General features: G+C 49.3%; 3 protein-coding genes across 5 annotated transcripts; 1 reads left to right on the forward strand and 2 right to left on the reverse strand.

Moving 5' to 3' along the window:
* Positions 1–6,631: 6,631 nt before the first annotated feature.
* On the reverse strand, positions 6,632–73,858 carry SLC13A3 (solute carrier family 13 member 3). Of its 3 annotated transcripts, XM_028122003.1 has the most exons (13): positions 73,748–73,858; positions 48,869–49,134; positions 46,357–46,520; positions 40,155–40,221; positions 37,173–37,355; positions 34,848–34,973; positions 30,531–30,626; positions 29,457–29,561; positions 25,081–25,178; positions 20,096–20,208; positions 12,382–12,543; positions 9,834–9,971; positions 6,632–6,808 (listed from the first exon to the last, which is right to left on the reverse strand). In XM_028122003.1, the coding sequence occupies exons 1-13, from the start codon at positions 73,856–73,858 to the stop codon at positions 6,632–6,634; spliced, it is 1,806 nt and encodes a 601-aa protein (XP_027977804.1). The 3 variants fall into 3 exon arrangements, with proteins under 3 accessions (XP_027977804.1, XP_027977807.1, XP_027977806.1); XM_028122006.1 differs by lacking the exons at positions 40,155–40,221; positions 73,748–73,858 and having other exon boundaries at positions 34,848–34,892; positions 37,175–37,355; positions 48,869–49,131; XM_028122005.1 differs by lacking the exons at positions 29,457–29,561; positions 73,748–73,858 and having other exon boundaries at positions 48,869–49,104.
* An 11,148-nt stretch (positions 73,859–85,006) lies between these two features.
* On the reverse strand, positions 85,007–87,709 carry TP53RK (TP53 regulating kinase). The gene is made up of 2 exons (XM_028121846.2): positions 87,335–87,709; positions 85,007–85,596 (listed from the first exon to the last, which is right to left on the reverse strand). Exons 1-2 carry the CDS (start codon positions 87,618–87,620, stop codon positions 85,118–85,120), a joined length of 765 nt encoding a protein of 254 aa, XP_027977647.1. The 5' UTR covers positions 87,621–87,709; the 3' UTR covers positions 85,007–85,117.
* Positions 87,710–93,952: 6,243 nt separating this feature from the next.
* SLC2A10 (solute carrier family 2 member 10) lies at positions 93,953–109,017 on the forward strand. The gene is made up of 5 exons (XM_028122008.2): positions 93,953–94,029; positions 101,697–102,974; positions 103,605–103,727; positions 105,349–105,484; positions 107,546–109,017. Exons 1-5 carry the CDS (start codon positions 94,026–94,028, stop codon positions 107,622–107,624), a joined length of 1,620 nt encoding a protein of 539 aa, XP_027977809.1. The 5' UTR covers positions 93,953–94,025; the 3' UTR covers positions 107,625–109,017.
* Positions 109,018–142,413: the final 33,396 nt, after the last annotated feature.

Here is a 142,413-nt window from a genome sequence, read left to right on the forward strand (position 1 = left end):
AAAAGAGGTCCAACATTACCAGATTTTCCAATCTTTCCAAAGATGCCAGTCATTCCCTTTTTTATGTAAAAGTCTCCAAGTTTTTTAAAGCCAGCATTAAAAAAAAAAAAAAAAAAAAAGACCTCTGGGCCGGCCAATCTTACCAAGTCTGTGGGCCAAAGCCAGCATGAGGGCCGCCAACTTCCAGCCTCTGCAGGAAGCCTCAGTAGGGCTGGTGCAGGAGCTGCCTAGCTGTCCCTCCGCACCGCGGGGCCTCTGGGCCGGGGGTCGAAGATCCACACGTGAAAGCCAGCTTTGCCACTTACGGACAAGACACTGTCCTTCTCTGAACTTGTGTGGGCTTTGCTATCATGAGACTACTAGTATCTCCTTCTTAGGATTGCTTGAGCATTCAGTGGAATAATGTATGTAGAGCATCCAGTAAATAGATACATGCTCCTGCCCTCTCCCACCTGGGCTGACAACTCTGCCTAAGTGAGCCCCAGGCTGTTTAGACCTGATTATACAGGCTTCTGTGACGCCCACTGGGCCAGATCCCTGGCGAGGGCCCCCCATCACATAGGGAACTTTAGAGCATTGTGCCGGTCAGAGGGGAGCAGGGCCTGGCAGGCACCAACCAGGCTTTGCCTAATTTCTGCACTGGCCCCAAGACTGGCTAAAGGACCATGTTGGTCATTTCCTGAAGACCTCTGGTGAATGTGTAGGATTTGGGAGTTTTGGTGGTATAGGGAAGGAAAGGGCAGAAGATATTTTTGGCTTTTCTCAGCACATGTAGGCAGTCACTTCTGCCTACATAAAGCTGGCCTGGCTCCAAATCCCACAACATCCGGAAGGGTCTTCTGAATCATCCAAAATAGAATTAGCTTTTTGAGGGGAATTTCTGGGTGGAGGATTCAGAACCATAAGACAGTACAGGAAGAGGAAGTGGTAAGCCTTCAGATCTAGGATCAGCAACAGAGGTCCAAATAATTTTGGAGTCATTGAATTTTATAGCCCGTGGGCATAGAATATTGCCACCATCCACTCAGCCTGAGAATATGGAGAGGTGGCTAAAATCTTACCAAATAGACGATGCTACCCAATAGAAACAGAATGCGAGCCATGTATATAATTAAAAATTTTCTAGTAGCCACATAAAAAAGTGAAATTTATTTTAATAAAATTTTTATTCAACTTTTAATAAAAGTTTTATTCAACCTAATATATCCCAAACCTTATCTTCTCAAAATGTAATCAATATAAAATTTACTAGGGGGATATTTTATCTTTATTTTTTGTACTCAGTTTTAAAAATCTGGTGTTTTTAAAATGAAGAGAGTCAGTTTAAGGCATTAAGGAAGGTGGGGACTGTGGCAAACAAGAGAGTTCACCTATCAGTTTGAGTTTTCCCTTCACCACTACTCAACTCCAAACAATTGTTGCCAGGTAACGATAGGGCCCCATGTTGCCAGAACTTCTGGTCTTTTCTTTTCCAAGAGAAGCACAAATCAGGGTTTTAATGTGAAATTTTCTGAATTTAAGAATATTAGCAATCAATTAATAGTTTAAAACATGAAAGGTGTCCCAAAACACCTGATTGTGAGATGGATGCCGACCTGGGGACCACTAGATTACAAGCTCCGATTTGGTCTAAACCTTCCCTGCTATGTTTTCTCAGTTTGCCCCTCCAGACCCTGTCTCCACTCTTCTCCTCCCTGCCCTGAGCCCTGGGGTTAGACCTGGATGGGCAGCCTCAAAGAACTCTCCTACATTCTGGCTTCTGTGGGTGCGATGGTTAGCTTTCCGTGTCAACATGGCTGGGCCGCAGCCTCCAGCTATTTGGTCAAACATTATTCTGGATGTTTCTGTGAGGGTGTTTTTGGATGAGATTTACATTTAGATTAATGGAGTTTAAATGAATCAGATTGCTGCCTCAGAATGTGGTGGGCCTCATCCAATCAGTTGAAGGTCCGAATAGAGCAAAAGACTGACTTTCCCTGAGCAAGAGGGATGCCGGCAGATTGCCTTTGGACTCTTGCCCGAATATATTCCATCCTGTTGGTTCTGTTTCTCTGGAGAACACTGGCCGATAAGGTTGGGTTTGGTCATGGAGAGTGCCGGCAGGTGAGCTGAGGGAGGATGTAGAGAAAGATCCAGGGCAGCTTTCCCCTTTCAGAGTCATCAGGGGCTGTCTTGTAAGGAATAAAAGTGCCAGCCCCACTTGGGCCTCTGTCCCTCAGAGCCTCGGCTGGGAGGTGCTCCTCCCTCCCCCCACAGAGGACTCGCATTTTCCCTCGTGGTTTCCCTTACCATCTGCCCACACCTTGGAACTAGACCCACTACTAAGCTGTCCTCAAATAACTAGTCTGTGTGCTTACTATTGCCTTCTGAGACCGGGACCCTGACTCTATGCACCCTTATCTCTCCAAAGTCTAAGACATAAAGGACCTGCCTAAGGTGACACAGCATGTTACGGGCAGAGCCAGGGGTCCAAAGAGGCTCACTGAACCCCTCGTTCAGTGGCATTTATTCATCTTGTTTTCATCTGCCATCACTGCCTCCATCCCTCTGCCCCCTTGACTCTGTAAGTTCTTGATCTATGTGCCAGAATATGTATGTGTGTATCCAAATCTTCCGTGTACCTATTGTTCATCACTTCTGTGTGTTGCTGTGTTTTCCATAGTGAGCTTCCCCATGTTTCACTTAAATGCCATCACTCCCCCAACCCCCATGAAGGTCACCTAGCTGGTCTCCAGCTCCTGGGTACCTCCAACAGCAGTGGCCCGAATATCCTCCTACATCGTCTCTGGAGGGACCATGGGACAATTTTGCTGGGATATGAACCCAGAAGTAGGAAAAGTGGGCCACAGGGAAAGCAGGTAATGAATTCCCCTAATTACTGCCACATTGCTTGCCAGGCTGACCGTCGGAAGTAACAGTCACCCCAGCAGCACAAGAGGGTGTCTGTCTTCTCCTGCTCCAACATCACTTCTTGTCCGCTTGTCTAGTTTCCGTCGGTCGGGTTGGTGTGTTGTTGCATCTTGGTTGAACTTGCATTTATCTGATTACGAGTGGATTGGAGCATGTCTTTATCGAGCTCTGGCCATTTTGACAGCCTGCTTCAAAATGGCACAGCCGTATCTCGCCCTCATCCTGCTCGCAGGTGTTACGGTAGGAGCCTTCCAAAGAGAGTGACCAAGGCTCCTCCCGTCTCTGCATGAGGATGTCACTTTTCCCACGAAGGAGTGGAACCTAGTTCCCTCCTTTTGAACCAGGCCAACTTTTGACTTGCTTTAATCAATAGAATGTGGCAGAGTTGAATTCTTAAACTCTCAAGCCCAGACCTTAAGCTTCTGCTTTTGCCTTCTGCGAAGCCCACTGTTGGGTTCAGAGGTTTGGGTTAGACTCCCTGGAGGCTCCACAGTCATCGTGGATGTTCAAGCTCCAGCTAAACTCCCCGCTGAGTGACCCTGGCCACACCATGTAGAGCAGAGACAAAACCATCTCTGCAGAGCTCTATCTAAATGCAGAAACATGGTGTGCCTGGGTGGCTCAGTGGGTAAAGCGTCTGACTCTCGATTTCAGCTCAGGTCATGATCTCAGGGTCGTGAGATCGAGCCTCGAGTCAGGCTCTGCGCTGGGCGTGGAGCCTGCTAAAGATTCTCTCTCCCCATCCTCCCTCTCCCTCTGCACCCCCTCCCCTGCTCAAAGTCTCTCTCTCTCTCTCTCTCCACAAAAAATTTAAAATGCAGAGACATAAGCCAGTAAGTTGCTGTGTTCTAGGGCCTGAGTTTTGGCTGGTTTGTTATATAACCACAGTAACTAAAACAGGTGTTTTCTTTTGTGTTTGTTCTTTCTGACTTCTGGATGTTCCTCTTGTATTCCAGACATGAGTCTCATATATATTTCCAATGATCCTGTACCACCCATACCGCCCACCTTCCTCCCATGCCACCATGAGCACGTGACTGACTCCTTCTGGTCTCAGTCTAATGCCACCTCCTCAGAGAAGTCCTCCCTGACCATCCTGGTTGAAGTAGCTTCTGAGTCAGTTTGTCACATTGTCCAGTTTCATCTTCTTCTTAGCTCATACCATGACCCGGAGTCATCTCATTTACTTGTTTACCTGCCCACTGCATATCTCCTCAGCTAGGATGTAAGTTCCATGTGGATGGGGACAGTGAATGAGCACATAGTCAGGTTTTAAATAAATATCGTTGAATGACTAAATGGAAGAAGGAGTGAGCAAAGAAATGAATAGGACAGACCATGGACCAGAGGGCGAGATTGCCTTCTCATAAATTCTGGTATAGATTCATTAATCAAATATTTACTGAGCACTTGTTATGTGTCAGAAACCATTCTAGGTACCAGAGTTATGGCACTCAACAAAATAAAGTTTATATTCTGATAAGTTGGTATTCTAGAGGGAGAGAAAGTTAATACACAAGAAAATACATAATCCAGTGGCCTAGCTAAACACTAAGAAGGAAAATATAGCAGAGTAAGGAGACGGAGAGTAATGAGAGCAAGATTTTACACCAGATGGTCAGGGAAGAGTCTCTGGGGAGGTGACGTTTGAGCAGAGAACTGAATAAAGTGAGGAAATAAGCTCATAATTGGAAGCTAAGTGTTCTTGGCAAAGGGAACAGCATGTGCAAAGGCCCTGAGGCAGGGCAGTATAAGCATGTGGTTGGAGTGGACAGGGGAGAGCAGTAGGGAAGTGAAGTCAGGGAGGTCAATTCCGTGGAACCCCCAGCTCAGGAATTCGGCACCTTAAAGCTCTCTTATGCCAGCGCGCCTGGGGTGCCTGCGTGGCTCAGTCGTTAAGCATCTAGCCGAAGCATCTGCCTTCGGCTCAGGTCATGATCCCCAGGTCCTGGGACTGAGCCCTGCATCGGGCTCCCTGCTCCGCGGGAAGCCTGCTTCTCCCTCTCCTACTTCCCGGGCTTGTGTTCCCTCTCTCACTGTGTCTCTCTCTTGGCAAATAAATAAAATCTTAAAAAAAAAAAAAAAAAAAGGAAAGCTCTCTTATGCCCAGAAAGCAAATAATCTGTAGGCCCAGTATTGATGAACACTTTTTATTTTATAGCATTTTCAATCAGAACTATTTGAAATCACGAATCATCTGGTTACAAGTACCATGGGTTTCTCTGCGGATGGACTTCTCCCCTCCCTGTTCTCCAGGAGTGCTGCTCCCAACCGCCATGGGCTGCAACTCTGATTGAATTCTAAAGTATTCACGTGGGAAGAGGTGAAGCCCATTCTCCAACTTGGGGGTCCCTCCTCTCTCCTCCCCGCTGCCCCCAGGGAAACATCCATGACTCACTCGTGCCGTACTGAGGACGAGTCCAGTCTCTGGGTGCCGCCGTCCCAGCCCGTACTGCTCAGGGAACTTCATCCCTCAGATGTGTAGGAAGGGCAGACATGAGGCTTCCAGATCCCCCACGGGCACCTTGACTAATGCTGGGTCACTCATTCCACATCCTGAGCTCCTGCTGGGCCTGATACTGTGCTGTTTACTGGGGATGCCCAGATGCTTCTGCTGGAAACAAGGAGGGATCAGATCTTCTAGGACAGCCCCCACCAGCCACTGGCTCAGGGGAAGTCTCCGTTGGCCCCCTCTGCAGAAGAAGGTTACGATATTTTGTCTGCCTGAGAAGTTTTACCCTGGCCTTTTATGAGGCCCCAATGTATCTTCTGACTTTTTTTTCCCCCTCATTCCTGAAAAATGTGGCTTTGCTAATTAAACATGCTTACCCCTCGGGGTACAGGTAGGGAGGTAAAGACCAGCTGCTGGAATAAGGAGGAGCGGGCAACCACAAAGGCCCCTGCGGGCCGCATGTAGGAGAGTCCTCGCTGAAAGGACGGTAGGGCCGGGGCTTGGCCTGACCCCAGAATTCTGGTCAAACTGAATCAGATTAAACAGGAAAATCCTAAAAAGCTTAGGTAGAGATGTCAGCTGGGGGTTTCTAGAACTCCCCTGGTGTACTCAGGCCCCCAGAAGCGCAGCAAGGAGGATTTGCACAGCCTCCCTGTCCTCAGGAGGTTATCTGTCCCTCCCCTGTCTCCAGCGATTGAAAGTAACCCCGGCTGCGGTGTACCAGCAGGGGTCATATTCAAACAACAGGCACAGAATGGGCACCGACCGAGCAGGACACACCGTGGTTGCAAATAGCTGGTACACTGCAGCCCCAAAAGCCTCTCCGAGGAAGGTGACATCTAAAGGCAAGATGATCTCTCCAGAGTGTAACCTAAAGTAGGTCATGCGGGATGTTAGCAGTGCCCATAGGAATTGATGCCCCCACCCCCATTCCAACGGTTTAAGTCAAATGCCATATTCCAGTGTGCTTCCTGTTGCTGAAATAGGGCTCTCTTGCATCCTAGCCATAGAACAGCTCAGAGATAAAGGAGCTTGTTTCTCTGGCAGCAGATCTGGGAGATATCTGGGCCCTGACCTCCATGAAAGAGAAGGAGAAGGTGTCCTAGATAATGAGCCTGTGGGCCCAAGTGGACCACTGGAGGTCACTCTTGCTTGCTGCATACTGGATCACAGAAAAGAACTGCTCGATTGTCGTATAGAGTCCTAGCAGCAGGTGATGGCAGAAGCCTTCTGGGAGGGCCCAGCCCAGAGAGAGTCCCGGAGGGGGACTCAAAGGGTCCGAAATGTGTCATTGGCCAAGGTGGATGGCAGTGCTGTGATGTTGGCTGAGTGGATGTCGGCCCAGTCCGGGAAGGTGCCCAGCTGGAAGATGGTCTGTGCCCAAGTATTCATGGCCAAGCTGAGCAGCAGGACACCCATCAGGTTCATCAGGAGGCCTGTCCGCACCTGAAATGGAGCCCAGGTGAAGGGAGGAATCAGCTCAGGGCCCATCGTACAGATGGGAAAACCCACGCCCAGAGTCAGGAACTCACTCACTCAAGATCTCCCAGCTGGGAAGTGATGGTTCCAGGACACAAATCCAGGCTGGTGGATGCCCAAGACCCTTCCAACTTTATGCTACCCTAGGCTGCCCCTCGGAGAGCTGCAAATGTCCCCATCCGCCGAGTGGTTTCTAGGGGCCAGGCACTGTGCGGTGTGGGTGTCATAGAGACGTGCCATCCCTATGACACCCTCAAAGGGTGCTTATTATTACTTCCCCTTTATGGAAGAGGAAAACGAGGCTCAGAGAAGTGCGCTTACCCAGGTCGCACAGCTTGAAAATAATCTGGTTTGATCGATAACACATGTACACACTCACACACACACACTCATACACACTCACACCTATCCACACTCACTACATGTCTACTTAAGGCCATACTTTTTTGTTGTGAGGAATTTGTCTTATGGGAATTCTGACCTTTTTAAGTAGCTAGAACAAGTCTGCCTGTTTGGTTTTTTCCCAGGCTGACCTCTTGCGCCATTAAGTCCAAACTTGGGCTGAACATATCTGTTTCTCATCCGGGTTTTCTGGTTGTTTGACCTCAGCATTGCTCAGCTGCGAACTGCATGGTGAGAGAGTCACTCTCTTTTCAATGCCCTTAACACTTCTCTCTTCCTTGCCAATTGTCCTCCTGAGCAAGCAGGGCTTCAGAACCTTCTCCAGGTCATCGGTTTCAGGGCAAATATAATTATTTTGCTTTTTTGGTCTGTGCCTTTTTTTTTAGACTTACCTTCGATGGCGTACAATACCAGTTTTCCATGCCCAGATGCGTCAGAAACTCTTCTCTTTAAATACTCTTATTTAAAGTGTTTTAAAAAATGTAAGTTGAGGGGCGCCTGGGTGGCTCAGTCGGTTAAGCATCTGCCTTCGGTTCAGGTCATGGTCCCAGGGTCCTGGGATCGAGCCCCGCATCCGGCTCCCTGCTCAGCAAGGAGCCTGCTTCTCCCTCCACCCCTCCCCCTGCTTGTGTTCTCTCTCTGTCATATAAATAAATAAAAATCTTTTTAAAAAAAATATCAGTTGATTTAGGAGAATTGTTACGTCAATATTACCACGGATGGCTCGTGGAAAGGGCGTCAGTCGTGAAGGGAGTACGCCCAGTGACAAGGTCCAACTGCCTTATGCTGACCTGCCTCTGCAGAAGAGCCCTGGCAACTTCGGAGGATCGGAAGGGGACTGGCCAAAGCTTTGGGGTGTCTGGGAGGAGGGCTGGGCTCCTGGGAGCCTGGCTCCAAATGCCTGCTTTGTCCCACATTCGTCATGTCAACGACCTCCACCATCACTCTCCGGAGCAGAGCCTGCAGGTGGGCACGCGGATCCAGACTGGCTCCGACACGTCTGCCCCTCTGTTGCCCCCTTGTTCCCCTCGGCCTCTTCCATCCCTCACAATGTCTCTCCATTTCTCTCGCTGTCTGCTTGTTCTCAGGACAGGCCTTAGGTCGCATCTCTGCCCTCCTGCTGCCCTCCCTAAGTGGCCTCCCCGTTCCACACTCAGCCCCAGTCCCCAAAGATCCACTCCACCCTGCAGCCAGAGTGATCTCGGAAAGGCAGGAGTCAAACCATGTCACTGTGAATTAGGGAAGCTGAAGGGACTCCATTTTAGAAAGGCTCCGCCTCGCCTGTTTTCCTGCCAGGCCCCGTTTACTCCTGTTCCATACTTTGCCTCTGAATAAGCCAAAGAAGCTGTGTTCCCATTTCGAGGGGGAAGCAAGAAAGTGAATTATTCTCTGAGTTCTGTCCTAGCCCCTAAATACCTGATAACATCTAAGAAGAGCCAGATCCCAAACACATTCCAGGACATCAGCTTCCAACCAACCCGGGCTGACGGTGGCATCCGTACCCCGACCTCCAGTGATTTCTGGGAATAGCCTATGGTTCACCTGACTCTCCCTTTGATGGGACCCTACCGTGGATTCCTGAAGGCACACGGATGTTCCCTAGACCCCTTCCCAGTGTGAACCCCTAACCCCAAGCAAGGATCAGACTCATTCTCTCCTCTCCGAGTCTCCCAGACACTCCCTCTACTACTCTGTCTGTCACTCACGATATTCAATAAACTCTGTTTTCACTTTCTCTGGCTCACGTTTGATTTCTGTCCTGGGCGAAGCCAAGGACCCTCTTGGCGGGTCCTGTGGGACCTTCCCCTGGGTTCTTGGACCCAGCCTACCTGCATGGATGGCCCTGCTCAAATACCTTTTAAGCCCTCCCACTGTGAGCTGCATAAGATCCCAAATCTGTGCCCTGCGTGCTCTGTACCCTTCCCCTCCCCCAGGCCTCTGGCCTCACCCTCCCAACTCTGCTCCAGGCACACCAGCCTCCTGCTTCTCTCTCTGTTTGCTCTGTGACCTCTTTCTGTCTCTCACTCTTGCCCACCGCCTCCCTCCCTTCCCCTCCCGGTTTATCCTGCCTGAGCCTCTGCGCCTGGAGAGACTGGACCGGGAAATGGTTTACACCAGCTTAGGATTTGCATTCCCTGAGTGCCCCCAGGCAGCCAGTGGAGGGGAAGTGGCAGGGAAGGCAGGAGGAGGGAGGGAGGAGCGGGTTCAGCAGGGGAGTGAGGGGAGAGGGAGCTCTCCAGGCCCCCCAGGGTGCGACCTGCTGCTCGTCTCTCCTACAGATTCCAGGCACGAAGCCGTTGGCTGAACAAGAAAAGAGAACAGTGCCCAGAGAGAGAAGGAAGTTCCTTGTCCCTGAAGCAGACTCTGGAAAATCATCGCTAAGGCAGTGTTTCCCGAAATTGTCTAAGCATAAGAATCATCCCAGAGTGTTTGCTAAAACAAACCTAGATATTCCTGGTCCCACTCCAAATGACTTATTCAGAGACTGCAGGGGTGGGGGGTAGAGGAGTGGGGGCCCCGCCCAGGTGTCTTGCCCAGCACCTGCTGGCCACCCCCTCTCAGGCCTCTGCTGGGTCGAGCCCCGACTCACCATGTCTTTGACCAGCAAGTGTCCGGAGGCGAAGGCAATGGAGTTGGGTGGTGTTGAGACCGGGAGCATGAAGGCATAGGAGCAGCCGACTGTGCCGGGGATCATCAGGTACAGGGGGTGCACTCTCAGGCGGATGGCCTGGTCCGGGTGCGGGAGAGACCACGACAGGGAAACAGAGAGAAGCCACCGCAACAGATGGAGATGGTTGAAAGCCACAACCACAAGACAGAGACAGAAAGAGACACAATGATAGAGACGTACAGACAGAGATGGGTAGAGCGGCCGAGAAGAATCGCAGCGGCCGAGGAGACAGGTTTAGAGACACAGAGACATGCAGCCAGAAACGCAGATCCACAGGCAAAAGCAGAGACAGACGAGAAAAGAACCCAAACCAAGGGACACACAGAGAAGACATTCCCAAGGTTAGTGACATTCCGGGGCCGCAAGCTTGGGCTGGGGAGATTTTTCTAGAACACACCTTCTCCAGACTGAGAGTGTATCCTCAGACCTGGACGACTCACTGAAACACAGCTTGCTGGCCCCACTTCCCCCAGAGTTTCTGACTCAGCAGGTCTGGGGTCACCCCAGGAGCCTGCATTCCTCACAAGTTCCCAGCTGAGGCTCTAACATACCGAGTCCCCTGCCTGGTCCTTCCCTCAGCCAAACAGTCCCCATAGCCAGTCCCCGGGCACCGTTAGTTGGGGTGTCACCAGATTTCGGAGACACAGAGAGTTCGAGATTGCATCTGCTGAGAAGCTTTTCCCAATTTCTAAGACTGTGTGAATCAAACGCATCTGTGTGTTGGCCTCATTCAGTGGGCTGGTTTGTCACCTCTCCCAAATGACGTATTCATCTACAATTCATTTTGGTCTCCTCTCTACTACTGTATTTAAGATGGGACATTTTTTTGGCCCCTCGAGGGAATTTTGATAACCCAAAGCATACACATTTTCTCAAAAAGTGCTAAATTCACTCCCTGACATGTAAAGCATTTTGGTTTTGATAATAAGCACCATTTAGAACACTGTGTCATTCACTAGTGTCTTCTCCAGCAAAAGTTGCTCCAACAGACCTGGCTGGGTCCACGCTTCTCCTCCCCGACACCCCACAGCGCCCCCATCTCTCTCAATCATCTGCTCCCTCAGATCCCGGGGAAGGGTGTGATTCAATCAAATCACACTTGGCAAGGTTTGGAGACCCCCACCCCACACTACTGGTGGGGGTGTAAAATGGCGTGCCCACTTTAGGACAATTTGCCCACATCTAGCAAAATTATAAATGCACATGCTCTTCAATCCAGGGATCTCATCCAGGCATGTAAGCAAAGGTGCACAGACAAGGAAGGGTCCAGGAGGCTTTGCTGGATCACAGCAAAGGTTGGAAGCGACCTACGTGTCCCTCAGTAGAGATCTTAAATAGACCCACCGCTATCCACTCGTAACAGAATATCCCCTAGCCACTGAAAAAGGATAAAGTACATCTCTGTATGCTAACACAGTGTGATCTCCATTACAAATTCATGCAAAAATAAGCCAACTAAAACCAAAAAAAGTGGCTTGGGTAAGTGTGCCTGGTATATCACCTTTGACATACAAAGCGTGTAGTTGCCACACTGATTTAATGTGATGAGTTCTGGATTCTATTAAGATAATCATATGGCTTGGTCTTCTTTAATCTATTTAAATATAGAACTCTGCTGATTGCTTCTAGTGTTAATCGGTTTTGAAATTCTGAACACAAACTCATTTGATCACGATATATTGTTCTTTTTGCATGATTCTAGATTTATTTTGCATTTTATTTATTTGCATCTTTGTTCATGTGCGAGATGGAGTTGTGACTTTTTTTTTCCCCTTTGCTGTCCTTCTTTGGTTTTGGTGTCTGGCTTTTGTTCACCTTATTCCTGGATTGGATGGCTTTCTCCATTATTCTGTGCTCTGAAACAGTGTAAATAAGGTGGGAGCTAGCTGTTCTTTGCGGGTTTGCTAGGTCTCACCTAGCCGACCCTCCGAGGACTGGCTAGTGATTTTTAGGGTGGTGGCTCTCAACGGGGGATGGTTTTGTCTCCCCAACCAGGGGACATTTGCCAATGTCTGGAGACATTTTTGATTGTCACGATTTAGGGCAGTGCTACTGGTACCTAGTGGATGGAGGTCAGGGATGCTGAGGAACATCCTACAACGTACAGGACAGCCCTCCAGATAATTCTTTGGCCCCAAATGCCAATAGTGCTGAGAAACCCTTCTTTAGAGGGAGCTTAGAACTTCGTCTACCATTAGAATTTCTCCTGTGGTTATTTGTCTACTTAGATTTCCTACTTTGTCTTAATCCACATTTGAAAATTTATATTTTCCTAGAAAAGTCTCCAAAGGAAGAAAATTTGGTACACTTTGAAAGTATTTACCCTGCGTATTTCTTAAAGAAAAACAATCAGGGTCTGACACTTGCATGCATTTTGGAAGAGAGCAAAGGCACCTGTAGCCGGGATGGAGCTCCTCGTGGCAGGGGAGAGATTTCTGAAGCCTCCCACCGCCCCCCCGACTCTCACCAGCTCTGCCAGGACGGGCAGGAAGATGATGATGGTGGCCGTGTTGCTGGCAAACTCGGTGAAGAAGGCGACGACAACAGTGATGAGCAGCACAGCCAGAGCAGGGGGCACGTTCTCCAGGGGGTGCAGCTGCCCACCGATCCACACCGACAGCCCCGACTCCTGCGGGGGGTGGGGGGCATCTGTTCACACCCCCGCCCGGCCCCAGCCACCATCCCCAAGGGCTGGGTCTAGGAGGGAGGCTAGGATGGACCACCATGATGACAACAGTGACAATCATACTCCTTCACAGATGGGGAGACTGAGGCTCAGAGAGGGTCAGTGACAGGTCCAAGGCCACACCTTCAGCCAACGGGCATCAGCTTCTCTGCTTCTTGAACTGCTCTCTACTCCAACTCTGTAGGCCCAGGACCCAAACCCCTTTGTTCCCCAAATAATCCAATTGGCTCTAGCACCCCTAAGCTCCAACGTGAGTGAGAGAGGAAAACTGGACCCTCCGTGGGTGGTGATGAATGACAAAAATATTGACACAATTATGTATACAAAATATTCATTAGTAATCTGATCATTATTATATGATATATACAAGATATACTATATATCATCTATAAAACCTGTATCAGATATAAGTTAAATACAGCACTATCAAAATGATTAACAATAAAGATATTTGTGAGTAATGATAAGGATGATTATTATAATGATAACACAACATTGTATTATTACTTATTTTATCATAAGAATCATCAACCCTGAGGCTTTACAGGTTGCTTGGCACTGCATGCATCACCTCCTAAACCCTTCCCAGCCTTTCTGGAAGGAAGACATTTGTCTCTGTGTTACAGAGAAGGAAACTGAGGCTGGCAAAGTTTTTGTGACTTGCCTATGGTCCCCAAAAGTAATAACCTGAGATATATTTCACACTCAGGGCCATGTACTTCTTTTTTTTAGATTGTATTTATTTACTTGAGAGAGAAAAAGCATGGGCGGGGAGAGGCAGAGGGAGAAGCAGATGCCCTGCTGAGTCCAACACGGGGCTCAATCCCAGGACCCCGGGATCATGACCTGAGCCGAAGGCAGACGCTTAACCAACTGAGCCACCCAGGGCGCCCCAGTGCCATGAACTTCTGTAAGCAAACATGGGCCTACAAAGCTCCCTATCACTTGGGCACCATCCTCTGGATGCACCAGTATGTCACTGGGCGATGCCCAGAGCCGACGACAGCCCTCCAGGACAGAGAAAGACAGGTTAGATTGTCCCCTCCCTGGCTCTGGACTCCACCCCACCATCAGTGTTGCAGAATTATCTCCACGCTCTCTCTGCTGACTTCTCCAGGAGTTACTCTATGTAGGAGTATTTAAATCCTTAATCAAGTGTGTGCTTACCATAGCCCTTTTAGCAACCCAGTATCCTTTGATCCTGATACACTTGGGTTTTTCAAAGAAACTTTACACATTTCTTTTATGTTTGATAGAAAAGTTACTGCTTATCTAGAATTTAAAATTTCATAATGGATTCTAGAACACAGCATACTGTTTTTACATAAATAAAATACTATGCCTGTCCCCAGAATTTGACTTAAAAGTTACCTTCAAGGAATGAATAATAAATGCTTAAAGATATTTTTCCCTAGAAGAGTCTTTGTAAAATTTAGATGCTTCTTTGTTTGTCTGATAGCCTAGAAATGATGGCGCATGGCAGAGTCAAGGCCTCAGCCCTTCCCCGGCCAGGGAACCTTTCAAGGGGAAAATGGGGCCACTGTTTTTTCCCAGAGGCCACAGCTCTGGCCAAGAGACTGATGGCAGTTGTGTGCTGTTTAAGGGAGAGGGGCTGGAGAGAGGGAATATTAATGACTTGGATGAATGAGAAGCCAAGAGCTCTCCTGTGGCCAGGCCTCTGGGTGGCGGGCTTCCAACCAACGTCCCAGCACACTCGGGTCCTTGGCTCAGCTTCCGCAACCGCAACCAGAGGGAAGTCTGGCAGCGTCAGGGGAGAGAACCCCCTGCTGCCTGGGGTTCTCTTGGGGACTCCCAAGGCCTTCACCTGCCCTTTCCCATTCCCTTAGGTATTGGAAGCTCCGTTTCCTTGGAAACACACCGCCCCACAGTGTTCAGGGACTCTAGAACCAGCAACAGGCAAGGTTGGACGCTGTGTGGCCAGAGGATGAGGAGAAAGGGCCCCAGAGTCAGCGTAAGCTTGTTTCCCACCTTAATCCTTCCTAGCTGTGTCATCCTGGGCAAGTAACTTAACCTCTCTGTGCCTCAGTTGTCTCACTTGTAAACCCGGATAAAACAGTGCCTATCCCCGAAGGTTATTACTGGGAGCAAAGGAGCAAATCTACAAAGCAGGTGGAAAATGCCCCGGTACCTGGTGAGCACCCCAACATGCCAGCTGTCATTATTAGCTTCAAGCCACAAGAAGCCAGAGGTGGCAAAACACTCAGAAATTGCCCAGTGCAGTGGTTGTCAAACTGTGTTCCTTACAGCCCCCAAAGACATCAAGAGGTGCCTGAGGCCACATTGCAGGGTGGGAGGGGAGAGGCTTGACAATCTTTAAGAGCCTCATAAAACACAGTAGGCTCAGTTGCATGTATACAACTCTGTATAATAATTCCTAGGGAGAGAGAGCCAGTGAATTTGGTTCAAGGAAAGCAAAAAGAGAGGACTTCACGCACATGTGTGAGCATTCAGACCACCACACTGCTTATAAGCTGTGTGACTTCAGGCAAATTGATGAACCTCTCCGTTCCTTGATTTCTTCAAGGAGTTGTGGTAAGGATTAAACAAACGCATGCAAAACACAGTCCCTCTACATAGCACGGAATAGGATTCATTACTATTTATCTGGCAAGCACTTCATGTAGAGTTTACTCTGTGCTGGGCACTCTTCTAAAGACTTGGCTAATATTAACATATTTAATCCCTGTAACAACTCCATGAGGTAAGTTGTATAATTACCTCCATTTTATGGCTGAAGACACTGAGGCACAAAGAGGTGGTGATTTGCCTGAATAAGTGAAATGACTTGCCCTAGGGTTGGAATTTTGAGCTTAGAATCTAGCTCTTACTTCATTAGGCTATCTCTCCAATAACATAATGCCAATCATCATCATCATCATCGCCATCATCATCATCACCATCATCACCACCACCACCATCACCATCATCACCATCATTACCATCATCACTGCCACCACCATCATCATCATCACCATCGTCACCATCACCACCATCATCATCACCACCATCACCATCATCACCACCACCACCATCACCATCATCACCGTCATCACCATCATCACCATCATCACCACCACCACCATCACTACCACAATCATCATCATCACCATCATCACCACCGCCATCATCGCCATCATCACTACCATCATCATCATCACCACCACCATCACCATCATCACCATCATCACCACCACCATCATCACTACCACCACCATCACCATCATCACCATCACCACCATCATCATCACCATCATCACCACCACCATCATCACCACCATCACTACCACCATCATCATCGCCATCATCACTACCACCATCATCACCATCACCACCACCATCATCACTACCACCACCATCACCATCATCACCATCATCACCACCACCACCATCATCATCACCATCATCACCACCACCACCACCACCACCACCAACCTCATCGAGGTGACTCTCCAGCAGGAAATGAGGAATGGGGAAAATACACAGGTTTCTACTTGCCTACAGGATTTGCTCCCTTCTGACTTACTCTCAAGCTCCTATAACCCCGATATATTTGTAGATAAGTTTACTTTGGTGGAGATTAAATAAAATATACATGAAGGTGCCAGAAGAAAACCAATTTTTCAATCCATGAGATAGTAAAACTATAGTAAAAAAAACAGTAGTGAGGTTGAAGGTGGCTCTGGTTTTAGCGCCTGGTATGATCAGCCCCATGCTGAGCACTTTCCATGCCTCATGACATCAACCCTCAAAACAGCCCGTCTCATGGGTCATGTCCAACAAATGTTTATTGAACATGTTATGTACCAGGACTCTTCTTGATGCCGGAACAGTAGAGAATAAGACAGATACTACCCCTGCCCTCATGGAGCTTATACTCCAGTAAGAGAGACACCAACAAGCAAACAAATGAGCAGGAAATTTGGGGGAAGGAAACAGGAAGGAAATAGTGGGGTGTTATAGGGAGAGTGGCTGGAGGGGAGGCTACTTTAGATATGGTACTAGGGAGGGCCCCTGAGTTGGTGACCTTGGAGCTGACCTGAAGGGCCAGGACTCAAGATCTCAGGGAAGAGCCTTAGGCAGAAAGAAAGCAGATAAAAGGTCCAGGGGTGCAAATGAGTCTAGTGGCTGACATTAAGGGGCCAGTGGGATTGGAGGGCAGCCAATGAGGGGAGAGAGGTAGGAGCTGACACCAGGGAGGTAGGCAGGGGCCAGGTCACGCCGGGCCCTGTGTGTAGGCCAAGGAAGCCTTCAGACTAGAGTCTAAATATATGGGGAGTCATGGATAGTTTTACAGCAGGAGAAAAATGCACTGAGGACACTAAGGAGTAAAGTTTAAGTGAGTTGCCAAGCTCAGAGCAAGGCCTGGGATCTGCTTCCAGCTCTCCCAAACCAGCACTAGGGAGTCCACACATCCAGGCTCACCCTGGACCCCATCCGAGGACCTGTAAGCCCCAGGAGGCCTGGTGGTGGCCTGATGAGGGCACTGGGCGGGGGCCATGAAGCAGGATGTGCCATGAGTGTTCTGGTCCCTCCTGGGGCAGGCTGTGCTGGTCTGGGGAGGAGCAGGGGTGGGGGGAAGGGGGCAGCTGCCAGACAAAGCCCTTGTTAAACAGAAACTCCAGCGGCGGCCCAGGGCTGGGCCAGGAGCCAGACCAGCCTCCCAGCGTGCCCAGTGGTCCTGCAGCCCAGCCCCCACTGAGAGCTGAGACTTTTCCCAACACATCCTGAACTCCGAGAAGCCTCTGGGGTATGGGGCCATCTCCTCTACCCCCTGCCTCAGGGTCAGGCAAGGTTCGTACCATCTGGATAAGTGGCACCCTTTCCACTGAGTTGCTCAGGCAAGAACCTCCATGTCATCCCTGATTCTGATTTCCCTCTTTCCCCTGCATTCAATTATAATAACCAACCATGTCGGCTGTGTTCCAAGTTCCCCACATGCATCGGCTTCTTTCATAACTGTAATAAGTCTATGACTTGGCACCATTATTATTCCCATTTTACAGATGAGGAAACCGAACCACACAGTGAAGAGGTACAAGACCCACAACTCCAACCCAGACAGTCTGGGTTTGACAGCCCATGCTTTTTACCATTGCGTGGCATGGCCATTTCAGGACCTGGATAACATGTCACTTCCTTTGGGAAGCCTTCCCAGATACATCCCCAATAGGACGCAGTAGTGAGAAAAGTCAGACAGAAGTTCAATTCCCAGCTCTGCTACCTATGAGCTCTGTTACCTAGGATCAGTCAATTAAGCTCTCTGGTCCTCGAGATTCCTAAAATGGAGACAAAAATAGTACTGTTGCTCATGAGCACTCTGGTCCCTCCTGGGGCAGGCTGCCTTTTGCTCATTTTGAAGTCTATACTATTGTATTTGTATGTGTTATTTGTTGGGGGAAAATGAGCAAAATAAAAATATATGTCAGAAAAAGGAGTCGTTGGGTCGAGACCTTGAATGTGCCACCCAGATCACCTTCAGTGAAGGCCTTGTGAGTAACCTGGTGTAATGGCTTAGCACTCCGGACTCTGAAGGCCTGCATGTCCCAGTGCAGGGAACCAAGGCCTTCACTGTCAGCCCCTGAGGGGCTGTCTCAGACCTGAGAGTCTTCATGCCTGATGTCACACTCACTCTTGGGGTGGCTCACACGTGCAGACTGGTATAGGGAGGCCGAGGTATGGCCTGGCCGTCTCAGACCAGTCGGGACATTTCTGAAGGGCCAGCTCAGCCCCATGCTCCCTGTGGGGTTGGTGGAGGCATCGTGGGGTCTGCTCACGATTGTGCTTCTCCCCCTGCCCTCTCCTGCTTCCTTCCCACCCCCCCCCACCCCCCCGTCCACAGAGAGGAACCTCAGGGGCACAACCTAACACACCTGCTCACTCGCCTGCATCTCAGAGTCTGCTCCCTGGAAGCAGAACCCACAAGACCACAGAATGAGGATTTAGAGAGTAAACAGGGAGTTCCTCATGCTCCCCATTTGCTATGTATCGCACCGGCTATTACGTTCTCTAATTACTTCCAACAACCCTGAAGAGTAGGAACTTTGATCCAATTCATAGATGAGAAAACTGGCACCCAGGGAGGTTTAGAAACTTGCCCAAAGTGCCCCAGCGAGGAGTGGTAGAGCTGGGATTTGAATCCAGATACTCTGATTCTCAAGCCTGGGCTTCTTACTCATATACACTTTAGGGATGTCTTATATCGTATCATTGTTGGAACCTGAAAATTAGAACTGAATTAAAGAAAGAAAGCAATCTGAGAAGCAATTTCAGGTTTCCTTCACCTTAATTTCAGATTAACGCTTAACTGGTTGTGGTTTTAAATGCCTCGGCTTACACGGAGAGATTTAGAGGTGAGGTGGAGCCCAGCATCAAGAACTGGGGGTTCAAATCCTGGCTCCAACAAGCTCCTGGATGCACAAACATAGGCAAGCTATTTAACCTCGAGTTACCTCCGTTCCCTCATCTTTGAAGTGTGGACAGCAATCGCATCTACTTCAGTGGTGTTGATGAAGACGAACCGAGTCCCTGTTTGCAAAGTGCTCCACATGATGCCAGCACTTGGGAAGTTCTTGCAAGTGAGCCGTTAGGAGGCTGGACTCTGAAAACAGTCTGACCGGAGTTGGAACCCCAGCTCCTGAGCAGAGTGCAACTGTACAACCTTCAGAGAGTTGCTTAACTAACTTCTCTGTGCCTCAGTTTTCCTATCTATAAAATGGGGATACAAATATTACCCAGCCCCTAGGGTCAGCATGAGTGTTTGAAGGGTAACACTGAGGCTGCACCTGTTCTGAGCAGGGCCTGCTGACACTGCACCTGTGGAGTGCTGAGAGCCAGAGCCCCCCGAAATTCTGTGCCCCACTTCCCTCACTCTAGTCCCAGTCTTGCCTCTGAGCTCAAACAGCCCTCTAAAACAATATTCATAATAATACTAACTGATTAATATTAATTCTCTCTAATATTTATATCATGATGGCTGAGAGTATAGGCCGTGGCGTCAAACTACCTGGATTCTAATCCTGAGTACATAGCTGTGTGACCTTGGGCAAATCACTTTACTTCTCTGTGCCTCAGTTTCTTAATCCGGAGAATGGGGATAATAATGGCATCTACCTCATGGGCTTGTTGGGAAGTTTAAATGAGTTAATGTGTGTAAAGCACTCAGAACAGTGCCCGACCTGGGGGTGGGGGCGAGCGTAGGGTTATTCCTCTGTGCCCACGGGACCCCTCGAGCCATGATAGTAGTATTTAGTGGTAGTGTGCTCATCGTGAGCTCCTTGAGAGTCTGGATCAGACCTTACTCCTTTCCTTCACGGCACCGGGTGCTGAGGATGGAGCCATGATGATCCCAATCTGGCAACTAGGGAATCTGGTGGTGGCTGGGGTGCCCATGCTGCCCGTGTGCTCTGACCCTGAGCAGCCAGGACTGGAACCTGCACCCCCCTCCCCAGTCCTGCCGCCCGCTTGCGGCTCTTACCTCACAGCCTTTGGCCATGGCGAAGCCCCCGCCCAGGAGAAGGATGATGTTCCAAGGCACCGTGTCCTGGACCTTCTTCCACGTCAGCAAGGGCTCTGTCTCTGCATTGGAAGCTGGGTGGAGAGAAGACACTTAGCCTGACGAGGGGATACGGGTCCCCCTGGGGCAGAGGGGGACCTGACACACACCCAGGACACTCAGCCTGAGGAAGGGTCATCAGCCCCTGCAGCTCCATCTTTGTGGGGACACTTGAGGGGGGGGGTCTCCTGGAAGCCACAATCTGGCTCCAGCATCTGATTTTGGAGCTTCAGAGAAAAACCCTGCAAGCATCATGAGGGGCATCTGCTCTACTCAGAACGAAAATAATTGTCATGGCTCCCAGAGCGTGAGAACCTCCTGGAACTGGGCACCCCACCTCCATGCAGGACATCCTTTCAATTTCCCAAAACCCCTTCTGGGCAGTGCTGCTTTCACCCTCATTTACAAGAGAAAAGGCTCTCTTTGTAATTGAATGTGTACAGAGAGGGAAAAAGTGGAAGGAAATTCAGGAAAAGAGAAGCGAAGAGTATCTTTGGTTCACGAAATTATGGGAGGATTTTTATGTCCTAAAAGGCAGCAGTGTCTGCGCGCAGTGGTTAGAACGGGAACAAGCAAACTTCTGGAAAGGGTTAGGGAGTGGATACTCCAGGCTCTGCAAGCCTCTGGGGAACCAGGCCGCCACTGTAGCGTGTGAGCAGCCAGAGAAAGGACATACGTGAGTGGGCGTGGCTCCCAGGGAACCCTACTGACCAAGGAGGGGTGCATTTGGACCACGGGCTGAAGTTTGCCACCCCCGTGTTGGGAGCATAGGCCTGGAGACAGACCCTCCTGGGTGTTGGCTCACCGCACACCCTTGAACGTGACCTGGCCTGCCTGAGCCCCCATTTCCTCGGCTGGCCTGTGGCACAGAAACAGTCCCTGGAGGGTCCTCGTGAACACTGACGAGGCAATGAGGGAGCTGCTGGTGGAGAGAGACACGGTCCTGTTCAGCTCACAGCCGCATCCCTGCGTCACTGCGTAGCACCTGGTGTGTACTCCAAAACACTTGTCGGCTAGTGGGATGCGAGATGCATCGCCCGATGCCTGGTGCAGAGTGAATGCTCTTGAAGTGGAACTGTCCCTGCAGGCGGCCACCAGGGAGGTGGGGAGGACAGGTCTGGCTCATGCATGGCGGTGCCCTACTTCCCAGGACAATTCCTGGTCACACAACCACTGACATTTTGTTTCTCCCTCTCAGCTTTTTCCATATTTCGTTATCTGAAATGAAAGCTGGAGACGTTGGGTGGCTCGGCCCTCTGCCTTTAGGCAACGAAGTATTATTTCACTAAAGAGGCAGGCAAGGTCTGAAAAAGGAAAGGGACTTGCCCCACATAGGAGAAGGCCCTGACCATGGGTTTAACATCCCGCAGATTAAATGAGTGACACGGTAAGTGCTAATGAGGCCCATATGCGCCACGATAGGCACACAGCCTGCGCTCAGATTGTCTTCATTATGGTCCCATCCGACCATGCCCTTGCTGCTGTTTCTTCAAAGCACAGCCTCGGGGCCCCTGGGGGGCTCAGTCTTTGAGCGTCTGCCTTCGGCTCAGGTCATGATCCCAGGGTCCTGGGATCGAGCCCCGCATCGGGCTCCCTGCTTGGCGGGAAGCCTGCTTCTCCCTCTCCCACTCCCCCTGCTTGTGTTCCCTCTCTCGCTGTGTCTCTCTCTGTCAAATAAATACAATCTTTAAAAAAAAAAAAAAGCTCAGCCTCTAACCATGGGCCTCTCACAGTCCAGCCCCACGTTATGCCAGCGAGCTGTCTGCAGCAGAGGCTAAGAGTACAGGCTCTGAAGTTGAACTAGATTTGAATCCTAGCTCTGCCCTTCGGCTGTGTGATTTGAGCTAGTGACTCTACTTCTCTGAGCCTCAGCGTGCTCATCTACAAAAGGGAGCAATTGTAGCTCCTCAAAGACCCACTGGGGAGATGACATGGGCCCATGGGGACAAAGGGTTCAGCTCTGGGTGTGGCCCAGAGCAAGTCCTTGGTTATTCAATTTCACAAATATATACTGAGGACCTACCACTCCTCTCGGCACTGGGGATTCAGAAGAGGCCAAAACCAGAGAAAATCCCTCCCCTTGGAGAACTTACATTTCCAGCAAGGGAGGCAGGTGAGAACCAATAAATATATAATGTCAGGAAATTTAATGTGTTAGGAAGGAAAGAAAATAGGGTAGAGGGGTGGAGAGTGACAAGGGAGGGATGCTTTTCTGGATAGTGTAGTCAGGGAAGGCTTCTCTGGGGAGGTAACGTTTGGACAGAGTCTGAGTATAGTGATGGGAGTGAGCCACACGATATCTGGAGGGAGAGCTTGGTGGACAGAGAGGAAATGGAAGTCATCATTATCATCCCCATCATCATCCATGGGCACAGTGCCCAACATATAGTGGGCACCGTGTCGATACTTGCTGAGTGACATAAAGGGACAGAAATGCAAGTGTGACTCCCACCCAAGGAAGAATGGAAGGCAGCAGGTACAATAAGAAAATCAAGGTTGGCTTGGACGCCTGGGTTCTACCCCCTGTCTCTGTTTAGCTAGCTGTGTGACCCTGATCAGGTCACTTTCTCTCCGTGGAAACTGGCCACTCTCTCAGGCTCCATGTAAGTCCTGGGTGCTGAGTGCGAGAACACATCCTTTCAGCCCAGTCTGCGCAGGCCCGCTGGTGGCCAAAGGACAGGTGGTGCTCATGGAGGCCCCTGTCTCCCCATCCACCAGGCAACCCCCGAAACCCCAGCCCAAAAAGCCCTCTGCGGAAGTAGCATGCTGTACCCCGTGGGCAGGCCAGATCCAGCCGCCAGACGTGTTCTCACGCGGCTGTTGCTGTGGCCCACACGGTGTTTCTCAATTCAGATTAGTGGCTAACGTTTAAAATCTGGGAGATTGCATACAATTTTTTTTGCTTCTCTTGAAAAACCAGCAAATCTGGCAAGACGAGTCCCGCTTTCCTGCATGGTGACACTTGGTGGAAACTGAGTCACGGCTGCCCTTTTATTTAAAGGCTATTGGCTTGCCAGTTTTCCACAGACCCCACGACGCGGGGGGGGGGGGTGCCCTGACGCAAGCGGTCTTGCCACTCACGAGCATCCTCGGCAGCTGTTTTCCTCATATAGACATTGTTCTGTTTCAACAATGTAGAAGGAAAGCCGGGCGAGGAGGGCCGTGTGTCACGAAAGACATTTTCCTGCACCCAGTCTGCTGCACCCAACACTGTTCCCTCCCTGTGGGCATTTGAGTTTGCAACCTCTGTTCTATAAAACTACTAAGGCCAGGGGTGAAGAGTATCTAAGGGACATGTTCATTCTCGTTCAGTGGGAAAGCAAGGCCCAGACAACCTAGGAACTTACTCAGGGTCACCCAGCAAATCGGTAACACGGCTGTGATACCAGACTTGGACATCACAGGCCCTCCCCACAGCCCGGGCTGAGAGGAAGCTCTGGGCTTTTGGAGCCCGCCCACAGGTAACGGAACCACAGATGGGATCCGATCAAGGGCAGCCGATCCCCAGGCTGGCTGGGAATCTACGAGGCTACAAGGTGGCCTGGTGGGAGAGCTGCCCAAATATCAAGCCAGACCAAGCAGATTCTTACTCTCGGCAGTACCCATGGGAGGTAGAGGGACAGCAGGTGCACAGACGTGTAGCTGAAGAGGAAAGGACAGAGAGCAAGGGAGGCCGTGTGCTACGGGGGGGGGGGGGGGGGGGGTGAGCCGGCCAGCTGTGAGAATGTGGGCATTACAACGGAGAAGATACGCTTAGGGAACCTAAGTTCTAAAAAAAAAAGCAGGAACTATACAGCAGCAGAAGTGATAAAGAGGCCAGAGCTTAGAAGCAGTAGAAACTACAGAGAGGCCAGGACATGGTCCCCAGAGTGCGTGATGAAGAAAGCCAGCTGGAAGCCAGCCCGAGGAGCAGAGACAAATCCTGCCCAGATTGCAGAGTCTTTGCCCACAGCTCCTGGGACCCAGTGTTTGCTCAGCAGCAATAACTGTTTCTGGGGCCCTGTGATATCGTCTCCCTGCTGATCCCTCCGTTATGCCCCACGCTCAGACCCCCTCCTCCACAATGGCGCTAACCTGCCTGTGACTCTAGGTGACAACCCCACTTCTGACTCCCAGTGCAGAGCTCATCCCACTGCCCCAGCTGGATTAAGCTTGTCACTGGTGCTAGGCGGCGGCGCCTTGTTCTGACAGACACCAACTGGGAACCCATCTAAAGGCCACCCTGCAGAGGTTTTGGTTTGGGTGGCTCAGTGATCCTTTAAGATGGACCTGGGACGCTGCTAGGCTGTTGTGCCTCGGTCCCCACCACTTCCTATCCGGTTCAACCTAGCTTGAGATTTGCACGTCTGGCCCCTTAGGCACCGGAGTGAGGGTCCCAACTCCAGCCTTAGACCCAGAGGCGGCAGAGTTTTTCTGTAAAAGGGTCAGCAAGTAAATATTTGGGTTTTGTGAGCCAGGAGGCAAAATTGAGGCTACTGTGCAGGTATTTGTGTAACTAACTAAATAAACGTCCGCAATTTCTTACTGAAGAAATAAACTTGATTTATGGACACTGAAATCTGAATTTCGTGTGATGTTCCTGTGTCATGAGATATTTTTCTTCTGATTCTTTTCAACAATTACAAAAGCGTAAAAGCTATTCTTCGCTCCTGGGCTGTACAAAGCAGACCGCCGGCTGGATCTGGCCAACTCTAGTTGCTAACTCCTGCCCTGGGCCGTCACCTCTGGCAGCCCCGAGTGCCCGGACCAGCTAAGACCTCAGATGGAGAAAAGGGAAGAAGCGGGACCACACAGTTGGTACAGTGGGGTTCAGGTCCCAGGCGTGGGCCCTGCCTCGAGGCCGTGATTACCACGCTCCGAGTCACAGCCTCACTGAGCCCACTGAGACCCCAGCCCTGACACCTTACCTTTAAAGTCAAACCACCACTTGAAAGAGGGCCTTTGGGATGGGAAGAAGAACAAGATGGTGACAATGGCCACTCCGGTGACAGCATCAGAAAGAAACCTACAATGACAAGGCCCCAAAGCATGTGACCCTGGGCATCGCAGCGGGCCCGCCAGTTTGGCGGATTTGCAAATGAGGATTTGTGGGAGGGAATTAGGCGCTTGCTGTGAAGGGGGTTATTGTTGGAGGCCACTGGATACCGTCCTGCCTGCACTCAGCGTGGATGCAACTGCCCGGGATGCTGAAGCCCTCTCTCTGCTCATGGCTCCCTGGGGCCTTTGAGGCCACAGGAGACAAACGCTTATCCTCCTAGGAAGACAGACTTGACCAAAGAGGAGGGAAGAATCTGAGCACCATCAAATATGGGATCTGTGGAACTCCCGCGAATCACCAGAACCAGGGCTTCTCTAAGGGTTTGTATGCATTTGTTCAGCTTCTGCTTGCTTTCCTCCTGGGACGGGCAGCTTACACTCAGAGATGCAGCCCATTCGCACCAGCAGAAAGCAGATGGAAGCAGCCTCACAGCCCCTCACAATCTAATTACTGCCTTTCAAGGATCCACTGTGTGTCTTGTGGAGGCGTTAAGCTCACAGAAATCTGAGAAACAGCCCTCTGGGGCAGGCAGCTTCCATCTCAGATGAGGAATCTGAGGCTCAGCGAGCAGAAGCAACTTGCTCAAGGCCAGGCTATGGTCCATGCAGGAGATGGGCACTGAACCCAGATTTGCCTGGCTCCCAGCTCAATGAAGCATAGAGCCAAATGTCCACAAAAGCCCTTTGATCCCACTCATTTGGGAAGAAGAGTATTCAAATGGCCAAGAACCTGGAAAAGATGGTTAATATCACTGTATTAGAGAAATAGAAACCCCACGCTAATGGAGTGTCATTCATCAGCTAACAGGCAAAACTTGAAAGGGTGATGATAGTACCTAATGGGGACGTTGGAAAACACACGGGCATTGTGAAAAGAAACTGGTTTAACCTTCTGGAGGGCAGCTGACAACATGTTTTAATCCTTCACATGTGCGTGCCCCTTGATCCAGTTATCGTACTTCTAGGAAGTTATCAGGAAAACTGGGCTCTTGTACACAGATTATGTATAGGGATGTTCAATATGGATAAGAGGGAAAAAAATGGAAGATTTTTAGTACAGACATGTGTAAATAACTTGTGTATATGATATATATGTATATATATAAATATATGTATATTACATACACATGTAATATGTATATTATTATATGTAATAAATATGTATATTATAAATGTATATATAATAGTATATCTATAATGAAATACCCTGCATCTGTTTTTTAAAGATAAAAGATAACATCAATGTTTATGCATTGACATAGAAGTGCGACCAAGATATTTTGTAAATCAAAAGACAAGTTTTTATTCGCAGTATGAGACACAATCCAAAAGGAATTGATTAAATAGATTAAGGTGCTATCATTCTGTAGAATACTATGGAGGGTGTAAAAAGAATGAAGTAGGTCAGAAATAGTAAGTTGCCCGTGATTATATTATTGTACTTTCTAATTTTTTGTAACATGTATACACATATATATGTCCGTGTGTATGTATTATTAGGCATGCCTGTGTATATCAGATCTGTTAGACACCAGACTTTTAATTGGACAATCTCTTCATTTACCAAAGGTAAATTCAGCATTATTTGAAGTTTTTTATAATGAGTATATGTAACTTTTATAATTAAACAAAAAAGGAAAAAGCAGATCACAAATAATATGTCCACTGTGCTCACATTTCTGTTAAAAAATCTTCTGCTTAGATAGGTTTCTTTTTAGCTAGTTTGCATGTATTTTTACAGTTAGATCTATCGAAATATAATTAACATGCAATAAAATGCACCCATTTAAAGGATATAGTTTACATTTTGGCTAATGTATATTCTTGTAACCCCCATGGGATTAAGATAGAACAGTTCCTGGATAGGCATTTTTAAGTCAGGAAAGATGTGTATCAGAATTGGAGACTGAGTTTCTAGGTGATTTTCACTGTCTTTGTATTGTTGGAATGTTTGCAACACCCACTTTTCATCTAAAAAAAATGACAAAGCATCTACATTTTGGAAAAATAAGACAATGGTAGTAAGAGCCACTCTTCTTGGCTCCATGAAATGACATTGCTTCTTCCTCATAATAACCCACATGAGATCAGAACCTTATATCACCCATTTTACCACGGGGCATTTGAGGCTCGGAGAGTCACTACACTCCGAGAGTATAGAGCTGCTCTATCCAATATGGCAGCCACCAGCCACACGTAGCTAGTGGACACTTGAATTCTGGCAATACCAAACCTAGGTGTGCTGCCTTATAAAATGCACACCAGACTTTGAAGATTGAGTATGAACAAAAGTAAAATATCTCAATAATTTTCATATCGATTACATGTTAAAATAATATACTGGGTTAAATGAAATATATTACTAAAATTAATTTCATTGTTTCTTTTGACTTTTTAAATGTGGCCACTACAACTTGGAAATTACGTGTGTATCTCACGTTGTATTTCTACCGGATGGTGCTGATGGAAATCATCAGATCTCACTGAAGCTAGAGGACATATTTCCTATCTAATCATGTTTTGACACACCAGAATTTGACATGGTTGCCTACTTGCTCTTTCTTAAAATGCTCCCCAATCTTGGCCTTTGCTTCTTTGTTGCTCCTGGTTTTCTGCCTACCTCACAGCCTGCTTCTTCCATTTCTCTCCTCTACCCTCTTCCATTTCAGCTCCCACATGTTTGGGGTCCTCAGAGTCTTCTACACTCTCCCTTGCAGGATTTGAAAGACATATTTGACTTGACAAGTCTAACCCAAGTCCAAATTCGAATTGTTGATAAGCCACCCACAACCCAGCCTCCTAAGGAATGTTCTTCTCCAACTAACCACCATCCACGCTGGTGCTCCAACCCTCGTGGCCCCAAATCCTACCAGGTGGCAGGTACTATCATTTCTAACTTTCAAACAGATCTTGACGGCTGCCTATCCAATGTTACCACTTGGACACACGCCAGCGAGGCCTTTCCCCTAGACCAAGCCTCAGTGAGCGTCTTCTGTAAAGGGTCACATAGTAAACACTCTTGACTTTGCTGGCCATATGGTCTCTGTCCCGACTCATCTTTGATGTTGCAGTATGAAAGCAGCTGAGGACGATACATAAGTGAACAGGTGTGGCTGAGTTCCATGAAACTATTTGTAGACACGGACCTTTGAATTTCATATAATTTTCATGTGTCACAAATATTATTTGTCTTTTGATTTTTTAGCCATTTAAAAAGGTAAAAGCCATTCAAAAACAAGTGCTGGGGACAGATTTGGCCCAGGAGCCTTAGTTTGCCGGCCCTGTCCTAGAAGACAGGGGCTCATCTAGATGGTGTTAGAGCTCCTACCTGTTTCCGCCTATCCATCCCCTAATAAGTAGAGCTAATACTTTCCTGAGTTCTTTCCACATGCCCTTCTAATCACTTGACATGAACTAACTCACTGATCCTTGGAACAATCCAGTGAGAACGGTACTATGACAATACCATTTCATAGATGAGAAAACAGAGGCACAGAGCCTCCCACATGGAAAAGACACAAATGTTTTATGTGTCCAACAAGACTCTCCAGGATCTGGCTCTCGCCTACCCTTTCAGCCACGTCGTGCTGACTTTTCTCCCTTCCTGCCGGGCCTCCTTGGTCACACTGGGCTTCTTTCAATTTGCCAAATGTGCTAAAGTAAGGTCCTGCCTGTGGCTCTCAGTAGACCTTCCCAGCAGCTCTCCAGTGCTCATCGCTCCTCTTCCGATCTTTACTTCTTCCCAGAACCACCCAAAGTCAATGCCCCCGCCCGTTCTTTCATAATATAGCCCCCTCGCGCTTTCTTTCTTTGCACTCATTACAATCTGCAGGGTTTTGTTGTCGAGCTACTTGCTTTGGTCTGCGTCCCCAGCATCTAGCACAATGTGGAGCACATAATAGGCGCTCGATAGATGTTGACAGATCGAACGAACAAACTAATGAGTGCATGAATGAATGAATGATGTGCTCAGGGTTGCACCACCATTTACAAGGGGCAGAGCTGACGTTTGAACCTAGTTTTGCCTGATTCCAAAGGCAAAGCTCCTAACACATGAGAACCCAAAATGTTCTATCATCTGAACCTAAGCTTTTTTGAGTGTAAAGGAAGGAGCTGTTTATAGTCACACGAGACCAAGGGTGTACACCTAGCCCGGCCCCTCCAGGTGCGCTGCCTCTCCAGCTCCAGGTGGCCCATCCCAGAATCTTCCCTGTGGGGCTCCACCCCCGCGTCCCCCGAGTCTCACCCAGGGGTGAAGAGGCTGGCCCAGCCAGGGATGAACTTCGGATCCCGGGAGAAGAGGAGGATGGCGAACATGCAGAAAAGGGTGAACACGGCCTGTTCGGCAAACCTGTGGCACAGATAGGCAGGCGCCATGCTGATGGTGGGCTTTGGGTGGACCGCAGCGTGAGAAGGCCTGGGGCGGGTGCCTGCTGGCTGTCACCCGGCCCGGGGCCCTGCCTATGAGAAGCTGCGAGAAGTAATCCACTCCTCGGAGTGAGGGGAAGGGTATCTTGGGGTGTAAGGGATTCCTGTCCAGGGGCCCCCACACTCCCCCAGGATCCTTCTGGAGCATTCAGGCACCACCTTCCCCCCAAGTTATTTATATCATGCCCACTGGGAATTCCCCAAGGTCCTAAGGAGAATCACCAGAGAGAAAGAAAAAGCAAAGCGGAGGCGGAGTCAGAAAAGCAGAGAAAAAAAGGAAACAGCTAGAAACAGAGGTAGGTAAGAGAGAGAGGGACAGTCATACATGCAGAGGAAGACGGATGCACCAAGGGGGCAGACAGACAGGGAGAGGGGCAGACACACAGAGTCCCCAAATGTTGGAGTAAATATCTACCCAATGTGCCCATTCCACAGACTGGAGCAGAGCCCAGAGAGGGTAAGTGCTTTGCCCTTGGCTACGTAGGAGTTAGTGGCAGAGCCAGCTCCTGGGTGCAGACCTCCTCACTCCTAGGTATTTTCCCCGAATGGGAACTGTGCGTTGAAAAAGGTCCCGGAAGCTGTCCGAGGGAGTGTTGGGGATCCCATGCGCCAGGAGGGAAAGAGTGCATTAGCTGGAAGGGCAGGAGGTCCCCACCGCAACTGCACCCTGAGGGGCTTCCTGGTCCTCAGGGTATTTACCCCAGCACCAGGGCAAGAGGCTGACTGTATAAGCCACCCCCCTACCCTCCATCTCCAGGCTTCTAGGCCATCGTCCTGAAATTCCCCCGGAACTCAGCCCGCAGGGGTCCAGAGGTCAGGCTAGGAGGTAGGTTTCCTGAAAGTCTATGCTGGGCTCTCTCCCCACCCCAGGAACCCCCGTAGTACCACGCACTTGATGGGCCCCAGGTTCTGGAATTCCTCCCGAATCACGGCGCGAGCCCTGTCTTCTGCATCAGTTTTGATCTCAGATTTCTTCTTCTTCCAGCCCCTGAAACAGAGTAGGGAGGTGAGGAGTGGCCACTGCAAGTATGACTAACTCCTCAACTCCCCCCGCCCCCCCCCCCCCCCCCGCGGGCCAAGCCTCATTATCTCTATTCTGGAGACTGCAACAGTCTGCTGAGTAGCCTGCTTGCCTGTGTTCCCTTCTGAAAATCTGTTCTCCCCCACCTATAGCTTTGGTGGTCTTTTAAAAATGTGAGTCTGATCATAAGACTCCCAGGCTTACAATTCTTTAGGGGTCAAACAGGCACCTGAATAAATTAATGGAACAAAATAGGAAGTCCAGAAATAGACTGGGGATTTAGTCTATGATCAAGCTGGTGTAGAAAAAGAGCTATTCAGTCAGTCGTGTTGAACATGTAGATCAATGGGATGGAGTTGGGAGTTGGGAGTCCAGAAATAACCCATACTTCCATGCTCAACTGGGTTTTGGCAAGGATACCAAGACCATTCAGTGGGGAAAGAATAGCCTTTTAACATATGATGCTAGGACAACTGGATAGCTACATGCAAAAGAATGAACGTGGACCCCTACCTCAAACCATATAAAAAAATTTAACTCAAAAATGGGTCAGACCTAGGTCGCCTGGGTGGCTCAGTTGGTTAAGCAACTGCCTTCGGCTCAGGTCATGATCCTGGAGTCCCGGGATCGAGTCCCTCATTGGGCTCCCTGCTCAGCGGGAAGTCTGCTTCTCCCTCTGACCCTCCCCCCTCTCATGCTGTCTCTATCTCATCCTCTCTCTCAAATAAATAAATAAAATCTTTAAAAAAAATGGGTCAGACCTAAATATAAGGGCTAGATGTATAAAATTCTTAGAAGAAAACATAGGGGTAAATTTTTCTGGCCTTGCGTTAGGCAACTATTTCTTAAGATATAACACCAAAAACTCAAGCAACCAAAGAGAGAGAAATCGGACTTTGTCAAATTTAAAAACTTTTGTGTGTCCATAAATATCATTGGACAGCTGGGTGGCCATCTGGAACAAAAAGTGAAGTTGGATCCAAACCTCACATTGCATCCTAAGGACAAACTCCAAACAGGTAAAAGATTTCAGTGTAAAAACAAACAAACAGATGAGAAAAAAGAAAACCTAGATAAAAACATGAGATTATTTTTTTTACAACTCCCTTAATAGGAAAATCTAACTATAATTGAAAATTCAGAAGCCACATGAGAAGGATTAAGAGTAAACACTAATCTTTCAATATATAAAGAGTACTAGAAATCAATAAGACCAAGATCAATAATCCATTTGAAAAATGTACAAAGAATAGAAACACAGTTTAACAAGCCACAAGAAAGAAAATACCCGTGGTTTTTATGAAGATAGGAAAGTTTTTCATGTTGCCCTCAATATGAAAAGTTGCTCCAAAAGCTCTTAAAATGAATGCAAATTATTTTTCTCTTATCAGATTGGCAAAAATCCACTGCTGCAGGGAAGCAGACACTCTCATACATTATAAATGGGAGAACAAATTCGTACGAGTCCTATGGAGAATGACTTGATAATCTATTAAAAGGAAAAGGTGTTTAGCCTCTGACTCCAAAATCTCACCTATGGAAATTTACCTTACAAAAATACCCGTGAATATACAAAATCATATCTGTCAGGGAGACGAGTCACCAGAAAATATACTATATCTGCCTGTATTTGTTTAAGGAAACCCTGGAAGATTACTCAGGAAACCTGTTTTGGGGGGAATTATTGGGTGAATGGGTGAATGAAGGCATGGTTGGGAAGAACAATTCTCACTGCATACCTCTTTGCATTGTTTTGATTTTTGAACCATGTGTATGTGTTGTTTATCCAAATTAAAACAACAACAACAAATGACTATATATATATTTTTTTTTAAAGATTTTTTTTATTTATTTGACAGAGAGAGACACAGCGAGAGAGTGAACACAAGCAGGGGGAGTGGGAGAGGGAGAAGCAGGCTCCCCGCTGAGCAGGGAGCCCGATGCCGGGCTCGATCCCAGGACCCTGGGATCATGACCTGAGCCGAAGGCAGACGCTTAACGACTGAGCCACCCAGGTGCCCACAAATGAATATATTTTTAAAAAAATCCTCACAATGGCTCTTTTGTATGAAGATCAAACTCCCCCAAGACCCTCAATGATCTAGTCCAGAGTTTCTCAACATTGGAACTATTAACATATTGGGGCAGGATCTTTTTCTGTTGTGGGGTGGGATCAATTCCCTGCTGCAGGAGGAGGCTGACTTGTGTATTGCAGAATGTTTAGAAGCATCCCTGGCCTCTACTCACTAGGTTCCGGTAGTAATTCCTCAGTTGTGACAAACAAAATGTCTAAAGATATTGCTAAACGTCCCCTGGGACAAAATCATTCCCAGGTGAAAACTCCTGCCTCATTCCCTGGCCTCATCTCCCACAAATTTCCCTTATCCCCTGAACTCAGTCACTTTAACCTTTCAGTTCCAGAACATCCCTTGCTATCTCCAGCCTCAGGACCTTTGCACTTACTGTTCTAGCTGCTTAGAATGCTCTTCATCGTGCCCATTCCTCCCCTCCCTTTACTGAGTGAGGTCTATGCATTCTTCAGATCCCAGTTCAAAAGTCCCTTCCCCAAGGAAGCTTTCCCGACCTCCCATTTAGGTGGGAGCCCTCCAGGGCACAGCATTGTATCTCACAGTCTTTTCCTTCACAGCACTTACGACTGGCATTCCTGCTGCACTTGGCTGCTCCCTGTCTGTCTTCCCCACCTTGAGTGTAAGCTCCGCAAGGGCAGGGAGGGTCTCCGCCTTGCCCTCTGCTATGTGCTCAGTACCTGTAACAGTGGCAGGCACACAGTGGGTGCTCAGAGGACATTTGCTGAGTGAAGATGGTGCCATGGCATTGGCCTGAAACTTCTCTGTTACCCAGAAACATGTCTGTCACTGAAATTCCCTCTACCTGCATTTCCTCCATCCTCTTGTGGCCGAGTTCTGCAGATACCTATTAGATTGAAACAGGTCGACTGGAAAAATAGGCTCTATCTCCAGCATGGTCCTGGGCAGTTTACACACCCTGCCTTGTTCAGCCTTTACTTTAGCTGTAGCTAATTTTTAGCCCCAATCTACATGTGAAGACATTAAACCTCAGGGAGGTTACCAAATTGCTCAAGATCACATGGGAGCGTGATTAGAATTCTGGTCCATCTGAGTCCAAGGTCAGGACTTGCCTCTTTGGGCTAACGCGGGCTTTGAACCCTGAGTTTCTCCTCTGAGGAGGTCTGGAAGGCACGTGAGTCAAGGAACATCATGATCGGAGCCTTTCTAGTCTCAAACATTTTCACATCTCTTTAATCCAGAGTAACTTTTACTGGTGTCATTTTACAGATGAGCAAATTAAGGCCCAGAGAGGTGAGGGGATGGAGTCGGAGAACAACTCTATGACATGCCTGCTACCCCCAGCCCTGAGCTGTCCCTCCTATGTTAGGATGTCCCCAACTCCAGGCGTTTGTAACCTACCTTCAAAATGTTCCCATATCCACATACCATCTGGCTCATATTTGCTTAATATTTTCCTCCAAATAGACTCATCAATTCAATTAAAGAAATGTATGTAAATAGAAAACTTTATCGCTCCCGCAAATGGAAAACAAGAATAACTTGCCATAAAGAAAAAATCATAAAAATGAAAACACAAAAGCAAAGCAATTATTACACTCTGGCTAGACACCATTGCTGGCTTAGGTCTCTGGAACTGACGCTTGCTCTTTGTTTAAAAAGCTGATTTGGGAATGTTGGAGAAGTATTACGGTTTCTCCTCCACCCAAGGGAGACTTGCTCCATTCTATGAGAGTTGATAAAAGGATTCTTTTTCTCACCCTATGAGTCGATGTTATTTAATACCTTGTCTTCATGCCACCCCAAGTTATCTCCTGTACCAGCGCCCCATGAAATGGGAGAGAGTGCACGTCCCTCTCCTCTGGTAGGAGTGTTTGTCTTACTTAGAAGGCAGTGCTATCCGTGATTACCGATGATGGGTGACATTAACTGAGGGCCTGGGCGTCACACCACATAACCCTCACATCCCTGGGAGGTGAGGTCTACTATAGTCACCGCATGAGACGGTAACATGAGATTATAGGGATGATCCTCGGTTTCCGTAGGAGGAAACTCAACTTGAGAAGACCATTCTCTACCCAACGAGAAGGAAGTCGGAACTCCAGTTGGGCTCAAAGCTCGAAGTAAGCATGAGGGGTACCTCAGGGTCATTCCACCGTACAGGAAGGAGATCCACAGCCAGCCCACCAACAGGAACAGCACCATGAGAGGGAAGGCGAAAATGAACCAGGAGCCGAAATTCACCACATCGCACTGTGGGAAGAAACTGGAAGAAGTGGGGGGAGAGGGATGAGATCCAGCCAAGGTCAGCCACGCCGATGTATACTGCATACATAGAGGCAGCTCTTTCTTAGCTAGAACACCGAGGTTTATATATAGACACTAGAGTATGCTTAATATTAGCAGTGGGATTGAAGGTATTTCAAGTTTTTTCCCTACATTTTCTGAATGTTCTATAATGTACCTACATAATCGGAGTAAAGTAATAAAATGTATTTGGGGAGCAAAGGCCAAGGGGGACACTCAGGGCAGGCATTTCCCCACCTCCCCACGCTCCTGGCTAGAGAATCAGAACCCCATATTACTTGACATTCATTTCAAATCCCCTCCTCCCAGACCAGGAGGTCCAAGCTCATGCAATTAAATGTTGGGTGTGATTTGCATGTAATTGACTCAAATTCCTTCACATTTGATATTTTTACTTATACCTCCAGTATTTTTTCCTTAATTTCTTTTCAAGTTGGAACAAAGTCCTGCTTGCATCAGGGTGGGCAGGCAGCCCGAAAACCCGCTGCCAGCACCTGCCCCCTTCTCTGCCCCGTTCCTCCCTAACCCCTAACCCGGTACCTGCCCCAGAAGGCCCCAGAGCCCACATCTTTCCTGCCCAACCCCAGGGATGTGCTCCAGCTTCGTCCTCCTGGCCGACTGGCTCTTTGCTGGCACTTCCTTCTAACTGAGGACACTAAGGGGCCAAACCCAGATTGTCCTCACGTCTCAAGCAGGACCATCTTGGCTTCTGGTTTTTCAGTCCTTAAGCAAAAAACACAAGGCACAGCCAGGCCTTGCTCAAAGATGAAAAGACACCAAATGCGTGAGGTGGGCTTCAGTCAATTGGGGGGGAATACTGATGCCTGGCCCCCATCCACATCTCCTGAATCAGAATCTCTGCAACGGAGACCCAGGCATATTTTTCTCACCCTGCCGGCTGACTCTAATATGCACCCGTGGCTGAGGATCATTGGCTTCTATCATCAACTTGGAAAACCCAAAGATTTTAGAACCTGAGAATATAGTGGAGGATTAAGGTTTTAAAATCGGCTCAAGAGGTAAAACACGAGTGTACTTAGAATTTCTTATGAAGATCACTTTGATTAAAAGTGAGAGCAAACCTGCTCTCAGGAAGACCAGCTTTCCCCCATCCTCCTAGGAAGTCCTTGTTTCTTTGGTTGACTATCAGGTAGAGAAGTTGGCCAGCACCTGGGGCCATGTTGCATAGTAAATGCCTCTGTTGTGTTTGTTTGCCAAATGCTTAACACTAGCGTTCCTGTGGATTAAGTGAACATGGGATGCATCTGCACTGCAGAGGAATCTTAGATTCCCCACCTCTCAGAAAATCTTAGGAACAGAATCTCGAAATACTGGAATCGTTTACATCTTCAAACTAAGAGGGCTTGGGATAAGGGAGTTGACAAGTCATGCCATCTGACTTTCTTCAAAAGAACCTTTCTCTTTTATTCTCCCACCCTGATGGACGCATTCCCAGACACTGTTTGAGCAGCTTCAACAATGGGGAGACTTCAGCTCCCGGCAGAGCCCATTCCACGGCTGGCCTGTGTGCCTGGTTGCAAAGCTTCTCCCGGGACCTCACAGCCACAGACCAAAGCTTCCAGCTGGGGTTCATTTTTAGAGCAGATGTCACATCATGTCATTCCTTTGCTCCCAGCTTTCCACTGATGCCCCATCTCACTGGCAGGAAAAGCTGGGGTCCTAACAACTTACCTTAGCTCCTCCCACACTTCCCTTTGCCCCCCACACCCCAGCCTCTCTGTGTTTGTGCTGCTCGCCTTTGGACAGACTATTCCCTATCTGGAATGTTCTTCCCTGCTGTGCTCACATAGCTTCTAGGTCTCAGATGTCACTCTGTTAGAGGTCCCATATCCCTGGCCAATCTATATAAAATGGCACCCACTCCTGTCCCTTCCATAGCTTTCCGCTGTTTTATTTTATTTCGTAACTTATCACACCGACATATTATATATCCATTTCCCTTTTCCTTTATTGCTTGTCTCCCCCACCAAAATGGAACTTCCCCAGGGCAGGGACTTTGCTGGGTTTGTACCCTGCTAGGTCCCCAGAGGCTGGCCAAGAGAAGACATCCAGCACAGATTTCCCCAAGTGGAATGGAGAAGGAGAGGGGTGGGAGGAGAAGAAACTCCAGGGCTGGGTGGGGCGCACCTGCATTTACCTTTTGAGCTGGCCAAGCAGGATGAGGTTGGGGGCCGTGCCCGTGAGGGTGGCAGTGCCCCCAATGCTGGCCGAGTAGGGGATGGAGATGAGAAAGCCCTTCCAGATGTTTCTGCGATATTCCTCCTCCTTCTTGCAGTCTGCCAGAAGGTCCAATGGAGCGTTGGCCTCAGGGCAGTCTTTGCTTTAAACAAACGCAAAGAGAAGCCATTCAGAACACACTCAGAATTTCTGGCCTCGTGGGGGAAACACACCAGGTGGGTTGGGAAAACTAAGTGGTCTTCCTGGAAGGAAGCTCAGCACCAGCATCAAACACCTCTAAAGATGTGCAACCTTTCAGCTCAAGTGTTCTGGGCAGGTGCCCCAGGTGTGGGTATAAGAGTTTGCTGTGGCACTAACTATGGTTTGTATTGAAGACAACCTAAATCTCCATCAAAAAGGGGTTGGCTAGATAAAAATGATCCTCTTTCTGGATTGAACACCAACACGGCTATTAAAAATGATGATCCAGATGGATGTTTATTAAGATGAAAGATATCCATTATGTAAAGGGAAACAGGGTCGGTAACCGCACTACTCAATTTTTTTAATTTTTAAAATATTCACATAACTTATGAATATATGAGTAGTTAGAAAAACTTAGAATGGTATACACAAAGTTGTTTTGGTGCCTTTCTTGGGGGTGGAAATATGGATTTTTTTTTCCCTTCTTTTTTCTTTCTTTGTATTTTCTGGGTCTTTCTGGTGCAGTTAAAAGAATACTGGGAAAGAATGAAATTAAGAATTGTTAATTACATAATTAAAAGATAATTACATTGCTGTAAATTTATTAAGGTGAAAAGATGTTCCCTACATTCCATTAAGAGAGACAGCAGGTTACAGAAGAGCATATACAGCATTATCAATGTTTTTATTTTACAAATGCATTTATATACATAGAGAGGTATCCAGAAATAATCTAGAATAGTATTCACTTAACCGTTTTGGGAGTGAGATGCTGGGTACATTTTTCTTTTTGTTTAAGAGTATTCTTTTAAATTGTGCAATTATAAAATTTTTGTAAGTGAATGAAATTAAGAATTGTCCCTGTATAACAAATTAACTTTTTTAAGAGAATCAGAGATACTTCAAATATCTTCTGGCCTTACTTACTACATGAGAGGCCCCTTATCTGGAAGGCAATTGGGATATGACTTGGGTTCTAGAAGGAAGACAAGGACTGAAAGCATCTGGAGACCGATGTCACGGCCTGACTTCTCAGGGGGAAAGTTCTGGCAGGAACTGTGGGCACCCCCCCCCAGACCTGGGAACCCAATCAGACTGAGCCTCGCAATGAGAATGAGAGAACGGAAGGGGCCTGAGGGCTCATCCAGTGCAAGTCCCTTTGTTCAGTTGGGGAAACTGAGGCCCAGAGAGGGGACTCTCGTTCCAATGGACGTAGAGTCTCCATCCAATGAATGGGGTTTGCATTCAGTTGACATGGAGTTCTAGAGAATGAGGGCTGGGTCTTTTCCACTAGATTCAGCACAAGCTCTGCGTGGGCAGGTGGTCCAAATAGATTCCTAGGTTGTGCGATAGTGAGTGGCTGGGCCCATCACAGACACCGTATCTCAAAGCTGGACTAAAAGCCCCCAGATACAGTGCCAGGAAAGAGCAGAGACAATGGAATAAGACAATCAGACATAAGATCATGTCCCTCCTCTGCTAAAAGCGTCCACTGGATCCCATGTCATTAATAGTCAAGGCTACATCATTGGCCTATAAGGTTCCTCATGCTCTGTCCCTCCACCACCACCCCTCACCACACAAGCAATTTCACTGACCCCAATTCCTACCATACACTCACCCAACTCCAGCCCTACTGGCTTCCTGGCTGCTCTGGACTCTCAGGACCTCTGCACGGGCTGGCTCCTCTGCTGGGAACACTCTTCCCAAAGATCCCCCCTGACCCTTACCTCCTATAGGTGCTTGCTTAAGCCTGACCTTCTTAGAGAGGCCTTTCCTGACCACTCATTTTAAAACTGCCTTTTCACACCCTACAGGCCCCTTCCTTAGCCTTCTTTCCTGCATTGTTCTCCCACATGGCTCTCACCAACCATCTGACATACTGTGAATTTTACTCGTGTGTTTGTTTCTTGTCACTGAGACGTAAACTCCACAAGGGCTGGACTTTTGTCCGTTGCTGCATCCCTGGCAGTACCTGGCTCATTGTAAGCTATCTATAAATATTTGTTGAATGAGTAAAACAGACCTGACTGGTGCCCAGCAATGCCTTGAGCAGGTGACTTTACTTCTGCTGTTTTATCACCCAAGGTAACAAAGCCATGAATAACAAGCACCTCATCTGTGCATGTAGGGCCCAGCAATGATCCAAGCTTGCTCAACATTATCTCATTTAATCTCAAAATAACCCTCTACGGTGGGTTCCAATATCTGAGCAGAGGCTCAGAGAGATTAAGTGACTTGTCCAAATTACACAGCCGGTAAGTGGCAGAGCCAGGTTCAAAGTCAGGTCTGCAGGGCTCCAAACCCCAAGATCTTAACCACGCTGCCAAATACAAAGGACATCAGCCACTAAATGTGCCGCCAATGTGAAAGTTTCTTCCTAAGTCACACAAGTGTGAAGGATTGTGATTGTCTCTTAGGATGCTTTTGTCTTTAGAGGCTCTGGATGCCTGTCTGCATGTCTCTCCTCCTTGACTGTCACCTAGTTTGAGCATTCCTGCTCCTCTGGGGCCTCCTCTCAGGTCCTCCACCTCACCAGAGGGACTTAATGTGCTCCTTTGCCCTTGCTATCCACATGTGTGTTTTTTTAAGGAGGCTGGGTACGTCCATGCCCAAGCCAAAGGGATGGATGGTAGACACCTGGGCGTTAGGTCATTTGGAGAAAAATCTGGGGGTGAGGGAGGATTGCTTGCAGCACTGAATTCTGGCTTGTCATCTCCTTGGGTCAAGCACTGGCTCCTCGGTACCAGGAACTCACTCTTCCGGGCTGGCCAGAAATTGCATCTCCGTGGGCGTGGGGCGCGGGCCGTTCCTCCACACAGCAGCTAGGAGGAAAGAGCATGGTGTCTTTAGTGTAACGTACCAAGTGGATAGGAGTGTTCCTATTCTCAGGTTTAGATAACTCCCTTAATCTCACTGTACCTCAGTTCTTTAATTCATAAAATGGAAGTAAGAATTCTCCTAGGGTTGTCAAGAGGATTAAGGAGTTGACCCATTTGCTATTGGCGGAATGCTTGGGTCCCCCCAAAATTCATATGTGGAAACCTAATCCCCAACGTGATGGTATTAGGAGGTGGGGACTTCGGGAGGTGTGCCTTTATAAAAGATGCCTCACAAAGCTCCTTTACCCTTCCTCCCACCACGTGTGCACACAGCAAGAAGATGGCCATCTATGAACCGAGAAACAGTCCCTCACCAGATGGCAAATTTGCCGGCACCTTGATCTTGGACTTCCCAGCCTCCAGAACTATGAAAAATAAATGCTCGATCTATGCTGTTTTTGTTATAGCAGACTGAATGGATTAAGACACCATTTAAAGCAGGGACTGGCAAATTTCTTCTGTAAGAGACCAGATAGTAAATATCTTAGTCCTTGGGGCCCTATGACCTCTGTCGTACTCAACTCTGCCATGAAACCAGCCATAGACAATACAGAAATGAATACGTGTGGCTAAACCTTTATTTTTGCACACCGAAATTTGAATATCATGTACTTTTCACATGTCACAACATATCCTTCTTTTGACTTATTCAGCCATTTAAAAATATAAAAACTATGCTTAGCTCACAGGTTGCACAAAAAGCAGGCAGCAGGCTAGATTTGGTGGGCCAACATTTGCCAGACTCGTCATTGAAAGAATTTAACAGGCATATGAACACTGGCAAGGATTTAGTCAATGTGGGTTCCTCTTGAGAAAGAAGAAAGCGGCCCCCTACGTCTGGAACTGGCCGGACCCAGATATGCCGTGTTGTTCTCTTGCTGGACCTAAATGATCTTACACGTCACCGACATCAGACAGAGTTGCTCTACGAGCGACTGACAAAATGAGACACAGCAAGGGCACTTCATAATCTTGTCTTAGCCCAAAGCCACTTGCCACCCACAAAATGCCAAACGTCCTCCTCTCTTGCCAATTGAATGGCTGCTACTTCTTTACTCGTAGAATTGCCCCCGATTTCTGGCATCATTCAATCTAGAGCAAGGTTCCTTAGACCCCCACAAATGCCTCAGCCACAGCCCAAAGCCCGTGAGAGGTCCTTTCTAACACCTGACTGAGGTCATCATGGCCACCGGTGGCGCGCTCTCTTTCTGCGCAGCAATAATACACCCCACCTCTGTAACCGCAGGTGTGTGTTTGGGAAGAAGGGTCGGGACTCCAGCCACAGCTCTTTCCCTGTCTCAGCAGGTGGCCTGGGGAGGAAGTCCTGTCCCCTCTCCACTCTGGGCTGCTCCTTCCCTCTTGGTACCTAGAGGGAGTGGGAGCCATGGTAGCCTACTGTCACTTTACCATGGCTGGTCCTGCTGACCACCTGCAGAGGTCAGAAGGCTAAATGCAGATCAGTTCACCCTGGTGATAAGACCCTACACGTTGGTGTAGCTTAAGTTTCCTTCAAGCCCTAGTTGAGAGGGATTTATTTGTTGATTACCTGTCTCCCCCATGGACTCCCAGCTCCACGCGGGTTTGTATCAGTCATTCCCGTTGCCTTGAACAACCTCCACTGGTGGGAGTCTTGTTCACCCAGAACACTGTTTGGCACATAGTAGGGGTTCAATAAATGTGTGGAATCAATGAATCAATGGATGAATGGATCAGTTATGCCACTGTTCTAAACCTCAGCTTCCTCACACATAAAATGGGGGGGGGGGCGCCTGCACAGCTTAGTTTCCTCATCTGTAAAATGGGCACGATGACAAAGCCACCCCTGCAGAGTTGTAGTAGGAGGATCTAATGAGAACACACGTGGGGCGCTGGAGAAGCCACCACCCATGTGGCCCCTCAGTCCCTCAGGCAGTGCAGGGAGGCGAGCTGGGTGAAGAAACTGAAGGGAAACATCAGGGCTGCTTTCCAAGATTGAGGACCCTCCCCTCCAGGTCTTGTCCAGTGAGCCCTGCCCTGCCCCAGGCTCCGTCCTGCTCTGGCATGGTGCTTACAAGCACAGATTCTAGATTCAGACAGAGCTCAGCAACTAACTAACCACGTTGCTTTGGGCAAATCCTTTGGCCTCCCTGAGCTTCAGTGTCCTCATCTGTAAAATGGGGAGCACCTACTTCCTAGCTCCATTATGAAGATTAAATGAGCTGACGGGTATGAAAAATAAGAGCACCGTGTCTGGCATACGGTGGGCTCTCAGGACTGAGAGCTCACATTGTCATCACTGTTGCTGCAATGGGTGTCCCTCACGGACCTAGAGCCCCCCAGGAGCCTCCCCACCCCTGTCCTGGCCCACTAACAGTTCCCAATCCCCCGACGCCTGTCTTCACATCCTGTCACCAGGACGGAGCACAGAGACTGCGTGAAAGGGAACATCTCTCTTTTGCACTGGAACTAGCCTTGTTTTAGGTCTTAGGGCGGATCATTAATCAACCCTTGCTCTCTGATCCCACCACTTGTGAAAGCAGGTGTCTGCCCCAGCTTCCTAGGCGCTCCTTCCTCCTGACATCCTGCAGCATTCAGGAGAAGACTCTGGATTTCACCTTGCACCCAACACTGAGTGTGACCGTAAGCAAGTCCCTTCCCCTTCCCGGGTCTCAGATTTTTCATTTTTATAATGAGGGAAATGGCTTCAAACTTTTTTTTTTTTTTTTTTTTTTGTGGCCACTAGACTCTTTGAAAAAAACTCTTGCATATGAGGCAGAATACCAGAGGTTAAGAGTTCAGGCTCTGAAGTCAGCCAGCCTAGATTCAAAATACCAGAGCCGCTGTTTTGAAACTGTGACCTTGGAAGCTACTTTATCTTCTTTTTTTTTTTTTTTTTTTAAACTTCTTCCTCAGTTTCCAATCTTCTAAATGAGGTCAATGCCCGCTCCACCTTCTGCGGATGTAAGGCCCTACAAAGAGCCCCAGCACGATGTACGTGCTCAGTAAACATCTGTGATTGCCATGTGGAAGCCCAGTGGATAAAATAGGTAAAGTGGGGAAGCTGAGGTAGACATGGGAGAAGGCGCAGAACCTTCACTGCTTCTTACCACTCCAGGGGGATGGTGACACGGTTCTCTGGAAGCCCCAAGAGTCCCGGGAAACTGTCTGAAAACGAACGAAGCCAACTCTGGCCTGTGGGCTGAATCTGGCCCACAGCCTACTGACTGAGAATGGTTTTTACATTTTTAAACGGCTGGAGAAAATCAGTAGAGGCACAATATTTCATGGTGTAAAAATTACGTGCAATTTTAATTTCAGCACCTGCAAATTACATTTCACTGGCACCCAGCCACGCCCACTTACTTACATCTCGCCTGTGGATGCTTTCTCTCCACAAGGGCACAGTTTGAGCAGTGGTGATGGTGTGGCCAGCAAAGCCTAAAATATTTCCTGTCTGGTCACTTACAGAAACAGTTTTCTGACCCCTGCTATAGAACATCTCTTCCTTCCCACGTGGACGACTTTGACCTTTCGTAGGTCCTGGCTCTGCTACTTTACCAACAATGCAATTGATTCTCGTCATATCAATTTATGTACTCATCATCATTTCTAGCTTGCAGGGCTGATGTGAAAATAAAGTAAGCAAAACAGCTGACTGCATGGTAGGCAAATACCCATACCACAGTAAACGAGATTAACTTGGACGGTATGTGGATCAATATTTAGATTTTAACATATATATTAATTTTAACACATATTCAAAAAAGGATAACTAGCACTCAAAGCCTGTGGTTTCATGAATCATGTTTGTTCTGTTATTTGGGATAAATGATCCAGAGCTCCCGGAGCAGATCTGCCATCTATCCCTCAACATGTGGCTTCCCAGGTAGCATCTCTGGTCCCCCCATCATGTTCACGTTCCAGCCAGCAGGAGTAGAGGGTGGGTAGGGCAGGACCCGGAAGTTGCGCTCTCCATTCCCACTCATATACCACTGGCCACACTTAGTCACAGGACCACATCTAATTGCAAGGGAAGCAGGGAAAGTCAGCTTTTTCTCTCCAAAGCCATGTGCCCACGTGGGGCTTCTGTTACTAGAAGAACAAAGAAAGACTCAATATTGGGGATAAACTAGAGATTTCTGCCCACATAGGAACCAATCGAAAGCTTCCTTTTATTTTTACTTTTTAAAAAGATTTTATTTGTTTATTTGACAGGGAGAGACACAGCAAGAGAGGGAACACAAGCAGGGGGAGTGGGAGAGGGAGAAGCAGGCTTCCCACTTAGCAGGGAGCCCTGCGTGGGGCTCGATCCTAGGACCCTGGGATCATGACCTGAGCCAAAGGCAGACGCTTACTGAGCCACCCAGGTGCCCCGAAACCTTCCTTTTAAAATACATTTATGTAAGTAGGGGCACCTGGGTGGCTCAGTCGGTTAAGCGTCGGACTCTTGGTTTCAGCTCAGGTGGTGATCCTCAGGGTCATGAGACTGAGCCCCGCTTGGGCTCCGTGTTGAACATAGAGCCTGCTTGAGATTCTCTCTCCCTCTCTCTCTCTGCCCCTTTCCCTGTTCGCATTTGTGCACGTTCTTTCTCTCTCAAACATAAATAAATACATACATACATAAAATACGTTTATGTAAATAAAAAGATGTTTTAAAGCAGACAGGATGTGGCAGACCTCTGCCACCATGAGGGAAAGACTTGGGGAATCACAGAGATGCCAGTGATAAGTCCTGATATCTTCGTGCTGCTGAATCAATCCTGGAACTGCCTTTCTCTGCCTTCTTGATGTTTGAGGAAAACAAACCCTTATTTTTCAAGCCACCTGCAGACAGACCTTCCTTCTTTGCCTACATTCCCACGGACGCAGCTGGTTCCATGGGTAAGAGAGCACGCTGCAAAGTTGGGCTCAGCCATTCGTCTGCTGTGTGACCTGGGGAAGTCCCTTCCCCTCTCTGAGCCCTTGCTTCGTCATGTAAGAACGCAGCGGCTACTTGTATTTTGGTTTGTTTAGAACATAGTTTCTGAGGTTCGAGAGAATCAACTCCTTCCGTTGGTGGCACATTCTCACTATCCTTGTACAACGAAGGCCCCTGTTTTGTTTTCTTTCTTTCTTTCTTTAGTCCCTTCGATTCCCATTTCCCACTCCCATCCTTTGCAGAGCAACCATGCCGATGCCTCTAATCTGTAGGTTTTTGTTTGCTTACGTTCTTGCAAAATGGTCACTTGCGTGAATTTTTAATTTACATCATGGTATTGTCTTCTAGATCTCATTCTGGTTTTTTTTTCCAGTCATGACTGTGTTTTGTGAGATCCATTTCTAGAACTGTGGTCCTCTAATTCTTTGCTTCTAAAAGCAGCAAGGTGCTCAACAGTACACACTTGACCTTCCCCTTTACTGGTGGTGCCGCTCACATGGCTACTTACTCACCACACCACAGAGAAGGCTGCAGTGAACAGTGTCACACCCGTCCCCTCGTGGACCTCTGTCAGAATTCTTTGGCGTTTGTATCCAGGAGTCAAACTGTCAGGTTACAGGGTATGTGCACATTTTTTTTTTTTTTTTAGGGGATGTGCACATTTAATTTGATTAAATATTTGCAGAATTCCCTTAAGAAAGCCTGACCCAGTGCTTACGCTCTCTGGCAGAACACAAGGGTTCCCATGGCCCCACGCTTGCCGACACAGGGCAGTGTCCAGCTTTCTTATCTTTGCCAATCTCACTGAAGTAAATCTCGTTGTTTCGGTTGGCATTTCTCTGGCATTAGTGATTTTGAGCATCTCTTCAAGTGCTCTAAAACCCAGGGGAAGTATAGTATCTACTTCATAAGGCTGTTTTTGAGAGGTGAAAGAGATGATACAAAGTGTTGAACTCTTCACTCTTCAGTATGCAGTCAGCACTCAATGAGTGCAAATCTTTTAAAAAACCAGGGTATCAAGGTTTGACTTAGCTAATTCTCCGTTATTATTATTATTATTTAAACACTTGGCACATAGGAGATGCTCAACAAGTATATTCCCTTCACCCTCCTCGGCAGGACGTCCCGCTCCCCCTCCTCCACGTTGGTGGGGCTGCCCCAGTCCCTTTCCACAGCCTCACCTGTGTTCTCGTCACTCGGCCAGTTGAGGTCCTTCTGAGCCTCCTTCTGGCTGAAGAGACTTTTCAGGATGGCGCTGGCAATGGGCAGCATCATGGCGGTGGAGGCCGTATTGCTCAGCCACATGGACAGGAAGGAGGTGGTCACCATCATCCCCAGGATGAGCCTGGGAACAGAGGCAGTTAGAGGCACGTCCAGAACGGGGGCCCAGGAGGCCCTCTGGTCCCACTTTGCCACCCCTGGGGAACCCAGCCCACTGGTTTTACAGACGGGAAGGCAAGGCCCAGAGAGAACAAGCCAGTGACCAAGTGGGGACCAGATTCACTCACCAGCCTTATTTCAGGTCTAAGGAAACTGACTCCACACGTTTAAGTGAACTGGCCACAGGTACCCAAGGTAAAATAGTCCAAAGATAGCCCAACCCTGACGTTTTCTCTCCCTTGCTCCCCAGTCCTCGATGGTTTCCATTACAGAATAAAGGTCACCTTGGGTTGGCACCAACGCTGTCCACCGTACGCCCCCAAACCATCTTCCCAGCCTCTTCTCCCACTTGCCTTCGCACTCCTACCAGCCACCTGCTCAGACTCCCCTGAACTCAACCGCACACCCCAACAGGCCCCGATCTCCCGCCTGCCCGCCATGGCTTGGCCCCTCCCACCAGTAGGAATCCAAACTCCATGATCTTTTTTCTTTACATTAAATTCTTAGCCCACCTGGATTTACCTAGATGGATAGTATGAAGATCTAAGTGGATTTTTTTTTTTTTTTTAAAGAATAAGCCAATTATTCCAACCCTCGCCATTTACTGAATAATCCTTTCCTTTCCTACTGGTTTAGATTTCTTCTAGAATATGTATCCAGCATTGAAAGTTCTATTTCTGGACTAGCGTCATGCTGTTTTCATTGTTCTAACTTTATCGTATGTTTGAATAGCAGCCCACCCAGGCTTCAAGGTCAAATGTAACCTGCTCCACGAAGAAGTCTACCTCTTACCTCTCCTTTGGGCTCCCACGCCACAGGTGCCCCTTGGGTTGCAATTCCACCTTGCACTGGAATCAGTGCTATAGATACAGTCTCCCCCACAGGACTGACAGTGCCTCCAGAGCCTAGCAGAGCGCTCGACACAGAGCCAGTCCTAGAACTCTAGGGCTTATCTAGAACCTTCTTCTCCCCAACCACTACTCCCACTGATTTTATCAACCAAAGAGCTCTCAGAGCTACCCATTCTGTTCCTCTCCACTGCCACTACCCCAGGCCAAGCTGTCACCACAGCTGCTTCTGCACACCCAGAACAGCCTCCTAACTGGGCTGCGTCCAGAGTCTCACTCCGCATCTGCTCTCCACCTGGCAGCCCAGAGGAATTTTTAAAAAAAAATGCAAATTTGGTCATGTTGTTCCCCAGCTTCGAACTCTTTAAAGCAGAGATTCATAAGCAGTGGGGCTGTGGATATAATTTAGGATGGAAACGAGAGGGTAAAAAAAATGCATCTTTATTTGACTAACCTCTAATGGAAATTAAGTATTTCCTTTGGTGATAAACAAAGGCAACAAAGTTCAGTAGTATTAGAAGTGCCCGGGACTCCGTCACCAATTAAGCTCACGGATATTTTCAGATCGTGTTATAATAGATGCAAACATCTTGGAATCCCACTGACACTCAAAATGTCCTCAAAATGTAGCTGTTATTAGGCCAGTCGAGGGATCTTACCATTTACCGTAAAGGAGTACATACGGTACTATGTCACAAGTTTGTTTTTAAAAAATTTATTTGGATCCCTGCATTTTCTTGTGGTGGTGGTTGTTTGAAATCCTATGTGCTGTGTGATTTATACATTTAAAGATACTATTCTAGCAAGGGATCCTTAAGATGCAACAAATTGCAAACAAACAAACAAAAAGATTAAAAGAACAGTGAAACCCTATTTTAAAGGCCATTTAATCCTCTTGGAATGAAAGTTCAAATCCTAGCTAGGGAGCCCAAGGTCCTGCAGGAATGGCCTCTGTCTCCCTATCTCTCCGGGGCCATCTTGCCACCCATTCCCCACCCGCCTGGGCTATGAAATAGCAAACTAGGATGATAATGACCAGGATTTATCACACTTTATAGGTCTAAGCTATTATAGTTTCATTCTACAGGCAAAGAGAGAGAAGTTAAGTCATTTCCCAGAGCAGGAAAGGTGGGGTTCAGCCCCAGCCGTCTGAGTCACCTTGCTAAGATGGCCCTCTCTAGAACTACGGGACATGAATCCCTGGGGGTGAGGCCTGGGATAAGCATTTCGACTGGCTCCCCAGGGGATTCTTCTGCACTTTTGAGAACTGCCCAAGAGCCTGGCACTGCATCTGGCACACAGATGGGGCTCACAACGTATCCAGGGAATGAATGAGTAAAGGGAAGGTGGGACGTGATGAGCTTGTGGGCCTGGATGACCAGACCAGGAAGAGTGAGTCTGGGCTCCAAGAGATGCGGTCCTCCTGCCTCCCCACCTTTGGGCTAGACCCATTATCTGGCCTTACCTGGCTGGCTGGACCCCGACGAGCATGAGGACCTTGAGGGCGATCCTTCGGTGCAGATTCCACTCCTCAATGGCGCTGGCCATGATCAGCCCACTGAGGAAGAGGAAGTTGGTGTCCAGGAAGTACTGGGGGCAGACCTTGCTGGAGGGCAGGATGCCCAAGAAGGGGAAGAGGATGATGGGCAGCAGGGCTGTCACCGAGAGGGGCAGGGCCTCTGTGCACCAGTACACCGCCATGAGCAGGATGACAAACAGGCAGCGGCCTTCCTGCAGGGGGTAGCAGGGGAGATGCAGCTCAGAAGGGTCAGTGGAGCCCTGGGTGGCAGGGGGAGAAGAGATCCTGGGGCAGCACCCATCAAGGCACATTCTGCAGGGAAGCTGTGGAGAGGGTGAGTGCCCAAAGCTTTGACCTTGAGCAGATGACATCACTTGTCTGAGCCTCATTTTGCTCAACTATACAATGGGGAAGAAACATGTGTCCATTTTATAGGACTGTTTGAGGATTACATGAAATGCGCCATTGCCTTAGAAGTGGACCCTGAGATGAGCATGAGAGTGCAAATGGTTTGACAGAGGATCCCAGAAAGTTCTGGAAGGGCAATAGGGAAGCGAAACGGAAGCCAATACAGACAGTGTATTCATGAGAAGATTATCCCTGTGGGCAGCTGGGGCTCACCCCTAATGGGGGACCCTGGGAGAGGGTGTAGAGCATGCTTCAGGGTTGTCCTCCTGGGAGACAAGGAAGCTGGCTTTTTACCTGCCAACTCCTGGCCATCACTGGTTGAAGGCTGCTCCTTGGAGCATTAACTCCCCACTCTTCCGGCCTGCCCGGCATACAGTGAGAGAACACACTGGTGCAGAGCATCTCAGTTTCAGTAGGAAGCTACTGGCAGATGCAGGATGGTGAGTGCCAATGGAGATGTGGAGAGAGCACCAGCAGCGGCCGCCACCTCCATACACAGCCCTCAACACAATGTCCAACACAGAGCGCACGCTCTGTAAGTAGTAATAATAATAAGCAATATGTATGGGGCTATTAAGTACCAGGAACTGTGTAATCCTCACAAAATCCCAGAGGAGTGAGTATCCCCATTTTATGGAGTAGGAAGCTGAGATGTAAGGTCACTAGCAAGACAATGATTGTGCAGAACAAGTCAATCTCCCTCCAGAGCCATCGCTCTTGATCAAATACCCCCCAGCTGTTACCAGCAGAATACTAGAACCTATGACAAGTTGACAATCCAATGTTAAAGATTCAGAACAAAACAGCTCAGTGGTTGCCCAGGCTTAGGCAGGAGGTGTGTATGCTGTGGAAGAGGAGCTGCAAAGGAGTTCAAAGGAACGTTTTGGGGTGATGGAATGTTCTAGAAGCAAGAGTGCAGTAATGACAATGCCTTCACTTCTGATACATCAGTGTCTCATAGGATCCATCATCAATAGTGTCCTATTATTATTCACATGGTCACTGTTTGAATAAAATTACTCATAGTCCTGACTTTCTTTCTTAGGTTCTCTCAAGGCAATGTCCTTGCATGTTCCAGGAAACACAGACTATTTCTTGAATTTGATGCTGTCTGGTGCCATTTTATGCTTCTTACTTCTTACTCACAGTAGGTTTGGTTGACTTCATTCAGTGTCCACAGGACATTGGACTGAATTCCATCCTAACAAGCACCATCCTAATAGAACATACCCTCAGCTACACAGTCAGGCATCAGCTACATGCAGACACTAGGACTAGTTAATCCATCTGACAGAGGGGCAAGGGCAGGATCCAAGGGACCAATGGCTTTGGCAATAATCCAAGCAAAGATTACCAGTGACTAGGGTCTGGGGGAGTGGTGGAGGTAGTGAGAAGTGGTCAAATTCGGGGTCTAGTTCCAAGGGAGAGCCTGACAGCTTTGCCGAGGATCTGTTAGGATGTGTAAGGCAAAAAGAGCAACCAGGAGGAATTCCAGCTGTTGGCCTCAGCAGGGGGAAGAATGAGGTTGCCATTTACTGAGCCAGGGAAGACTGGGATATACCCGCACCCATTTGTATACCTTGAAAACACATCCTGTTTTCTCAACAACCTGGCTGGGAGTTGAGACCAGGAAAACGAGTGAGACACAGTCACTGTCCTTTAGCCAGCAAATGTGACCATGCCGATAATAGAAGAGTCCTCTGTGACTAGCTCTTCTCAAACTCGAGTGACCCTCGCAGACTCTGCCTACTAAGTATCCCTCAAGCAGAGGTATATTGGTAAATGTTTAACAACTGGAAAGCTTGTGTGTGTGTGTGTGTGTGTGTGTGTGTGTGTGTGTGTGTGTGTGTGTAGAAATTCTTTTTTTTTTTAAGATTTTATTTATTTGTCAGAGAGAGAGAGAGAGAGCACAAGCAGGGGGAGGGGCAGAGGGAGAAACAGACTCCCCGCTGAGCAGGGAGCCCAATGCGGGGCTCAATCCCAGGACCCCAGGATCATGACCTGAGCCGAAGGCAGATGCTTAATCGACTGAGCCACCCAGGCGCCCCTGTGAGTAGAAATTCTTGATTACTATTTCGTTTAACCAAGTCACTCATGTCATTGACGAGTGAATTTAGTTTTACTATGAATGTCAGCTTATATTTTTATTTACATTAATGACTAAGACAAGAGGGAAACAAAGAAGTATGTCAGAAACTCACTTGTTCACCAATGATGTGAGCCACTTCTTTACTGAATTAAATGATAGTTTTCAAATACTGGAAGAATAAGTCCTCATTTTGGGGGGCTATTCACAATGTAACTGCTGTAGACACAACGCATTTTACGTTTCATCTGTACTATTAACATTTTCCATTCCTTTCTTAAATTTAGTCAAGCAGGGGCTCCGGGGTGGCTTAGTCGCTTAAGTGTCCGACTCTTGATTTTGGCTCAGGTCATGATCTCAGGGTCGATCCCAGGAGCCCCACGTTGGGATCGCATTGGGCATGGAGCCTGCTTAAAATTGTCCCCCTCCCTCTGCTCCTCCCTCACCCCTCTCTCTCTCTCAAAAAAAAACAAAAACAAAAACAAAAACAAAACTAGACAAGCAACACAACAATAACTTAAGCCCTGATTTGCAGTGTTTGCCAATTTCTAGGTGTAAATGCCCGCACATGGTTGATTTCAAGCTATCAAGTGACATCACTGAACACAGGGTTGGCACGAGAGGGGCAGTTTCGCTCCCCTACACGGCATTTCCTCCATACATATTGGTGTCAATAGAGAGACACAGATAATCTTCAAGAGCTTAGATAATCGTAAACCAATCAACAAGCGGTGAACTTTGAGTAACTATTACTTTTGTTTTAATATATTGAATCACAAGTTTGTATAATTTCATTTTAAATATCTCTGTGTACAACTGGCTAGCAAAATTTCAAAAACTCGGCAATCGGGTCTCAAGAGCTGGGATAGACACTCCAGGACACTGTTGCAAGCTTCCAGACAGAACATCCATGTAAAACCACCCCCCCAAAAAAAGAATCCGGGTCACCTTCTGTTGCAAACTTGACATTTTCAACCCATGCTTGGTATCATGTTCCATAATGCAGCTATCTTTTAAAAATATACAATTATTTTCTACCGGATCTTGCTGCTGGCTCAGGAAGACATGCCACATCTATCTTGTTTTTTATATACCACCTGCCAGACCAACAGTTATCCTGGTTTAGAAGATAGAGGTCTGTCTTAGCTCAGGTTGCTATCACCAAATACCAGGGGCTTAGAGGCTGGAAAGACAGACATTTACTTCCCACCAATCCCGGAAGCTGGAAAATCTAAGATCAAGGTACTAGCAGATTTGGGTTCTGGTGACAGCTCTCTTCCCGGCTTACAGATCTGTCTTCTCATCATGTCCTCCTCACCTGGTCCTTACCCGGTGTGTGCATGCGGAAAGCTCGCTTTCTCCAAAGGCTATGATCCCATGCTGGGGTCCCACCCTCATAAACTGACCTAATCTTACAGTGTCAAAAGGACAATAAAGGGGTTAGTATGAACAACTTGATACCAGTAAATTTGATGACCTAGAGGAAATAGAAATACTCCTCGAAAAACATAACTTACTCAACTATCAGAGAAAGGAAGAGAAAAGCTGAATATTTCAGTATCTGTTAAAAAAAAAAAAACAGAATCAATCATCAAAAACCTTCCTGCAACAAAACCTCCAAGGCCTGCTAACTTCAATGGCAATTCTACCAAACATTTAAGGAATAAATAATACACATCATACACAAGCTCTTCCAGAGAACGGGGAAAGAAGGAACCCTTCCCAATTCATTCATGAGGCCAGGGTAACCCTGTGACTGGCTTATCCTGACCAGGGCATTAAAAGGACTAATAATGGTTGAGCATCGCTGGGACACGCAAAGTCATCTGGAAAACCAGTTTCCTTGTCTCTCCCGCCTCTCATCCTTATGCAAAAGAAATACAGGAACAATGAAAACCAAAATCACCAACATTTTCATGTATTAACTCCTTCAATGACAGGTATTATCAGTACCCTCTACTTCATCCAAGTTATAGGGGAAGGACATCCCCCATTAAATACATTTTAGAACACAGCAGGAGAAAAAAATAAACATGACCTTTCAAAAATTAGCTTTATGAGCTATAATTTACATACAATTAACTGCATCCATGGTTAAGTACATAGTTTGAGGTTTAACAAATGTACACACCTACATCACATCCCGATCAAGAAAATGTTTCTGTCACCCCAGAAAGTTCCCTTTTGCCCCTTCCAGATCAATCCTCGGGCCCCTTCTAAAACACTGCTGTGATTTCCATCACTAGAGACTGGTTTTGCCTGCCCTCCGACTTAAATGGAATCATACAGGATGTACTTTTGTACTTTTTGTTCAGTACAGGGCCTGAGAGATTCACGCACATGGTTGTGTATATCAGCGTTTCGTTCTTTGTTAGTGCTGAATAGTATTCCATCCTGTGAATATACCACCGTTTGAGCCTGTCCTGCTGATGGACACTGGATTGTTTCCAGTTTGGAGCAATTATGAGTAAAGCTGCTGTGAACATTCAAATGCATCTGCTTTGGGGGTGACATCCTGTAAGTCCTTTTGTGCCTCGTATGACACATTATATAATGGGGGCGGGGGAGGGGCATTACTGATAAATTCTGGCTGTAAGGGGCTACCTTTCAAAGGCTCCGAGTCCCCGGCCTGTTTTCTCCCTCTCCCTCTTCCTTTCCTTCCCTTCCCTGTTCTCTCTCTGTTTCACTCTCCCTCTACTCGCTCCCACTCTCTCTCTCCTCCCTCCCTTGGTGCTCTTGCCAAGGTGTCAACATCAGTCCTTTGCGGAGGAACAACTCCAGATACAGCGCATGTCAGCTCGGGAGGTGACCCTCGGGTCACCCTCCCACATTCCTGCAAATGGCAGGAATTGGGAAGTTGATCCTTGGCCGGCATGGGTGCTTTACCAGTAAGTGGGTCAAGCGTGTGTTTCATTACCTTGCTGGTTAGTTAGGGATTGGAGCAGGGCCAAGGTGACCCCAAATAGCTTCCCTGCCCCAGCTGGGCTTCCTGTGGGCAAATGGATCCAGAATTGTCAGCTGGATGCCAGACATCTGGTGGGGAATTAATAAGTACTACTGCCCCTCCCTCCCCCACCCCTGTGAGGCCTTGAGGACAGAAGTGACCCCCAGAGAGCCAAAATCTCCCAGGAGGCTTGGAGGCAAGGCCTGGTGAGCTGGGGCCTATGAGCACTGAGTGGGGAGCTCTCAGAGATCGAGAAGGCTGAGCCAGTTCCTACCTCCAGGCCTTTGCACCTGCTGTCCTTTCAGCCTGGCCCCCTCGACCCTGATCTCGGTCTAGCTGGCTCCTGCTTGCTGTTTGGCCCTCATCTCAAAGGTCACCTTTTCAGGGAGTGACCTGACCATGTGATCTGACCATACGTTCGATTGTGGTCTGATTTCCATTGTCTGGCCTTGTTTTTGTCGAGCACTTCTCAACAGCCCAGGTATTTCTTGTTTGTTGCCTTATTATTTCCTCCCCCCCACCAGACCATAAGCTCCATACAAACATGACCCTTGTCTTTATTTGTTCACCTCTGTCTCCAGGGCCTCAGTGGATATTTACTGAATGAATAAATACATGGTCTAAATCAGGTGGCACAGACTCAAGTGCAGGGCACCCTTTCATGAGAGAATCAGGTTGGTGGAAGAAAAAAGTCATATTGCTTTCTCAAGTCTGATTTGCATTTCTGGCAGTTCCATTATTTCAGTAGCAGGGGAGGATGCCCACGCTTGACGATAAATCACAGCTGCCACTGGGCCTCAGAACAAGGAAAGCAATAAGGAGGAGTGGGGACTGTGGTGAATGGGGGGGTATTGGCCCCTCTAAGAACATCAACTGCTGCTCAGCTTCTGGTTGTTGTCATGCGAACACGAGCCCCACGATGCTGGATCTCCTGATTTTTCAAAAGAAGCTTGAAACTGTGCTCTTAGTGGGACATCTCACAATTTTAAAAGATTTGCTTATTAAGAAGAAAGTGTAGGCAAAAAAACCCCACATCTGCAAGCACCATCAAATCCATGGTCACCCAGTTATGATCTTTAGTCTAAATGGTTTTAATTGGCGTAAAATTCCAGAAAAGCGCTCACACATAGACAATTCTGAATCTAAGTCAAGCTGTTCACAGATTACTAGGGATCATGGGATGCTATATTTAAAATCTCTGCTCCATTTTTAAAATTCCTAATTTCCAGGTGTAGAAACTGAGATCTGCTGAGGAGCAGTGATCTCTTGAGGACCATGCAGAACACAAAAGCAGATCTCACCACATGCAGGACTGGTTACCATTCAAACGTGGGCCAGGGAGTGGGGTCCAGGTGGATCCACGATTTTACCCCAGCCCACAGCACATCCATCCCACCTCTGCCTCTGGGCCCCCCCGTTTCATGAACCCAGCCCCCTGGCCGTGTGGAGGTTTGGTCTGCATGTCTGCAAATGGAAACTTCCCTTGATCCCTCAAGGGCAGATTCAGGTAGAAGCATAGAGTCACATGATCCCAGGGTCCCTGTTCCTTTGAATTTTAACTTCTGGAGTCTAGAGGTTGGGGCAGGTGTCTGATCCTGCAGAGACTCATTTTCTAGGTCATATCAGAGTCAGCAATTTGCCTCTTTGTCACTTTGTTCTGTCTCGAGGCTCCGCTTCAGGAGACGGAATCTTGCTGAGGTGGCCCGGGGTAGATGGACTCATGGCTTCCGGTGACATATTTCTCAGCTACCCAGCCCCTCCCCTCTGCCAGTAGAGGCTGGGACCATTTGGCTGAAACCTCCAGGGGTGGATGAGCCTAAAGGAAGGGGCTGCCCGAGGAGACAGGTGTCAGAAGCTCTTGCTGGTCCTGATTATCAAGGTTGACGCAGAGGCCAGATTTTGGATGAACTTGATATGGAGGGAGATGCTGAAATGGAAAGGAAAAAAGCTAAGGAAGTCTCTAGGGCTGGACTGTCCGCATACAGACCTCCCGGTCACACGCAGCTGTATACGTGTGAAGTTATTAAAATTGAATGAAATTTGGAATTCCAGGTTCTCGGTCACGGGGGCCACATTTCAAGTGCTCAGTAGCTACTTGAGTAGTGTCTACCCCTCTGGATAGAGCAGATAGAACATTTCCATCATCACAGAACGTTCTGGTGGACGGAGCTGCTCATTTGGCTTGAGGGCCAAGAAGTCTGGGTGTGGTGGCTCTGCTACAGAATCTGAAGGCAAACCACTGAACGCTCTGAGTGTGAATTCTTCCACTTGCAAACTGAGAAGAAGAATGACCCTAGCATGTTACCTCACCGAGGACCCCCATCAGAATGAATGTGTGCAAGAACACTTGGAATATGCACTTGACAGGCAGGCTGTTTCAGGAGTGAGATTATGAATACATTTCTATTTCTTCGGTATATGCCCTACTTTCCCAAATTTCAACCCCAAGTATTTTTTTTTTCTTAAAGAAGACGTTCTCTGAATATATAAGCAATCTATCTGTAAAACTCCAGGGTTGCACTTTCTTTCTCTGAGGATTACTAGATATTTCATTGTCATAGTGCAGAAATTTGAGTCCAGCCTGCTTTCTTCCTCCTTATGGTTCACCTGAAGTTTTTGCCTCCATATCCATAAGATTTTTTGTTTAACCCTCCAGTACATTAGTGTCACCATGGAATATATTATCTCAGTGTTGACAAGTCTCTGTAAGTTTTTTTCTGGGAGACAAAATCTGCATATTTTTACTTGAGTTTCAGAGAAGTTTTCTGCTATTAAAGATTTGAATAGAGATGGTCCCCAACTTTCGATGGTTTGACTTAATGATTTTTCTACGAGAGGATGGCACAAAAGCAACACACATTTGGTAGAAACCATGCTTTGAAGTTTGAATTTTGATCTTTTCCTGGGCTAGCGATATTCGGCGTGATGCCCTCTCACGCTCTCTCTGGATGCTGGGCAGTGGCTGCAGACACAACTCCCGGTCAGCCCCGCGATCCCGAGGGGCAACCGCCCATGCACCTGCAACCATCGTACACCCATGCAACCCCTCTGCTTTCCACCTCAGCACTTTGCATTAGATGGCTCTGCCCAACTGTAGGCTAATGGAAATGTTCTGAGCACCGTTTAAGGCAGGCAATGCTGAGCTGTGACGTCCAATAGGTTAGGTGTAGTAAATGCATTGGTGACTCAGGATGTTTCCAACTTACGATGGGTTTGTCGGGATGTGACCCTGTCGGAAGTGGAAGAAGAGCTGTACCGTTTTCTGTTCTATTTGTTTTGTTTCTTTAGTTCGTCTTGAGCAACACCAATTACGCAGAAGTTGGATTTCCTTTGTAGTCCATATCGATCATTTCCCCCTCATCCTTTCTTACTTTCTTGTCCATCTCATTTTGTTCTATCTCCTTCAGCCTGTAGAACATGTCTCTGATCATATGTTTTTATTTTATATTTTATGTATTTTTTTTCTGATGATGTTTTTGATCTTTCTCCATCTTGCTGTTTCTAATATGGCTTTTATAATAGAGCGGCTTTATTTGTCTCTTCCATCTGCTTCCAGAATGCTGTTTTTTTCCACATCCTTCTGCTTTTCACTGTCTCTTCTTTGACCCTTTTATTTCACATCTTGAGATTTATTTTAGGAAGGCCATGATTTCTTGAGATTTTTTTCCCCATATTTCACAGAGAAATGTCTGTTCAGTAGTTTCTCCTACTTGATAACACAGATCTTCCAGTATTTATTCTTTACTTTGTATTTGATGTTCTCTGTCTTCTCATTTCTCATACTGCCTTTTCGCAGGTCCCATGCAGGCTCCTCATCACAGAACGGGGGCCATTCCTCTCAGGCGAGTCCTTTGTGAAAGGCCAGTGTCGGGATAGGGATGGGCGGGGAAGCTGAGGCAGCAGGGGCCTAGGCATCAGCACCGCTGATTTTCCCAGAACCCTGTCTCACCAGCACTGCCCTGAAACGTGGCTCCACTCTAAGCAGTGGGCTCAGTGTGGAGACTAAGTGTGAAGTGTGAAGTGTGAAGACCCAAGAATGTCATGGTGCTTTGGTGTCTCTTTGAGTTTTGCGTCTCTTTGACTGAGAAAACGAGAACCATTACAACCATACAGCGGGTCACTATGCATCCTTTCCCTTCCGCCTGCCACCTAAACATCCCGCTTTGTGCCAAGGATCTTTGAGCTTCCTCATCCAGTTCATCCTAACTCTGTATTCTCCCATGTGTCTCGGGGACTCCTCCTTCCCCACTGTGCATGCTTCAGGCACGGCCAGCATTCGGAAGGGCTCAGAGAGTTGAAAAATCCTTTGGGAGAGTCTGCGCCCTGCCCAGGAACTGCAGAGGTTCGCGTCACTCCGGTCTCCTGCCATGTGGTCCCAACCCCACCACCAGCGTCAGCCCCCTCGGCGCACCCCAGGGGCAGCGTTGTGGTCTGGCATCTTTCCTCAGGATGGCACGTTCCTCTCCCTTTGTGGCTCTCTGTTGCTGTTTTCAGACTGCTTCAGAAAGGTGAACGGAATAGAAGAGGCTGGATCCCATCAACTTAAACCACCACCTAGGTGCCTTCCACCTAGCGATTTCGTCATCAGAAGGGACTATCTTGCCTTTTGTCTGTCTTTGCACGCACAGCAGAAGTAGCATGGGTGCTGGAATCAGGCAAGCCTGAATTAGAAATGCAGTCCTTCCACGAGGGGCTGTGTGATCCGGGTATTCAGCTGGCCTCAGCCTCAGTTTCCTTATCTGCTGGAGGCACCTACCTCGCAGAGTGCTGTATTTTGTATGGGATAACCACTGTCTCAGTGATAGTTACGTGAGAATACGCCATTAAATATGAGCTGTTGTTATGTTTTATACAAGTTCAATTTCTTGAAGTTAGGCTTCAAAAAGATTGTTCTTAATGCTTAAAAGAAAAATCCTAAAATACGAGAGCTAGAATGAACCTGAGATCATTTAATCCAGTGGTTCTCAACAGGGGGTGATTTTGCCCCCCGGAGGACATGTGTCTGGGGATCTTTGGGGTTGTTGTGATGGGGAGGCTACTGCTAGCTTCTAGTGAGTAGATGCCAGGATGCTGCTAAACGGCTCACAATGCACAGGGCGGCCCTACAACAAAGGAGTATTTGTTCCCAGTAGTGTCAACGTCAATAGAAACCCTGGTCTACACTAAGCCCTAGTACAATGGTTGTCCAGAGAAGGAAAGCAGCTTGCTGAGGTCACACAGCGAGTAAGAGGGAAGGACTTGTCTTGCCTTGTTTCACTGAATGACTGTTGTGCCTTGAACTTTACCGGTGGAGGAGTTGGGAGCAGGGCTAGACAGGGGTGAGGCAAGTGCCCCAGGCTGACAGTGAGCCCAGCTTAAACTCTGCTCCCCGGGTGCCTCTCCAGGCTTCCACTAGTCCTGGCCCTGGATGGGAGCAAGAATGGGGGGGCGGGGGGGGGGAGGGCATTTCTTACAGGAATCCTTATAATCCCTCCCACCAAAGAAATTCCAGCTTCTTGGGTTAACCAGTCCATTACTACAGGGATTAAAGTTTGCGGAGAAAACATGCAGAGGTGAGGGGGGAGAAAGAAGAAAATGCCATGTCAGGTGGTTAATTTTTGAGCTGGGGGCTGATTTCCAGGCAGACACAAGGCTACTGTTTTCCATTGCCCCCACGCTTGCCCTCCTCACTCAGCAAATGTCCTCTGAGGCCAGGGGCAGGAGTTGTGCAGAAACCATACCCCCCCACCACCATCCTCCTGCGCCCCCTCTCCCCGCTGAACTGCAGCAGACATTTTGGTCAGCACACTGAGGCACGGCCAGGCTCTCAGCGGGCCCCGTGGCGGCTCCACGCCAGGCAGAGAGCAGATTGGCCAGCCCTTCAGGGAGCAGGCCTGGGGCCAGGTGCCCACAGCGGTGCCCTCCAGCTGCCCACGAAAGGCCCATTCCCCAGGGGTGTGCAGGGCTGACCGTGGGAAGCCCCAGACTCTAGCAAGGCAGAAGCCAGGCCTTAAACCTCTCAGTATTCTCTCACGACCCCCCAGCTCAGCGCCCGGGCAGCGAACAGAACCCTGGAGCCGCAGAGGGTCAGAAGCTTCATAGCTCAGGCGCTTGCTCCTGGTGTGAGTGACCGTAAGCAGGCCACCTCCCCTCTCAGAGCCTCGCTTTTCTCACAGATAACAGCCAGGGTGGGACAGCACGCGGAGGACGGCCAGCCCCCCGGGAGGCGGGAGCGTGAGGATCAGCAGAACAAGCAGTGGGCAGGGAGCTGGGACTCCGGGGCTGAACTCTGGGCCTGACCCCAAAAAGCAGAGGACCCTATGAGTTATGCTGTTGGCATCCTGAGCCAGAGTGCCTGGGTTCAAATCCTGCATCCATTGCCTCCTGGAGGAAGTGACTTAACTCTCTGCCTCGGTCTCCTCATCTATAAAAATGGGGCTGGTGATGATGATAAGAATGTCAAGCCCTGGAGTTTCTGTTACAAGGATTAAGTAGGTTAATGTAGATAAAGTGCTGGGAGCATGCATGGCGCAGTCAGCAATTCACAAAACGCTACCCACTGCTGACAGGCTCTGTTTCTTTGAGACATTTTTCTTCCCTCTTTGCCTTTCTTGCCCTTTGAAATTTCATCCCAAGGATCTGTGAGGTACTTCCGGTCTGCCATGTATGAAGGCAGGGCTTCTAGGGGGCACACAGGTATGGACCCCAAAGGGAAGGGAGTGTGGCGCACACACAGAACAGGCCCCGCGAAAGGACCTGGCCTAACAAGATGAGAGAGAACCTGAGACGCCGAGAAGCATGAAGCCTCCACTTGTAAAGGGGGGGGGCGTTCCATAAAGCCAGCCGAGGCTCAGGGGCGCAGGGTCGCCAGGAATCCCACAGTCGTGGGAGTACATTCCGGGCCACCACTCAACAAGCTGTGAGCTCTAGACTGACAGGTGTCCCTTCGGAGCCGCTGGGTCCTCAGTACATCAGGAGGCATATTATGCCATCCTCAGAGAACTGGGAGGGAGATCAAAGGGAACATGGCCATGGCCCTTCTGTGGAAGCCGGGAGGCTCGGGGCATGTCCCCCCTCTCCCCTCCCGCCCCCAGTCTCCCCAGCAACTTTCCCCCATTGCCACAGAGTGACACCACAGCTACTCGACGTGGCTGCACGCATTGAGCCCTGTTACAGGCCAGGTCGCTTCCCGTGGGTTCCCTGGTTCAACCCTACCCACAGCTCCATGAGGCCACTACAGGGGCTGTGCCCCATCCACGTGGCTCAGACAGCTCGAGTGACGTGCCCCAGGTCACACCGCCTCAGTGTGAGCGGCAGATGGGAAAGCTAAAGCGACCATTTCCTGAGGGCTTCCCCTGGCCAGCCACCCGGGGATGGCTCGGACATGCAGTAACCCACCTGCTCCCCGTCTAGAACTGAGCAAACAGACGCAGAGAGGTACCGCGACTCTTTCATCCATGTGTGCGCTTCTAGCCAGGGATGAAATTCCCACCATGTGGTCTGAGCCCAGGGCCCTGGACGAGGCTCAGTGAGGAGGATAACAGTGATGGTAACAGCCAGCCCGTACTGAGCACTCACTCTGTGTGGGTGCTGGGCTGAACTCCCTACACAGACTGTGGGTTTTGTTCCACACACACTCTGGTAGGTTCTATTAAAGAAAATGAAAGGACATTCAATAGAAAAGTACTTTACAAGCCCTCTCACATCCTCTCTGAGTTGGGTCAGTCTTGAGGATAAGCAGAGCTGAGTTTAGTGTGCCCATTTTCTGGAGGAAGAGACTGAGGCATAGAAAGTTAAGCTGGAAACTAGCCCAGGGTGGCCCAGAGGGAAACAATGGAGGCAGCCCAGAAGTCTGGTCTCTGAGTTCCCACCGGGGCTACTCCCAACCCTCTCCTGTGCCTGAAAACACCTGAGGAAGCAGTTAAGAAACACCTGGGCCCACGACTCAAAGGGGGAAAGAGGAAAAAGTGGAGGGGGTGACTCGCCTCGGGAGACCTCTGAGGCCAGCCACCTCATCCTCCTACCCCTTCCTCTGGACTGGATCGGTTAGACCCCTGGACTCATTAGCATTGTTCTAACAAGTTCAAGTTCTTGGAGCCTTTCATTAAAAGTGTTCCTGGGGCAGCCTCACACATCACGGCTGTCCAAGCTTCACTAATCATTCATGCGCCAGACAGGCAGGTGGGGTGGGTGGGAGCCCCACTGGACCCGTGAGGCCCCAGCGGCCTGACTCAGCCCAAGGAGGATAGTACACATTATTCTGAATAAAGGAGAGCCACCCACTGTGTGACCTTGGGCAGTTTCTTTCCCTCTCTGGGCCTCAGTCTCTCCATCTGTCCAAAGGGCCCTTCAGTTCCCAACATGGGATAGGTACACCTAAAGCCCCCCTCAGGGCTTCTCTACCTCCTCCTGCTGCTCAGAGCTCCTCCCAGGTCTTTGGGGGCCTGCATCAACAGGAGCCCTTTCTCTGGCTGAAAGTGAAACCAGGCCTGAGGGCATTGTGGGGGTGGTGACTCTAAATCCTAGGTAAGCCCTTGAACTTAGTTTCTCCACGATCAGGGGCCAGGGGTCTATCTCCCGGGAAGGGTTGTCTAAAGGCCCCGGGAAGATCATCTGATGAACACCTGCCATTCTTCTACCTCAGTGCCTTTGCACCTGCTATTCCCTTGCTCTTCCTTTAGATGTGCTCAACTTTGCTCAAATATCTTCTCCTTCAGGTATTCGTTCAAGTGTTCCCTCCTCAATGAAACCTTCCTGACTCTACAATTGCACTACCTCCTTTGTCAACTCCCCACTCCCCTTCCCTGCTTTTAGTCTCATCATCATCTGCCATACCATAGACCTTACTTATTTTTCTGTGTTGTTTTTTTTTCCCAATGTGTCCCTCTCTAGAATGTCAGTTCCATAAGTGTAAAGACTTGTGACTATTTGGTTCACTGCCATGTACCTTTGGAATAGTAGTTGGCATTGAGTAGGTGCTCAATTAATAGTTTTTGACTGAATGTATTAATTACTTGTGGACAGTGCCTGGCACAAAGGAAACAGCCATTTTTATTCCACATTCATTCTGGACACGTTTATTAAGCACCTACTGTGTGCCAGGTGTTGGAAGGTACATTGGTGAATGAACAAGATAGACAGGATCCCTACTTGTACTTTGCTATTTGCAGGGCGCTTGACTGTTTACAAAGCTCTTGGCTTCCCTGGCTCCTCACCATGGCCCCCTGAGGTAGGCAGGCCCAGGGACAGATGAGGAAACTGAGTCTGGCATGCGCTTTGCTCCCACTCACGGAGCAAGTTCTTGGCCATGCCGGCATTCACCCTGGGTCAGCGGAGGCCGTATCCCGTGCGCCCACTACTCTGCTTAACCCCCCGCAGGCACTAGGGGGTCTGCCCTGCCCCCAACATGTTCAGTTCTCGACCGTTTCCCGTCATGCCTCCTGCACTCCGGTCAGGCCGGCCCTGCTCCGGGCACCCTGGGAGGCCCCGTGGCGCACATCGGGGGAAGCTGGCCCCTGCTGCTGAAGCCTGACCTGGGCAGTTTCCAAGCCCCTTTCAACAATGACCCTCCACTGCCCATAATCCCTCCCTTTTCAGGACCTGGGGTTCCAGGCTTCAGGCCAAGAATTAGAAAAAGAGGTCTTTCTCTGATAAGCACTATCTCATTTAATCTTCTCAGCAGCCCCTAGGAAAAGAGCTTATTCTATTTTATAAGGGAGGAAACAGAGGCTTAGAAGACCCAAGAACCCACACAGTGAGTAGGGAGGAGGCCAAGAGCACTCAGGAGCAAGCCTCATCCTCCATAGAGCACTTCCAGGCCCCTGGATCCACAGGCTCGTTTGTAATGCAAATAGTACTACTACTGATAAAATAACTTTAATAGCAACCATTTCCCTAGCGACTCTTATGTTCCAGGCGCAGCCCAAAATATTTAAGGTATATGAGCCAATCTTCACAACCCCCTTATGAGGGAGGTCCTATCAGTGCCCTCATTTTGCAGAGGAGGAACTGAGGCACAGAGAGGCTAAGTCACTTGCCCAAGATCACACAGCCAGGAAGCGGGAGAGCAAGGTGAGTCCAGGAAGTCTAGTGTCCGCGTTCCTACTCTCACGATGCTGCCCCCCCCCCTCCCTTTCAGAAAGTGATTCTGGAAAGGGCACACCAGCCCGGGGATTCTGGGCAGACCCCTCTTCCAATGGTGGAAAGCTGAGGTCTGGAGGAGGTGCAGGTCCCCCAGAGAAGGGAGCAGGAAACGGAGCCAGGCCTCACAGGTTGACGTCGGTTTAGCAGGGGTGAGACGGCACTCTCAGAACAGGTCTCAAGCCCCCAGCTCGCCACCAAGAGGTGGGAGATGGCCCACGAGCCGGGTGCCGCACCAGGCCTCTGCCAGGCTCCCCGGGCCTGGACACCCCATGTTCTTGTCCCAGAAGCCAGCACCCCTCGGACTTACTTCCCAGCAAACCCGCCTACACTTCTAGGTTTGGGCTCTGCTGTCAAATCGCTGCTCACGTACCACCACGTTTTGCTGAGTTCCAGCCCTTCACAGGGAAGGGGCCGCAGAAAGGAGCAGGAGGAATGTTCCTTCCCTCTCCCCTGCCTCCAGACCTCTGGAGCCAGCCGGGAGAGCAGCTCGTCAGGAGAGAAAGGTGCAAGCAGCTTGTGAACGCCTGGGAACACAGGGACAATCGGGGCTGTGGGTGGCAGTGAACAAGGGCTTCTCTTGTTTCTCCCAGTCAAGGGAAAGGTGTCGCCTGCTGTGAGCCCCAAGGCCGAGGGGACAAAGGGTGAGCTCCACCCAGCACAGCCAGGAGCTTCTGTGGGAGCCGGGCTGGGCGGCCAGGGTATTCTGCCTTGTCTGCCAGGCCCTCCATTTCCCAATCCTCTCCACCCTGGGAGGGCTCCTGCAGCCAGGCTGCGTGCTCACAGGAAAACACTTCCCCTGACGGCCTGTTTCCTTGACAGAAAATGGGATTTGACTGTGCCTGCCTCACAGGCTGGCCACACATCGATCACATTTAAGGCAGGTTTCTCAAGCTCCACACCACCGACGTTTGGGGCCTGCGCTCTTTGTCGTGGGGCGGACCGTGCACGGTAGGGTGCTTAGCAGCATCCTTGGCCTCTACCCAACAGATGCCAGTTGCACCTCCATCACATTGTGACAACCTATAATGTCTCCAGACTTTGCCAATTGTCTCCTGGGGAGCAAAATGCTTGAGAATCACTGGTCTAGAGCATTTCCCAGAGCCTAGAACATAGTAGGTGATTTGTCCACGAAGTGAGGCAACATTTGTCAAGACCTTTACAAACATCATCGGTTACTATCATATCTGTTTATAGATGAGGAAAACGGAGGCACAGAGAGGTTAAGTAACTGGCCTAAGATGACACAGCATATTAAAAAGCCAGGGTTTGAACCCAAACAGCCAAACCCCAGCTCCCATCCATCATGCTTGATCACGCATTTTAGTTCCTGTCTTCAGAGAGCTCCCCGAGATTTCCAAACTCCTACTCAGGTCAGGATGACATTATCTCTCTTCTGGAAAGCTTTTCCTGATGTCTCTGACAATACCCGACACAATCACTTCCTTCCCCCTTCACCTTCACTGAACCATGAAGGAATGTGGGCCTTCGACAAGGTAGACCAAGGGTCAAATGCCAGCTCCACTACTCATTCAATGACCGTGAGGTGCTGGGCATGTGGCTTCCCTTCTCAGCCTTGACCTTTCCATCTATAAAATGGGTCCATCACCCCTGCGTCACACATTGTGGCTAAGAGCACAGACTCCAGAGCTAGAATGCCAGGGTCTGAATCCCAGCTCTGCCACTTCCAAGCCTTGGGCATTTGGGCGAGTGACTAAACCATTCTGTGCCTCAGTGTTCCCATCTGTGAACGCGGACAATCACAGCACCTGCGCCACAGAGCCGTGGCGAGCGTAATGAGCTAGCAAGCCTATCCTGAGTGCTTTGAACTGTGCCTCGCACTTAATAAGCACTGGGGAGGTGTTGCCTATGACTCTTAGGAGCCTCTTGGGGGGCAGAGAAGGGGGCATGAATAAGGCATGTAGCCCAGGACATCAACAATCTTGAATTCACTTCCTGCAGCCTCCCAGGGACTCCAGCACATTCCTGTAAGAGAGCTTAATATGCTTGAAATCAAATCCCCGTCTTGACCCCGACTGCTGGTAAGGACCCACGCAGGAGAGTGGAGCCAAAGGGACAGAGGGGCAAGAGAGCCGCTGGGCCTGGCCCCCTCAGCCCTTTTCCTACTTCTTTATCAGCTGGGGATCACTGTTCTGTGTGTCCGTGCTTCCCTCCACCCAACAACACAGGCTCATCCCCATTGGTTGCCCCTCGCCTGTAAATTTCAGGGACAAGTAGCAGAGCCAAGAGCCTGGTGCCCCCATTTTGCAGATAATAGCAACAGCCAGGTTCCTCTACTGAGCACCTCCTATGCGGCAGACCCTTTCAGGTCTTCACAGCAGGTAGGTTTCAGGATGCCCACTTTGCAGATGAGAAAACCCAGACTCAGCGGAGAGAAGTTACTTGCCAGGAGGTGCTTTGAACTGTGCCCTGTGTCTCTTCCCTGATGCGTCTCAGCTGAACAGAGTGGTTTGGGAGCACATGTGTGACTCATTCTAGGCCCCAGCCAGGTCCGGCTTTGGTAAGGTGCTGACTTTGTGTCTTCAAGGTCTGGGGGCGGAGAGAGGGGTGTCAGAAAATCCTGCTCATCAGTCCAGAGGGCCAGAGGGCACTGTCCTGTTGAGTCTGATCAGGAAACGATCTCGCTCCCTGCTGCATCACCAGGAATCACATCAGCCTGTTTACACACCTGGCAGGAGCTCCAGGAAAGTGGAAAGTTGGCTGGGCCTCAGAAGAGCGGTGCCGAGGCCAAGAGGTCTGTGTGGGCAATGGGTCAGAGCTGGCCAGAGAGCGTGTAGGGGCACAGATGAAGGTTCTGGGACTGTCTGGCTGGGAGGGGCTGGGAAAGTCCCTCCAGGCTCTCTCTGGGCCTCAGTCTTCCCAACTGAAAATGGGAGAGCTGGAAGTATGATTTCAGCTCAAATCTTCCACAAAGGGGCAGCAGTCTGGGGTTTCTGAAAGTGCATGTCGGGCACCTAGGTGGCTCAGTCGGTTAAGCGATTGCCTTTAGCTCGGGTCATGATCCCAGGGTCCTGGGATCGAGTCCCGCATCAGGGTCCCCCTGCTCTGCGGGGAGCCTGCTTCTCCCTCTGCCTCTGCCTGCCACTCCCCCTGCTTGTGCTCTCTCTCTCTCAAATAAATAAATTCTTAGGAAAAAAAAAAAAAAAGAAAGTGCATGTCTTCTGAAATCAGAGCTACCTGGGTTCAAATCCAAATTCATTCATTCACTTGTTTACTGAGTACCTACTATGTGTCAGATGCTGTCCTAGGCACAGCAGGGTGCTGTGGAGAACGAGCCATGCCCTTACACTGCCCACTGCCTACTTGGGAAGGCAGACAGTGAACGAATAATGACCATTTCAGATTGGGATGGATTCCATGAAGGAAATAACACAGGAGGCTGGTTTAGAGAGTGTTTGGTGGGGTAAGGAGGACAAGTATTCTTGAGAAGGGGTAATCAGAGAGGCCTCCTCAGAAGAGGTGCTATTAGGGCTAAGACTTGAATGACCAGAAGGGTCCAGCTGTGAAAGATCAGCGGCAAGAGCACTCCAGGCAGTGAAAACAGCAAGTGCAAAGGCCCTGAGGCAGGAAGACGCTTGGTAGCCTTGAAGAACCAAAAGAAGGCCTGTTAGGCTAGATCACAGTGAGAGAAGAGTATGGAAGACTGAATCAAACGTGTGTGCCAGGTTCTGAATTTGATGCTCTGACATCCTGGGACCTTGATAACTCTGGAAGGTCAGCCCCTACCAGGGCTAGCTAATTCCTAGAGATAGTAAACAACTCAGGTGTTTTTCCAATGTAAACCAACCAATCCAGAGCCCACACCCCCAACCACCTCTTTTGTTGGGCTCTCTCACTCCAGGCCACGATCCATTCACCTGCCTCAATCACTGAGAGCCAGGTACCAGACAACTAGGGACAGCCTATGTCCCAGAGCCCACAGAAATTAGTTGTACCAGCCAGTCCTATGCCTGCTTACCCTGACCTGCCCATTCCTTAAATACATAATATACTGCCAGAGAGTGATAAACCCATGACAAAAGGCAGGGAAGAGAATGGAGTGTAAAGAATTTTTTTATTTCTTTGTTAGATAGGGTGGTCAGGGAAGGCCTTTGAGGAGGGTCATCTTTAAGCAGAGATGAATGAAGTGAGAAAGCAAGCCTTGCAGGTATCTGGGGAAACAGCAGTTCAGACAGAGGGGACAGCAAGTGCAAAGGCCCTGGCCTGAGAGCAATTTTGAGGTATTTAAGAAAGAGGCAAGGTCAATGTGGGAGCAGAGGGAGCAAGGGGGCCAGAGCTCCTAGTAGTGATCAATAAATATTAGCTGTTTTTATTCTTTGTTGAGGGCCAACTGTGATCTGAACAGAAGCAAGGGAGCTTGACCTCTGATTTCCCTCACCCCTTATCTAGAAGTTAGGCTCAGAGATTAAATATCACTAGATAAAACATGGTGGCCGGAAGCCTGAGATGGGGGATCAGTGGACAAAGACAGGGGGGTGAAGGTGCTCACCCCCCACCCTGCCACTCCTCACTGTGAGGCCTCAGGCAACTCACTTCCTTCTCTGGGCCTCCGTTCCCTCTTTGTGGAAGTTGAACCAGAATGAGTCCCAAGTTCTGAAACGCTGTGACAGGGGCTGTAATGGTAGCAGTTGACATTTATCGAATGCTTACTACGAGCCAGTACTTGGTGAAGTGCCTCAAGCATATGAATGCACTTCAGTAGGATTAGACCCAATCTCCGGAGGAGTAAACTGAGGCTTAGGACTGACCATTTCAATGTAGCTCATTCCACCAAACACCACAAGCATCTCCCTTTTCCCCCTCAGTTAGCTTCAAAGATCCCTCCAGGAAAAAAAAAAATGCGTAAAGGATAGACTGCAAAAGAAACAAAATTTATGTGCATCTGAGATGTAGTTTCTGCAAAGAGACCTATCCTTGATCACAAAATCCTGCAAGGAAAGGTCTATGAATAAATCCATTTTATCAGATGGGGGACCATTTCAGAGAGCTTCGTGAAGACACTGCAGATTCTTTCCTTCCTCTCATTCCTTTCAAAGCAAAATCTCAGTTTGATACTAACTTGTCTTTAACACCTCTCGTGAGCTTTTGCCTCCCTATGCAACACAGAAAGGGCAGGTCTTGGGCCCTCGGCTTCAAGCAGGCAGCAGAGTGTAGCCAGAATCAACCAACATTGGAAATTTGTTTATTGCTACTTTTCTTCTCTTAGTCACTCATGATCCTGGTTTCCATACATGGTCTTGGTATTAAATTTTCTTTTTAAGTCATTCTATTTAAGTGTTTTGAAAAGGAGGGGAGGGTAGCAAGGCAGGAATGATGTAAAAAAGGGAGGGCATGATAGGAATATAACTAAGTAAGTAATACTGAGCAGAGTAAGGGAATCTGGTAAAAATGTTGTGGACAGTATTTGGATGATGGAAACTAAGTCAGACTCTAGTCCATTTTGGGGGTTCCCTGTCTGAGATCTTTGGGTTCAATGAGATGATACATGTTTAAAGCACTAGGAAGGTACTCAATCCACAGGGCTGGATCTGTGGGGTTTTCTGGGAAGCCCTGTTAAGGGAAGATTCAGGGTCTCCAAGAACCCTGGCCACCCTGTCTTCCAAAACCCAGGACCAAGAGAAGTGACTGACGTAATGTTTGGTAGCTGTGTGGCCCCACTTTACAGACAAGGAAAGTGAGATCCAAAGAAGAAAAGAGGTTGGCCCAGCAAATTAGGAAAGGGGGCCCTTCCCCAGGCAGATCCAGCACTGCACAGGTGGGCAGGTGGAGTGCAGGTTGGTTCAATCTCCCTTTGCCAACTCAAGGCCCCTGTGCAGTGCACAGCCTGTGCAACACCCTGTAGCAGTCCTGCCTAGAATATCCCCCCAATTCCTCTCCTTCTAAGCATCCTTAGAAAGAGTCACCTGTGAGTACCCATTGCGAGAACTCATCTTGGCCACATGGTCAATCTGGTTACATTTGCTTTCAGTGGGTGTGGGTGCAAGGCAAGAAAGGGGGCAAGACTTGCCTGCAAACACATGGAGCTAGCGCTCACTTGCAAGTGCTTTAACAGTCTCCTCTATCCCTGCCAGCTGTCCAAGGCCAGTCCCCCAACTTCCATCTCCCAGGATGGCCATTCTTGGAAAACTTTGAGGTGATCCCTCCAGCAGCATCCTGATTTCCTGTGTCTCCAGCACCCTTGTAGCAAGAGCTGACATCTCCAGTGGCACTGGAGAATTCTCTGGAGAACTCCAGAGAATTGCCATCACTGCATTCCAGAATTACGTCCCGCTCCTTTCCATCTCTGCTGATAGTATTCTGTTCCAAGCCAGGAGGACATAATGTAAGAATTGTTCCCCCCGCTTCTATCTGCTCTTTGGATTAACCCCGACCTCCCCCACAAACCAGCACACCAGCCGCCAGGGGACAGGTGCACGAGGGCCAACCCTGTCGACCACATAGACTCCTAGAACATCAGAGCAGGGGTGGCCTAGAGACAGCATCAAGCTGGAAAGCCAGGACCCAGTGAGGGGCAAATGGCAAATGCCTAGGCAGCTCCATTGTTTTTCCTGATCTGACACACCTCCAAAGTTTTGGGGAACCCATACGTACAATATAACTTCCATTGGTGGTTCCAGAATTTCTGTATGAGAGAGGCTTAGAGGTGGCAATCTGATATTGGGGGTGGGAGTGGACATGAAGGCTACTTGCCTTGAAGCTACATTTGCACAGCAAACATGAAGTTTTTGTTAGCCCACCGGCCTTTGTTTGGGGAGGTTATCACAGGGTTGATACTGGTTAAGATTACCACAGAAATTGTCTGGAAGCTTTGTTAGCATAGCACACCCACTCTTTGCTTTAAATGTATGTCCCAGATCAATAAAAACAGCAATGTTCTCTGTTCAATGTTCTCTAAGGATGCTGTGATTCACATTGTACATGAGATTGAGAAACATGTCCATTATTAATATCCAAGAACAAAATAATAATAAGTATGTGTGTGTGTGTGTGTGTGTGTGTATATATATATATATAGAATATGGGGTGAGGCTTTGAGTATGCTGATAGAGATTTTTGAGGGAGGCTAAGATTCCCCAAGAAGCCAGACCTGCCTCCTGGGAGGAGGCCCACACTTATCAGCCCCTTAAATGAGGCAGCAACATGCAGGGCCACACAAAGGGTCCCCACCATGATCTATAGGGAACCATGAGAAGTTCTTATCTAATTATAACTGAGGAAAGAGTATCAAGTGCGATGATTCGAAGTACAACCCCTGCATTCTGGCTCTGTACTGGCTATGTGACCCTGGGCAAGTCACCTAACCTCACTGATGTCCATTTCCTCACCTGGTTGGTAGGGAGGCTCATAGCAGCCGTCTCCCTGGTTCTGTGCACATTACACAGCATGATGCCTGAGAGGCTCTTCACATGGTGCTTGGCACATAGTAAGAGTTAAGCATTCAACACAACCCCTCACTCATCAGGCTTTTACCACCATCGCAGAAAGCTAGAGGCACGTTACTGGGGCACCTTGGGGTTTGCATGCAAGTGGATTCACAGTAAAGCTAATGAAACTTAAGCTTCAGAGCCCCTCCCAAGCCCTGAACTGAATTTTCTACTTGTAAACCTGTGTACTTTTTCTTAAAAAGCACCCCTCAAATACTATATGCTTCAGGCCCCATAACACTTGGATCTGGCCCTGGGTTCACAGCTCTTGCTAGAGGGCTGAGCAGAGAGAAGCTTGCAGAAGACCCTGCTGAGGGGAGAGACAGTGTGTGTTCTGTCTTTTCTTCCCTGGGGCTCCACCGGTGACCTCACAGACCCATCCATCCTTCCACCGGTGATGCTCCACAAAGTGAGGCAACTTCCTCGCTCAGCCCTTCGCCTCAATTCTCAGACGCCAGCACCATGATAGCCCCACTTTACAGGCAAGGAAAGTGAGACCCAAAGAAGAAAGGAGGTTGGTCCAAGGTCTTGAGGTCAGCACTCGGCCAGGAATGTGATAGTTTTGAAAAGTGACCTAATCCTTATTCTGGCATCTGTTGTTTCTCTCTTCAGTGTCAAAAAAGTCTGAGAGCTTGGATCATTCCACACCAGAAAACTTGTTTGTACATTAGTCCTGGGTCTCTTTGGCACTAGCTGGTATCACCTTCTTATTTTGCCCAAGGAGGGCCCCTTCCTTCAGGCAGCCCTCTCTGAATACCTCTCCCAGCTGCCCTGGTCTCTGCTGGTGGGTGCTGGGTAATGTACCACTAAATTACACCGTACTCTCTCTGCTTTTCTTTTTTTATGAACATTGAATATCGCATTGAGAGGTAGGAAAGCAACTTCCTGGAGGTAGAAGGCTTGTCCTATGCCCTCCCGTGATGCCCCAGATAGGCTGGGCACCCGTGAGGGACCCAACAGGGACCCGTGACACCATCTTTTCCCAGCCCCCATTGGTGTTGACTTTCATCATGACATTCCTGACCTCAATCTGCAGCCTTTGGTCCAGGGATTTACTTTCTTTGAGAGTGTAGAATCTCAGTTCTGGATTCTGACAAGCCAGGGGCTGGACCCCCACTCAGCTACTTGCTGTGTGAGTCTGGACAAGGCAATTCATCTCTCTGAGCCTCACTTTTCTTCTCTGGAAAATGAGATAAATACCACCCCTCCCCGCCCCAACCCCCGGGCACGGAAAGGATTCAATGAAATGATGCCAACAGGGCAGAGCTTCACTTCCTGGCTCCTGGTGAGGGTTCCTCAAACCTTGGCTGTTCCCATCAGGGAAGGGACCTGGAATAAAACCGGCCAGGGCGTCCGAGGCGCTTCTGTGTACCGGGCTCAGTTCTAAACCATTTACAGCTACTGCCTCATTTAACATTTACAACAGCCCTATGGGTTGACAGTCTCGGTTCCTCCCTTTACACGTTTGAGTGAAATGAAGTTCAGAGAAGTTCTGTGACTTGCCCCCGGTCCTACAGCTTGGCATGCATTGCGTGTTCATTGCGACGGTCAAGTGAAAGGTTGCACGCAGAGCCCAGCGCATAGCTCGAGCTCCTGCAAGAGGATAAGATCACTCCTGGAGAAGTGAGAACATCCCCGGCTCCGAGGCGCCGCTGGGGAAGGGTTAGAGGGGGGCAGGGTACAGAGGAGAGGGTCGAGGGTCAAGGGGGGGGTCCGGGACCGCAGCGGCCTCCCGCCTCGGAGGCGGGGGAACCAGGGGGGCCTGCGGGCGGCGCGGCCCCCGGGTGGGCGGAGCGGGGGCGCCGGGGAGGAGGAGGCGTTACCTTGGGCGGGAGGGCGAAGACCACCGGCAGCAGCGCGAGCGGCGCCAACAGCAGCACCAGCAGCCGCCGCGCGCTCCACACCTTCTTGGCCACTGTCGCCAGCGCTGCCATCTGCACGATCGCGCGGCGGAGCGGGCCGGCCCGGGACTGCCGGTGCCTGGCCCCCCGCGCCGGCTTAAAGCCTGGGGGAGGGTCCGGGGAGGGGACTGCGCTCGGGGACCCGCCCTCGCCCCGCTCGTCCCGGAGGAGAAGGGTGGTGCCTGCGCCCCCGGGACTGGGGGGGCGGGAGAGGGCCGGGAACGTTAGGGAACATTAGGCGCAAGAACAAGGAACGGTCTCCAGCCCTCAAGGCAGCGTGGCCTCGGGTTTCACTGGCGGCCACCGGCTGCACCTTTCCTCGCCGCTCTGGACTGCCCGTGGAAGGGGCGGCAATGACAATGTGAGGATTAAAGCGCTTGTTAGTATCGCCTGGGTTCGAGTCCTGGCTTTTGCACGTTCCAGCTGCGCCATCGTGAGCGAAGGCCTTGGAGCCTCAGTTTACTCATCCACAAAGTGGAGGTGACGCTAATGGTCTCTACCAGACAAGAGGTCGGTTGGGCAGTTTAAATGGGATGATGCACTTATGCTCAGCACAGCGCCTGGCACCGAGCAAACGCTCACTGGGAGTCGCCATTGCTGTTGATTTTGTTCTTCCTTCCTTCCAGGGTGGGTGAGTCACCTGCAGGTGGGAGCCTGGAGGCATCTTTTCCTTACTCCTGGGTAAATGCACAGGAGTACAGTTGCTGAGTGATAGGGTCGTTGCGTCCTTAGTTTTTAAAGAAACTGCCAAACTGTGCTCCAGAGTGTTTGTACCGTTTTACATTTCCATTAGCAACGAATAAGTGATCCAGTTTTTCCACATCTTTGCCAGCATTTGGTGTTGTCCCTATTTTTGATTTTAGCCATTCTGATAGACGTGTGGCAATATCTCACTGTGGCTTTAATATTTTCCTAGTGACTGACGCTGTCCAACGTTTTTCATGTGCTCACTTGCCATCTGCATATCCTCTTTGGGGAATCATCTTTTCCTGCTGTTTGCTCGCTTTCTAATTGGACTGTTTGTTTTATGCTGTTGAGTTTTGAGAGGGACTTATATATTCTAGATACGATACGTGGATTGCAAATATTTTCCCCCAGGCTATAGCTTGTCTTTTCATCCTTTCAACAAAGCCTTTCACAGAGCAAACATGGTAAGGGGTAGCGGGAGACAAGGATCCTTACTAGCTTGGGAGGACAGAAGTCCCAGCCCCCTCCTCTGCTTCTGCTGATACCACCCTGGGAAGGAAGCTGGGACAAACTGTGATAGCCTGGTGAGGATGGAAGTCAAGCCTCCTCACTCAGCCTATGCTGGTGGGGGCGAGGTCATAGTTTTTTCGGTGGTGTTCAGCTGGAGTAGAGAAGGCCTGTCTGAAAATGGTCTCGCTGATCTTTCCTCGTGCTTTGGCTATAGCATACAGGCTTTTGTTGGGGCTTTCTGGAAGCTCCTGTTGGCATTTCCGGGTTGCCTGCTTCTTCCAAGTCTAAGGTAAAGTAGGCAAAAAGAAAACCCAATAGACTTATCACCGGATTGTTCCTTGGGTCCCAAGTCACTGCCTTCATCTCTCCACTTTCTAGAGTCTTCTTGTTTGTTTTATGTGTATTGTACAGGATTTTCAGTTGTACTCAGCAAGAAGTATAGAGAAAATTATGTCTACTCCATCTTCCCAGAGGTGGAAGCCCCTCTGTTCTTATTTTATTATTTCCCATGTGGGTCAGGCCACCATAATTCCCGTAAACCCCTAGGGCAAGTTATTTCCCAATGGGCCCTTTGCAAGCTGTGATGAAACTTTCTCCAGCGTCCTTTCAAATTGGGCACCTGACCTTGAGCCAGCCCAATAACCGGCTTCATCAAAGGTTCCAGCCAGGTTAGTGGCAGACGACCTCAGATGAAGGGTGAGGCCCTGCAGGGAGCACTTTGGACATTCGAAGCCTGGGTGTGGGAGGATAGTTTTCCAAACCAGAGAATCTATTCCCAGGGATTTGGGCCAGCTGACATCATAGAAACTGTGGCCCATTCCCCAAAGCCTGAGCAGAGGCAGTTGGGACCAGGGCATATTGTACCCAGGGCCCCTGGGCTGGCTTCCTTGTTCTGGAAGTAGCTAAGAGATTAAGAGGACAGTATTTAGTATTAGAGCAGAAGTTTCAATCTGGTGGCTCGAATGGAATAATAATAATAACAAGTAGCAAGCACATATACCGCACTCACAATGTGGGAGGCACTGTTTTCAGCACTTTGCATGTTTTAACTCATTTAATCCTTATAATAATCTGTTTGCATTACCTTTCTGAGTCTGTCACCCTGCATTAGACAAAGCTACATTCCAATTCCAGCTTGAATTCTTGTGCAACCCTAGACAAGAGCTTGAACTCCAATGGGCCTGTTTCCTTATCTGAAATGGACACAAGAAGAGTATATAGCTCACAGGGATGTTGGGAGAATTAATGAGCAAGGCTGGAGCACAGTACTTGCCCATAGTAAGTGTTCAACAATTGACAACAACTATGATCATTCCGCTTGTGGCCGATTTTATTTTCCCAGGATGGCACCAATGTCTATCTTCCATCCTATGTGGGCTTCCCATAAGCCCCTCTTAAACGTGATTGACACTGTTCCCACTGAGAGTTAGGGGTCGCTGTTCCTGCCTCTTGAAAGGGGGTGGGAGCTTGTGCCATGCCAACCAATAGAACATGGCAGGACTGATGCTCTGGGATCTCCAGGGCTCAGCCATAAAGAGGGTACAGCTTCTGCTTGGGTCCCTCACTCCTGGGACTCCCATCCTTGAAACCCAGCCACCATATTTGAATTTCAGACTAAACCAGGGACAAAAACCACAGAGAGAAAGCAAGGCTTCTAATGAGCTGCCAGCAACAACTAACCAGCCTATGAGCAAATGAGCCTTCAGATGATTCCAGCCCCTAGCCTTTGAGTCTTTCAGCTGATGTCCTAGACATGGTAGAACAGAAACCAGACACCCCCATGCTGCCCTGTCCAAATGTCTGACCCACATGATCATGAGCATAACAAATCGTTGTTTTATGTCATTAAGCTTTGGAGCAATTTGTTACATAACAATAGATAAGTATTACTACCGCTATTACTTTTCTCACCCAGAAGTGAGCACGGGGGGGGGGGGGGGGGGCAGAATAACAGAAGAAGGAGGCAAACTCACAGAGGCAGTTGGTGGCAGAGAACAGCCAGGATCTGCATGGGCTGAATCCTCTAAGAAGAGCTCCTTATAGGAAGGAGAGTCCACACAACATCCCTAGTTGGATGACTTGGACCTTTGCACCCTACAAGAGGAGTGACGGCTCCCAGGCTGGACCCACTAACTCCCTTTCTTTGTTTCTTCCCCCTTTACACTGAGAAAGAAGGAGGATGTGGGAGGGAATTCCTTTTTTTTTTTTTTTTTAAGATTTTATTTATTTGACAGAGAGAAAGACAGCGAGAGAGAGAACGCAAGCAGGGGGAGTGGGAGAGGGAGAAGCAGGCTTCCCGCGGAGCAGGGAGCCCGATGTGGGGCTCGATCCCAGGACCCTGGGATCACGACCCGAGCCGAAGGCAGACGCTCAACGACTGAGCCACCCAGGCGCCCCATGGGAGGGAATTCTTAAAGAACTTCCACAGTTGATGGATGGTTTGACTCCCATTTATTTTCATTCCCTACTAGGCTTGTCCATTAGACAGGTGATGAAACTGCAGCTCAGAGAGGTTAAGACATTTGCCTAAGGTCACACAGCTAGTGCATGATAGAGCTGAAGTTCCAGTGATACACACCACCCTTCCCCCTCCCCATTTTTAGAATTATTTTTTTAATATTTATTTATTTTTAGAGAGAGAGAGAGAGCAAGAGCAGGGTGAGGGGCAGAGTGGGAGGGAGAGAGACCCTCAAGCAGGCTCCGTGCTGACTGTGGAGCCCGACACAGGGCTCAATCTCATGACCCTGAGATCATGATCTGAGCCAAAACCAAGAGTTGGGCGCTTAACTGACTGCACCACCCAGGCACCCCTCCCCATTTTTAATAGCAAAATATTTGTAAAATTTATGTAAAGTGCATACATATTGATTATAGTCACCAGCCCAGGTTTTTTTTTCCCTAAAGATTTTATTTATTTATTTGAGACAGAATGAGAGAAAGAGAGCACAAGTGGGCAGAGGGACAGAGGGAGAGGGAGAAGCAGACTCCCCGTGGAGCAGGGAGCCCCATGTGGGGCTCGATCCTGGGACCCTGGGATCATGACCTGAGCCAAAGGCAGATGCTTAACTGACTGAGCCACCCAGGCGCCCCTACCAGCCCAGGTTTTAAGGGCTTTCTATGTGCCAAGCACTGTGCTGAGCGCTTACACGCACGACTAAGCCATGCCTAGTTCTTTGACCCTATGTCCTACCTGCCTTCCCCTCAATCGCTGCATCCCTCCCTCTTTGTGACCTTCCTTCTGCTCCTTGCATGCTGAGTTCTTGGCATGGACTGCTCCCACTGCCTGGATGTCCCCACCCACCCTCCCATCTCAATGGCCGCTTTTTCTCTCACTCAAGTCTTGACTGAAACATCACCTTTTTTTTTTTTTTTAAGATTTTTTATTTATTTATTCATGAGAGACAGAGGGAGAGAGAGAGAGAGAGAGAGAAGCAGAGGGAGAAGCAGGCTCCCAAGGAGCAGGGAGCCCGATGCGGGACTCGATCCCAGGGCCCTGGGATCATGACCCGAGTCGAAGGCAGACGCTTAACCATCTGAGCCACCCAGGCGCCCAAACATCACCTCTTTTAAGGCGCCCTCCCAACTACCTAATCTCCTGGAACATAACCTTCCTCAACTCTGCATCACGCACTCTGTATAAAATCCCCCAAGTGCTTTCCCTCACAGCAAGAGTCATCATTTGAAGTGATTCCCCACTAGATTAACCATTAAACTCCATGAGAACAAGGAGTCCAAATTATTCCCTGCCAAACTCCCAGTGCCTGGAACAGTACTTGGAACATAGCAGAGGTCCAGTAAGTCCTGAAAAATTGAACATGCCTTAAATCATTGTACTTTATTATTATATTTTTATTATTATATTATATAATATATATTACTATATTATTATTTTTCTCATTATGAACATCAATCAAAATCATATCATTCATTCACAAGTATTAATTGAGCACCTACTATAGACCTGGTATCATTCTGGGTGCTGGGGCTTTGGCAGTGACCAAACAAGACAAAGGCCTCTGGTCTCATAGGGCTTTCATTTTGTTAGCTCTATAATAAGATAAATGAGTGGAATACATCATGTATCCCATAGTGCTTAGTGCTATGGAGAAAAATAAAGCCGGGGGAGGGGAGAGTGCACAGGGAGTATTGGCACCAGCTTTCCATCCCCCTGCACAGAAGGGGGGACTCAGTGCCTCCCCTCCCGCCCCCGCCGGCTGAGCCCTGTACCACTGTCAGCATCTTTCAGTGTGACATTTGGTCAGGCCTCTACAGCTCCAAGAGCAATATTGGCTTTGAAGCCAGTCCCGGCAGGTGGGCCTCACGCTGGGGTTGGGATTAGTTACCCCTTTCGGTCTGGCTGGGTTTGAGCTGCTCAGCCTTGCAGGGCCTTTCCTCTCTATGGGGGAGGGGGAGGCCCAGAGTCCCGTGTCATCCCCCCCTCTTCCCCCCACTCCCCTGTACCTGGGGTTGCATCTAACTCTGGGTTCTGGGCCATCCCCTAACCTTCTGTATCCCAGGCGAGAGAGTGAAGGTTTACAAACATGAGGAGGCCTTTGATCGGCACCAAACCCCCAGGGTTCTGAATGTTTTTTGTTCCAAGCTGCAGGCCAGGACCATACTCCACTTTGCCTCCAGCAGGGAAGACTGTGGCGCGCCTGTGTGCGTGCGTGCGTGCGCGTGCGTGTGTGTGTGTGTGTTTGGGGGTAGTGGGGGGAAGGCTCATGTGGCTCCATGATTTTCTTTCCCACAGCAGGCTGTTGCTTGCATGAGGGAATTCAATTCAGCAAATGTTTACAGAGCACCTGCTACCTTCCAGGCACCATTCTAGACAGGGACCAGTCCGACCTTCCCTGAGATGAAGCCATTCTCACCTAAGAAATACCTGGACAAATGGAGGCTCTGTCCAAAAGAGGGTGGCTTTGGGTAGGCAACAAACAGTGCCTGGCACAATCTCTATCATTTATAAGCTGATGACTGGGGATCGCTTAGCATCTCTGAGACTCAGCCTCCTCATCCATAAAATGGGTACAGTAAGTAACTGCTGTTTCTGCCCTCTTAGCATCTATCCCCTGTCCTTCTCAGGAACACCTTGGTTTTCCTTAGGGCGGTGCTTCTCAGAACAGCATCACTGGGAACTTGTTAGAAATGCAAATGCTCAGCTCAGCTCAGGCCCAGACCTTTGGATTCAGAAACACTGGGGTTGGGGCGGGCAATGTGGGGAAGTGCACCTGGGTATCTTTGGCTTCTAAGTTGAGCAAATGACGCTTTATTATAATTGCTTGTTTGTTGGTTCTAAAAATCGTATTAATAGGTTCTATAATAGTAATAACAATTGCTAGTTGTTACAATGCGCCAGGCACTGCGGTGGCACTCTACATGCATTGTTTCGCTGATGCTCCTGCTGGGCATTGATGTGCAGCCCAGGGCCCCTTCAAGGCAAGCCTGATGGCCCCAAATGCAGGAAGTGTGGTCAGCAGGCGGCCACCTGCTGTCAGCCCTTCAGGGATGGTGTCCCCGCAGAGAAGGGCCTCACCCACGCTCCTGTCCTTCCAGGGGTAGCCCGCCAATGACTGTGACGGGAGATTATGAGGGCCTGTTCATCTCAGCCCAACCTGGGACATCTCTGCAGGCCCACTGTAGGCAAAGAGCTCCCCATGGGGTTAGCTGAGGCTGTTGCTGGGTCTGCTTCCCGATCCCACTTCTCCCTCTACGCTCCCCTGCCTTCTGCCCTCCTGTGGAGGGTGGCCCCCAAGGGCAATGCCTTAGTAAACATCCTACAGGCTCCACCGCATCTCAGTCAGCTTCCTGGGGATTCCGACCCATGACAACACTCACAGCAGCTCCACGGGGTAGAATCATCGTAGGTCCTCCTTACAGATGAGGACACTGAGGCGCAGAGAGGTGCGGCGCGGGGGTCCCTCATCACGCAGCTGGTAAGCAAGGAGACATGGGGTGGGGAGCCATGATTGGGAGTTTCTGATTAGAGAAGTGGCATAAACCGGCTTCACAAGGGTGCCTCTGGCTGCTGAGTGAGGAAGAATATGAGGGGCAGGGCAGAAGCAGGGGGAGCAGTGGGGAGATCACTGATTCTAGCAGTGCCGGGGGAGGGGAAGGCGCTGGGGGGGAGGGGAGCCGGGCTTCCTCATCACTGCAGCTTCTTCGGGATCCAGCACAGAGCCCGACGCAGCCAAGGTGCTCAGTAAATAGTCAGTGAATGAATGAGTGAAGAAGTGAGAGAATGGATGACAAAATTAAGGCAGGAGGGAACCAGACACCCCCACGCAGCCTGAGTGATCAGCACGGGGCCTGCTGCATAGGGATGCCCAGCTAAGGCGCTGAGTGGATAAATGAGCCAAGTTCTGGGTAGGGAGAGAAGAGGAAAGGAGTGAAGGAGAGGAAGGAGGAGGGAGAAGGAGGGAAGGCAGAGAGGGGAGAGAAAGGAGGGACAGAGGAGGGGACAAGCAGGAGGGAGGGAGGAGGGTGGAAGGGGAGGGAAGCGTCTTCCCACCCACAGTGGTGGTAACTGGCGACCTCTGCTGGCAAAGAGAGCCACTCCTCTGGGCTCGAGAAATGGCAATTCGGGCCTTTGCAGGGGCAGCACCCTGAATTCAGGACACAGGCGGAAATTCCCTGTGCCCTTGTCAGCTGGTCTCACAGCCAGGGGTTCTGGCGGCCAGGGGCAGCCGGGTTAGGACCAGGAGGAGGTGAGCGAGGCTCTCACTAGGGCACACATTTAAGAGGGCACCTAAAGACTCAGTCATCAAGGCAAATATTTTAATGTAATATTTAAAAAAAAAAAAAAAACCTTGGCTAACGATGGCCCACAAGCTGGCTACCTGGTTTTGTAAATAAACTGTATTGGAGTCAGGATCAGGATCAGGGCTGACTTTCTCGGTCACAGCAGAGATGATACACACATCCCTTCACTGGTGGTGTTCCCAGGTCCTCGTGACCAGCGAGAACACGCCTGCCTGTGCAGGGCACTCGCTATGCCCAACTTGGGTAACTCCATTCCGTGGCTCATGGGCCAGCCACAGGAGCTCTTTTAAATGTTCTAGAAGATGTGGGCATTGTGTCCTTTGCAGTGTTGGACATATCTCAGTGTCACACCACATTTCCCTGGCTCTGCCACTCACTAGCTGTGTGACCTGGGGCAAGGCTCCTCTGTAAAATAGGTTAATGCATGCAAAGAACTCAGTAACTGCTCAATAGTGAACTGCTAGGGTTAAAAATGTGGGTTTGAACCCCAGCTCTGTCACTTATGTGACCCTAGGACATGATATTTTGCATTGCTGAGCACCTTTCCTCATCTGTAAAATGAGCTTTATAACCCATCTGGGAAGGTCCCAGTCAGAATTCACACAGAGCTGCTAGTGCCATTGGCTCACGGCTGCAAAGTGCCGGCTGTCCCCACGAGGACTTCGAGGAATCTGGAATTGCAGAGGGTTGCTTAGCCCTTTGTGGGATGCTGAACCAGGGACGGAATCCACTGCTCACCTGCGAATATTTGATAATTCCTTATTTCCCATCGCGGGCCCCAGGCTGAGTACACAGACAGACCGTTCTCCAGTAGCCCCCTCTCCCTCAATGCTTGCAAAGATCACTTTAACTCGTCTACTGCTCCTGCCTCCACAGCAATTGGCCACCATGTCACACGCTCCAGGGGGCCAAGCGGTTGGCAGCACACGCGCCAGGGCCTCCACCCCAGGCTACCGCCATCACCGACCTGGCCAGCGGCAAAGCCTCCTCCCTGGTTTCTCGCTTCCCCTCTGGCCCCCTTTAGCCCTTTTCCTACAGATATAATCCTTTCAAAACATAAGTGAGATGTCTCCCTGTTGAAAACCCTCTGGGTCGCGCTGACAACAAAACCCAGGCCGGTTACTAGGTTCTGCGTGATCTGGTCCTTACCCACCTCTCTGATCTCACTTCCTGCCCCTCCGCCACCCTGCTCGCTGCACACCGGCCACCTTGCGGCCCAAGGATGCCCCTCCTTCACCAACCTTGTCCCTGATGGCGGTTCTGCCTGGAACACACCCCCCACCCCCGGTTCCCCGTCACACAGCAGTCCCAACATCAGTTTGTTTCCTAGGAGAGTAAGGCCAGCCTCATGTCCCCTCTGTAGCTCCGGTGCCCAGCACACAGTGAGCACTAGGTAAGTGCTGACCCACTGGCCGCGCATGTGTGCCAACCAGTCACTCCCCGCTGCCCCCGACCCCCCGGCAGAGATGAGCCTTACAGTACTAGTGAGGAAATGGGAATGAGCCCTCTCACTGATTGAAATAATTGAAAAAATTATTGCCATCCCCTAGGGCCCCTGAAGTTTGTTGAAAATGTTATATAATGCCAATACATATTATAATATAAAGATAAAAATATAAGGAATAAATATAATTATAACATAAATATATAAAATAATATAAAAATATCATATCCAGCATCTCATTTCTTAAAGTATCACTGAAGAGCACTTGGGCTTGGGAGACAAGTACAAGTACCCTGTGCTACCTGAGACATCTTGGACAAGTTCCCCCCTTTCTGAGCCCATTTCTCCATCCACAAACTGGGGATAATACCCAACTTAGAGTTGTTTTAGATCCAGTAGGAACACTTCCGGCACAGTATCTGACAAGTAGTAAACAGGCAATGGTATTAACTCTTCTCTCTACTAGTCACCACTACCCAGGAAGGGAAGTTTTCATTCAGCCCTGGGCATCTGCCACAGGTACAGGGCTGACTATGGGGAAGGAAACAGTCCTGGACCCACGGGAATGCTTACTCCCCACGCACCCCAGTATCCCATAAGATACCGGCCACACATAATGCACTCAAAATATTTATTTGCTAGCTGGAGCTGGCAAGGAGGAAAGGTACTTTATTATACTTCCTCACAGCCACACACCTCTGGGGAAGAAACTGAGGCTGGGCAGGGTTTTTAAGTGTAAGCTAGTTAGGGGCGCCTGGGTGGCTCAGTTGGTTAAGTGACTGCCTTCGGCTCAGGTCATGATCCTGGAGTCCCAGGATCGAGTCCCACATCAGGCTCCCTGCTCAGCAGGGAGTCTGCTTCTCCCTCTGACCCTCCCCCCTCTCATGTGCTCTCTCTCTCTCATTCCCGCTCTCTCAAATAAATAAATAAAATCTTTAAAAAAAAAAAAGTGTAAGCTAGTTAGTGGCATTTTGCATCTTCGCTCAGTTTTCCTGCCGCTCCCCTTAAACCAGGCTTTATCAAACTTCAGTCCTTCCCAAGCCACGTCACCTCTTTTGTTCTATGCAGTTATTACCTGTGATATAAATCAAATCACTTTTTTACCTATATAAACTAAAAGGAATTTTATATCGATCACGTCTTAATTAGAAGGTAACCATAAAAATACAGAATGAAAGTAAAAACAATGCTGTATAAAATTATATAAATTTCAGCTGCCTGAAAGCTATGAGCCTGCTTTTTTTAACAAGACTAATTGGAGTAAAGCAGTATTTTTCCTCTTTTTGTACTATGACCCTCAAAAAAGAAATATATTTTACATCAAAACTCAGTATATACCCTTGTCTATATATACCTTGGAAACAGATTTTTTAAAACAGTACTTACATGTCATGCACTCTGATATTCCCTAGTCTATGAATCTACCTCATTTTTAAAACGCTGGCTGCATCCCACCACATTGGTTTCCGGAGGACTATGCCATGTACACAACAAAAAAAAAATGCGGGATTGGCTGGTTGATCGAGATATCTGTCACCAACTGCGACTCTGTCCTCTTCTCACCCGAAGGACTGAAAAGCAAACGTTGTCACTACGTGGTTCAATGTTCTGCAATGCCATGCCCACGTACCCAACATACACATGGCACAGCCAGAGAAAGCCCGTCCTAGATTTCTTTCAGATACCCAGTTCTGCCTAGAGCATGTCTTCTGTACACAGTAAGCTGTCGAGAACAGTCAACTGCAGATGATAATGAAACTTAACAAGCATGATCACAGTGCTTAAAAACATCTCAACACCTTTATTTAGGTCTAATCTCATACTTGGAGCACTCCTTCAAATTCACTTTCACATAAATGGCCTAAATGTCTGTACTTGTCCAACAGACTCTTCTACCCTACCATGGACCTCTTTCTTCCTCTCAGGCGCACTTCATCTAATTTTTTGAGCACTGGCCCGGACTTTTTGGAGAAGGTGGAGTAGCTCTTCAGTATGGTTTCAAACACAGTCTCAGTATTGGGATGGGTACTGAGGAAGGCTTTCTCTAGCACATAGAGATCAACTCCCTTATCTTCCGGAAGTGCTGAAATGAAACTGAGTCCAAAGTCGATGAGCACGATGTTCAGCTGTTCCACGGGGGGTTTCAGGAGCATGTTTGAAGTGGTGAGATCACCATGAATGAGGTCTTCATCGTGCATTTGAGCCAAAACCTGCCCAACTGTCCTGGCTAAGCCAAGGAGACTTTGGGGAGTTTCTTCAGTCTCCATGGTGGACTGGATATAATCTCGAACAGTCACTGAGCCTTCAATTTCTTCCATGTATAAACAGTTGGAAACATAGTCTACGAAAAAGACAACGGGGGCAGATATCCCTGCAATCAAGATAGAAATGGTTATTGGATTAGATTCTTTCTTAATGTTAAGTTTAATTTTCAAAGATTGAGCCAGACTTTTACAGTGCATATCTGCTCATTTCAGGAAAAAAGATTTAGGAATGTTGCAGAATAGTACAACTTAACTCATCTGGAAGTGTCCCCTGCTCATGCCCTGCAGGACTGTGCCTTAAGCCACCCCACAGCTAAGTTTAGTAGTGCCAAAGCACGCTCCTCCTTTCCACTCTTTATGACTGGATTTCATTTGTCATACTTATTCCCTAAAACAAAACAAAACAAAACAAAGAGCCAGAAGGGTAAGCATAGTCAAAGTATGTTCTACCTCAAAAGGACACAAACAGGGCACCTGGGTAGCGCAGTCGTTAAGTCTGCCTTCGGCTCAGGTCATGATCCCAGGGTCCTGGGATCGAGCCCCGCATCAGGCTCCCTGCTCAGCGGGAAGCCTGCTTCTCCCTCTCCCACTCCCCCTGCTTGTGTTCCCTCTCTCGCTGTGTCTCTCTCTGTCAAATAAATAAATGACATCTTTAAAAAAAAAAGGACACAAACAGGCCAAACAGAGTGTTGGCTGAGAGCTTCACCTTTGCCATCAGAAAGGATGGGTTCAAATCCTGGCTTCCTTCCTTATTAGTTGTATAACCTAAAAAATCACATCAATTCTCTAAGCCTGTTTCTGATTCTAGAACATGAGAATGATCCCTCCAAGAATTCAGAGAATTCACTGCATTCAAAGATTCACTGAATGACCATCAGGCCCAGCACACTTTTCTAGCAGTGACTTATCAGTGAGGATACAGCAGGAAACAAAGCAACTACGATCCCTCCTTAATGGAACTCATATCCTAGAGAGGGTGAAAATAGAAAACAAGAACACACAAATAACCATTAAATCCAGGTAAGGGCAGAGATACGTCTGTTCGCTACTGAAATTTCTTTCAGCCCTCCCACTACCTAACAATGTTCTGGCGTAAAGCAGGTGCCTAAAGAATATTAATAAAAGAAAGGATGTGTAAAAGTCAAAAGCCAGCGTTTCTGAGTCAGAGGTTATGGGCTGAGAACCTGGCTAGGTCACTCACGAAGCTGTGTAACCTTGGGCAGTTGCTTCCCCTCTCTGAGCCTCAGTTTCTCATCTGAGGCCAAGGCATACCGTGGTAGCGTACAATGGTGTTTTAATGAAAAAGTAATAAACGATTTAATGAAATCTAAAATGTACTGAGTGCTATGCACCAGCCATACATCCAAACATACTGTGACTTCCCTTTACCGGTGAGGAAACTGAGGGCGAGGTTAAATAATTTGTTGAAAGCCTGCATATGAAGCAGTGGTGTCGGTAATTGAACGCAGAGAGCCTGGCTCCACGCCAAGCATCTGTAATTACATCTGCTTCTTAAAAGTAATGAAGAGATAATGATCGAACACTGAGACGGTACAAATGGGAAAACCGAGGCTCGGGGCAGTTAAATAGCATGCCCCCCCCCCCGTCGGTCAATAGTGGAAGAGCCAGGAACTGAATGAACCAGCAATGGCTCCAGGACAATGCTCGTCGCTGCTAGGAAACGCAGCTCCTTAAGAAGGAAAGATGAAAGGATGGCATCTCTCAGCAGAAGTTCACGCAGAGGGTACAAAGGGAGAGACTGAGGCAAAACGGGGCGCGGCGCTCAGGGGAGACCCTCGCTCGCCTCGCCCGGGTCCCCTAGGCCCCCGGGCCGGGCCGCCTCACCTGCGCGGCGGCAGCGGAGCAGCGCCCGGGCCTCTTGCACCGTCCGCCGCCGGCCGAGCCGCGCCTCCAGCGCCGGGTGCCGGTAGCCCTTGGGGAAGCGGTGCTTCACCACGGCCGCGCGGCCCTGGAAGCGGCCGCGGAACACGCGCGCCTCGGCGCCCTGCTTCACCAGCTCCAGGCCGCTCAAGAAGCGGCTGCTCCGCTCCCGGGCCGCGACCAGCGCCTCGGCCTCCGGCGCCAGCTCCTCGTTCTTGTCGGCCGCAGGAGCAGCACTAGCGGCCGCCATGACAGAGCCTCGGCGCGGGCGCTGGGAGCCCGTCGGCTCTCTCCGGAAACTGCCGGCGATGCTCGGCTCGCTCCGTAAGTCTTCGGACCTCTTCCACCGCTCCAAGGCCGACACTTCCGCCTGGGGAAGTGGCCCCGCCTCCCACATCTTCGGCTATTTCCGTAAGCCCTCGGCAACTCTCGGTCAGAAACGCATCGCCCTCCTGGGCTCTCTCCTGAAGCTCTCGGAGTCTCTTGGTCCGCCTTGGGGGCCCCGCCTCCCTTCTTTGGCTCCTTCCGGAAATAGTTTAACTAATGGTATCCCCTTTTTACTCTTAAAAGCGTTCTAGTTTGGATGGTAAATTATATGGTCACCCTGTGGGTGATAAGAGTGGCGGCGGGGTATAGGTAGTGGTCCAATGTTAAATAAGGTGGTTAAAAAGGCTTCTGTGAAAAGAAAAGTCTTCTATGAACAGGTGACGTTTGAGCCTTGTGAATGGATGCCTGGAAGATGAGCATTCCAGGCAGAAGGAATAGCAAGTGCAAAGGCCCTGGGGGGGGGGGGGAGTGTGCTTGGCATGTTTGGGGAAGAGCAAGGGAAAGCTTTCCTTTCTCATCTACAAAATAAGATTGTAAATGATATCCATCCCGGAGGTTTTGTGAGGATTAAAGGAGTAACTAGGGGTAAAACACATAGAACTATGCCAGGCACATGACAAGCATTCCGTAGATGAAAGCTATTATTATTTATGGAGGGCTTAATACAATATCTACTATAAGGAGACTCCCAGCATCCAACCACTCCCCGTAGTGCGGTGCCCCAGGGCTACGCCAGAGCCACATTGCACTGTAGAAGACCCTCCGTTACCCCATGTCTTGGCTACCAGTGCTCAGACACAGGCGCAAGGTGGTTTGTGTGGCTTACAGCAGGAACCCTGACTTGTACCACCACCGAATGGCTGGGTGTTTGGTGATTGTGTTAGTTAGGGTACAGGATAAGCTGCTATAACAAAGTGACCTAAAAATAGTCCTAAAAATAGACCTAAAAATAGCTTAATTATGAGAGATCTTTCTTTCTTATGTAAAAGTATAGATCTGGCATCCTCAACTGGTTGCTACCTTCTCTGAGTCTATTCCTGTTGCTCCCCTGCTCCAGTTGGCAAGAAGAGGGATCAGGGTGGGGACAGGCAACTAAGAACTTGATCCAAAGTACCACACATCACTTCCACTCACAACCTATTGGTCAGAACTCAGTAACATGGCACATGAAGCTAAAAAGGAAGCTGGAAAACCTATTCTCTAGCAGGGCAGCCGTGAACTCAGCTACAAATTTGGGAAAATATTACTAAAAGGAAGTAGGGAAGGAATTATAATAGGACAATTGTAGACTGCCAAAAGTTTTGATATTTTAAGCTGCAAGTAGCAGATTTGTCAACTAAATGGCTTATTTAGGATAAACAATAAGTTCATTTATTATCCAACAGAACAAAATTTTAAGAGGTAAGGGCTCCCAGGTGTCCTTCAGTCACTTTATGATTTTAAGGACCCAGGGTCTTTCCATCTTTCTACCTTCATGTCTGTATTCATGCCCTTCACCAGCCTCAGCTTTGGTCCCTACACTTGTCATCTTATGGTCACAAGACGGCCACCAAAGTTCCACACATGATATGGGGACACAAAAACATCTGGCCAAAGAAGAGAGGGGCTACATCCTATACACCTCTCCTTATTTGGGAAAAAACCCCTTGCTGGAAGTCCCTCCTCTCCCACCAGGCCTCCTCCTGGCCCACGTGTCTTTGCGTTAGCTGCCGAGGAAGCTGGAAAAGTGAGGATCTGGCATTTTTGACCTGTACAGACAGAGACCTGCTCTAGAAGCAAGGAGGAAGGGAGCTAGGCATAGCCACTGGGGAGGCATCCACAAGTACCTGATGCACTGTGTGATGCAGCAACAAGCATCATTTCTTTAAGGTTCAGATTCATCATCCTCAAAATGAGGATGATTAGTTTTACTGTGATAATTGCTTATTAAGACTAAATATTAAGATGTTGCTCATAAGGGTGTCTGGGGGATGGCAGACACTCTTCGTATGCTTGTTTTCCTTCCCTCATCGGGGACCCTGTTTGAAACACTGAAGAAAGGCCCTTTCGTCCAAGGGTTGCTATGACACCAACCCTCAGCTCTGCAGCCCCTGCATTCCATTCACACACAGGGCAAGCCACCTTTTCAGGAATCAGACCCTTTGTGTGGACACAATGTGGTTTCCAGCACCTTTCATCAGCCCAGACCACTCAGAGCTCACCCAGAACCAATTCTATTTACAATGCCCAGCTTCCCAAGTTTGTGGCTTCATTATCATAATTGTTAGTGGCCACATAGCCATCTCCATGGTTACCAAATCTGTCTGAACCCCTCCTTTGGAAAATCCACTGTTGCAAACATATTTACAAGTCCCAGGCTCGCCGTGGTCAGACTGGTTCTGGCTTCTACTGTAGGAAAACCTAGTTTAAAACTTTTCAGTGGCTCCCCATTGTGCTTAGGATTAAAGACCCACGAGGTCCTGCGTGGGACCCTTCTGTCCCTCTTCTAGGCTCATCTCCTGTCAAGCACCCATTTGCTCTCTGATCTTCAAACACATTTGCCTTCTCACAGTCTCTCATTCTTACCAGGCTCCCTCTTGTGATAGGGCCTTTGCACCTGCTGTTTCCCATAACAGAAGTGCTCTTCCCTCCCTTTGTTGCCTAAACCCATCCAGGCATCTTTGTGTGCTCAGCTCAAATGTCACTTCCTCAGGGAGGCCCTCCCTGACTTCTCAGAGGAGAGAAAACCCAACTTTGATGAGTTCTGATGTCCCTTTTTGGCATTATCACAGACTTCCCTTTTTTGTTGGTTTGTATGACCATTTAAGTAGTGGCAGGATTTAGTTCCTCACTGGCTGTTCCTGGAGGCCACCCTCAGTTCTTGCCATTTGGACCTCTCCATTGGGCAGCTCACAATGTGGCAGGTGGCTTCATCAGAGAGGGTGAGTGACAGATCAGAAGAGGGTGAGCAAGATGGAAATCACCATCTTTTACAACCTAATCTCTGAGATGACATCCATCACTTTTGCTGTATTAGAAATGGAGCTAGTCGGCCCTGCCCACCTTCACGGGAAGCCATTTTTGAAGATGCTTACTGAAAGGACCCATTAGATCATTTCCTTTCTCACTTGCGCCAACAAATGAAGAAGGATTCTCCATTCTCTAGGAGAGACAGAGCCCGGCAGCAAGCCTACACACATCCTCATGACTTTAATGTGAGCCACAGAGATCAAAGAACATCTAGGGACTTTGTGCCCTTTCTATCATATAAATTCTATAGGTTATCTCACTGGAATGGAACAGTCCAGGCCTTGCTGTACTAGGCCCCTATGTCACCAATCTGTCATAGCCACTAACTCAGGAGACCAAGGGGTGAGCATTGCCCCGGTCTGCTGTTCCAATCCCGGAGGATCCTGTAGGGGCTGGACAGATGGGAAGCATAGCTCCTGCCTGCGTCTGCCAACACTATTGTCAAACAAATGCAGATTAACTCATCGCAAGAGAAGCCAATAACTCAAGAGGTGAGGGTTTGGGAAAGAGAAAGGGAGAAATTTATTTGGGGTGCAGGCAGCCGGGGGAGGTGGTAGGCTCAAACCTTAACAACTGACCTTTCCTCCCACAAGGTAGACACCTAGGGTTTTATAAGGAGAGGTTCAGGGGGCTACGGCAAGACACCTGACAGGGAGCATGTGATCCTGAGTGGGGGTCGGTATGTGTTCAGCACATGGTCACAGGCAGAGAAGGGGATGTGGTCTTCTAGGCATTCCTTGGCTATCAGGGCTTTTCTGACCTGGCGAATGGAATGTTCCGATCATTGCAAAACATCTTCATCAACGCAGGAAAGTGCAATAAGAAATAAGAACAATGGGTTTCAGTTACAGCATGAGTGAAGGGGTCTTGTCTATTTCTGGCTTTAAGTGTTGGGGTCTATAGTTGAGCAAGAGGGCTCACTGACAGCCAGGTGACAATTCTAGGTACTCACAGATGAAGGAGGAATTGTCATGTGACAACGGCCACGAGGCCTCCTTGGGCTCTTCTCCATCCTGGAAAGGCAATAGAGTGTGATGGAGAAGAGCCTGGTTTCCTCATAAGTGGGCTTGACTCCCTGCTCAGCTACGTACTGGTGTGTGCCTTTGAGCACTACAGATCTTACTTACTATGCAAGCAACTTTCCCTTTGTCTCAGTTTCCTCATTCATAAAATGGGAGCAAATGGCCATAGTTACTGTTTCATTAAGCAGTTGTGAGGGTTAACAGTGAGATAATACATGCAAAGTACTTAAAGTGTATAATTATCACTTAATAGTTTAGTCTATCGTTCCTATTATTATTGGTGCCTAACAATTCACTCCAGAACTTTGCACCTGAAAAGCATCCGTTTACTATACTCTTGGAATTTGTGGGTCAGGAATCCAGACTGGAAACAGAAGGGAAGACTTGTCTCTGCTCCCGTGTCCGGAGCCTCAGCTGGAAAGATCTGACGGCTAGGAGCTGCAGTCATCTGAAGGCGTGTTCTGGAAACAGTGCTGGACGACTTCAAGGCGAGGACCACCCACTGGCGTGTCCACACGTGGCCTCTCTGTACCTTGGGCCTCTTCACAGCATGGCAGCATCCAGGTAGTTGGACTTCTTAGTGGCTCGGTGCTTCCGGTGCCAGTGTCCCAGTGCCCCAGCTTCCGAAGTCACGCAGTGCCAACTCTGTGCCCCCTACGGGTCGAAGCCGTCACAAGCCCACTTAGATTTCAAAGTAGGGAACAAAGAATTTTGGAGCCCCGTTTTCAAACTGCCCAACTGGGGATCTGGGTGTGTTGTTGTCAGAACTGTACAAGGGTCGCCTGGCTCAGAAGTTCTTGTCAGTGCTTCTTCTTTGCCGAGAGGGCTGTGTGTGTCTGTGGCACACGATCCCCGCTGGGTGAGAGCACGGCTGACAATGCCCCTGAACCAGTGCGTCCGTGCGAACATGCCGTGAGAGGCTGGACAAGCCTGTGGCCATGTGAGTGCTGAGCTTATACGTGCATTTGTGCCCAAGAAGGAGAATTAGTGGGGTGTCCCCAGCCTGGTTCCTTTCTAGAACTCATATATGGAATTGCCCACCTATGTCCACACAGATGCCTAATGAGAACTTAACTGTCACACAGCCAGAACGGAGCTCTGCCCCAAGCCGCTCCTCTCCCAGTGGGTAAGTCTTTCTTGAGTCTATCTGCCATCGGACCTACTTTCCTCCACCCCCACTGTTATCCCCTTCGTCAACCTCTCTCTCACCTCCACACAGCCTCCTCCCCTTGGGTCCCCCTATTTCTGCCCTTGCTCCCTATAACCTACTAGAACTCTCCAATTATTTCTTGTGTCCGTGGGAATAAGATCCACATTCCCTACCCTGGCCTCCCAAAGCCTTGCCAACCCCTTCCTCCACTCTCCCTGCCAAACCCTGTGCTCCAGACACTGTGGCTTTGCTTCCATTGTTCCTTACACTCCGTAAGCTCCTTTCACCACTGTGCCACATGGCCTTTGCCTTTGCTCTTCCCTTTGCCTGGAACCTCAGGCCTGAGCTCAGTTATCCCTCCGGAGAGCAAGCAGCCTTTCCAGACACACAGCTGCAGCAACCACCTGTGCCTGCACACCCCAGCACCCTGGTTTTCTTCTCTGCCCAGCCTTCACCCCTGCCGGTGTGTCTCTGGCTCCTTCAGTCATATGTTTCTCTGCTTCCCCCACTAGGATGCAAACTCCACAAGAACAACAAAGAATCTGTCTTGTTCTTCCAGCCCATCACCTAAGCCTAGCCCAGTGCCCGTGGGTACTTGGGAGGTGTCCCAACCCAGGTTGTCCAATGAATGGACAGTAATCCAGGGGCGAGGGTCTGGGTGGCTGAACCGGGTATATGAGTGTCCCGGTAGGTCAGTGTAGATGCATGGGTGTGTGTGTGTGTGTGCGTGTGTGTGTGTGTGTGTGTGTGTGTGTGTGTACACACAGGCTGGAGAGGCCAGTCTAGTAGTGTGGACTGCAGTGATTGAGGGTGCTCCTTCCCGTGGGGAGCACAGGAGAGGGCAGCGTGTGGGGGTCCCCCACAACAGGGATGACAGTGGGCGGGGGGTGGGGGCCAACAGGAGGAGAGTGGGTGGGGACCCGCATCCAGGCCCCGGGCGGTCCCTGGAGCCCCTCGGTCCCGCCTCCAGGCACAGGGGGGCCGGGGCTGGCCGACGTGGCTGCCGGCGCTGCGGGCAGGCGGGCTGGGAGGAGGGACGGAGGCGGGAGGCGGGCCGGAAAGTTTGTCGGGCGGCAGAGCCTGGGGCTCCGGCGGGGGATGCGCGCCGGCCCGAGCGCCCCCAGCCCGCACGGGAGTCGTGCTCGCCATGGGTGAGTGGAGATCGGGCGCTGCCCGCGGGGGCGCCCCTGAGACCCCAGCCGCGCGCGCCCCGCGCCCCCATACGACCCAGTCGGGTGGGGACAGCAGGCTCTGCTGGGAGCTGGGAGGGGACGCGAGCGCACTTCCTTCCCTGCTTCTTTCTGCCCAGAAAAAAGTGAGCCGCTAGTGCTTTTTACTTGATAGCGCGAACTCCGGGCAGGCCCTGTCCTGACCGCTTCAAGCCTTACACCTCCCCGCGCAGGGGAAACTCCTCCTAGTCGGCAGATAAAGAAATGGAGGCTCCGAAAGGAGCAACTTGGTGAATCCCTTTGCTGAACACTTCTGTTCAGGAGGCCTCAGGAGGCTGCCATGAACAACAGAGACAAAACCTTCGCTTTGGAGGTATTCCATGAGAGGAGGCCGGAGATTAGAATCCAGAACTGGGAGAGGTGGGGGTGGGAGGAGAATAGGGAATTGCTTTGTTGCTACAGGGAACTGGGATTTCCATTTCTCTCTCTGGATCCAGAGCCTCACTCAGTCATTCAGTCATTCATCCCTCTACTGTGTGGCAGGGGCTGGGGACTCAGCCGTGAGCAAAGCAGACAACAATCCTCTCTTCCATGGAGCTGACATTCCAGTAGAGAAGCTGGAACGGAGTAAATGAATAAAATAATCTCCGAGGGCGATAAGATGCTATGGAACACAAAAAAATGAGGTGGTGTGAACTGCTGAGGGAAGTGGCTTCTTTAGGTAGGTAGGTACTGAAGGCCTCCCAGGGTAGGAGGCACTGGAGCCGAGATATCACTCAGAAGGAGTGGGTGTGCTAAGACCTGGAAAAAGAGCTACAAGCAGGCGGGCAGGGATACCATGTGCAAAGGCCATGAGGCACCAGTGGGTTGGTGTCAGGCCAGTGTGGCTGGAGCACAGTGGGCAAGGGGAGAAGATGGGGAGGGAGGTCAGAGAGTTAGGCAGGGGCTAGACTGTGTAGAACTTTGTAGGCCATGGCGAGAAGTTTAGGTTTTATTCCAAATAAAGCTGGAGAAGAGGTTTAAGCTGGGGTGGGACGTGACCTGAATTGTGTTTTAAAACTCCCTCTGGATTATGCTGTGGAGAATCATAATAGCTAACAGTGGCTATAAGGTAGGCAGGCATAGAGGTAGATATTACTATTATCCGCATTTGTAGATGGGGAAGCTCAGAGAGGTTAATGAGCTGCCTAAGGACACACAGCTATGGAGTAGAAAAGCTGGGCTAGAACCCCAGCACTCTGGCTTCAGCCTGCATTCCCAACGACTGTACCACCCTGCCTCTCATGCACAGTTATGGCACAACTGGTCGCCAACTCCAGGTCTGACTCCAGAGTCCATGCTCTTAACCCTCAAGGCACACTGCCCCGGAGCCTGAGGGAAACACAGACCCAGAGAGGTCCTCCCAAGGACACTCACCTTGACCCTGGTCCCTTGCACCTGCCTTTCCGATCCCTTTGCTGCCTCCTAAGTTAATTCAACAGCTCTTGACTGAGCATCTCAGGAGGACAGATGTGGGGCTGGGTGGAAGCAGGGGAAGGAGGGCTCTGTCCTCCCCACCATCCCAGGCTGCTTTCCCGGGCTTGGGCCCTGGGTATAGACCTGGATTCCAGCCACCATCCTCCCACTTCCAGGTGCATCGTCTAGTCTACTTCTCCGACCCTCCGCTTCCTCATCTATGAAATGACCCCTATCAAAGGCGCTTATCACAAGGCGGCTGTGAGAATGCCGTGAGAAAATGAACGAAAAGGGCTCAGCTCACCACCTGCCCGTGGTAAATGGTCCCTTCATGTGAGCTTTTCTTTTTTACCACACCCAGTGTTGGGACTCTGGAGTCAGTCCAGTCTCTGCTCTGTCACGTACAAACTCTCACCTTGGGCAATGTCTTCACCTCTCTGTGCCTCAGTTACGTCATCTGTAAAATGGGAATGACAGCCATGCCTGGGTCATAGGTTTGCTGTAGGGATTGAGTCAGCTGGAGCAGCTAGGGCTTCCAGGAGAGGAGGTACGCCTGGCTGTGGTGAGTGCTCCATATTAGCCGTGTTGGGGCGTTGGGAAACCAGCCCTCTGGGTGAGGATAGTTGCATAGTTCAGTGTCGCTCAGGCTTCTCCCTGGAACTTGAGGGAGAGCTGCGGCAGATCCCTGGCGGGGGAGGGTCCCAATGCATTGTGACCTCTGGTGGAGATGCTGTTCTGGTGTCACTAACAAGAGGCTCCCTGGGACTTGCAGCTGGTGATACATCCACCCGAAACCTGACTTTTTCCCCCTTCCCCTGCTCCCCAATTCTCTCCCTGGGAAGCTCTGTTCTCCACAGTGAGGGGCTTAGAGGACTAAGGGATTTTCTCCAGTGTGAGACAGCTTCACATATAACCTATCATTTTGTTTTGTTTCATTTAGAGAGGGAGGGAAGAAGGGGGAGAGAGAGTGTGTGTGCCTGGTGTGCGGGGAAGGCCGAGGGATGGAGGGAGAGGGAGAGAGAATCTTAAGCAGGCTTCGCACTCAGCACAGAGCCTGTTGTGGGGCTCGATCTCACAACCCTGAGATCATGACTTGAGCCGAAACCCGGGAGTCAGACGTTTAACTGACTGAGCTCCCCAGGCGCCCCTAGACAGATACTTAATAGAAAGGGGGAGCAGTTCCCAAACCTAGGCTGGGCCCTACTCTGGGGGCCAGGATTTACTCTACTTCCTGTGGAGTTTGGCCCCTTCCAGGCCCTAGACCTCTCCAAGGAGACCTCTGCCTCAAGAGCCAAGACCCTTCCTGTCTGGATTCCCTCAGCCCCCAAAGTCCCTTCATTCAATCTTCTGTTTATTCAACAAGTATTTACTGAGCGCCAGGAATTGTCCTCAGCATCAGGGAGACAGCTAAGGACAAACAAACAATTCCTGTCCTTTTGGGGTCAACATTCTGGTTGGAGAGAACAATAAATATGTAAAACATACAGTTCTTTCAGATGGTGAGAGGTACCTTGGAGGAAAACAAGGGCATTAGAAGTGCTGGGTGTGATGGGGGAGGTTGCACTTTTAAGAAGAGGGCCGGGGAAGGCCTCAGGAGAAGGTGATGTTTGAGCCAAGACCAGAGGGAAAGAGGGAAGGAATGGAGGGGGAGGGCTCTTCTGGCAGAGGTGACAGCTGGTAAAAGGCCTTGAGTTGAGTCACACAGGAATGAGGAAGAACAGCAAGGAAGCTGGCATGGCAGAGCAGAGAGAGAGAGAGAGAACGCAGGCAGATCCTGCAGAGCCTTGAAGGCCACTGTAAGGACTTCGGCTCTTTTCAGACTGAAGTGGGAACCCCGAGGGCTCTGAGCAGAATGACTCAGGCTTTCACAGGACCCCTGGGGCTGTCATGCAGCATTCTGCTAGGTTCAAATGTATCTGACGCGGCCCCCGCAATGCCACTTGCTGACACCTCCCTAGTCCGTCCCCAACGCAGTCCTGGGTTCATTCGGCAGAAACCTCACTGAGCCCCTCTGGGGTGTCAGGACAGGGCTGGGGCTCAGGAGGTGCAGACAGGAAGTCCCCAGTGCTGCCCTGCCCCGTTTAATAAGGAAGACACAGCGACAAACTTGGGATGGTGTCAGCAAGTGAAGGGGGAATGCAGAGTTGGTGGGAAGTGAAAAGTGTGGCTTGGAAAGTGGAGGAAGATGTACAGGAATTAGCCAGGGCCTCCCATGAATTACCTTAAGCAAAAAAAAAGAGAAGAGGAGGGGAGAGGAGGGAAGGGGTGGGTGGGGGAGGAGAGGGGAGGGAAGAGAAAAGAAAAACAAGTAGAAAGAAAAGAAAAAAAGATATTCCTTAGTCACTGGGAAGTCCATGGATTCAGGAGCTGGGGCTCAGACAGTGTTGTCAGGGACCCCCCCCCAAGGGGGATGATGGCCCCCAGCGGCTCCAGGCAGGTAAACTACCAGCTTAGGGCCTTCAGTGAGCCAACATGCTGCCCCAGGGTCAGCCACGTGGCTTTCATTGCTGCCCAGGGCCTGGGAACCTGCTGATTGGTCAGATCTGGGTCATGGACACGGCCCTGGAGCTAGGCAGTGGGGGTGGAGGTGGCAGCGGTCATTTTTATCCAAGCCAGGAGACCGAGAGGCAACACAGGGAAGGGCAGCGCCCCAACAGAGGGCGGGGGATGCCAAAGAACAGAAACCTACGACACAAGGCCCTTCGGGGAGGTGCCCATGAGCTGGAACTGAGGAGGATGAGCGGGCCTGTGGGGACACAGGCGGCGCAGCGGGGGGCGGGGGGCATGGAAATGGAGGGTGTGTGTGGAGAACAAGTGTTTGCAGGGCTTGGGGGAGGCAGGAGGGGAGGTGAGGACAGAGTCGGGGAGGGGAAGTGACTGAGGAGCTGGGCCAGGGTCACCGGCTCAGGTAGGGCCTGGGATGGCATGTGAAGGGGTTAGCACTTACAGAGCAGAGGCCACAGGAGCCAGGAAAGCTTAAGGAAGGGAATGTGCTTCCCTCGTGTTTCTAATGACCCTGACTCCTTGGGGGCTGCCCTTCATCCTTCCTTGGGGCACTGTTGGTTCACTCTGCTTTGTGACTGGGTTTTCCTGAGAGCTAAGGTGTCTGTATCTCCCCTCCAGCCCTGGCCCCGCACCCCTCTCTCTCTCACACCCCACCTATCTTTGATTGTCCTTCTTGCTTGAAGTCCGTTCCACAAAGCTCCTAAGTATATGGGTTTGGGAGTCAGATGGATCAGTGAGTCCTGATCTGGTTGCTTCCCAGCTGTGAGAACACTCTGAAACTTAATCTCTAAAATGGGAATAATTGCAGCTATACCGACTAGGGGTTATTATGAAGATGAGTTGAGAGACTAAAGTCTTTACATAGGGGAGCTGCTCCATAAATGACACCTGTTATTATTACTATTTTATTTCACCATTATTTTTGCTCTTCTGCTCTTAACCACTGTGACCCGAATCTGCCCCGATGCATTTTCCAGCGGGACCTGTGGACAGTCAACTTGGCCTCTGAGCCCCTTGGTTCCCTTTCAGCTCCAGAGGAACTGAGGAAATGGCAAACAAATTCTGTTTTCACTTGATTGCCTCACATGGCCTGGAGGAAACTTCCTTTCTGGCAGCAAGCTCCAGGAACTGAGGGAGATGGGGCAAAGGGAGGTGAAGACAGGATAGGACCCGGGTACCATCATCTTCCTAGGGTGCTCGTTGATGGTCATGAACAAGAAGCACAGGGCCAGCCAGGGAACCGGAGGGGGTGATTTCCCAGGGGGCAGAGTGGGAGGGATAAGGGTGAGCAGAAATGGGTGCCGAGCCTTCCACCAATGAAACTCTTCCCTCTGCACAAAAATTGCCTAACAGAGATGGGGAGAGGTAGAGGTAGGAGAGAACAGTGCAAAATCATAATATGCCAAGGTTTGGTAATGGGGTGGTTAAGGGTGCGGATTGTGGTGCCAGACGGCCCAGCTTTGAATCTAGGCTCAGCTAGATTCAAACTACTTTTGACCTTAGATAAGTCACTTCACCTCTGATGGTCAGTTTGTTCATTCATAAATAATTCAAAAGCCCACCACATGAACTTATATTAAATTAAATGTGTTATTGCACTTAAAGTGCTCAAAGCAGTGCCTGGTTGAGATACACTCAGTGAGTCTGACTGTAGTATTATGAATGTTCTTGTCAGGTCCAGGGTGGGTGTGGGTGAGATAGGTACTATTAGATTAATCTAGATGCTTCTAGAAATATCTAAGTGTAAGTATGTGAATTAAGAATTAAGAGTAACCTGTAACTGTGCTGCCAGTATGGGGGCTGTTAGCCCCATGTGGCTAGTTTTACATTTTAATTAATTAAAATTAAAATACAATTTTAAAATTCAGTCCCTTAATCACATTAGCCCCATTTTAAGTGCTCAGGAGCCACATGTGCTGGTGACTACTCTCTGCCCAGCTCAAGCCTTCCAAGTCTTGCCTCCATCCCCTGAGAATGAAATTCATTATTCTCTTCATGACCTAAAAAGTTCCATGTGACCTGGCCCCTGCCTACTTCGGCCTCATTATCTCCTCAGGTGGAGGTGGCTCCAGCCATCCTGGCCTCCTTGCTGAAAACACAATGATTAACAGCCTGAACGCTCTTGCTGCATCAGTCACCCACTTGCTGTGTGACCATGAGAAAGTTTCTTAACTTCTCTGAGTCTTGGAGGATGATGCTAAAAATACTATGTTATAGGGTTGTTGTAAGAATGAAATGAGTAGGGACTCCTGGGTGGCTCAGTCGTTAAGCGTCTGCCTTTGGCTCAGGTCATGATCCCAGGGTCCTGGGATCAAGTCCCGCATCAGGCTCCCCGCTCCTGCTTCTCCCTCTGCCTGCCACTCCCCCTACTTGGGCGCTCTCTCTTTGACAGATAAATAAAATCTTAAAAAAAAAAGAATTAAATGAGTAAGTGTGTGTAAAGTTCTTAAAACCGGGCCTGGCACTTAATAAGTGTCATATAAGCACTAGCTATTAATATTAATGGTTGTTGTTCAAACATACCAAAAACTGTCTTGCCTCAGGGCCTCTGTTTTTGCTCTTCCCTCCATCTAGAATGTTCTTCTCCCAGATTTTACATGGCTTTCACCCTCACTTAATTCAGATCTCTGCTCAAATCTTCCCTCTTTGAGAGGCCTTAACCAACTACCCTATTTAACACAGAACTCCTCCATTATTTTCAATCCACTTTCCTGGCTTTTTTAAATGACATCTTTCACCACCTGAAGTTATATATATATTTATTTATTGTCTGCCTTTTTCTACTAGAATATCAGGTCCTTGACAACACCACTGTATTGCCAGCTCCAAGAACACTGTTTGGCATGTTGTAGATGCTGAATAAATAAGTTTTTGAATGATTGGTGGGGTGGATGCATGGATGGTTGGGTAAGTGTGTGAATGGGTACGTAAGGGATGGAATCAGAGACTGGTGGATGAATGGATGTATTTGTGGGTAGTTGCATCAATAAACGGATGGTGAATTAAAGAGTATATAATGGACAGGTGGATGGATGAATATGTGGTAGATGGAGCAAATGGTTGGACGGAGGAGGGGATGATGGAGGGATGGATGGATAGATTGATTAATAAATAGATGGGTGAATAGATGGAGTAAATGGATGGATAGATGGATGACAAATGATGGTTGGATGCATGAATGCATGCATGGGTAGATGGATGGCTGCACCAGTGGATGGAGTGGATGGATGGATGGAGGGAGGGATGAAGGAGAGATGGAAGAAGAATGAAGTGGATGGCTGGATGGTGGATGAATGGATAGATGCATGAAAGCATGCATGAGTAGATGGGTGAGTGAATGAATGGATGGAGTGGGTGGGTGAATGAATGAAGTGGATGGATGGAGGGATGAAGGAAGAAGTGGATGGGTGGATGAATGGATTGATGGATGGATGGATCAGTAAATGGATAGATAGATGAATGATAGTAGATGGATAGAGGGGTGGGTGGATGAAGGAAGGAGTGGATGGATGGATGGATGAAAGATGGATAGATCAATAAGTGAGAGGATGGGTGGATGAGTGGACAGGTGAATAGATGGAGTAGCTGGATGGATAGATGAGGGGTTGACAGATGGAGGGGAAGTTCATGGATGGATGCTCTGGCGAGGAACCATCCTGAACTCTGCTCTTGTCACTTTTGTTTTCCAGGCCGTCCCCAACTGCTCCTGCCCCTGTGTGCCTCTGTGTCTTTGCTGGGTGGCCTGACCTTCGGTTATGAACTGGCAGTCGTATCAGGTGCCCTGCTGCCCCTGCAGCTTGACTTCGGGCTTTCCTGCTTGGAGCAGGAGCTCCTGGTGGGCAGCCTGCTCCTGGGGGCTCTCCTTGCCTCCCTGGTGGGGGGCGTCCTCATCGACCAGTATGGCAGAAAACAAGCCATCCTCGGCAGCAATGTGGTGCTTCTGGCAGGCAGCCTGAGCCTTAGCCTGGCTGGCTCCCTGGCCTGGCTTGTCCTGGGCCGCTTGGTGGCTGGCTTTGCCATCTCCCTCTCCTCCATGGCCTGCTGTATTTATGTGTCAGAGCTGGTGGGGCCCCGGCAGCGGGGAGTGCTGGTGTCCCTCTATGAGGCCGGCATCACCCTGGGCATCCTGCTCTCCTATGCACTCAACTACGCATTAGCTGGTGCCCCCGGGGGATGGCGGCATATGTTCGGCTGGGCCGCGGTACCTGCTCTTCTGCAGTCCCTCAGCCTCTTCTGTCTCCCTGCTGGGACCACTGAGGCGGCAGCCCGCAGGGACCTCATTCCTCTCCAGGGAGGTGAGGCCACCAAGCTGGGGAGGCCAAGATACTCCCTTCTGGACCTCTTTAGGGCCCGGGATAACATGCGAGGCCGGACCATGGTGGGGCTAGGGCTGGTGATTTTCCAGCAACTAACGGGGCAGCCCAACGTGCTGTGCTATGCTTCTACCATATTCCACTCAGTCGGCTTCCGTGGGGGCTCCTCAGCTGTGCTGGCCTCTGTGGGACTCGGCGCCGTGAAGGTGGTGTCCACCCTGACGGCCCTGGGGCTGGTGGACCGAGCAGGCCGCAGGGCCCTGTTACTGGCTGGCTGTGCCCTCATGGCCCTGTCGGTCAGCGGCATCGGGCTCGTCAGCTTCGCCGCGCCCATGGACTCCAGCCCAAGTTGCCTGGCCGTGCCCAACGCCAGCAGGCCGGCAGGCCTCCCTGGAGACTCGAGCCTGCCAGGGGCCGTCGTAAGTCCACCTCCACTGCCAGTGACCAGTGAGAACCAAGGGAAGCCAGTCCCCCCAACCTCTATGAAAATCAAGCCCCATCCCAAAGCTGGGAACCGCACAGCTCCTCCCCTGCCGGCCTTAGGCACCGCCGCCCCTGCGCCCCCTTCTGCCCCCGAGCACGCCCTGCAGCACTGGACCGCGCTGGTCTGCATGATGGTCTTTGTGAGCGCCTTCTCCTTTGGATTTGGACCAGGTAGGTGGGAGGTCTCTGGCAGGAAACTCAGCAGCCTCTACCCCACCCAGCGGAAGGGGTGGGGACCCTGCCAGTCAGGGTCTCAGAGGGACACTAGAGGGGGCCTGACCGCAAAGCCAATGAAGCTTACGCTTTTAGGGCTCCTTGCCTACTTGCAGGCACTCCTTCCAAGGGCCTAATTTTCTGTTTGTAGTTTTTTTCTTATAGAGGGCCCCAAATTATTTAAGCTTCTGGCCTCATAAAACCTGAATTTGCCCCTGGATAGATCACTCAAAGGGTTTACTCGAAAGGGGTTCTTGGGGCACCTGGGTGGCTCAGTCGGTTAGGCGCCTGCTTTCGACTCAGGTTCGAGCCCCACATTGGGCTCCCTGCTCGGCGGGGAGCCTGCTTCTCCCTCTGCCTCTGCCTGCCGCTCCCCCTGCTTGTGCTCTCTCTCTCTGTCAAATAAATAAATAAAACCTTAAAGAGAAAGGGTTCTTGCAGCAGTGTGGGGGAGGCAGTGGGAGGACTGGGTGTCAGGGGCCTGAGATTCTGCTTGAGTCACGTCGTTGGGGGGCTGTCCGCTGGACCATGGGTGCCAGGCCCCAGTCCCCGCCCCAGCCCGGGACTTCTCCCTGCTTTCTGTCCTAGTGACCTGGCTTGTCCTCAGCGAGATCTATCCCGTGGCGATCCGAGGCAGAGCCTTCGCCTTCTGCAACAGCTTCAACTGGGCTAGCAACCTCCTTGTCAGCCTCTCCTTCCTCCACCTCATCGGTGAGTTCTCTGACCTAATGCCATGGTCCAGTTCCTTCTAGATCCAGGAACAGCTGCCTGGGGTGAGCTCTTGTTGGCTCAGCAAGATTGCCTGCCCATGCCCGGCTGGAAGGCTGTAAGATTCTGATGCCCAGGCCTGGGGCATATACCAGCCCCTGAAGTCAGGGCGGGTGGGGGACTGCTTCACCCAACCATGTGTACAGAGGTGGGGGGGATGGTTCCTTGAAGGAAAAGTGGGGTGCTAGTATCAGCAAAGGGGAGCGGAGAGGCCAGCAGACAAAGACAAGAGAAGACATGACCTTCGAGGCTTTTACCCTTGGTAATTCCAGGCTCCATCAATGAGTGGGCCCGGGAGGTGAGGCTGAAGGAGGGGAAGAGCCTCCATCTGGAAGCTGGCTCTGATTGGTGTGGTAGGGGAGCGGACAAACTACCGGTGGGGGGATGGGGGAGTCTGGAGGCCTGAGTGTGGGGCCATTTTCTTCATTGCAGCCCGAAGGCCCTCGCATTAAAGCAGGGGAGTTTTTGAAAATTTCCTTCTTGTAGCCGAAGAACTATTCTGTAAATAAAACTCTGTGCAGAATGTTAAATTCTCCAGGCCTGATAGCAGGTCTACACCCACACTAGTGAGAATGTATCTGAGACCAGTCGGTACCTGAGTGGCCACCTTTTTTATTCTAAACCGGCTCCAATAGGCTCGTGCCCACCTGCCGGCAGGAAGGTTTTCTCATGTCTAGTTTGGTGACACTCTCTCTTCCTACCTGGCATTCGAACCCCATCTGAGCCATGGTGGGGTGCAGTGGGAGTTATCTGGGCCCAGAACACCGGAAAGGGTCTCTGAGTTGCTGAGATGCTCCTGGTCCAAGGAGCCAAGGTGGGAGGGGCTCCTTCCTTGTGAGCCCCAAGGCACAGTTCTTAGAGCTCAGTTATTTTCCTATTTTCTGCAGCCAAGTGTTTCGTCCTCAAAGGCACAGCCCCTGGGAAAGGCTGGTAGAAGAACATGTCCACTGTGCCTGTCTCCAGCCCCACCCCTCCCACCCCCCCACCCCCCCACCCCCCCACCCCCCCACCCCCCCACCCTCCCCTTGTGTGAGGATTAAGTGGAGGCCCAGCTGGTCCGGGGAGGATGCTCAGAGGTCATGATCTCTAGAGGTGAGAATGGCTGGGGAGTGGTCTGGAAGTCAGACACAGGCTGCATGGGCTGAAACTCGATTCCCTGGATGCTCAGTTCATTCACCCAATAACCAGTTTGTAGAATTTCAGAGGATGTTTTTTGTTTTGGGGCTGGGCTTGGCCAAGGCTGTGTCCTGCAACTACTTTGCTGCGGAAGTGAATGCCATTTCCTCTCCATTCATGTTTTCAGATTATGACCTCACTCCTCTGGGGAGTGTTTTAGATGTGGGTGAGCGGGGTTTCCCATACCGACCTGATGCCCGTGTCTGTGTTTGCGAGTCCGGGCCCCGGCCCTTTGCCTGCCTCTGGGATAACCAGTCCAGCTCCCACTTTAAGGCACTTATCTGACAGCTTGTTGTTTTAATTCTGCACATCAAACATCTGGAGAATGTGCTTTTGAGTGAACTGATTTGCAGCGCCCCTGCCCACGCTCCTGCCTTCCTGTTCCCAGGCACCATCGGCTTGTCCTGGACCTTCCTGCTCTACGGGCTGACGGCTGTCCTCGGCCTGGGCTTCATCTATGCATTTGTCCCTGAAACAAAAGGCCAGTCTTTGGCAGAGATAGACCAGCAGTTCCAGAAGAGACGGTAAGAGGACACAGGGCTAGGCTGGGCCTCAGGAAGGACTCACGTCAAATCCTGAGCAAATGAGTTCAGGATTTACCTGCGTACTTTCTCTTTGCAAGAGAGTGTTTTTCTCCTTGTCCTGATTCCCTTAGTGCCTGGACACCATCGGTTTTGTTCTTGTCTTTGTACAGGAGCTGTTTTCCTGGAGTTGTTTGTGTCTTCCTACAGCAGAGTTTCATTTAACTTTAAGGCCCAGCTCATGGGAATTTTAAAACCATGCAGTTATGGAATCACATGAGGTCAGAGCAGCAGAATCTTAGAGTCATGGAAGCTTAGAGAAAATGGTATAACTCTGGCCTTTTAAAGTCACACACAGAACTGTGGGCTTAATCTACTCATTCAGCAGGTGTTTATTAAGTCCCTACTACATGCCAGGCCATGTCTGGACCTTAGGAAACGTGGCCGAGTAAGACGGGCAAGGTCCTTGTCCTCACGGAGCTTCCATTCTGGAGGAGAAGGGGGACAGAAAATAAACAAGCCAACAAATGCAGCAACAAGAGCATTTTGGCTAGTGATACGTATCGGAAGAAAAGGAAACAGAGTGAAGTGTGTTGAGAAGGCCTGACTGGCAGAGTGGGGGACAGAGGGGCAGGGAGTTGTGGGTGGTTAGAGAGAGGAGGCCCCTCTAAGGAGGTGCAATTTAAGTTCGTGAGAAGGAGACAGCCATGTAAAGATGAGGGAGAGGAGCATTCCAGGTAAAGAGAACAACAGGTGCAAAAGCCCTGAGGTTGGGAGTGTATCCGGCATATGCAAGGAAGCACAAGGAAGCCAGTGTGGCTGGAATAGAGGGAGGGAGGGTGGCAGGAGGGGTAGACGATCAGATCAGCCAAGCTGGTAGGAGCTCGATCATGTAAGGTCTTTAGATCATAGAGAGGAGTGGAGAATCTTAGCATCATGGGGACTTGTGCCATTCAAATAAGAGAAGAGAGGAATAGGAGCAGCAGAAAGGCCCTAAAAACACTACCATCCTACATATCCTTGGCAAATGCCCCTGGTTACTTCTTGTAGTAAAGGGAATCATCAGCACCTGACCGTCCGTTCTATTCCTGGGAGGCCCTAAAGGACTAAAAAAAAAATAAATCATCTACGAGGGAGTCGGAACTCACCTCCTGCAGCTGCCTGCCAAGTCCCAGCCCAACACAGCCCCTGAAGGGACGCAGAACTGGTCCAGTGTAAAAGCCTTCAACCTGCTCCACTCGACCCCAGAGGGTGGCTCTGCCAGTGGAGCACCCCCAGTGTGTTGGCTGTCCCCTCTGCAGGCCCCTCAGTGGCCCAACCCTGTTGGTTAGGAAATAGATCTGGCTGCTCAGAATAGTCCAGATGTAGAGCACCAGGGCTGGGGTGGCAGCTGTGCTTCGAGAGGTCATCCAGGGTCCCACACTCCTTCTCTCCAGTTGCTCTGCCGTCTCTTCGATAATTATTTTTCCCACATGGCCTATGCGGGTGAGCCACCAGGGGCCTGCGAGAGGGGAGGGAGAGAGGGTAGACACAGCCTGAAAGATGCACAAGTCATTCCCACCCGCATCCTTTGGACAGAACCTGGCTATACCTACATGGGGGGCGGGGGAGGCTGAGAAACGGGCTTTCACCTGGGGAGCCATGTGCCCAGCTAAAAATCAAGGGTACTGTAACTAGGCTTAAGGGGGGGATACAGATACTAGGAGCCACCTGGAATCTCTGCCATCCTGGCTTTCTTGGGAGAATATTCCAGAACCCCTCCTCTGGGAGAGGCGCTAAGGAGGCAGAAAGGCAGTTAGAAGCCAGCTTTGGGGTAAAGCAGGATGTAATTGCAGCCAAGGGGAGTGTCAAGCTGGACCTGGGGACTTGGGGTCGCATGGTGGGGCCTGGGCCAGGCTGTGGGGCAAGGAAGCTGAGTCTGCCATGACTTTAGGAGGAGACAGAAAGTTAGGGGGCTTTGCCAGGGTCTGGCAGTCATCACTTCAGTCCCTATAGTTCAGATATGAGTCCCTGACATCAGAGGCCACAGAGACCCGCCTCCCCCGCTCACTCTCTGCTTGACAGGTTCGCCCTGAGTTTTGGCCACAGGCAGAGCTCCACCAGCATCCCGTACACCCGCATCGAGGTCTCTGCCACCTCCTGAGGAGTCCATCTGCCTGGAAGATGCTGGAACCATGGCTTTAGCAGACAGTCTCCAGCTTCCTGCTTGCCTGGCCCCTGCAGCACAAGGTCTCGGAGGTCCTGTAAGTCATCCCTGCTCCAGGAGAGGTCTTTTGGGCCCTGGTGAAAGAGGAGAACGTTTGAGAACCCAAAAGTCTTCATTTTGAATCTCAGGCTCTGAGGTGCCCTGAGGATCTGCCTTCTTGCCTCAGTTTCCCCATTGTCTCTGCACGTCCCTGCAGTACTTACAATGACAACATCTCATGGAGTCTGTTGCTTTCTCAGAGAACATCTCGGGTACCAGCCCTGGAAGGAAGTCTTCTCTGGCATCACTCCCAAACCCAGATGAGGATACTATATTCTCTGCTCTCTTTTCCCATCTGGCTGGGACTTTCTGGTGAGGGGAAGCCTGCTTTTGTCATTCACCAGCAACTCAGACTGGTGGAGAAGATGCTTGAGTTCCAGGCCTGCTCCTCTGGTGTCATGGCGGTATGGCCATAGGCCTCAGTTTTCCCCATATGTACAATGGGCGACCTGGACCAAGGAGTTCTTAAGATCACTTCCGATATCAATGAGCTAGAATTCTAAGTGCTGCTAATACAGTGCATATTCAGCATGGGCCCTGCTCTCAAGTAGCTGGCCATCTCTTTAGGGAATGCCAGTTTTAATTAGGGGAACAGTAAATAGAATTCCAGAATCGTGGGGAATAAAATCCAAGAGCTGCCACGGTGCATGAAGCCAGCTACAGGCGCTGTTTCCAGGGTGGTGCGGGAGAGCTTTGCAGAACGGAGGTGGGTTTGGAGGCCGACAAGCCCAGCTGTTGGTGTTGCCTGTCTCCTGGCCGCTGTTGACCTTGTCAACAACCCGTGACTAACAGCTTTCCCTAGCCTCAGTTCCCACACCTGCAGAATGGGAATGATTAGGCACCTGGGGGTGTGCTTAACCCCTGTCTTCCTGCAGGAGGGTCTTCAGCTGGTCCCATTCAGCTAGTCAGGGCCTGAGGGGGCGGTTTCTGCTCACCCTCAGTTACCCAGGTCCCCATCTTTGGGACATTGTTAAGGGTCAGCCCCCGACGGGTGAGTCAGATGGAGACTGAGCAAGGAGCTCAGGCCAGAAGTCACCAGAGGAAGGGCCTGGCAAGAGTGAGTTGCTGGATGCTGAGGAAAATGAAGGGCTAAAGCAGACCCAGGGAGCTGGTGTGGGACAACACTTCGTCATCTGTGCCTGCTGCATGCCCACAGGACTCTGGCCTCTCATCTTCTCTCCTCCCGTTCTAGATGCTTCCCTTGTACCCAGGGGTGTGCGGGAGGTCCCTCCTACTACCTTGTGAGAGCCCATTGTTAAGTTTTCGGGACTTTTGCCAACTGGTTGTTAAACACAGCCTTTTAAAGATATTAAATTATTGAATATTTCAATAAATTATATTAAAAGCGAAAGTAATAAATACTAAAACCTCATCACTTCCTTACTTTGCTACATTTCACTATCATGGGTGCTCTTGAGGCTACTTGTCTATAGTGTGTCTTATGAGAGACACGGGAGATCCTGATTCTGCGTACAGGGCATCATGCCCATGGGGGGTGACTTGGCAGCACAGGGATGGGAGAGTGCTACAAGGCAGGGCTGGACTTATTGTTTCCTTGATGTTCCAGCCTTAAGAATGTGGTGGATCAAATGTTAACAATGCAAATTAACCTTGTGAGTGTGTCTGTGGTGTCTGTAGCTGAGACATGGCGAGTGGCACTAAAACTTGAGGGAATATTCTTTCACTTTTGAACGCTATTACCCAATGCAGCAAACAAGTTGCCCCCATCATCGATGAAGGCATTCTGACCTACATCTTCCTTGTTTTACTTTCGTCTGACTCATTAATGTCAACAAAAAATTTCCACCCACGTTCATGTCGAAACTTCACTCGCTCTGCAGAGACTGGATGGGATCTTTTGCCGAGTCGTATTGCTGTCCAGCATTTATTCCTAGTCTGATTTGGTCAAGTCGTGGCGAAATTGCAGTGATAGTTGGTTTTGGATACAAGAATTTGGCAAAAACAACAACAACAACAACAACAACAACAAAAAACCAACAAAGTCCATCTGTGAGAATGAATTGGCTTATACAGAATTTATAAAGAATATTTACAACAGTGTGTTATCATTTATAAATTTGTACATTTTGTGTAATAAACACATAAAATCTATACACACACGCACACACGCACACACACACACACACACACTTGTTCTCCTGGAGAACAGTGGTTCAACACTTCCCAGCACACCACTCCTTTTATTTGTCCTTATGATGCCTTCAGATCCAAATCTGTCTACAAAGAGCCCCAGGCCTCTCTCAGTTCCCCTCCTACCAGCCTAGAGAACGCTTAGACTAGTCTGAGATCGGTCAGGATCATAAACTCAGCGGTCAGACAGGGAATGGAAATGATGGGAACCCTGTGCTAAGACGGCAGGGAGGAGTGAAGTCTGTGGACACAGGCAAACACAGGCCCTCTCTAGAAGGGGAAGCTCACCAGTCCCAGCCGGTGCCTGCCATGTGGGAGTATGGGCTCATCCGTGGCCTGACCATCTGTATTTTCAAGAAAATCCAGAAATTCAGACCTTGGTGCAAAATTTCCTGATTTTTTAACCAACTTTTTTTTTTTTAATATTTTATTTATTTCTTTGAGAGAGAGAGAATGAGAGACAGAGAACACGAGAGGGAAGAGGGTCAGAGGGAGAAGCAGACTCCCCGCGGAGCAGGGAGCCCGACGTGGGACTCGATCCCGGGACTCCAGGATCATGACCTGAGCCGAAGGCAGTCGCTTAACCAACTGAGCCACCCAGGCGCCCCCTGATTTTTTAATAGTGGCAATTGGTTCTTAAGTGAAAAATAGCTTTTAAGCTCAACAGAACACGCCTGTGGCTAAATCATGGCCTTCTGTTTGTGGCTCAGCTCTTGAAAGCTTTCCCTCTGAGACACTCCTCTTCTCTGGATTCTTGAGGCTCTCAGCTTAATCACTGTAAAGAGTCATGGCTTTGGAAATCAATGCCAAGAATATTGAGTAGCCAAGCACCGTGAATGGAATAAGTCCGGGGTGGGGGGGTGTTATTGAACATGGAGGAAGGCATCATGGAGGGAAGAAATGGTTCATATGGCAAACGTATAGAACTGGCACAATTAGGTGTGGGACTTGGGTAACGGCTCATCTGTGTATCAGGGATGATACTATGAACTATTTAGAGATGACATATATCAATCACTAGTTCCAAGCTGGGCCCGTTGGTGCTCACCAGTGGTTCAGTCCCAGCAGCCTCCAGGAGCATCTGGCTCTGGGTGAGGAGGATGAAGAAGGCAAGAACTAGGTAGCCATTCATAATGGGGGGGGGGCATCAAAGAAATCCAAAAATGTGCGGTACCTACTAGGTGCTCAGCAGTCTTTAGCACTAACCAGAAAAGACACATGATCTGTTCCATGATCTGCAGGGCGGGTGGTGGGAGGCTCCTCTCTTCCAGATAATCTCAGAATCACTTCAGGAAAGCGTTTCCGAAACCCCAGCATTACGTGTAGCCTTCTCATATGTGTGTCCATCACAGAGTACCTTCCTGTCATCTGCCAAATGGCACTACACAGACTACTTACTGAATACTTTTCTTTAAAGTGATTTGCTTTTCAGGACACCTGGGTGGCTCAGTTAAGCGTCTGCCTTCGGCTCGGGTCATAATCCCAGCATCCTGGGATCAAGTCCCGTGTTGGGCTCCCGGCTCCGCGGGGAGCCTGCTTCTCTCTCTGCCTGCTATTCCCCCCGCGTGTACGCGCGTGCTCTCTGGCATATAAGTGAATCAAATCTTTAAAAAAAAAATAAAGTGATTTGCTTTTCAACTTAAATGCGTTTTACGAGGAAATTTTATTAATTTATTTTTCCAGTCAAATGTAAACTTACTGAATTCTACTGTGTGTGAGGCACTGTTCCAGACCCTGGGGCCACAGCGGTGAACAAGACAAGGAGCTGTCCTCACAGAGCCCACATTCCGGTGGGGGGAGTTACATGAGAGATAAGAAATGAGAGAGAGAAGGAAGAAGGAAGGGAGGAGGGAGGAAGGAAAAGTAGATGGATGGATGGATGGTTGCATGTCAGGTAGTGAGGAGCACTAAGAAGAGGTAAGGGGTGGATGGTGATGCTTGCATACTGTTTTAGCTAGGAGAGTCAGAGACCGCCTCTTTGAAGTGGTGGCATCTGAACAGAGACCTGCATGAAGGACTAGAGTGAGCCATGGAAAGATCTGGGGCGGGGGGGGCGGGGGCGCTGGATGGCTCAGTCCATTAAGCAACCGACTCTTGGAGGGTTTCAGCTCAGGTCATGATCTCTCTAAAATAAATAAATCTTTAAAAAGAAAGAAAGAAAGATCTGGGGGATGAGCATCCCAGGCAGCTGGCCCAGCATGTGCAAAGGCCCTGAGGTAAGACTGAGCTTTCCATATTGGTGGGACCTCAAGGAGTAAGTGAAGGGTAGAGCAATGGTAGGGGAGGAGGAAGAGGTCAGCAGGGGTTGGATCATGAAGACCTTCCCGACCATAGAAAGCATTTCGGACCCTTCCTTCCTTCCTCTTTCTCTTTCTTTCTTTCTTTCTTTCTTTCTTTCTTTCTTTCTTTCTTTCTTTCTTTCTTTCTTTCTTTCTTTCTTCTTTCTTTTTCTTTCCTTTTTTTCTTTTCTTTCTTTCTTCTTTTAATTTTATTTTTAAGTAATCTCTCCACCTAAAGTGGGGCTCAAATTCACAACGCCAAGATCAAGAGTCTCATGCTCTGCTGACTGAGCCAGCCAGGCGCCCCCATTTTTTCTAAATGCACTGGGAAGCCACGGGAGGATTTTGAACAGTGGATTGACATGATCTGACTTAATGCTATAAAATACTTCTTGTTGGTGAAGTTGGTGACTACAGAAAATGAGTATCAATTACAGAAATAAGAAGAAATCATAAAAATACTATGAAGGCAACATGATTTCACTCAACTCTGACTAAATACTCTTATCTACTGAGGGCACTGACCTTAAGGCCTCCTCTGTGATGTAAAACGGAGCTTAGCAAGTGTGAGAGAGGCATTCACGACAAAATAGCACCAACCTAAGACCTTTTCTTTGTCTGGCTTGGAAGAACAATGATGTGATGCAACATACTTGATGTGGGAAACAAAGGTAAAAGAAAAGTTATTAAATTTCCTTACTACTTACAGCCCACTGACAAGTCCTTGAAACAGAGTGGTATTCCTCTAGAAACTCAGCTGCCTCAATGTTAATACTTTGCTAAGGGCAAGAGGCAATCTTAGCTCAACCCCCCAGGATCCTGTAAATCTACTTTAACATATAAAAATTCCTTTGGAAACTTCCTTTATCTCTACCCCCCAAGATGCATGTTGGCAATCATCCCCCAAGCACGTGACCTGTCGATATACATCTGAAGGGTCTCATGACTCAGGTTTTATTAGACGGCAATAAATGACTTTTTCTCAACAATAGCTAGCGCCCTCAAGGTCCTGGAAACCTTGCTTCCAAAATACCTCAGAGACTTACACCATCCCTAACCCCCTCCCAACTTGAAAGTATATAACGGGCCCCTCCTCATGACCCCGGTGCAGCTCCTTCTGCCCACAGGTCCGGTCCCCGGGCTTTAATAAAACCAGCTTTTTGCACCAAAGATGTCTCAAGAATTCTTTCTTGGCCGTGGGCTTCGAACCCTAATAATGTCTTTCCTACATCATATTTATATGATGTTTGTGAACCTGAAATCGTTACAAATGCCATGGGTCACAAGCTTCCCATTCTTTGGTAGATACCAAAGGTTAGGAAGCCGGAAGCACCAAGAGACAAGTGGCTTTTGTTGCTCCCATATCAGCCCCTCCTGGAGAGCCACGTTCACGGTGTCACTGTGGACCCAGTTTAGAGCGAGGTCCCTGCAGCAGGTGTCCTCCGAGGGAGCTGTGCCTCCCCGAGGGAGAAGGCTGTGTAGGTGCCTTCGTTATTGGCCTGCAGCTTCGGAAGGGCTGGCCATCCAGAGGGAGAGGCAGAAGGGGACGAGTAGAGACAAGATGGGAAACCAAACCCTTCCCACACCCAAGATCATCACACCGGGGAGGGCAGTTTCCATGTCTGTCTTGTAGATCAGGGAACGGAGGCTTATGGGGCAGACGGCTGACCCTCTCCAGGCTCCTGCCAGCCTCCTCGGTGACCCGACATCTGTGTGGATGAGCCCTCACCAGCCTGGCCTCTCCTGGTGAGCAATCTCTGTGGCCCATGTTCCACTTGACCTCTTCCACCTTAAACACATGCAACGGGCAACATACTTTAAATGTTTCATTTCAAATATCCCACTTCCTGATCACCATATCCTAACATTTCTGCTAATATTCTAATGCCCCCCCCAAAGTAACAGTTCTCTGACCTCACTGAGAACTTTGACCTTGACCTGCCAGTGCCTGACCCTACTGCTTTTCCAGCATCCAGGGAGAGGTTCACAGGCTTCACTCTCTGGCTTGTCCAACCTGGATCCCAATTCCCAACCTTATAATCATTCCTGCAGACGCCCTTCTGCAGACTTAAGTCACGCTAACCCTATCTTCCCTCTGTGGGCAGAGAAAGCTGCAGGAGAAAAGGCATTTAACCTGACAAACAGGTTTCACTTGAAACCTGCAAACAAACAGACTCACCCTCCAGATGCTCCCTCTGCACAGCAAACAGTCAATACATCTAAAAGGCAATTTACAGAATGGGAGGAAATATTTACAAACCATAAATTTGAAAAAGGGTTAATCTCCAACATACATAAAGAACTCATATGAAATCAATAAGCAAATAATCCAATTTAAAAATAGGCAAAGGACTTGAACACGCATTTTTCCAAAGACATACGAATACCAATAAGTGTATGAAAAGGTGCACAACATCATCAGGGAAATGCTAATCAAAACCACAATGAGATAACACCTCACACCTGTTAGGATGGCTGTGATAAAAAAGACATGACAAGTGTGAGTGAGGATGTGGAGAAAGGGGGACCTCTGTGCACTGCTGGTGGGAAGGTAAATTGGTGCAGCCACTGTGGAAAACAATTTGGCAGTTCCTCAAGATATTAAAAATAGGGCTACCATGGGATCCCACAATCCTACTCTTGGGTACATACACAAAGGAAATGAAATCACTGTCTTAAAGAGTCAAGGTAGTATCATTCACAATAGCTGAGATATGGAAGCAACCTAAACATCCTTCAGCGGCTGAGTGGATAAAGAAAATGTGGTATATGTATATATACATAATGGAATAGTATTCAGCCATGAAAAAAGAAGGAAATCCTGCCATTTGCTCCAACGTGGATGAAACTGGAGGGCGTTATGCTAAGTGAAATAAACCAGACAGAAAACGACAAATACTGTATGGTTTCACTTATATGTGGAATCTTAAAAAAAAAAAAAAAAAGCCTATTGCATGGAAACAGAAAGCAGAATGGTGGTTGCCAGGGGCTGGAGGTCAAAGGTTACAAACTTGCAGGTATAAGAAGAGTAAGTTCTGAGGCTTTATTTACATCCTGGTGACTAGAACTAATAATGCGGTGTCATACACTTGAAAGTTGCTGGGGGCAGACCTTATGCATTCTTGCCACACACACGCAAAAGAGTTAACTCTGAGCCATCACCTTGATCCTGGCAATCATTCCACAATGTGTATATATATCAAGCTGTCACACTGTATGCTTCAAATATATACAACGATTTGTCAGTTATTCTTCAACAAAGTAAAAAAAAAAAGGCCCCTCAAAACCAAAAACACAACACAAAACACAAAAAACTCAAATGCTCTCAGGCACACTCCCCTGCTCCCTGACTCAACGGCTTCTAACAGTCCCCCTGGTGGAAACCTCTCCTATCCCTTCCATCTCCTCCACTCTCAGCTGCTGACTTGGCCTCATACTTCACTGGATGAGCCGTTCTCAGAAGTGGGACAGGTGCTGTCCCCCAATATCTGTTATCTCTTTTACACATTGCACTAGAATCCCAAGGTCTAGCTGGAAACACGTCTGCCAGGACCCAACACTGCAGCCCTCAGATCCCGTGGCAGGTGGATGTGGCCAAGTGACCAAGCGCAGGTCAATGTGAGTGAGCAGAAGGGGTGAGTACAATATCCAGGCAAGCTCTGTGCCAGAGAGGACTAATTCTCTCCCCAAATCCACCCTCTCCTTTTTCCTTTTAGCAACAGAAATCCCTTTGTTGTAGCTGGATGCATGGCCATTTAGCTAACGATGCAATTACCTAGCTTCCCTTACAAGAGAAGGGGTCTGGCCAATGGCCCCCTCTGTCAAGGTCTTCGCGGCCACTCCACCCGTGCCCTGTCCCCCAGACCAGGCCAGGAGGGAACCAGGGCTGGAGGGAACCGGGTGGCCCTGGAGGAGAGAGAGAGACGGCATCACCCATGGAGGTCAACAGCCTGCAGCTCCCCAGCACCTGCCCCAGGCTGGGAGCCACCCCCACCCCCAGCCCAGGGGAGGAGGCCATGGATGTGAGTTGTGAATCTGAAAGAAATTTTTCTATAACATCAATAATAAAAAACAGGCTTCAAGCCACCATGCTCAAGAAAAAGATTTTATCTTTTTATTGTCTCTAGAGAAAAGGAACTTACGAAATTGTCCTAAGAAAAGAGTACAAAATGTAGTAAAAGAAGAAGAATAGAGAAGGATCGGACAGATAATAGGAACAGTATTGATAATGCATTGTTTTTCCTAATTTTGGGGTGTTTGTGGTATTTGCTAGCTTTTTTAACATGCCAGATTTATGGTGATTTCTTTTCTTTAAATAAATATTCACTTCCAAACTTGGTTTTGTGACCATAGTTTACAAAACTACTATATATTTGTTTGTTTCTTTGTTTGCTTAAATGAGAGTCCCTGAAATTGGATCAGCCTGGGTCTGGGGAGGAGCTGTGAGCTCAGCATCCTTGGGTCCTTGGAGCCACAGTCTGAGAGCTGCCCCTTACCCTTCTTCCTCCTGCCCCTGGCTGCCCCCAGGACCCCCTAGAAATGGCCAAACCCTGGAGCTCAGCAGTGGCAGTCATGGAGAAGCTCTGGTGACAATCTTTTTGGCTTACAAGGCTGGGTGGGAGATTTCCTCCAAAATATCATCACAGGGATATGTCAGGGTATCTGAATCTTCGTTTCTCCGCAGAGGAGAGCCCCTTAACATTTCCCTCCAGCAAATCCATCCTCCATTTCCATCGCCCAGCCCTTGCTCCTGGGGCCAGGGTGAGCTAGGATTAACTGGTAAGTCTTGAATATATGGTTGTGACATTGCCTTCTCAATTATTTGCCCTCTTTAGGAGTAGGATTGGGGAATGTCCAGAAGAATCCAGAATTTATTTCCAGGCTCATTAAAAGAGATTGTCAAAAAAAGAAAAAAACAACCTAGATCGTTGGGGCTGTTTGGGCCACATTCCTGTAGTAGTTGGGAAGCTGTTACACAGAAACTGAAACTGGAGGGGCATCTGGGTGGCTCAGCCGGTTAAGCGTCTGCCTTCAGCTCAGGTCATGATCCTGGGGTCCTGGGACCCAGTCCTGCATCGGGCTCCCTGCTCAGTGGGAGTCGGCTTCTCCCTCTCCCTCTGCCCCTCCCTTGCTGGTGCTCTCTCACTTTCTCATAAATAACTAAATAACTAAATGAAACAAACTGAACAGGCTTAAGTTACAAGGGAATTTCTGCTGGGAAATTTACAGTTAAGTCTAGCGTTACCCCTCCTAGCATTTTATCAGTTCTGATTGGGTTAAACATCCATTTCGGAACCAGTCCTGGTTGGCAAGGAGATAGGGACACAAATTAACTTAAATCAGGCAGGAGCCGTCCTTGGGGTCATGGTACTATATCCTAGGGCAGCCCTTACAAAGTACCACGAGCCAGGTGGCTTAAAACAACAGAAATTTCTGGAGGCTGGAAGTCTGGAATCAAGTGTCAGGAGGGCCACATTCTCCCCGAAGCTTCTCAGGAAAAGTCCCTCCCTGCCTCTCCCAGCTTCTGGGGGTGGCCCACAGTCCTCAGCGTTCCTGGGCTCGCAGCTGCTTCCCTCCTGAGCCTGTCTCCCTCTTCACGGGGCTTCCTTCTTGCTGTGTCTCTATTAAATTTCCCTCTTCTTAGAAGGACCTCGTCACTGGACTGAGAGCCCACCCAGATGCGGTATGATCTCGTCTTAACTTGATTACATCAGCAAAGACCTTATTTCCAAATAAAGTCACATTCACAGGTTCTGGGTGGATGTGAATTTTGAGGGGATACTGTTCAACCCAGTTGAGGAGCTCATCACCCCAAACCCTATGGCTGAAAGGGGAGGAGGTGAACACCTCAAAGGAAAATCAGGGTACCTCTGGCCCGAGAAGAGGACTCAATGCTGGTTATTACTCAGCACACTTGTCCCTACAACATGTCAGCCATGTGTGTGCCCCGCTCTGCTTGCATACCCCCGCAGTTGGGGGGATCACTACTGAATCAGGCAGTTTGTTGCACAGGTGGGTGATCTTCAGGGGGTGACCCTGCGCTGATGTGCACACGAGGTTTTATTTACTGTCTTGGTTGTTATTTGATCAAGGATCATGGGCTTCCCTGGCACAAAGCAGTTGCAGGGGGGAGGGGGGAGGTGCAAATGAGGTACATAAAGAGGTGACCTGGTCAAGACGGAGGGACCAGAAAGTGCACAACATATGAGGCAGGAGACCCAGGTTTGAGGTCTGCCTCCGTTACTTGCTAGTTTTGTGACCTTGGGCAAGTGATTTTGCCCTGTGAGCCTGCTTCCCCATCTGTAAGATTGAGGTGGCAGAAGGCCCTACCTCAAAGGTTTGCTGGACAAATAGAAATACCAGATGGGAAATTACTTTCTCACCTGTGGGGGTCTGTGCGCCCAGTGGGGGTCCTCCAAAAGGTTCCCCTCAGAAGTGGGCAGGGCTTCCTGCCCCACCCCAGGCCTGCCCCCAGGTCCTGCTCTGACCCAGGGCCAGACTCGGTTTCCATATTTGTTCATTTTGCTCTCCAGCACAAGTACTTTCTCATCAGTGGCATAGGAGGAGGATTGAATTTCAACAGGAGACACACAATTTTCACAGAGCCACGCTTCAAAAGTGTTTCCAGACCCTCACATGCTGGGTCCCGTCCGGGATACAGAAGAACTGTCATGGATGGTTTGGTACATGGTTTTGGAGTTTTTCCACCTCATGAAATTCTGAAGTGGAAAAGCTGACATTTTGCTTTTTAATTGATCCTCCCAAGATGTGAAGAGTTCCCAAGTAGGTTATTATGTTGAAAGCTTCATATTCCAAATAAAATTAAATAATTTTAATCAAATTTAGTTCTTTTTTATTTTTTAAGATTTTATTTATTTATTTGAGAGAGAGAGAGACACAGCGAGAGAGGGAACATAAGCAGGGGGAGTGAGAGAGGGAGAAGCAGGCTTCCTGCTGAGCAGGGAGCCCGATGTGGGGCTCAATCCCAGGACCCTGGGACCGTGACCTGAGCCGAAGGCAGATGCTTAACGACTGAGCCCCCCAGGCACCCCTCAAATTTAGTTCTTAAGAATTATTTTATTTAATGTTATGAAGGGTGGCATACCAAAATATTACGCAAAAAGTCATATTCATATGAATCTTTTTTATTATGATATCAAGATTTTATTATGATATCAAGAATCTTTAACAATTTTGCACATAACAATATTGCATATAAAGTCAATACCTTCCACAATCTGTTTGTGTGTGTTTCCCACTGGATTTGGCACTACAAAGTGGCTAAGTCCTTCCAGATTGGGGCGTGATGCTGTCCCAACTCTCTTGACTTGACAGACTGGATTGGTGGTTACCGAGATAGGATCTCAAAAGCTCTCTCTGCCACATTGCTATTCTTGCAATAATAGCTATTGCATTTACATTTAAGCTAATCAATACAATTTCAACATCTAAAGTGATAGATTTTTTTTTAAGCCTCCAATTTACGTAGAAGGTAAATAACATGCACTGTGTGCTTCATTGATTAGATGGATAGGTCCCCACCCAATTACAGAACCACCAGTGTCATAGAGTGTTAGGGATGCCAGAAATAACTGGAAAGTGGGCATTTGCACCTTCAACTTTCCAAAAGCCAAAAGCTACACCTAACGCCAAATGCCCATTATTGTCTGAATGCCTCAGCCACTGCTGTGCACACAAATTTTCTACTCTGCATGGTGACTCATCACAATATGAACAGCGTTTATCTCTCTAGGTAGTAGAATAAGAGGGAATTTTAATTTGGTTAATTATGCTTTTCTGTATTGTCAAAAATTTCAAAAATAACCATATCAAAATTTGTAGTAAAAGTTAAAAAAAAAACTCAATAAAATGTACTACAAACAATGAGATCAAAGTGAAGCTGTGGTAGATTCAATTATTGTTCAGCAAATATTCATTCCCTGCCCACTCTCACTGTGATACCCTTTTCAGCCTCACTGAGGGTGAGCCTGGTCATGTGACTTGCTCTGGCCAATAGGATGTAGGTTGAAGTCACAAGGAGCCAGTTCCCAGCCTAGACATTAAGAGCCTTTGGGTGTGTCCTCTCTCTCCTCTGGGAACTCCCACAACCCACTTGCTTGAGCCCATCTAGCCTGGATTGCAGAATGAGAAACCTGTTACACACCTGAACCTGACCTGCAGCATGAAGCAAGGCCATACCAGCCAAGTCAAGCATCTGAAAGCAAAAAAGAAACATTAATTTAAGATTCTGGAATTGTTTGTTATGCAGCAAGTGTTGACTAATACAGAGTCCAATCAGGTAGGAAGTGTTTTTACCTCACTTACTGAGTTTACCCTTGCCATGCCCAAAAGCCCTAAAATAAAATAACAATAGAGTCGTGGCTTTCAAAAATCGAAAATCCTGAAAAAGATAGAGAAAAATACAAACCACCCACATCCTACCACTCAAAGACAGCCACTCACAGCATCTTGCTGTCCATCCATCTAGCCTCCTATCTCTGATGGCAGATGAAGCCAGTTAGATTAGGAAGATGGATAAAATGCAACGTCATCCTTCAAATTGCTCCGATCGAAACCTTGGAGGCATCCCTGAGTGCTCTTTTTCTCTCCCACATCCAGTCTGTCAGCAAACCCCGCAGGCTCCGCAAACTCAGCCTTTCTCATTATCCGTCCATCACCAGTGGTGGTGATAGAGGATACTCACCACCACCACCACCACCATCTCTCACCTACAGGATCGTACTAGCCTTATAACTGGCTCCCTACTTCCATCCTTGCCTTTTCATCTAGGCTGAGATCCTCAGCCTGAGGATCCTTCCAGAGCCTAAAATACAGTTCATGTCATTCTCTGACCTGATGTCCCCATGGCTCTCCCTCTTACTCAGAGGAGCACATACCATGACCTCGTCAGCCCTCCATAGATTGCCCACCCTTTCCTCTCTGGCCTTAGTTTCTCTCAATCTCCCCTTTGCTCAGTCAGCTCCAGCCTTCACTGTTCCCCCAACACATCTGACGCACAGGGCCGCCCGTCCTTGACTCTTCTTGTACCTTTTGGCGGGAATGTACACAGAGCAGGTCCTTGTATGGCCCACCCCCTTGCTTCCCTATGTCTGGGAGTCAGAAGCCATCTTCTCAGGACTGCCTTCCCTGGCTATGCTAGGTAACACGTCACACTCACATGTACACACACACATCGCACATGCACACACACTGAGATTTCACATTCTTGCGTCCCTGCTTTATTGCCCCTCCTTGGCCCTGGCCCCTCTCCGAGATACTGTGTATCTGAATTCCCACTTACTTGTTAATTTATTAACCATATCCTCTGCTAGAATACAAGTTCCACGAGGACAGGCCACTTTGTTTTGTTGACCACTATTTGCTCTGTGTCTAGAACAGTGCCTGGCACATAGGTAGACACTCAGTGTATATTTTTGTTGAATGAATGAATAAATGAGTGAATGTAAAGTGTGCAGAATATTTCAGATACATAATAAAGGGGAATAGCACCACAGATGTTTTAAAAAAAAAGATATTTTCTTCCTCTTACGTTGTAGATGCTGTAAAAAGTTGATACAATTTAAAAAATGGAATGCAAATGTATAAAGTCATAAAGGACACTGGTAGAATAAGCAATAATATAACAATAAAAACAAAGAGGTTAAAGGAAGAAGGAGCAGTGGAGGGAATGTATGTGAACAAAATTCCTCATCTCTTATCACTGGACGTTGTTTAGGGTGGATAATTTAAGAAACATACTTTAGATTTATTTCTTTTTTTAAAAAAGATTTTATTTATTTATTTGAGAGAGAGAACAAGCAGGGAGAGGGACAGAGGAAGAAGGTGAAGCAGGCTCCCTGTGGGGCTCGATCCTAGGACCCCAGGATCATGGCCTGAGCTGAAGGCTGACACTTAACCGAGCCACAGAGGTACCCCGACATTTATTTCTTGAAGCAGAGGCCTCAATGCTGTAAAAACTGGCCCTCAATTATATTCCGTATGGCCCAGACATTGCTTTTAAAATTTTCGAGTTAGTTGTCAAGTTTTGAAATTTGGGACATTTTATATATAACGGTTTCTCTTGAAAAAGATCTGGCCACACTGGGCCTGCATTCTGAAATCGAACCACCAGGTGGCGCAGAGTAGCGGCCCCTCCTGTTAGATGTGGCTTGACTATTTGGTTTGCTCTATAGACTCTCCCTGCTTTTCATTCCTGGTATAAATATTTAATGGTAAGAATCTAAAAAAAATAGAAACAAAAAATTCCAACAGTAGTTATCTCAAATCAGTGAGGCCTAGGAGTGTTGCAAAGATAGGTAAGGAGAGTAGCTCATTTAGAAACTTCTACCCTCTGAGAGAATTTATATGAGTTCAGGTACACATGCCTTGTTTATATAATGAAGGCACCAATTAGGTTAAAAAATTCACTTAAAATACATTTTTCACCTTAGAAAAATTGCAAAACACTGAAAAATATAAAGATCAAGGATAAAAACCATCCATGCCCTACCAGGTACTAACAACACTTTGGTGTATATTCATCTAATCTTCTGTTTTTTATAAATCAAGCTAGTTAGAAATGAAGGCAGACATCTGGATAGGTGGATATTTTCACATCACTGAGATCATACTGTGTGTAAAACATTGTGACATTTACCATTCTAGATTGTTGAGTATTTCACATGAGGCTGAATTCATATCCATATTGCCTTTGCCAATGTTAAAAACTGTATCAGCAATTTCTCCCAGCATCTGGCTTTTTCTTTCTTCTGGATGTGTAGAAAATTGAATTATGTGCGTACCAAGTCAACATTCCAGTTTTCCTGGCAAAGACTGATTCTGCCAGTGGAAACAGAGTGTTTTCATTTTCCTTCTCTCTCCCCATTGTTCCATGCTTTTCTGGTTTCTCTGTGTGCATATTTTCCCTCTGGATTTGGCATTGTGAGGCTGCTAAGTTCTTCCAGATTTGGGGTCCAATGCCATCCTAAATCTCTGGGTTTGACAGGCTGAGTTGGTGGTTTCTGAGATATGAAGCAAAAAGCTTTCTCTGCGGCCGTCTCTCAATCAGATGACAACTCATGAGGTGGGAGAAATTGGCAGATACATTGCATTTGGATGCTGGAGGCCGTTGCCTTCTCCCGGAAGTGTATCTGCATAGTGCTGGGCACAAATTAAGTCCCCACTAGATTCCTGATGGTTGAGACCAGATCAGGTAGCTTCTGGCAGGAGATACAACAGTCTTACTCCAAATACACTGCTCTCTTTACCAACATCCTCCGATCTGAACAGCATTTAAGGCTTTCTGACAGCCTAGCACCAGTGGCCATACTGACTTCTCTGACTCCATCGTGGGTTAATTTTTGAAGATAATCACAATGTGACCCCCATGTCAGCACCTGAGATTTCCAGCCTTCCAGGGCCACCCCTTCTGTAGCCTGACCTGAAGCCTCATTCTAGACAATATGGGAAGGCAGGAGCTCCCACCACCTGCCGTCACTGCATCTTTGAGTTTGCGTGTGGGCCTTGCACATCGGAGGCCCTGAAAGAATGGAGGTCAGAAGGTGCCTCCGGCAGCCCTCCTTTCCCTCCCCCTGCCCACCCACCCACACTCCTGGTCCTGGTCGGTATGATCTATTGGGCAGTTCCCGTAGCTTTTCTGCTCACTTCTAGATAATGATAGATAGCAATATGATGGTGAGAACAGCCACGTCTCCCAGTCACTTCCGAGCATAACAGTGACCTAAACTCAGCTACTAACATGTCACCTCACGTCAAAGTTCCTAATTTTATTCACGTTACACCTCTCCCCTACCTACTCTCCCTTCTTATCCTCCCTACCCCCCATCGGACTCAGGAGGTGAGAGGGACATGAAGGCCTCACTTGGCCGGCTCTGTTAGGATGTAGCATCGTGCTTTCTGGGCTCACGGGGTGTTTGTAGCTGATTCCTTCTGTCATTAGGGTGTGTGTGAGAGAGAGAGTGTGGTTCTTGGCAACTCCACCCACTGGGAACCTCTGAATGAGCTTCCTCAGATCCGGGGATGTGTCTTCTCTGGCTGCCACTTTCCCTTTGGCCCATAGAACCTTGGCCTCCTGGGGTCCAGAACCTTCACTTGGATCCTTCCCATTTCCAGGTAGGCCTCTCACTGGGGATCCCAAGTGACCCCAGTCCAGCTGCTTCCATGGGATTCAGAACCAGTTCCTGGAAGACCCTCACACCTTCGACCCACTCTAGAGCTACTTCCTACTGCGGCTGCACCACTCTGCAGAGGCTGAGCAGCCACAATCTCGGACGGCGAGACTTTTCTAGGCCCGGACCTGGCACCAGTTTGTTCAGGAGACTGGGGGCGCACAGCGGGGTCCAAAGCAGCGTCTCCCCAAATCAGCCCTCTCTTTCAGCTTCTCCGATCTCCTCACAGTAGGCACTGAGCTAAGGGTCTCAAAGCCAATTCTGACCATCCCCTTCGCAAGTCCTGCAGATGGAGGGACGGGCAACTTGCTACCCCTCGGGTTACTCCTGGCCTCTGGGGTTTCTGCCCAACTGAAGGCAGAAGGGGTCCCATTCTCACATCCCATTGCCTTCATCTCTCCTTTCAACACTTGTCTGGACATTCGGGCTCCACCTTCCCCTCTCCGCTCTGCCTCGCAGCTTCGACAGCTGTCATCTGCAGCCGGCTTCAACTCCAGTATGGAAAACAGCTCCATTTCCTTTTCATTCTCTTGCCCTTTGGGGACAGTAGCACAGACCCCCTTGTCAGGCGGAGTCCACAGACTATCTTCGAAGGATGCAGTAGCAGAACTGAGGACCTGTTGTGGGGACGCCGCTCACTTCTATTCACCCTCTCTTCTCCTAGGGGATCCACCCCCATCTCCTGCCTAGCCAATGAGGGCATTTCATCCCCCCCCCGCCTTCCTGGCTACCGTGATTGGCTCAAGCCTGGGGGCGTGGCCAAAGCCAAGCCAATCGGAGCCAACAATACTGCAGCCCGGGGAATGATTGTTAAGTCTGCGCAGACTCTCCTTTTTTCATTGGATTGCTGGGGGACTAGGATGTAGCCTAGAGCGGTGTCTGCCTTCGTGCTTCCGGCAAGGGGAGCCTGGTTGAGAATGAGGCCGAGACCGCAGGCCGAGTGAAGATAAAGAGCGTTTTAGATACAAGTCAATAAATTTCTTTTTGTTCGTTTAAGCCAGTTCGTGTTATTTTTCCTTTCACTTGCAATCAAGAGAACTGGCTGGAAAAAAAAAAAAAAGAACTGGCTGAAACAGAGAAAGAATCGTATCCCAGGAGGAAAAAATAATGGAACATTTCATCTGAAACATTTCCTAGTCTTTTTTTTTATAAATGATTTTCAAAGAGTTTTACTTATTTGAGAGAGAGAGCGAGCAGAGGGAGAGGGACAAGGAGCTCCACGTTGAGCATGGAGCCCCCACAGGGCTCGATCCCACGACCCTGAGATCATGACCCCAACAGAAACCCAGAGTTGGCCGCTTAACTCACTGAGCCACCTAGGCACCCCTGAAACATGCCTCCTCTTAAAAATCTCCTTAGCTTAACTCCCATCAAGAATTTTATGAATTCATCCAGTCAGCAAATACTTCTGAAGCACCCCAGTTTCCCTGACACCCCCAAGTAACTGTTATTATTCAGATTTTATAGGTAAAGAAATTAAGGTTTCGGCAAGGACACGAAACCCATGCAATGTCATCCACTGGAGTGTAGGCCTTGCCACCAGCCGTGTCTGACTCCAAAGTCCTTGTTTTCCCATCAGGCTGCACCAACTGCTCTGAGAGGTGCTGCCATTAGCAACCCATGCCTGGTTGCTTATTGGATCGCATCCCAGGAATGAGCTCCTGGATCAGCAGGGCACAGGTTGCGCCACCCCCAAGGGGTTGGCAAGGCCCGTGAAGGCAGGGGTGGGCAGCAGCCTCTCTGCCTCCTAGAGAGCCTTGAAGTCATGCCTTTGTGGACCAGTGAGTCTGGTTTTTCCTGGAGCCTTTCATGCGTCTTATGCCTTGCAGCCAGGAGGTGCGCAATCATAGCTTAGAGTGAAGGAAATAGTGGGGAAAATGTGTACTTGCAACTAGCGCCAGTGTTATGACTTACGTGGTGCAGATTGTCCCCTGGAAAGGACTGCATGCACATGCTATTCTGTGTCTAAGAATTTATCCCACAGATACATTTGCACATAGACCTCTATCAGGGCCACATCACAAGGTTGGGCAGGTTATGCACTGCCCAACATTGAGAGGCACCTTTCACATCATGGTAGACAGAGAAAGAGGGAGATAATTTTTCACTGTCTACTTTTGTGTGCTGTGTGATTTTTTTTTTCTTTTTAGCATAGTCATATATAACTTAGTCCAAAGAAAAACTTCATATTAAAACTGAGATGGTGTTTAAATTTTAATACATTGCTTGGCAAATCAGCTACTCTTATTATTATCATTGTTACTTATTATTATCATTGTTACTATAATAAATAAGATTTATTTATTGGAGAGAGAGCATGTGTCAGCGAGGGGAGGGGCAGAGAGAGAGGAAGAGAAACAGACTCCCCGCTGAGTGGGGAACCTCACACAGGGCTCCATCCCAGGACCCTGAGATCATGACCTGAGCTGAAACCAAGAGTCAGAGGCTTAACCAACTGAGCCACCCAGGTGCCTGGGCAGTGTTACTATTTTTAAAGAAAATCTCAAGTGTTATTACACCACAGAGACACATGAGGGCGCGCCAGGCGTCTTTTGAAGGGTTTCCCAGCAGCGGGCTTTGGAGGCTGTAATTCTCAGAGTGCAGGGGTCGGGGAGAAAATCCTGGGAGTCTCCTATGACAAGGGCGATTCTTAGCTCCATCTTGGTCCAGTGGTCCAGCGTTGTCAGTGAAATGCCAGCGTCCGTTTCCTGAGTGCCTCCCTAGTGGAAATCAGGGGGAGAGTCCATTGTCCACAGGGGGTGGGGCCGAGAGCTGGAGCAGCCCCGGGGAGCGACTCCTACACCCGGACATTCATTCGGACGTTCGGACATTCGCGGTCTCATCTGTGCAGCAGGGCTGAGGAAACCCACCCCGCTGGGCTACTGTGAGGATGGAGCAGGGACTTTCAGAGACCAAGAGAAGCCTGAACCCGTACTCTCTGTAGCGAGAAACGGGAAAGAAAAAAAGAGAGAAATACACAAAGGGGGAAAAGCCCGAAACAGAGTTACCAAAAGTGAAATCACTTTTACAAGGTCAGATTTTAAGATTCATGCCTTTCTCTCTCTCTCTCTTTCTCTCTCTCTCTCTCTCTCTCTCTCTCACACACACACACACACACACACACACACACACACACACACACACACACACCCCACAACCCAACAGTGCTAGGTAGAGACAGAGAGACAGAGATGGTGGGATTCATTTAAAAATAGTCATTGATGTGGTCTGAGTGGGCTCAAGTTTAATGATTTTCTATGATCTCTTCTGCTATCAATTCTGGAGGCACTTCTCTGTGACTTGGGTATAACCTTATTTAAAGATAACACATAAAATCTTTCTCTGGGGCCTGTGACAGACAGATTGTTTCTCTGCTTGACAGCTGTCCTCACTTTCTTCCTGGCTAAGAGAACTCCCACTTTGTTCCAGCATAGAGCAGATGGCAATCTGCTCAGTGGAGAGATGATTTACCCCCAGTCCCAGGAGGTGAGTTGAAATTGGTCTAAATCATTCCCTTTTGCCAGCAATTGGTTTATTATTGGGCATATGCCCTGGTTCTGGCCAATGAGAAGTAAGTGGATATTTCCTGGAGGCTTCTGGGGAGATTTTCCTGCGTGATAAGACAGAGACACTTGAGAAAATTCTCTTCTATCTGTTCTATCTTTGGACATTGTCAGAATATCTGGAGCTACAGCAGCCATCTTGCAACCATGAGGAAAAGACGAAGAGAACTGTGGAGGCCTGCATCCTCGTCTCATGTCTGACATAATGGAGATGCTGAATTCACCAACCCTGGGACCATCTGATTCAGGACTTGTTATATGATATGCTTTCTAGGAAACTTAATAGTTTAAACCTCCTGTGGATGATATGACAGGCAGCCAAAAGCACATTTGATGACACAAAACTCCTTGTGAACAGAATGAGGCAATGCAAACGGCTCTTGGGCAGAATGCAAGCATTTGCGTTTCTAACAAGCTCAGAGAACCCCATTTTGCGCAACCTCTGTCTCAGCTGTTTCTTAGTCTGGAACAGGAGCCTGTGGGTTAAGTAAAGCTCAGGAGTCGGGCAGATGTGTTTCAAATCTCATCTTAACCCCATGCTGGCTGTGTGACCCTGGGCCAGTGAGTGAGTCTCTTTGGACTCCAGCTTCCTCATCTGTAAATTAGGGATGATATAAGAACTCCTGGCTTTCCCCCTCATGCCTGTTTCTCCACCAGACCCCCCCATCTCTGTATGTGACAGGTCCGTTCTTCCAGAAGCTCAGCCCTGAGTACTTGAGTCACCTTTGTGGGCTCTCGTTCACTCACACCTCACACTCAATCTGTCAGAAAAACCTGTTGGTTCTCCTCTCAGGGTGCACTCAGAATCAGACCACTGCTCATCACCTCCGTTGCGGTCACCCTGGTCCAGGCTAGCATCATTTCCCTCCTGGACCGTGGTGGTCACCTCCTCACTGGTCCCTGCCTCCATCCTCACCCCTGACACTCCATGCTTCACACACAGCCAGAGGGATCTTGGTAAAACAAAGAAGCACCCTGTCCTTCCTCTGCTCAGGAACCCCCATGGCTCCCACTTCACTCAGAGTAAGAGCTGAAATCCTACAAGGATCCCTCAAGGCTCCTGGAGATCTGGATGCCTGGTGTATTCTGATCTCAGCTCACCCTACACTCCGCATATTCTGCTCCAGCTACACTGGCCTCCTTGCTCCGCCTCAAGTACACCAAACAGGCTCCCTCCCACTTTCTACCTGGAACAGTCTTTTCCAGGTAGTCACCTAGCTCCCTCCCTTACCTCCTTTTGGCTTCTGCTCAAATGTCACCTCCTCGGTGAGGCCCACCCTGACTGCTCACCTAATAATCCACCCCCCCAACTTCTGTCCCCCTGACATCGCCTCATGCTGCTCCATGTCCTGCCCCACTGAGTGTATATTTGTGTGCCTATTTGTTTAATTTCTCTCTCGCTATTAAGATGTGATCTTTATGACAGCAGGGTCCATACCTGTTTTTTTTTTTAATTTTTACATACAGTAAAATTCATTCTTTTTGTGGTACAGTTCTATAAGTCTGGGTAAATACATAGAGTCATGTAACCACCACCACAATCAAGATAGAGAACAGCTGCATCACCTCCCAAAATATCTGCCCCTTTGCCAACTCCTTCTCCCCCATCTGTTGGCAATCACTGATCTGTTCTCCGCCCCTGAAGTTTTGCCTTTTCTAGAATGTCATAGAAATGAATGGTGCAGCAGACAGCCCCTGAGACTGGCTGCTTTCCCTCAGCATGATGCTTCCGAGATTCATCCGTGCCGTTGCTTCCCTCAGTGGCTTATGCCTTTTGTATCGTTGAATTTTGGTCTCCCGTGTGCTGCTGTCTATCCCTTCTCCAGGTGAGGGCATGTGGGTTGTTTCCAGTTTGGGGTGATTATGAATAAGCTGCTCTAAAAGTTCATGTATAGGTTTTTGCGTGAACAGAGGCTTTCCTTTCTCTAGGTTCAACACCCAGGAGTGGGATGTCTGAGTCGTATGCTGAGTGTGTGTTTAACCTTGGAAGAGCCCGCCGGAAGGTTCTCCGGAGTGGCTGGTCCTCTCTGCCCTCCCACCCGCGCTGTAGGAGACTGGCAGCTGTTCTGCATCCCCACACCTGGTACCTTCTCACCACTGCCTCTCTCCTCCCGAGCACAGAACCCGGCACACAGTTGGTGCTCAACAAGTACACACACAGTAGGTGCTCAGTGAGTATTTGCTAAATGAGTAAGTGGATGACTAGAAACGATCGCACTGGATGGTTATCAGGGCTTAGTGGGATACAGTTTGTAAAGCGCTTGGCCCAATGCCTGGCCTTGAAATGCACTCAGGACCTGAGGGGTCACTGTAAACATCAGGGGCCCCCTCTCCAGGGGCAGAGTCCCCAGCTCCAGAGGACAAGGTCCCCCGGCTCCCCCATCTCCTCTGTTTTGATCTCTGGCGTCCTGAGCTCCAGGCTTTAGAGATAGAAAGATCTTCTCTCCCCAGGAACTGAGGAGGTAAGGCTCCCCCTGCCCCTAGCAGAACCCCCGAGTCTGCAAGCACCTCCTGAGCCAATGTGGTGGCTCCCTCTGCTCCAGCCCAGGAAGAACCCAGGGAGACTTGGATCCTACTGTATTTTCCTCGCCTCCGCGCCGGAGGACGGAAGGTCCACAGGCTGAGGAATGGAGCACATCTGTTCCCTTGCTGGCCCTGTCCCCTTGAGGGGCACACCGATGCCCCCACTCTGCTGAAGTTCTTCCCAGCTCGGCCAAGCTGCTCGGCCAAGCTGCTCGGCCTCCTTCACCCACCCCCACAGGGACCTGTGTGCAGAATCTTTTCACCACCTTTGCTTTTTCACAATGACCCTGACCCTTTCTGCTATTGTTTTTCTAGGTCAATGGAATACGTTTTCCTCTCCTAGCTGTGGAGGCCTGTGGACAGCGCCAAGCACAACAGGCCCAGCGCGAAGGGGGCCTGGGAGGCCCGCCCCACCTCTGCAGCCTGGGGCCTGTTCAGGCAGAGCCGGGGGGACATGCGTGGGGGACCAGGAATGTGAGCTAATCTTGCTTGCGGGCCTCAGCCAGCTGGGGTGGGGATGCAGGCAGGGAGGAGGGAGTCGTGGGCTCCCTTTCCACCTCTCTCTGCTCTTCTTCCTCCCCCCACCCTGCCCCATTTTCTTATCAGAGCAAATAATCCCTAAATGATTCTTCAATCATTCACATGGGTATTTTCTGAGCACCTGACAGCCGACTGTATCGCGGTTTGGGGGTCCAATAATACAAACCAGGAGTGCAGTGGTTCTCAACCAGGGACGAACTGTGCCCTCTGAGCGGGGGGGGGGGGGGGGGGGGGGACTGGAGACCCTTTGTTGTCATGGGTTACCATGACCAGGGGGCAGGGTGCTGCCAGCATCTAGGGTGGAGGCCAGGGAGGCTGCTAAACTTCCTACAGTGCACAGGGCAGCCCCCCACAACAAGAAGTATCTGGCCCAGAATTGTCAGTAGTGCTGAGGGTGATGGACGCTGATTTATCACCATCGCATTGTGCGATGGGAAGATACTGAGGTCCAGAACAGTTAAGTAGTATGTCCAGGGACCACAGGCATGAAGGGTCAGGGCTATTTCAACCCAGAAAGCCTGACCCTGCTGCCCTGTGGGTGCAGGAGCTGGGAGGGAGGGGCTCATTCAGAAGGGGGGAGGAGCAGGAGGTGGGTGGTGGCATTCTGGGGGCATTCCAGAGAGGATGGGGACGGGGGAATTTGGGAAGATTCCCAGGGGGCTGGGGAAGTCTGTCATGATCCCTCCTCTCTGTCACGTCGAATACGTGGGGGGGAAAGCCGCTTCCATACTTTGGCGGGGGGGAAAAGCCGCTTCCATACTTTGGCGGGGCCCCTCCCCCTGCTACCCCCAAAGGCTCCACTTGGGGCCTATCCTGGGAGCTGCCCTGCAGTACCAGATAATGAGCAGCAGAGGGCGCGAGAGTTCCTTCGCTGCCGTTTCCATCGCGCGCTCGTTCATTGTAAATAGGTGTGCCTCAAAGAAAATGCGGAAAATACAAAAAAAGCAGAACAAAGAAATCGACATTGCCCATGTTCCCACCTCCAGGGGCAGCTAAAATTTTTAAATAGTGAGCGTTTTCTTCCTGTATTTTTCCCAGGCAAAGCTGTTTATGCTTTCTGTTTTGTTTTGTTAGTTTTCCGACACAGGTGTACTCATCCCAGGCACATGATTTTGTAGCCTGCCTTTTCACAGAATGTTCTATCAGAAGACTTTTGCATTGCCTGACAAGCTCTTCAAATCCTCCGCAGGCGCTGAGTGATGGCTGTGGAGCGGGTGCTTTAAGCCACCGCGTGCCAGGCTGTGTTGTGCGCCTTGGGGGGGGGGGAGCGGCGGAGGAAAGAAGCAAGGAGACCAAGGTCTTGGGGGACAGACAATACCCAGGGTCATTTCAGATCTGGAGCTTGCCACGGGGGGAAACACCAGGGTGATGTGTTGGGGAGCTCCTGGGTGGTGGCCCTGGGGAACAGTCTTTCAGAGGAAGGGACATCGGACTGGGACCTGGATGATGACGAGGAGTCAGCTTGGCAAAGAAGGAGCTGCTGGTGGGCGCTTCCCCTGGGAACATGCCTGCATGTTTGAAGAACAGGCTGGAAGGGGGCCCGGGCTGGAGACCGGTGAAGGGAGGAGAGTGAGCAACAGCCGGGGGAGGCCAACTTGTGGGCAGCAGCCATGAGGACGTTGGTCTTCATTTGAAGAGCAGTGAGGACTTTAAAGACAGCAGTGATGTGCTCTCTACATTTTCTCTTAGGGCAAAGGAACTCTAGAAGGAGAAAACGGCGGGGGGGGGGGATTGGTGCAGTCCTCCAACAAGAGGTGACCTTGGCTGGGGCCAGGTGGGGGCAGTAGACAGAGATGTGATCAGATTTAGGATGTGTTTTGGAGAAAGATCCTTGGGGCTTGGTGAGGGTCGGGAAATGAGGGACAGTAAGGGGTTCCTCTGGATTTCTTCTCTGTACCTGTGTGCCCCTGCTCACCCCGCCCCTCCCTGCAGCGGGGAGCTCACCAGCCTGTGCCCAAGGAGGGCATTCGGCTTTTCTCTTTGCCTAGTAAGAGAATAAAGGGTAATGTGCTAAAAGAGGAAGATAAAGACTCAGTGCAAGGAATCCCTTGCATTTCACTTCTAAAAATTATTGTCTGTGTACCTTTTCGGATTGCAAAAATAACGACCAGTCATTGCAGCAATATTTGTAAAATACAGGTCCACACAAAGCGCGGAAAAATAGGTCTCCACGATCCCACCATACAGAGACCTTCAGTGAACATTCTCAAGTCTTTCTTTATACTAGCATCTTTATCAGTGTCTGTATCCATGCCTGGGTTTATTATTCAACAGATTCTTTTCTGAGCACCTACTGTATGCAAGCCCCTTTTCCTGCCAAGGATGTAGCAAGAAATAAAAAGGCAGAAACCCCTGCCCTGGTAAAGCGGATGTTCTAGGGGATCAATAAGCAATACAGCCAGTAAGTTAGAGAGTCTGTATTGTAAGGTGCTGGGGAGAAAGGAAAGCAGGGAACAAGGAGGAGGGAGCTCCAGGGGGGCGTTGGGATATTAAATGGAGTGATTGGGGAAGGTGTCACTGAGCAGGCGCCTGAATGGGTGGAGGGAGCTGTCAGGGGGACAACGGTTGGGGGGCAGGGAGGAGCACACAAGTGCAAAGGCCCTGAGGAGGGAGATCCTGGAGCGATTCGGGAAGAGCAAGGTCACTATGGCCAGAGCCCAGCGAGCAGAGGGGAGGTCGGATAGGGAGGGAAAGGGTGAAGCCAGCCATCGAAAGAATCGCAAGTTTACTCTGAGTCCGTGAGAAACCATAACAGGCCCTTTATTTCTCTGTAAACCCAAACCGAAGGAGCAAGAACAGCAAGATCAGCTTCGCATACCCAGCTCTCAGCCCTGACTCCCAGTCCATCGGGCTTCCTCTGTCCCCACCCCGCCTACCCCACTGGATGATTTTAAAGCAAACCCCACAAAAAATCCAATCCCTTCATCTGTAAACATTTTGTAAATATCACCAAAAGAAGGATTCTTTTAAACACATTTCAATACCAGTATCACGACTTCAAAAATTACCAATGAGTTCGTGGTGTCACCAAAAATCCAGGGTTCAACTATCCCTGATAGTCTAAATTAGTTCTACAGTTCATTTGTTCAAACTCATATCCCAAAAAAAGTCCAGATATTGCAAACAGTTGATCTGGCCCCTTAAGCCTTTTTTAATCTATAGGTTCCCCTCCTTTTTTTTCCCTTTCTTCTTTTTTTTTTTTCTCCTGTCGCTTTCTTATTAGGTTTTTTTTTGTTTGATTTGCTTTGGGTTTTTTTCCTGTAGTTTATCTGTCAAAGAAACTGGGCTGTTTGTCTCCCAGTGTTTCCCCCATTCATAGCACTGATCTCTTCCGAATATCCTAATATATTTTACTTTTGTTATTTTTTTAAACTTCCTGTCTCCTATTAGAAGTAGTCTCGGGAGGGCAGCAAACTTAGTCTGCCTTGGTCAGTGCTCTGTGTCCAGCACCGTGCCTACCACCAAGGAGATGCTCAAGAAAAGGATGATGAACACAAGACTAGCAACCACTATCCTTACAACCAGGAAGGGAGGGCATTGGGGTTCTTTGAACTCAATCTTGCAGGCTTAATGATCCATTTAACCATCATACTCGATTCTCTCTCCAGTGACTGACCTCCCTTCTTCTCCCAAAGATGGCGGCCATCTGTGCAAGGACCCAGCCCCCAAGACAATTCCCCAGTGTCTCCAGCTTCCTGCCTCCGAGAGGTGGTGGCCTGCTGGCGAACAAGGCTGTGCTGTGCCACCAAGCATGCTTGTCCACCACGAGACATCCTCAGCAGCCTGTGTGTCTCAAATTCCCCTGAATTGGCACAAAGCCCAATGGATTCAGAGTAAGTGGTTCCCAGCCCTGGTGAGGTATTTGGTGCCGTTCATGGTAAAGAAAGAAGAAAAGGCCCAGGAAAAGTGGCAGAGACATCATGCCTGGACTCTGTCCCTTGCCCTCCATTCATCCATCCTTCAGCCCGGTGTTGCTCCCGGGAAGGTCCTGAGGCAGCAACTCCAGCATCAGCTGGGCCCTCGTTGGAAAGGCCAGTTCTTGGCTCCAGTGAATGCTAAGCTCTGGGTGGACCCCAGCGACCTGGACGTAAGACGCCCTCCAGCGAGTCTGTCTGCAGAGAAGTCCTGGTTCTCGGTGCTCTTGGCAGGACCTCCTGTGAGTATTGGGGTAAGAGGACTGACTCCTTGGTTTGCTGATTAGCAGGGACCACTGAGCTCCTTCTAAATGGGCTTAGCCACTTGTCTAGGTGCAAGGAAGTAGAATTGCAGGAAGCCGGGGCTCAGGGTTTATCTGGGCTCTGAATCATCAGCATGAGCCTCATGCTGGTGTCTGCTGGGTTGCCTACATGTAGACTCAGTCCAGCGTGCACCTAGACAGAGCCTGTGTGTGACAGACCCAGGGGAGCAGCTTAGAACATCTGTCTCCAGGTCACTCTGAGAAAGCTCTGAGTTCACAGCTGAGTTGGTTCCACTGCCTAGTGGCTGTGTGACGGAGACAATCAAGACATTTCTCTGAGCCTCAGTTTCCTTATCCTCTGAGAGTTCTTTGTTCCTTCAAAACATTTTTATTGAGCACATACTACTTGCAGGCACATCCCTATTCTAGCACGGGGGAGCACACACAGTAAACAAATACATAAATTATGTCAGATAAGGGCAAGAAAATAAAACGAGGTAGAGGCAGACAGTGTGAGGAGGGGGCAGGCAATGTTAGGCAGTCAGGGAAGGCTTCCTGGAGGAGGTGACATTTAAGCTGGGATTTAATGGATGAGGAGGAGCTGACCATGGGAAGAATTGGGTTTAACCATTGTATTTAAACTACAGTCATTCCCCCTTCCCATGCTCACTGCACTTCTCACCTTCTAACACAGTATATGATTTCCCTATTTATTTTACTCATTGTCTCTTCCCCTTGGAATGTCAGCTCCCTGAGGGCTCTTTTGTTTGCCGGGGAGCGATGATAAGTGCTAAAACAGCATCTGGCCACAGTAGGGGCTTACTGAATCTTTGCTGGATGAAGGAATGCTGCACGCGGGTGCAGCCTGAGGTTTCTTGTCGGCAGTGAGTTCCCAGCAGCCCCCCGGGGGATCAGTCAGAACAGGCAAAGGAGATCAACCCAGCTGCCACAGGGATTCAACAAGAGGAGTCCTAGGAGTTGTCGAACAGCAGTGAGGTTCCAGCTGAAACCCAATCCCCCGGTTTCTCGATCACACAGAGTTTGCCTTAAACCCACGTTAAACCCATTACAGAAGCTGGATGACCTTGGGCAAGTCAGCTAGCCTCTCTGAGCCTGTTTCTGCGTCTGGAAAATGGGGGTGGATAATAGGTGCCTCCCAGGGTTGTCGGGAGGATTAACAGGTAACATCGCTAAGAGTTCCGAAGGTCACCAGATAAATAGGGAGCAGGGCCATTGAGTTCCATCTTTAGAACGACTCACCGTGGGTCCAGTGTAGGCAGGATGGCGGCTGAGGTCAACACATGGCTCCCAGGAAGCTGGGGTGCTGGGGCCGAGGAGCAGGGTCACTTCGGGGGGGGGGCCTTTGCGCTTGCTGTCCCTTTCCCTGTCACAGTGCTCCCCTCCTCTGACTCCTTCTGGTGATCCGGGTCTCACGTCGAAGGTCAGCTCCTTGAAAAGGTCCTGCCTGGCCAGCCTGTCTAACGTCCCCCCCCCCCCCCCCGCCGCCGCCTCCTGCCAGCTCTCCTTCCACCATCTTGTCCATCAGTCCTTTTGCACCCATCACATCTGGGATGGGTCCTGTTGAATGTCTGTCTCACCCTCGCTGGCCACGCCCCCCCAACTGCCTGGAACGCCGTGAGAATGGGATCTTCCGTTGGCCCAGGACAGGCACTCAGTGCAGGAATGAAGGAGTGAGTGAGCGAGTGAATGAGTTAGAGTGAGGAGGAGAGGCCGTGGAGCGAGGCAAGGGGAGTGGAGGGTGGCCGCGAGGTCGCACTCCCGAGATGGATTTCAGAGTTTCAGACCGCGGAGGATGGAGGTGTAGGAGCAGACCCCAGGAAATACCCCGCCTCCGTGCAATATTACAGGTTTTTAAGCCTCGCCTTAATGCGATTTTTGCAAAGTGGGAGTAATAAAATGTAGGCGATGTCTGCTCAGAACACACTCACGGGTTCAATTTCCACTCTGCTCCTGAGCATGCTGTTAACTTGTCTGGTCCCCGCGGGCTGAGAACGCTAGCTTCGAGGTGTGCTCGAATCGGGATGCCCAGAGAGGTGATCCACTGCAGGGCTCTCCAGGTCTTTGACAGCAGGCCGCGGCGAGAACTACGATTTACGTGGCGACCCAATACAGGTGTGAGCACACAGACACACACGTGTTACAGGAAACTATACTTACCCTTCATGCCACGCACTCTATTTTCTTTGTCGCTTTTTTAAGTGTGGGCAAAACCCACCAGCTTGATTGCATGATCCATTTAATGGGTCGCAGCTTGAAAATCAGCAGGACTAATGCCTTCAATTTACAGATGCAGAAACTGAGGAAGACCCAAGGTGGGCCAACAATCTAGCAAGTTAGTGGCAAAGTCCGGATGAAGGCATTTCCACTTCCTTTCCAGTGTAGACATCTGGGAGCCTGGGAGTCTAGGGGACAGTAGAATGGAGGAATTCCAGCATCGAGGATAGTGATTTAGCTGCAATGTCCTATCTGCTCCATTAAACCTTCCCTCAACCCCCTCCCTACAAAGCCCCCCTCTACTGCCTGATTGTCTTCACACTGTTTATTGCTAGCTGACAAGATCGAATTTATGACTTTGGGGTTTTTTTGGTCTGTCCCACCCCCACTGTGTCAAAAATGTAATCTGCATGAACACGAGGACTTAACCTGTACTGTGCTCTGCTAGGTCCCCAACAGCCGGAAAGGTATCTGGCACACAGTAGGTGCTCAATAAATCTTTACTGAATGAATATAAGATTACATGGCACAACTGGCATCCAGGTTTTGATGAAAGCAAGACTCAGACCACATCCAGCTTGCACAAATAGGCATTTATTAGCAGCCAGACAAGCCTGCCTGGAAGCTCAGTGGACTTCCACATCCCTGTCCTTTTTGAGGCTCAGAAAACACTTTGCAGAAAAGGCTCACAGGAGCAAAGGCAACAGTATTCCAGCAACAGGATTTGTTCAGCATCCACGGAGGTCAGGACGCAGGCCATTTAGTGAGCAAAGCTAGGGTGAGATCCCTCAGAGTAGAGAGTGCCATTCCCCAGATCAGCTCCGTCCAACAGAACTCTCTGCAAGGATGGAAGGTTCTATTCTGTGTTGTCCAACACCCTAGCCTCTAGCCACATGTGGCTTTGGAGCCGTTGAAATGTAGTTAGTGTGACTGAGGAATGGAATTATCCATTTTATTGAATTTTGGTTAATTTACATTGAAATTGAAATAGCCACCATGTGACTTGTGGTCGCTCTCTCAGACAGCCAGCACAGCCTTAGGAGATGAATCCCTGCTCGTGCAAGAGCAGGGAGCTGCTCTCAAATATTTTCTCCAATTCCCTTATCTCGAATAGCACTGAAGTCGCTGAGGACAGCGCATGTCTAACATTCTCTGCTCATCATCAGCCATGACTTTCACCAATGGCCGTTTATGCCTCACGCCAGTCAGCAAAGCCTCTGGCGTTGACCAAACAGAAAGCTCGTGGAGACATCGAAGTCGATGCCTGTGGGGTGTGGATTCTCTGACTGCTTGATGGAGCCTCATCCCCGGAGAAAAAGTTCCCGATTCAAACAACTGGCCACCGCTAAAGTGGAGATCGAAATTAACAAATACATTTATGTCCTCCTGTCTCTGCGGAAGGAGCGGAAACATGAAATAAATTTGCGTGTCATTCCGGTTGGGATGGGTCTGAGAGTGATAACAGGAGGGTTGTGGCTAAGCTCCGCTTCCCTGAACAACTGTTTTTTGAAGTTGAAGGCCAGGGGAGAGCCACACGAGAAAACATCACAGGCAGAGGTAATCGCAAGTGCAAAGGTCCGGGGGTGCACCTGGTCGGTTTGAGGAACAGATCAAAGACCAGTGTGGAAAAGGAGGGAGGGCTGACAACTTTCTGCTGTGTTGTAACAGCAAGGTTTTTGGATTTTATTCTCCCACCAGATTTTCCCACCCTTTGCTTGAGATGCTGGCAGGCACTGGGTTAAGCAAAGCTCTGAAGAAGCCAGAGATTTCCATTTGAAATAAAATCTTTTGTATATGCTTTCTGCTATCAGATCCAATTTACTATTGATATTCTCTTAAAAATATAATAATTTCCAGTAGACTGAGGCCAGAATGCCCTGTGAAGCCTAGTGTGGTTTGCCAATTGATTCACAGAATGAAATCTTACCTAAAATCTTTTTATTTTATGCTATTAAGGACACAGGAGGGAGCAGCTGAGTAAAATTTTCCCCTGCCAGGTTAATGCACAGGGTCAGCTGGAAGTGGCCCCAGGGCTGTCTTAAAAAGATTGTCATTTGTGATTTCCCACTATTTTGTTTCCCGTTACCAGTAATTGAAAAATTTTTTTCTTCCCTTCGGGTGAAGTTAATGGATTGACACCTCCTTATTAGCACCTCAGATCTTTATTGGCGACTCCTTCCCAGGGCTGGCATCACCCCCCACCCCGGGTGCCCATGGGAGGCATGGGGAGCGCAGCATGTTTGTTCACATTTTTCTGTGCTCCTCCAGCCAGCAGGTGGTTGAGGGGGGGAATTAAGGGGTGCCCACCGTCCCAGGACCACGGGCCACACAACTCAGTGCCCTTGGGGAGTGGCATCTCCCAGCTGACCGTGGGGGAAGCCAGGGAGGTCAGACGGGAAGGGGTGCTCATTCCTCCAGGATCCAGCCCCTGTGCTGCTGTGGCACCGAGCGGGGAATAAACCAAAAGTTCTACCTGACCCGAAAAGAGGAGACCTCTTCCCTCCCTCTCTCCTTTTCTCTTCCTTTAAAGATAATAAAGGACTCTGATTTCCATTTTTCAAGTTATGTGCCCTCGCTAGAGAACACACAGAAAGTGCAGCAAGCCACTGCCCCCTTGATCTCACTGTTCTAGCCCCACCGGCCTCCTTGCTGTGTTTCACAGATTTCTGTACTGCTGTCCCCCACACACATCCCGAAACTTCTTCCCCCAGATAGGCCCATTCCCTCCTCTCTTTCCAATCTTTGCTCAGCGGTCACCTTCTCAATGAGGCCTTCCTGTCGCCCTACCTGAACTTGCAACCCCGCCCCCGAACCTGGCACTCCTTGTGCCGTCCCACCCCCCCTTTATCTGGTTCTTGCAAGCACACAGCAATCCCCAACCTGCTCTACATCTTACTTATTTGGGTGTTTACTGCCTGTCTCCACCCACCAGGGAGTTTTGCAATTTTTTATTTACTGCTTTTTCTTTGGTGCATAGAGTAGCACCTGGCACACAATAGAGGCTCAATAAATCTTTATCAATGAATGAAAGAAGGGTGCAGAAAAAGTCACCCACACTTCTCCTTCATGTTCAACTACTGGTAGTATTTTGGTGCATTTGCTTCTTCTTCTTCTTCTTCTTCTTCTTTTTTTTTTCCATACATCTAATCTTTCGTTTTCACTTCTCCAGCAGAGTCATCCCATACACAGGGATTAGGTTATAAAGATAAATGCCTTGAGAGAGAAACCGCAAAAATGCCCACAAAGCCTGCTAAATTGCTCTCAAATGGTTTTGTCTACACCCAGGGTAGCAAGCTTACCTCTAGGAGGCATGTTGCATGGAAATGATGTATCTTGGGGCGGCAGAGCATGATGCTAATTCAGGAAGGTGACACCTGAAGACGGCCCCCCAGACTCTCACCCCACTCTACACTCAATTAGTGGCAAGTCATCATTAAATTAGAGGAACTGCCTGCACGATTTAAATGATTTTTTTCTCTCTTTCCTTTTTCAACATTTTTGATCAAGAGAATGCAGGTGAATTTACATGCATGTGATGGGCATACATAAACCCCCTGCATACAGCTCCAATCATACCGGATAAGATCATTTTTTAAAAAGATTTTATTTATTTATTTGAGAGAGAGGAGAGAGTGAGAGAGAGCTCAAGCTCTAGCTGGAGGAGGGGCAGAGGGAGAGAGAGAAACAGGCTCCCCGCAATGAGATGACCCCAGGGCTCAATCCCGGGACTCAATCCCAGGACCCTGGGATCATCACCTGAGCTGAAGGCAGACAGTTAACCGACTGAGCCACCCAGGCGCCCCCAGATAAGATCATTTTGAATGCAGCTTTTTGCCTTAGTGATATTGTGTTCATTTTCTATGTTTTATCAAACTCTCCACAAATATCTTCTCTAAAAACGACACTCTCTGCCATCAGGATATGCCCTCATCCTGTACCCTACACAGCCTATCCCATATTCTTGTACGTGGAGATTGTTCCTGATTTTTCACAATGACGGCATAGAAACGAACAGCTTTGTGTACAGTTCTCTTACTGAATTTCAGATTCTTTCCTTGGGTCAAAATCAGGGAGATTTCTGCAACTGGGAGCCCAGGGAATTGCTGTCAGGAATCTGACTCGGTGAGTAGCTGCAAGGAAGATAATTTTGTCCTGGAAGTGGGGTTCGGGGTTGCAGCTGGGCACAGTGCCCTCTAGTTAAGAGAACATTCCCAGGAGAAGACGCCGGGATGAATGGGAAGGAGCGGCAACTTGACCACTAGGGGGAGTCGGGTGGGAATATGGGCTAAAGAGAGTTGGTATTACCCAAGATATAAATTGGAGCAGATAAGGAGGAGAATGAGTAATAATACTATTCAAAATAATAGCATCTAAATTTACTGGATACCTGTGACATTCCAGGCCTTGTACTATTACCATATGACCAACATTTCTAAGCCTTCAACAACCCTGTGAGGGAGGGATCCGGATCCTCCCTTATTATTGTTACAGAAGTGGGTCTTGAGGCTCAGAGAGGCTAACTGATTCACCCAGCATCACACAGCCGGTGAGCTGCAGAGCCAGCATTCAAACTCAGGCTGTCGGACACCAAGGCTCACTTCTTTGCGGATATCACCTCAAAAATCACAACCCAGGTCAAAAGGATCCAAAGTTGTAGCCAGGAAGACGCAGCCTGTGCCCCGTCTGAAGGACAAGAGTAGGCTGGCAACACAGGAGTAAATGATACAGAAAAACGGAGAGGTGACGTTGACACAGAGACTGCTATCCGCTTGGACAAAGGTGGACGCCTTGGTGGCTATGGTAACCGCCAGGTGTGGCCATGGCACGGGATCTTCCGTTTACCTCCTCACGTTCCTCCACCTTGCTGACTGGCCCCGGGGGGCGGGGGGGGCGGGGGGCCTTGGCGGACTCTGCAGTGAAGTCCTACGCTGGGTGCCATCGTCGGCGGCCGATGGGGAGCTCCAGCAGGAGGGGCGGGGAGATGGGCGGGGTCGGGAAGTGGAGTCCCTGGCCCCGCCCCGCCCCGCCCTT

The sequence above is a fragment of the Eumetopias jubatus genome, unplaced genomic scaffold (assembly GCF_037043125.1).
Source record: "Eumetopias jubatus isolate StellerSeaLion01/CBP00866 unplaced genomic scaffold, mEumJub1_p1.0 scaffold_9, whole genome shotgun sequence".
Classification (NCBI taxonomy): Eukaryota; Metazoa; Chordata; class Mammalia; order Carnivora; family Otariidae; genus Eumetopias; species Eumetopias jubatus.

What these genes read in the sequence shown, in the direction of transcription:
- SLC13A3 (XM_028122003.1), bottom strand. Translation starts at nt 73,858, where the DNA reads ATGGCAGCGCTGGCGACAGTGGCCAAGAAGGTGTGGAGCGCGCGGCGG. An exon ending in GTCGGGGTCCAGCCAGCCAG is followed by an intron (nt 46,521 to 48,868) that starts GTAAGGCCAGAT and finishes CTCTGTTCCCAG; the next exon opens with GCTCATCCTGGGGATGATGG. An exon ending in GCCGAGTGACGAGAACACAG is followed by an intron (nt 40,222 to 46,356) that starts GTGAGGCTGTGG and finishes CTTTCCTCCTAG; the next exon opens with CTGCTGTGTGGAGGAACGGC.
- SLC2A10 (XM_028122008.2), top strand. An exon ending in CTCCTTTGGATTTGGACCAG is followed by an intron (nt 102,975 to 103,604) that starts GTAGGTGGGAGG and finishes TTTCTGTCCTAG; the next exon opens with TGACCTGGCTTGTCCTCAGC. An exon ending in CAGCAGTTCCAGAAGAGACG is followed by an intron (nt 105,485 to 107,545) that starts GTAAGAGGACAC and finishes TCTGCTTGACAG; the next exon opens with GTTCGCCCTGAGTTTTGGCC.
- TP53RK (XM_028121846.2), bottom strand. Translation starts at nt 87,620, where the DNA reads ATGGCGGCCGCTAGTGCTGCTCCTGCGGCCGACAAGAACGAGGAGCTG. An exon ending in GCTCCGCTGCCGCCGCGCAG is followed by an intron (nt 85,597 to 87,334) that starts GTGAGGCGGCCC and finishes TCTTGATTGCAG; the next exon opens with GGATATCTGCCCCCGTTGTC.